Source organism: Chlamydotis macqueenii, chromosome Z (genome assembly GCF_036417535.1).
Source record: "Chlamydotis macqueenii isolate bChlMac1 chromosome Z, bChlMac1.mat, whole genome shotgun sequence".
NCBI classification, from domain to species: Eukaryota; Metazoa; Chordata; class Aves; order Otidiformes; family Otididae; genus Chlamydotis; species Chlamydotis macqueenii.
In genome coordinates, this window is record NC_141593.1 from 14,728,135 (window position 1) to 14,838,757 (window position 110,623).

Genomic DNA, 110,623 nt, shown 5'->3' on the forward strand with positions numbered 1-110,623 from the left:
GCTTAAAATTGTGAGCTACTGTTTTTTTTGTTTTTTTTTTTTTTTGCATTAAATTTAGAGGTAGAGGCTGAGGGAGGAAACCAATTCCACGTGGAGGCAGCAGGACACTCTAAAACAGACACTTTAAAATAGGAAAAGCTCAGTAGAATCTGTGGTAATCATGAGCTGGAAGAAACCTACCAGCAGACTCTTCTTTTATAAATTGTCATTTTTGAAAATGAATATGTTTAAACATAAATACAGAGGAGACATCTATATGGTACCAGGTTCTTGGTTTTTAAAATGAAATTCTGACACTTGACACAAAGATATGCTAAACATAAAAGTAAAAGCCATAGGTATGAGTGCTAAATCGTGGATTGAAAAGTAGGAATGTAAATAATTTAATCAATATTAGACAATAAAACAATACGAACCATGAAATGTTGCATTATTTGTTTCATCCAGTAAATTAGGAACAACTGAGTGACTGGCAATTACAGTGCCGGCTCCCAGTGGTAAGAATCAACCTCGTTTTTAATAAGAGTAATAGTTCTTTACAGTAAAGTTAGTTTGTTTGTTTTTTCTTTAAGATAATAATTGTCTAGCTCTATGCTCAAGGATGCTAAGGACTTCTAATTCTCAGTTATTGCCTTGAGATTAGAGGTGCTCCACACTTCTGAAAAACTTTCTTTTCAAAGCCTTAATTGAAGGGAGGAGTTTTTGCAAGGACATTCCCTAATGCTCTTGGTAATCTTGTAGATCTTAGTTCCAATCAGGCTTTTATATTGAGTCTTCTCCAAATGCAGAATTATTTTGTGGGATTTGTGCTTTTATTTAGTCTCGTTCAAGTTATTCTTGTGTTTCATCATAGCCTTTGAGAAACTGTTGCAAAACAGACATGGATCTCAATTAAAATTTCAAACAATTTGATTACTGTAACTTGCATTCTTTTTTATGATGTTTTGTGTTTTCTGAAAGGCAAGCAATATGTGATGAGGTTCTGCGCAGAGGGAAGAATGTGGCCCAATGTTATTCATGAGAGTAAAAGTTTGCTATCGTATTTGTACCTAGCTTCTGGTAAGAAGCCCGTCTTTTGATAACACGGAGGGGACAGGCCTACTTGCTTAGCTGCATTACTCTAATTTTTTAGGTATTTGTGGATTTAGACACAATGTCTGTATACCTGGAATTAAAGGAATAATCTGGCTGTGTGTCTAACCACAATGAAACTAACTGTTAGGTAATTTAAGGTCCAATGTAAATTGAGCAGTTACGTGGTATTGGTAGCAGGGCTGTGGTTTGGGAAGCACAGTTGGGCTATTTCTTTGTTCTGTTTGATCTCCACTGATCAACAACAGTTCATTAATTTGGTAGAAGAGAAACAATGCTCTGTTATTGTGCTGCCCCATCCAGACTCCTGGTGAGCCTGGGCAGGAGCGTAGTGGGACCATGAGCACCCTCCTCACCCTGAGGGACCGGGTGAACGGCTCTCCTCAAGTAATAACTCCACCGGAGAGCCTTTCCTCTTGCAACTTCCTCTTTCCTAAAATTTCTTTCTGAAGCCCAGATTGCTCCCACCAATGAGTCCCTCATGCCTTCGCACTGCAACAGCTGATACTGGGTGAGGGATGATTGATGGGAGAGTCAGAAGCTCTGGCCCTTGCTATCCTTTTTCTGCCCCAAATGTCTGTATAGACACACAGGCCTCTCCGAACTCTGAATTACCCACACAGCATCGGAGGAGTCCTTCCCTCTAAATACATATATACTGCTGGTCCCCGGAGTGCCCTGTGTTACGCAGGTACTGGTGTGTAGCCTGCAATGGGGTAGCATGTGGGGTAAGTGCTGGAATTTATGCTGAATGGAACTAATCAGCTAAAGCAGTGGGGTCTAGACAGTGAGAAATGGAAAAGTGGGAATGAAAAAAACCACCTGAGGTGTGTCTGGATATAAAATAAAATTGAGCTTAAAACTGAGAGCAAAGTTAGAGATAGACTTTCAGATTCATGGGAGGCCATGAGCTATTTCTGAAAGTAGAACAGGGAAGGGAAAGGGAGTTGATCAGTGTTTTGAGAAATGCTGAGTTATTCAGGCAGTATAAGAAAGGACTGACCAGTTGGGTTGGGTTTTTTTTAAAAAAAAAAAACAATCTTCCTGAGCCAATGCATGTTTCATCTGCAGGCTTCGGATGGCAGTCCTTTGTGAAATGGTCACTAGAGAGGATCACGCAGACTCTGCTTTGTTTTGCCTGCCTGCAATTGAATTTTTTATTACCTAATGGTGCAGAATATGGTAGTCTCACACAAATTCAGTAACTCGTTACTATTTCCAATGAGAAAGCATTTATAATAGATGTTTCATTTGGTTACTTATTTTTAAGGGTTGAAGTATCTCTTCTACAGGGACTATACTGAACACTTTGTTGTTGTTGTTGTTGTGATTTCCAACAACTCTATCCTTAGTGTTTGCTGCAAGCAAATAATTTTAAAAAGAAAGCAACCTGTTTGTGATGAAAACACAAATAATTTGTAGCACATCAAACACCTGGCAGCTCAGGCAGGTGCAGCAGAAGCTGGAGCCCTTTCCGGATTCACCAGCTCCCGCTGCAGCCAGGGCTGGGCTCAGCTGTGTCACTGTCCCCGTGTTCACACCCTCGCCATGGCGGTGCACACACGGTGAGGGGCTTGTGCACCTCCTGGGTACTTTCTGCCTTCTGTCTTCCAGCCCCAGCCTTGGCATCTACACCGGTTCCTGCTGGGGCTTGTCTTTCCCCTTCCTTTAAATGAGGGCTGGCGGCCTTTTGAGGAAATCATTTGGAGGACCTGAAGCTAGGAAGGGGGGGGTGCAGGCAGTAACTCCCAGAGTGGGGGTCTCAAGCGTGGGGAGAGGAGACCCCGGAGGGTGGAAGGGGGCTGCGGGGCCGTGCGGGCCGGCAGCCGCGGCCGGAGCTGTCCAAGGTTCGGCGGCCAAGGCGGCCCCTCAGCCCGGGTTTCCCTCCCTCAGCCGGGGCTTCCAGGCCCTTCGTCTGGGTCGCCGGGAGCCGCGCAGGGTGCCCACCGCCCCACCCGAGGGGCGCAGTGGGGCAGGCAGGCCCGTCGCCGCCGCGGGAAGGGAGGGGAGGGAGGCGGGCAAATGGCGGACCGCCCGGCGGGAGCAAATGGCGAGCGGCGGGCAGGGGCCGCGGCAGTGCTGAGGCCCGCCGTCCGGGGCTGGGCCGCGGGGAGGGGCGGCGAGGCCCTGCGGAGCCGGGGCTGGAGGCGGCGGGAGGGAGCCGGCGCTCAGGTACCCGCTCGTCCGGCGCGGCGGGGGCTGGCAGCGCTCCCCGGGGCGCTCAGCTCGGGTTCCGGTGCCCGCCGGCGCTTTCGGCGGGGCTGCGGGGAGACTCCCGCCGCTGCCAACGAGCCTTCCGCTCGAGCCTCTGCTCGTCCCGCTGGAGGAGTCCTAGCAATTTCAGTAGTACCTCAGGGGGTTCTGGGTTGGGATATTATTCCTTCTACAGCGCAACCTGTGCATATAGCTTTAGAGCGGCTGGCAGGGTTGCTGTCCAACAATTAACAGCGGGTGCCACAATGAATTTGTAATTTCGGGGCTTTCTCCTTTGAGGATGTAAGCTGACAGTGCAGTTGATTCACACCAGATGGACTGGGGACATCGTGGGTGCAAATGCATTGCGGTGTGTTTCGATTGTGCCTCACCACAGCTCAGCTGCACTGAGAAGGTGCTCGTTTATGGGAAAGAGGGGCGCTTCTGCATGTGTGTGTAAAAAATTCTGAGTTTAAATAGTATCACCCTATCAAAAAGGGTCCTAAATTACATCTATAGTATTTTTTCTTTCACTAGGTAACTTATTGTTAAATATTTTCTCAGATCTAAAGCAGTTCCAGGGGCTGAGCAATCCCATGGCTGTCAATGAGCAAATAATTTGGTTTATTTTTCCTGACTACTTAAATATTATCCTCCATCTTACAGTGCCTTGAATTCAATTGATATTGTTTTTTTCTAAATAGTGTCTTATCCCACAAATAGATGCAAGGACCTCGGGATTTTAGTTAGTTCTAGACTGTTGGTCTGTTTGGGAATTAGGAACTAAGAAACCTGAATATGCTAGTTTTACTATTCATACAGCTACTTGTTTGGGAACTTTTGGGAGTATTGTTTTCAAAATTTCAGTTTCTAGGGTATTTTTAAAAAATGTTGTCCATTTGTGGAGTTTTTATCTTTGTCATATGAAAATACTCAAAATGATTTTATAAACTAACACAGGGTGTGCACTATTGCAAATATAAATAATTTATTATAATACATTCTGTTTTGAAGGCAATTAAGTCACAGTGGAAAAGAACTGGTTGCTCATATTGTAGCCACATTACAATAAACCAGTCAATTAGCCTTTTGCTAAAACAGATTTTTCTTTGGGCCCTGTAGGTTGAACTTCATGGGAGGACTTTCTGGACTTCACCACTGGGGAAATGAAATGCTCTTTGGAGTGAGGGTGTTGCAGGTTCCTACTCCACAAGATACAGAGCGCTGCCCCAGGCAGATACAGCATCGTGGCCGCTTGTAGTGCTTCACCTGAGTGAAGCACAAGTGACAGAGATGGTTATAAGATACGTGTTCAAAAGGTGCTCTTTGAGGGGGGATTTGGGGTTTTTGCTCTTATGTTTGGAGGCAAAGTTACACTGGGGTGGGTATTAGCTCCTTACGGCTGGAAACACCACACAACTTTTGCATGGCCAGTCTTGGCCTCTGGTGTTATTCCAGAGTCCTAGAAGTCGACAGTGTTTGCTTCTCTTCCTGATTTTTACCGCGAGGCATGGAATAAACTTTGACCTTTGAAACTCTCAGCTGACACAGAGGAAAACTCCAGCATGGCTCTTCTCTGTGTTTGGAATAAAGTAGTCCTTCATACATAGACAGCTCTCTTTTAGGACACTCGGCAAATATTAATTAGCTTAGCCTCTGACTGTTCCTATAGTGTAGGTAAATGGCTTTTATTTTGTGGGGTTTTTTTTATTTTTCTGTAATTTATTATGGGTACACAGAGTAAACAATTCTGCAAGAAGGCAGTAGTGGAACTGAAAACATTGTTCAGCTTCCTGACTTTCTTTCCTGAAGCATAATATCGAAGACTCTTCTCCCCATAGCAAGGAAAAGAAGTTACTGAGAAAGATAATTCCAAAATACAAATCAGTGTATCTCTTGCTTGAAATATGAGAGGACTCTGCCTAATGTGGGAAGCATAGGATAATAGTAACTTTATTATGTTTATAAAATAAATACATATATGCACACTCAGTACCCTGGAAAACTAATTGGAAAACACTAATATTTTCTAAGAAATTATACATTTCAGATAACATCCCAGGATGTTCTGTTGCTTCCAGCATTCGTTCGTAAGATGAGCCTCTCTTTCCTTCTGGTTGTGAGTTGGTATTTTAAGCTGAAGGGAGAGTTAGAGATTATACCAATCTTTACATCTGCAATGAAATCACTGTAAGTATGTCCGTGCTAGTGATAAATCTTGTTAATGCTGCATGGAGACGGAGCTGCTCAGAAAGGATTAGTGGGATACATTTTCTGCTGGTTGTCATGACAACCATAAATCCATGCAGCTGTACAGTGGTGTGTTAATCTGTGCCGTTTAATCCAGTTTCCAAATTAGATAATCAATACTGAGCTGCTAGATAACAGCTGGTTCAAATGCTCTCCATTCTCATCTCTTAAAATAGCACCTGAGGTCCAGCTGATACACCTCCAGACTTCTAGGAAAGACACAAAGTTAAACCATGCAGCAATTTGTTGCTGTATTAGTGGTATGTGATGTGGCTCAGTGTCCCAGGCCAGATATTTTTCAGGAGTTTGTATTAAGTATTGGTGTCAGTCTAAATTATTATGTTACCTATGTTTCAGAGATTGTATTGAAAATTTAAGGACGCCTTAGTCCCTCATAAAGATAATCTGGTTGTTACACTGTGCCACAATTAATGCAGGTACTGTCATGCCTTTTAAAGCTTTTGTGGCAAATTGAGAAAGTATTTAATTTGGAAGGAAGTTTGAAAATGCAAGTATTGTCTGCAAGATGTCTGGCACTGAACAGTTCAGGAGAATTACTCCTGATTTGAACTGATCCTCAGTTATAGATCCCTCTTTTATTATTTTGCAATTACTATGTTATTACTTCTGTAGTTTGCTGAGATGTGCTCATGAACATCAGCGTTTGTGACAGCTTTCATGAAGTCAAGGTAACCAGGCCCCGTTCATGTGTGCAAGGTGGCCTCTTTAAGACGCTGCGTTTGTGTAAAATGACAGCTCTCTCCTCCACAGCAGGCCAACATATCATGCTGTTTTCTGCCTGGCACAGTTGAAGAATCACAGAAAGTGGCTGTGCTGGCAGTTGTCTTCTCTGCCCTGCTAGGCGACCCTGAACTGAGTTAATTGTGGGACAGCATGAAACTGTGCTAATAGTTACAGAGGAACACAACATTTTCATAACTTCTCATTTTTGCTTTCATTTTTCTACAGGACAGAGTTGTATATATATATATATATTTATTTTTTTTTTTTCTTATTGGTTACAGGTTCCACAGAATCCTCATTTAGAAACTTGGTTTTGCAGAAGTCAAGTTGAAGAGTCTCCATCAGCTCATGCCCAAGTCTGGTGCAATATTCAGAAGGTACAAAAACGACACTGTAGAATTGAGGCTGAGGCTTTGGTTTTAAATAAAGTTCCACTTCTCTGGCCAAGCATGGTGTAACTGCACCAAAGGAGAGCTGACAGCTTACCGGCATCAATAAATGTAACATTTAAAATGAGTAGTCAATGTTTAAATCCCAGTGGCTCATTTTCATTCACATTTAATAGGGAAGTGTTGCTTTTCCAAATGCAGTGAAACACATAAGAGGAGTGGGAATGAACATTAGGAAGCAGTTTAGATGCTTGCTGTGCCAGCCTGGTGATAAACCCTAGAAGTCCTCTTTCTTCGCCCCCTCCGCTGCCTTCCCTGGCTGTCATGCTGCAGTGAGTACTGCTGCCTTAGGAGGCTGCGAGGCTGCATTTATAGCCAGATTAAGTACTTGACTTCAATCTGTAGAGTGCAAAAAACCTTCTGCTACCAGCCATTAGTGTCAGATTTCATCTGTAACTTGGTCTTGCTGCTGATTTTTTGTCCTTACAATTTTGTCCTTAATCATGCCAAAATTGTACATTTTTTTTTTTACAAACTCCCTCATTTTACTCCCAACGCTGCTGCACCATATGGTGGAATCGCCTCTTTGTTTTGCGGCCATGCCCCTGGGCTGGGAGTGGTGCCTGGAATGAGCTGAGGTGAGGGTCGTCTCTGGATGCCCCCTTAGACCCATCACTCCAGTAGGTGCCTGGCTCCATGGGGCCATGGGCCACCGCGTGCAGCAGCCAGGCGTGTGTTTGCTCTCCCAGCAGCAGTATTTAAGTCCAGGATAGGATTTATCTCTATAGTCTCATAATTTTACTATTTTATAAGTAAAAAGAAATAAAGTTATTGCTTCTGTGTCAGTATTTTTTCCTTTTGGATGCTAGAAGGCTGCAAAATGTGACAGCCCAGAGGCCTGAAATTCTAATTACGAGTTTGGTTAATTGTAACGTATTTGTAAAAACCTATTCTTTAGGTACCTAAAGTTACCTAGTCACCCAATCAAAGTGGTGCACAGTACTTATGGGTGATTTGGTTGTTTATATTTTCGAAGTGTTGGTACTCTTTACATACTTGTGTTTGCATACACCTTTATCATCTGTATAACTGGTGTATGATATTTGGAAATATCCTGAGATGTGTGCTGCTGTGAGTGGTTGCCCCTACCCCAGCTTAAGTTGCAGGGGGAAGTGGGAGGTGGGAAGCAATGGGATTGTGCAATGTTTTTTCTTAAATTCTGGTTTTTAGATTTACAATATCTGATGTTTTAAACTCTCTCTAAGAATGGGGTGGAAGGAGAAAACACTTAAACAATTGTTTTAATCATCCTCTACCTGTAGCTGTGGCATGTGAATTTCTAATAGGTTTTACCAGAGAGCACTGGGAGTAAAAGTGAAAATAGTATTTAGAAGATGCTAATGGTCTGTAAGGTATAAATGTTGATCTGCGAACACAATGTCAGTTTCTGTTTCATTGTTTTTTATTTTAGTAGCTTCTCATTGGTGTTACCATCATAAAGACCTTCATTATCAAGACAATAAAATGCAAGACTGTAGATGCTAATAACCTGTGCAGATTGTCTGGATAAAGAGCTAAACCTTCAGCGCAAATGGCATCTGCCATGCCTGCTTCTTGTTTAGACCTCTGCTGTACAACTCTGTCCCCTCTTGAAAAGCACAGCCTTAGGATGAGCCAGGCAGAAAATGTCTTGAGCGTTAGTACTTACTCTCAGCAGTGCACAAGCCTATTTGAGCTACCAAAGAGCACACTGCCGGGGCACGGGGATTTGAGGTTTTCAGCAATGATCAGCCACTCTGAGCATCATACTTTCCACTCTCATGAAGAGCTGCCTGGAAAAGCTGCAAGGCGTTTACCTTGAAAGGCCCCTTGTCCCATAGCCCACAGCTGGTTCACGTGTGGGTGCGTTGCACAGCTGCACCATCACACCAAACACAAACATTGCAGACCTTTGTGGCTGTGTGTGTTGTATCCTGCTGCTTCTATGGAATCAAATTCAGTGTAGGCTTCCTTCATCTGTGCCGCTGCAGTGAGGGGAGAGGGAAGCTGCGCTCTTGTCCTTGAGGACTTGTAATCATATTTGTCACTGGAGCTGTATTTCTGCAGGTGTTATCTAGAGACTGGGGGTGTGCGTGGGGGGGGCTCCCCTAAGGCTGGGGACATTGATGACATCTTGAAAAATGCTCAGATTCTAGCAGAATCTGATTTTTTAAAAACATCAAAGCAAAGCATTTCAGAAGTTGGGCTAATGTAAAGTGTCAGCTCTTCTGCAGCATATCAATGACTGATTTTTATCTTAATTTGAAGTGTAATCAGCTCCAGCTGGTGGAGGAGATTTCTCTTGACAGCAGTTCAGTTGTAATTAACATTGATAACTTCTTGCTAATTAAGGTTTTTTAAAAAGTATTTTATTTCAAAGCCTTCTTACTTAATCTTCCTTGTTTGGTTGGTTGTTTTTTTAATCCTTCACGCTTTTTTCTGTCCCAGATCCCTTTTGGCTGCTTGATGCCACTTGACACAGTTGATACCTTGCTAGGTAGAAAAAAAAAAGATGCAGATTTCCCTTCAGGATCAAAGTGCTGGAGCATCAGTAAGAGCTTGGTTTGGCCTTTTTCCCAGATGCAGATTATATTGCTGCCCTTGGTTGCTGGTGACCCTGGATTTGGGTGACCTCTTGGGGACGTGTTTGGCAGAAAAATTCAATCTTGAAGAGACACCTAGAAACTAGCCTTACACTTCACATGAAAATGTAGTCATCAAGCAAAATATGTTGAATACATATGGGAATATAGATTAGAGTTGCCAAAACTTCTGCACTCAACAGTCAGAACAAACATATTGTGACTGAGGCTTAATTCTTGCTAATCATGACATTACTTCATTTGGATATATTACATAGAGTTATTCCCATTAGCCTGATATCAAGAAACTATTTTTTTACTTTCCTTCACACAAGGGAGTAATAGTCTGGTACATACATTTCATGTATTAATTGCTGTATGGGTCTGCATCACAGTCAGTGAATTGTCCTCCCTTCACCCCTCTAGAAACTCGCTTTAATTTCAAGGCATGCCTGTAGGATAGCTGAGCAGTGACAGCATTCTCCTGCATGGTGAAAGACTGCGTCTGAAACCCTTCTTCAGGGTTTAGGACAGGGATTCAAATACACCACCAAAGTCTGAGTAGGGGCTCCAGTCATGAGGCTACTTCGTGGTAGTCCTTTTGATCTGGGTCCTGTTGGTTTTCTTTGTTTTGTTTAAAAACATGCAATTTTAATCCAGACACAGAATAACTTCAGGTTCTTTAAAGAAACTGAGTTGTCTTTGTCAGCTCCATGTAATTGACATATGAGGCAATACAGGACACTTACAAAAAAAAAGAAACTGTCCTGGGACATGGACTTTTATACTGGTCATAAGGAAAAGGTATCAATGAAACTTAAAAGTAGACCCAACACATCACTACCTCACAGCAAGAATGTAGCTTCCCTAGCAGATGTGTTGTTTTAGAAATTGTTTCCTTCAGAGAAAAGCCTGTCTTGGCAGTTTCCTTGTTTTCTTCTTGGTTATTTTTCCTGTTCAGTCTGATCTGAGAACATGTTAGTAATAAAAGCATTTGCATGGCTGGGGAAGTACATTAAATGATTTTGGACATGCTGTGCTGCGCAGGGCTGCCCACAGTGACAGCAGTATTTAATTGGAAAGTGCTGCAACTGTTGTCCCTACAACACCTGGGAGTGAATGAGAGAAGCTGTTTCCATTGACCTCCACACCACGCTTTTCTCTCTTCAGGCAAGTGAAGAACAAGCACTGACGATCTCTCAGAAGTGAAAAGCCGGTGGTAACAGCGGCAGGTGGTACAGTGGTGGTCAGAGCCAATGCACGAAGAGGAATTCAAGCACCCTCCCAGTTCTCCGGCCATCAGTGGTTTTTCCTTGGATGCTGCACATGTGAGTCTGTGGTGGCTATCCGCCTACGTATGTGTCTGAGTGATAGGTATATTGTAAGATTTAGTTGAGTTTGGGATCAGAAGGACATGAAATGGAAATGTTGAATTCAAGGCTGTAGTACAGGGAAGAAAGCTGAGCAAGAGCCCCTGAGGTCAATCTGACCCTGCTTTGTTTCACTGGTTCCATTGAAGGAGCCTGCATTTCTCTGACATGTGTGTCCATGCAATGAGAACAGCTTTCTTCTGATTTTATGTTACCATTCAGGTCATCTTAGAGACAAGTGTAATTATCTGCAAATCTGAGGAGAAATGCTGAGAAGAGTTTAAAGTCAGGCCTAGTTGTGGAGAATGTGTTCAGTAAATGTGTCTGGGCTTTGAAGTCTTGCAGACTCAGCAACAATCTTCATGCTGTGACTGGCAGTCTGCACAAAATGGTGCTACAGAAGAGCCTGGTTTCTGACTGCTACAGCAGATCAGATGATCAATTCCTTGCTCATATTCGAGTCTTTTTCTACCAGGGACCTGAGCTTCCACTGGTAGATACTGAGATGGCAATTACTTGCAATACAGTTCCACAGAAATTTTCTCTTTCAGAAGTGCCTTGTGAGGGCTCCCTGAATTGGGCAGCTTTAGCACTGGGAGTTCACATTTGGTTTTGGTGTCCGCTGGTCCTCCCAACAGTGAAAACAACATGGTAAGGGGTTTCAGTGCAGTTAACAGGCACTGTCCGCTAAGGTCCCCTGAATTTTAAAGCTGATTTGGACTCTGCTTTGTTTGTATTTCTGTTTTACATCTGCTGCCATAATTTTAATATATGTAAGATATTCTGCTAATAGAGGGACTAACAAATGTGTTTCAGTACAGAAGGGATACGGAGCTGCTCAAAAGATGTCTGTGTTTTATCTGAATCTTGGCATGCAAACACTAGGTCATCTGGTGAAATCAGCTGAGGAAGGATTTTAAAATGTCTCTATTTACATTATTTTTTCTATCTTCCTTGAATTAGTATGTCAGAAATTAGAATTTAAAAATTGATGTTACTCTGGAATAATAATTGAAAGAAAACTTTGTTAGAACTGGAATTTCCATATGAGCTGAAGGAAGATAACTCAGCTTCATTAGGCCATATTAGAAGTCCCAGTAGAAATGTTTTTAATCTGCTTCAGTAGTATTACAGAACTTTTGAAAGAAAGCTCAGAATAGTGTCTTAAACTTAGCGTTGTAATACAAGAAGTTCAGAATTAGCAAGTGTGTTGCCAAGATTCCTTTACATGATGAGAAATTCCGTGTTGGTAATAAAATAGAAAAAGATGAACAGCTTCCATCTTCACCAGAAATGAGACTTCATCATTTGCATCTCAGCCATCAAGCTAGCAGCCTGGTTCCTCCAGCAATCTTTCAACTTCAGTTCCCACAGCTTATGAACCTTCGTGGTCATCTGTGTGTGTGTCTTAGGCATAGACTAACAACTCACTAAATCCATTGACTTAACCTGTTTACTTCTCCAAAATGACCTGTACATATAAACAGCAATTTTGTGCATTTGTTTGTTACAATGGAAAAAAAAATATTAAAAACACCTTAAAGGTATACCAGGAGTATCATTATCAGGGCTAGTAAACGGGGACTGTGACACTGCCTAGGGTGAGCGGTAAGTTAGTCTATGTGCACATCTAATTTTATTTTCAGGAACAAGAAGAAAGCAGAGCATGGAAGGAGAGGTTGCCTTTTTGCTTTGCTTTTGATTTAACAATGCCCACAAATGGTGTATATGTTCGATTCTGTATCATGTCTATGAAAAATTCTGGAGTTCTTATGTGGGGAGTGCAGGGGGTGCAAGATCTATGCTTGATGCTGGCTTTGAGATGGGAGCAAGCTTTCAGAATAACAGTTGTCTGGTTTTTATGTTGAATACTACCATGATCACTGTGGTAAATGGCTAAATCTTTGCCTTTTGAGTGGTTAGTGGTACCCCTAGGTTTAAAAATGAGACACAAAAAGGGATGGAATTCTTTCTTCCACTCAACAGTGATGAGAAACTGTTCATTCATGTCAGCCCTATGATTTAGAGGTTATAAGAATAGTCTCTTTCCAGTTCTGTTGAGCTCTACATGTTGCCACCAGACTAAGCGGAGTGATTAGCTGGGTTTAAGTGCTAATTTTATGAAGAGGATGCAAGAGACAAGCATTTTCGTTCTTTTTCTCTCTCACCTAGTGCTGTGGCACTGAGAAACACTGCCGCCATGGACAGATAGAAGAGTAAATGTTGTTGATGAAGGTTCAGTCAGAGACCAAGCTTTGAGGAGCCAGGAGAATCTATTAATCTTTATGTGAGAGGCTGAAAAGTGCCATCAAAGCAGGCAGTTCTAGCTCAAGGCAGTGTTGGCTCTGTTCATATATGGTACATCATCAGGCAAAATTAAAGACAACGTCGTGTCTACTCTGAGCTGCTTGCTGGAGAATTGCTTCCAATACGCCTCTTTAGGAGTTGATCATGAGTCTGCTTCCTGAGAGGTTTCAGACTCTTAATGGAACGTGGTTTCTAGATTGAGAGTATAGATGGAACAAGGCAAAGGCCCCTCTTAGCTGTAAATATTATTGCAAATACTGCAACTCTTTGCATGTCTTCATTTCCAGACCTGTTTTCTGCTATTGCTCTGTAGTGCTAAAACATAATGTTATTTGTAAGGAGCTGTGAAGAATAAAAGGTTTTGGTCTTGAGTTTACAGTTTTTCACTATGCATTTTTTTAATAATCAGGATGGTGGAAAGGTGCCCTTCTCAAGAAAAGGGTTGCTGACATGCCCTTGAGCTCAGGGCTGATGCATCCATCATGTGGGATGCATCAAGCTGCCGTCCTATCCAGGACCTGACCAAGTCACAAAGTTTGTCCTGAAAGAATGTGACCTTCTGGATTGCCAGCTGCACTTCATTCAGATTTCAGGGCAGCGTTAAGCATTTTTCATCTCATTTCATCTTGCTGGCCTCCTGGTGTTAGCCTGCTCAGTTTGGAAAATCTGAACAGGCTGTTCTTCTGTCCCTCTTGTTCCCATTTTCCTCTGTTCACAACAGCTATCCTAGAAACCTTAGCAGGTCTTATAACTTTTTTATTTTTAAATGTGCACTCATTGAACTGCAGGTGACACTGTGATGTGTGTTGCCTTTATTATTATACAAAAATGCCATTGTGGGTTTAAAGTCAGCTCAGCTTTTTTTTTCTCAATATGTTTTCATGTGAGCATATAATTTAATGTGCATACCACTTAAACAGCAATTTCATGATTAAGTGTCTTGACAAAAACCTCACACAGCAGATTTTCTAGTTTAATTATAATGATAAATAGAAAAAAAAATTCGGTGTGCCCAAGCAATTATCACCATTAAAGTAGTACAGACTCTTATAATATTTTGACTCACTACATATTTGTTCTCTTTTTTCTTTTTTTTTTTTTTGTTTAACAATAATTATAAGCTACATCCACTGATTTTTTTTTTCCTGTTGTTTTTTTTTTCTCACTTTACAAAGTAAAATGAAACTAGAGAGTTTTCTCCTTTTGATTGAGTTCTGGTGCACTCAGGCAGCTGCCTTCTCTTGTGTTCATAGAAGGCTACTAGAAAGGGGTAAAGCATTAAGCAAATCCAGGATAGATTAGTCAGTGAATGAAATGCTAGAAGCATTATATTGTCATCTGTTTAAAAATAGATTGCTATTTCAGAACTTTAGTCTAAAAGGAATAGATTACAAATTCTTCTGCATGTCTCTATTCTCAGTTGGATTTCTGGATTCCGATCTGAAATTCTCCTGCAGATTTTTTCAAGGAGGAAATTGAGGGAAGGTGAGGAACTGGAGAATCTTACCTATAGACTTTTGCATAAACTTGATTTTGGATCATATGATGTGAATGGTGATTCTGAAAGTATAGACGCCATGTAACTGTATGCATCAGAGGGAGCGAATGTTTGCAGGGAAGATTATGGTCTAATGATGTTCTAAAATTGGTTTATGCCCTACTTTTGCATATCTTGTCTTTTTGGTTCATTAGCAAACTTAGGCTTCCTGAAACCATGGCATGTAATTCATATCTGTGTAATACCATAGACTGGGACTTAATTTCCATTTTTGCAAATTTGCCAAAATCTGGTCCCCAAACCTGAACACTGAACATGTTACTTTGTTAAAATGTTAACGAGTATTATCTGTCTTAGCTTTCGAGACATTTCGTGGTCTTCTGTGTGGTAAATTTTACGATCTTTTGTGTGGCAGTTCAAATGCCATATGATACATATTTAGCAGTTCCAAAAATCTTTGCAAAACAATTCCTTTTCCAGTGGCTTTAATTAGAAGAATTAAATGGAAAGAACACTGACTGGTTTCCTAATGCTGCTGGATACTCAGATTTGCACGACTTTTTATAATGGAACGCAGTTTATGTAAGTCTTCAGTTTGACAAAAATAATAATAATCTGTGTTCCAAGACAGATAGTTCTGGAACAGGAGTAAATCTCAATAAGATTAGCCAATGAAATTAGATACTAGACAAACGTATTAATAGTCATTCAAGTCAGGAAAGCTTTTGCTCTTCAGATGTGACATGAAATGCTGGATGGTTTTAGGGATTTGGGATGTAGCAACTTTTTAGCATGACCTGACTTCCAGTGGATCAGCAGCAAGCCGTGTGTTGCTCAGATCTCTGAGGTGTTCCTCTCTGCAGTTTCCCAGCCAGGGAAGTATTGGTCTGTGCCTGCCGTTGAACACTGGCAGCCTTCCCTGCCCTCAAACTCTGACTTTGCTGCTGATCTTTACAGCAGGACAAAGCAGCTGCCTGAATGTGTTGGGGTACAGGCTCCTCGGCACACGCTACTGTATTTGGATATTTGTTTTGCAAGAGTTTAAGACACAAAAAAAAAAAAAAGGCCTATTGTAGTAGGATACACGTCAAAGCATTTAGCTGCAATACTGAAGACAAGGTTGTGAAAGAAGAGTAAAATCTGGAGCTGTGCTCTATCTTATTTGGGTTAATATCCCTCATTTAGGATCCGTCAAGTGCGCCGCCGCAGCTGAAGCTGAGACAACAGCTCAGTTCACTGTAGGCTGTCTTGAGTGTTACTTACTGCCATTATACTGTTTCTCTAGATCCTAGTTTCAAAAGTACCTATCCTATCCTAATTTTGTTTCTGTTCTCACTCCAGGAGAAGGAGATTCTTAAATGGGCAACATTTCTTGGATATGCAGAGATTAGAAACTTATGACCTGTAGGATGTCAAATAAGATCAGATTGCTTCCTGCTAAGCTTCTTGCTGAGTGCTGAAGCCATACTATACATTAAGCAGTTTCCAGGGGCTAGTTGAAGCTTTAGTGATTCTGGCAAGCTTGTGCTTATTCCCCTGCATGGCTCTGTGCCTGCAAAGGTCGGGGTGGATGTATGAGTGGCAAGCCTGGCAGCAAGGCACTGCCCGGTGCAGCAGTTTCTTGGTACGTGGTATCCGAATACAGCTTCAGAGGCAGGAGCCAGTGTGAGGAGCGGCTGGTGAGAGGACCACGTTGGTCTGAGAATGCCGTATGCTCATATATTGCTACAGAAATACAGCTGGGACTGCTTTCCATTTCAGTATTATTTTCTGATGGGTTCTCGAGATTTCCAATCTAATTGTCGGTTAGATAAAAAGTACAATTACATGTCTTTCTATTTAGTTTTTTTTTCTCTATATGTTCTGAATGTTATCAGTACTGCAGTCAGTTTGGGATATTTAAAATTAGCAGGGACAGAGCAGTTGGAATGGCACTTTCAGGAGATAGTATGTCAGCATTTGTACAACCAAGCAGACAGTCTTTATGGCGTTGCTCTGTTTCTCCGTGGCTCCTGCCGCTTTTATGTGGGTATTGTACGTCTACATCTATGCCTTGTTTTAGTCAGGCTCAGTAATGTAATTGCTGTAATGCAGTGGCTTGTTAATGGCGTTTCAGGAGAAATCTTGAGTGTCTCAGACATTACTCTGAAAAACTGGAAATGCCAGGCAGTGTAAAGTACATTTCAAAGTGCAGTGCCAAATACCTCCCTGGAAAAAAATAGCAACTGCTTATCTTCTGCCCAGATGCATTTAAAATTTACCTTATGAATACTTAACCTTTTACTACTTAGTGCTTTTGAGGAGTGCATATACATTGAGGCAATTAAGCTTGATTACTTTATAAGAGGTAACCAGGGTTATTTGTATTTGCTAGGGCCCACCTAATAGGTAGGGGATGGTAAAATGAAGCTGATAGACAATATAAACCAGAACGTTTTCTATTTTCCTTTGTATGGAAACACATTTTAGGTTCCTCTTTCCTGCAAGTAATGGCAGGGTGATTTTATTGCAGGCCATCTGCTTAGCAATGCATATCTACCTAAATATATAGTCATTTAATCAAAATAAGTTAAGAATAATCTCCTCTGTTATTTCAGTGGGACTCAAAGTATTGCCTACTTCTTACTTCTTATACTATAGCTTCCTTTTTCCAGCTGATTTATTTTATTTTCACTGAAAGCCTGTGAGTCAAATTCATTATGATTGAAGTAACTGAATTAAATGTAAATTTTGTCTTGTTGTTTAAAAGGCTAATAAAGACTTTGTTGCATCTCTGTGCCTCAGAATACATGTTTAATGGAAGCTGTTTTACCTTGGAAGAACAATTCCATGGCAAATTGACCGATTTGCATTATACTCCGGGGAAGGAAATAAAAGAGACTGGCCAGGTTAAAGTTTTTGAGAGGGTAAATTTTATTTCAAAATACAGTCAGATTTCAAATTGATCCCTCTCATGTATTTCAAAGACCTGGGAAATCAATGGGTTCTACTAATAATTTTTTTTTTAATCTTTGCTTTTAATGCAAGTTTCTGCGCAATTCAGACTAATTAATTCTCTTTCTCGCTGTTTTTATCATGCAGTGCTGCAAAAGGATGAAAGGGATTTTTTTCTTTTTTTACCCATATTTTAGTTTCTACTTCACAGGTATTAATGTATTACCTTGTGTTATGTTGATTGTTGTGCATTTATTTTCTTTTCAATATACCCCATACAGTCTGCAGACTGCGCATTTGATGTTAGACTCCAGCAGCTGGGATGTACCCAACCTGTGTCGGCGTCAGCTCGTCTGGGACTGGAGGGTTACATCTCAATGCTGAGGGTTCTGCGCAGCCTGTCTTCCTTGATGCTCTTGTCCAACAGCTTATTCCAGCCTGTCAGCAGATAATGCTTGGGGAGGTGGAAAGGTGAGTCTGTGCTGCACCCCGACGCCAGTATCGCACGAACTGCCTGGCAGTAGCCCTGCAGGTCTCCTCTGAGCTGCTGCTGCCGTGCCGATGCCAGTACAGGAATTGCCTAGCAGATGAGTGTGTTTACGCCAGCCCAGCCTGATGGTCCACCTGCTAGGTGACTCTGTGAGCCAGGTTGTGACAGCTTGTAGCACTGCCTGGATACAGCCTATCAGAGGTCTGTTAGGGTGAGATCTTTTAAGGGTGGATCACAGATTAGGGTTTTGGTTTTTTTTTGGGTTTTTATTCTATTTCTTCTCTCTGCTCTTGGTGAGAAGGAAGTTGGACTAAATGAACATGGGAGCTTGCTTGGATCTATATGATCTTCTGCCATGATGATCTGTGCCAAGTGGTGCCCTCCGTGCTCCTGCCTGTCTCTGGTCAGCAGCTCTGGGAGCAGGCTGGTCAGATAAGATCCTTGAGTGAGAGCCCAGGTTCCATCAGGGAAATACCCGTATTTGTCTTTAGGGGTGCGTCTCAGAATGAATGTGCGATCAAGCCCAAAAATGAGGATTTCAGTCTTTCTTAGGAGGCTGAGGTGACCACTTGATCAAGCACCCACCTGTATTCTGCTTCAGTATGCAGGGCTCAGGCTTATTAAACTTCTAAATAAGTTGCAGTCTGCTGTCTTCTCTTAGTTGCAACTGTAGAGTGAGTGAGTTGTAAACTAGAGTTAGTGTGTTCCAGGGTGGGGGCTTTTTTGGTTAGCTCTTTTTTTCCTTTTTACACTAGGATTTCTTATTGTCTTGGTTTGGCATCAGCACGTAGAACAGACCTTTTGTTGTGGTGAAGGAGTCAGTACAACACAATCATTTGTTACCTCCTCCTGCTTCCCCTCTTGGCGCTGTCACCATCAGGTGAGATTTTGCACAGAAGCTGTTAAAGGTATTTGTGTTCTGATCCACTGAGTAACATGCGGCAGGAAAAAGAGTCCATGATCTTTAATATTATTTTTTTGTTAGCCTTGTCTTCCACTTTGTCATCTTGAAGGTAGCGTTGCATCAGTGGTCTGCCTAAGATGTGCACAGAGGACAGCAGAGTGCACTGACTGGACTCTGGTTGATGTGCTGGCACAGCTTCCCACAGGGACTGGCGTCAGCCTGTGTCCGCACGTTGTTGTGTGGCAGCAGTGGGAGGTTCATGGAGGAGGTGAAGGGGACTGCCCTCTGGGTGCCGTGTCAGAGCCAGAATATCTGCTGGGACAGTGTGACCCCTGTGTAGTCACTTACGTGTGGTACCATTGTGCCTTGTCAGAGCCTCAAATATGATAAATGAGGCCATGGAAGGAGTGAGTTCTGTAGCTGACTACAGTGCCTGTTGCAGTTGTTCTTTTGCAATATCGTGGCATATATCTTGTATTAAACAAACAGGCTTTCATCTGACTGAGAAAGAAATAGAGCTTATGCATAGTCTGTGGTACAGGGCCTGTCTCCCATTTCGCTGTGCTGAACAACTCTTATTTCCCTCTGGTACAGCACTCGTGTGGCTGTACTTGCATGGTTACAAAAGTGCGTACAGTGTTGTTTTACACGGCCTTGGCCACGACTGCCGCACGTGGTAATATTCCATGTGCGGAAAGACAGTGTCGTGTGTTAGGCAAGGATATTTATAAGGTTAAGAATGATGTTGATAATGTCTGTTTCTCATAAAACAATAACTGACAAACTGAATGCAATGCTAACAGTAGTAATTCTGGGATGTACTGAAATGGGTGGCACGTGGGCCTGGGCAGAGAAAGCAAGTTGTTTCTGGAGGCTTTTCGTAGTCAATGCACTGTTTGTATTTCCTCCTGCCCGAGTTGGGAACACACAGGTATGTGTTCAGCCTGTAACCATGCCATATTGTTTGTTTTGAATCTTTTTTTTTTTTTTGACAACTCATACAAAGCACTGAGGTGCATATTTTATACAGTCACTCTGTTTTCTGGCATTCACAGAAATAACACTGAGAGTGCTTCTTACTCAAATGAAAAAAAATGTGCTCGGGGCAAACCTTGAACAAACATTGATTTCCTTTGGCCACAACAGCTATGCACTGAACCAATATTACTCAAGCAAAAGTACAAAAGAGAAGCTATTACTTTCCCTGTCAGTGAACATGGTGTGTGGCTGCACAGGAGACCTTTTATGTCGTGTTTGGTCTGTGGTACAGCTCTTGTGGACTGTTCTGCTGGGCTCTCATCTTTTATACAAGATGGGTCTTCTAAACATAGGAATATACTGTGTTGTTGGTATTTTCTTGCAGTAACTGAACTTTCAAAGCTACGGTTAAAAAAAAGTCAATATTTTTCTTATGGATGATTTTTTAAAAATTTCCTGCTACTTTAAATTCAGTTCAGTTCCACAGTTGGCTCACTGTGTGTATAACGTACTAAGCAGGAGACAAGCTGTTCTTCAAGGGAAGTCAGACAAACCAGGCTAATCCCCTGCCCTAGGGAAATACCTTCAAAATCCTGCTCTCAGGCTAGACAGCAGAGGGTCTGAAAAGGGAAATCTAGTGAATGTGTTGCAATATCCAGTGGCATCCTCATAAAACCCCTGTTACTCTGAGGATTTGGGTGGCAGGAGACCACTCAGTGTGACTTCTTTCACTGGAATAGGAGCTGCAGCCGTTTAAGCACACAAAGCTGAATGGTTTTATTTGTCTCTCTGAAAGACAGTCTTAGTAAAAGAGATCAATTTGCGAAGCACAGTTCTTGGAGCCCTGGTCTAGCTGCTTCTGTGTCTCCACATGGTCCATTCAAAGCATCTTAAAACGAAGTCACTTTTGTGTACCTGCCAAGATTTTAGGAACTGAAGTCTGTATATCAAGTGATCTCTTTTTCTTGGTTTGATCCTTTTTCCTTTCAGTCTAAATTTCCTTAGAGCTGAGACACAGAGTTTAAACTGAGCCTGCAGCTAAAGCCTGAGGGTACTTAGGACTTCTTAGAACAGGACCAGAATGTCAGTATCTGGAAATATTTGAAGAACAAGGTTAAACAAGATCATTCACTCTGTCTTGTGTTACTTTTTGTAGTGTTTTTTTCTCTTGCTTATTTATTTTGTTTTTTTTAAAGTGATAATTTGAGCAGATAAATTCTCCTGAGGTTTTTCAGGTCACCAGCCACCCAGACTGGAGGAAAAAAAAAAATTAAATTCTTGTCCTTCATTGTATTTGGATGACTTCTGATTTCCTTGTTTCTCCCTTCTCTCTTAGAATTATTTTCTTTTACAGTCAGTGCCCTTTTGTGTGATATCGATGTGGATTTTACTGGTTTAGATTACAGGAAGGAACTTAGGCCATAAATAGACGGTATGTATTCTGCTAGCACCAGGAATACTAAAATAGCTCGTCTTAAAAGACAGGGGAAGCCTAGCCAGTTGGCCAGGCGCCAGGAGATTGCAGGGTTGACAATTAGTAGGAAGCCTGAAAGGGAGATTAATGCTAGGCTGTGATCTAAAAAAGAGCCCCAGGAGAATTTCGGCAAGGGCAAATCCTGGAATAGCCATGTGCTGATGCCTTAGGGAAATTTTGCCTTTCTCTTTACACCTTTGCCCCCGCAAGGCCCTGGTGTTCCTGTGCAGTGTGTTTGTGTTACTGAACATTCACATAGCCTGTGCTAGCTGCCTTCTCTGCCTTTACCGAAAGTGTTCAGGAGGGGCCTTTGTAGATCTGTTTGAAGGAAGTGTTCTTATGCAGTCAGCCCTTTCTGTGCAGTGAGTTAGCTGCAAAGGCCCTGGTTATTTTAGCAGAAGATGGTCTTTAGCTGAGTGACTTCCAGTGCTGGATAGGCTGGCATTCATAAGACTGGGCTACCCAGAGCATCCTGGTTTGTTTGGAAATATTTTTCCCTGCCATTAGTAGTACTTTTGTGTTTCTCCTTCTGCAAGAGCAGAATTGTCCATCCCTGCCACTCCGGCACGCTCAGGCTATAGCCATAAGCTACAGCTATTCTTTGGTGAGGTGACAAGGATGTCACTGCCCATCCAAAGACGGTTAATTCAATAATAGTTTGTAGCTTGTACCTGGCACCTCTGACATTGCTCACGGAGTTTTCCAGACCTTTCGTATGGACAACCTGAACCGCTGTGGTTTTCCTGAAGATCAAACAGCAGAATAGGAACAGAGTTAGGCCTCTGTAATGTCTGAACGCTGTGTTGGTGTCCAGCAAACAAGTGGCTTCCAAAAAACCTGCTCTGCTAGACTGCCATCCATTGTGAAATGCAGTTGAGTTTAATGTAACAAGTTTCTTGTTACTTAAAATACTCTTTAAATTGTGATGTGAAACAGGTTAAAACAGAAAACAACTGTGGACCAGAACTGGACCAGCCAATCCTGCAAGAGATCAACCTTTCCCCAAATGGAAAAGGAGAATAAGTAGATAACGGAGGGTGGGTTTTGGTTTGCTTGGGGAGGAGGTGTCCTTCCACATAGATTTTTCTTCCTTGGTATCAATAAAATTAGAGGGAATGTTTGGTGCTGAGTGAGGCTGGCTTGATGGGAGAATACAGAAGGTTGTTCAATGGCTACTTAGTCTCTCCCCTACTAACGATTTCAGGATTTGGCCCATAGTTGTTGCACACATACAGTATTTGTCAGGGTTTGACTCTGTTTAGGTCCAGAGAATAACATAAGATTATGTATTATTATTTTACACTTTTTCTGTCAACCATGAAAACTTTTCTTCAAACAGGAGCGAAACAAAAAGAGTAACAAGAGTTCAAAGGCGTCATGGAACAAGTACGTTCTCCCTCTGTTCCAGTTATAAACTGTGTCAGCCATAGGTTTTCAGCACACACAGTAAGAAGCATCCCTGGCTCAGGGAAGTGACAAGGAGAAGTGACGGACCCTTCTGTACCCTGAGGGCGAGGAGAAGCCAGGCTCTCTGCCTCTCCCTGGGCAGAGCTGTCAGCAGTGTGGCCGCAGCACGGAGAGGTGAAGCGACTTAAAAAATCACTTACACACGTCTCAGGGCAAGGAGAAGCTTCCCAGAGGTTGGGTCTGTCACCCCAGTCTCTCCAGTGCTTCTGTGCCTCTCCAGCACACCAGTGCTTCTGTGCCACTCCAATGCCCATTTAATGAAATAGTTGCCAGCTGCCTGGCCTTATGTGGCGCCTTTGCCCTTCTTTGCCCTTATGTGGTGCCTTTGGCCTCTCCTCCTTGTGCTCACTCGAGAGATCGGGGTTTAGAGGGCAGCTCCACCTGGCAGTGTCACGTGCCCTGTTCTAGTGTGGCACCTCAGGTGACTGTCTACCTTCCCTAAGCTCCAGGCACTGAGTTGCTGGTCTAATTCTCTCCCCCTCAGTCCGGTGAATCTGTACACAACAGCGGTGAAGTGTCTCCCACGTTCATCAGTGGGGTGGTGCTGCAGGCTGAGAGCAGGGGAGGTGAGCACTGCCACCGCCTGTGCTGTCTCAGAGCTTTTGTGCCCAGCTGACCACCTTCAGGCGCGCGGCTGCACAATTAGCAGTTGCTGATGAACTCCTGCTTTTCAAGGTTAAAGAAGAAAGGTGAAGAAGAAAAAATAATGGTGTACTGCTTTAAAGGTAAATGATTGCTTGTGTACTTAGAATACGGACTTCTTTGCCTGTGCTGCCAAACAGAGTTAAATTGGTGAAATGGTATGTGGTGTGTTGTCACTTTCTGAAGCGTATGGCTGTTATGTAAAGGCTTTAATGACTTTCTTCATCTGTCTGCTTAGGAACACCATGCGTCTGGCAAAATTTTGAGAAGGCTCAAGGCGTTAAAGAAAGCTCATCTAAATAAAGGAGGGTTAACGTGACATTGCAGTTACTTAATCCTGTATTGTCCTGCCATGTGACTGCAGGGATACTGAGGCGCAGCGTTTCTTCTGCCTGGTGCACAGATTATGCTTTCCCTGTCATCTTCCAGGATCAGTTGCTTTGTTAAACCTGCCATGAGGAGGAAACAGAAGAGCAACAAACTTTTTACAGCAGGGCTGCAAGGCACAGTGACATTTCCAAGGCATAGTGACAAGCTTGCATGCTGAAGAATGAATCAAAGGCATTTCCCTACGTTCAGCTCTTGGACTGGTACCAGTATCAAGGAGAACTACGCTCTTAAGGTCAGCTATTCAAAATGAACTGGGAGTATCTGGATTTATTCAGAGTAGTTAATCAGCTATTTGTTTGGTTATTTATCTAGCAAGTTAGTTTTCAAAGCAGCAAGCTAAAGCCTGAAAATTTGTGTCAAATGTTTGCCATGTGTCAAATGTACTGCATAGAGAGTGAGCAACTCGCCGCTTTTTTGCACAGTTTACAGTTTTAACTGTAAAGCCTCTTTTACCTTGTAGATGAAGATCCTGACATATTAAATCTGTGTGTGAGAGATGGATGTAAACAGCTTCCAGTTTTATCTCTGATTTTGAACAGAACTGCAATATACTGATATGCCAGATTTGTTTTTGAAGTAATTTCCAAACTGACCCTTGGACTTTCAGTAAGCTGCTTTTTAAACTACGTTTGTCACAGTGTCCATTATGTGCAGGATTGCATATTCATACAGAATTATTTCACTTAAACTACTTATTGGGACATCTTGTTAAATGGGGAAGTGACTACCCTATAGACTATGACAACAGGATATGTGAATGGAGGAAGTCTTGGAAAACACCGTTATTCCAGGTGGCATCATGAGGACAGCAGAGAAGATGATGGGCACCCAGAGTGCTATGGAGGAGAAGAAGAGGGCAGGCAGCACAAGCTGACCCCGTTTGAGAAACTAATGCAGGATATGTCCCAGAATGACAAAGTGGTGAAAGAATTAACCCTGGGAAAGAGAATTGGCTTCTATCGAGTCAGAGGAGAAATAGGAAGTGGAAATTTCTCACAAGTGAAGCTTGGAATTCATTCCCTAACCAAAGGTAGGCACTGCTGTGTGGGTCACCTGTGTGCTGAGCACCTTAGTTCTGTATGGATACAAATGGACCTCTTCCGGAAGAAAGATGCTGTCTGAACCTTAAATACACACATAGTTTGTATGTGTCTTTTTTGTTGTTGTTGAGTGAATCTGTAGGCAGTGTCACAGATAAATGCTTAGGCTTGGATTAGGCTTTAAAGAAACCAGAAACGTTTTCTCTGGATGGTAGCTATTGCAAGAAAAGTTCATCTCTGCACTTCATGGAGTTAACACATCTCATCCCATAGCTCCAACATTCCATGCCTTGGAGCATGGTGGTGTGCCAGCCCTCCTACAACTCGTCCTGTTCATCTGCCCTCTCCTCTGCCCCAGCTCATGAACTGCAGGGCAGCCTGGCCAGGCATGCTGCTGCCTGCAGACAGGCTCAGCAGGGCTTCTTTTGTTTCATCACAAGTTTTACTAGTATGGTTGTTATTTGGTCACAGTAATTTTGATGAGAAATTCTATGCCTGCTTCACGGGCTTATTTGCTGGTGGTTCATTACTGTAAAAATCTGGAATGGGGCTGTATGTGTGGGCTGGGCAGGTGCAGAGAAACGAGCTCTGGTACAAACAAATGAGGGTTTCTGTGGAATTATCAATTATTTTTCTTTTTTTTTTAAGTACAGAAAAGCACGGTATATGCTGCTTCTAGGAAGAACTAGAAAGGCTAGGTGACTGCAGCAAACACTTCAGCTATAGGTATAACTGAGAACTTGGTTTCATCTGTCCTGTTTCTTCTTCTGCCTCTGACTCTCTGACAGTAATAGAAACTGTTCATGTTTTCCCTCGGGGGAAAGTTTCCCCTACATCCTTGTACACTGCTATCTTGTTTTTTTCTCATAGTCTTTCCAGTTTGGTTGACTCTCCTTCCCTCCAACATCTTACAGGTGAGAGAACAAGATACGCCCCAAAGCCTTCATGCCGTATTACCTGTTGTTATTTTCTCTGACCACCTCTTTCAGCCCAGACTGCGGAGGGGTGAAAGCTCACATTTACCCCTCGTGTGTAGCAGTTGTTGCACTGGGAATCAAAGTGTCGAACTGATGGTATTTGTTTTTTCCAAACTAAAGCCTGCCTGCATCTAAGCATTGCTTTAACTGGGTGTGGATTCTTTTGGTTTTGCTTGTTTCAGAAAAGCATCTCTGTTCTACTCGGCCCACAGCAAGTTATTTCCTCTTCTGTTCTGTGATTATTTTTTGTCTTCCAGAGAAAACTTGTCTTGTGCTTGCTGTTGGAGGAAATGCTGTTCCTGTAGAGGGAACAGGAGGAATGAAATGAAAGGAAGATATAAATTTCATCCAGATGAACCTTTTACCTATTGAACTTACTTAGTAGGTTGCTTTAGCATTTGAATAGAGCCGATTGAAAAATTTTGAACTTCAGTGAATTTAGTAAGTTTGGACAACATAAATACCAAAACCGTATTTTTTTTTTCCTTGAAAATGTTCTTTTTCACCAGAAAATACTCAAATTCTTTTTCTTTGGTTTGTTAGTAGCTTTTTTGGTAAAATGTTCACTGGGCAAGGAGTTCATTTCTGGATACTAAGTTTGCAACTGTCATGAGGAAGATCCTGATCTTGGGAGGATGAAGGATAAACATCTTCTGACTCAAGGTTGCCTGTGGGCTCATCTGTCCTCATAAAATACAGTATGTGGGTAGGAGAATAGGAACATGCACATGTGTGCACACACATGTACACGTGCATGCATACACACACCCCACGACCACCCACAGAACGGATTCTGTTTTTCCCAGTAGATGCACACCATTGTGTTGGTAATGAAGTGCTGTTCCCGCACAGTGCTAATGAGTACAAGTCTTTTTTTTTTTTTTTTTTTTTGCCAATTATATAAATACAAAAGCTTCATTATTAATGCTATTTGGTTTCCTGTGGTAGGGGGAGGTATATGTGTCAGGGTGCTGTTCAGCTCTTCACCAAATGTCACAGTGTTCAGTTCTAAGCATGGCCTTTCTCCTTACATTAACCCTGTATTTAAAAAGGAAACATTTTTTATTCTTTACTAAGATGAGCTTTCGTAACAATTAGATGTGTGTGCTGTTCTGTAGCCCTTGAGATCTGTTGCAGCAGGATATGTGGAAAGTTTTCTAGAAGGAGAGAGGAAAAAACTTCAGGATCCTACTGAACCTTGTTTCTCTCACAAGGGCTGTCTTGGTCGCTTAGAGGATGCAGGAAAATCTTTGGTGCTATGATGTGTATTGTGTTATTCAGGAGTATTGCCCACTTCATTAACCTGAATTTTGGCAGAGATTTTCTCCAGAGACCCACAGAGTTGCTTGCAAACGACTGTTAAGTTCCTAAGCTCTGTGTAACTTCTATTTTACATATCTTCCAGCTGACAAATGTAGTGTGAGAGCACAGCTGAATAGATGCAATTAGGAGCATCCAAATTTACAGCTAGTAAAAAGCTAGTCTAATGTGAAACATCAGTTGCAAAGGCAGGAAGGCAGGAATGTCAGGCACCTTGTTTGCCTTTTTTAAAAGCAATTTTAACTTGGTTCTGTTTGTATTTTGTTTCCTTTTGTCATCATAGCATACACCATTTCTTCCTGAAATTCTCAACCTCTTCCTAACTTCTCTTACTAACATTTCAGCTAGCTCTTTTCAAACCTCGGCATATGCTACATGCAGTCAATCAAAATCTCTTACTACTCAGTTTTAGTATTTTGGTAAATAAGCTGCCTGCTAAAAATGCCCTTCTGTTCAGCACTGTTGCCATGCAAGGGTGTCGTACTTCAGCCCCGATCGGGACCAGACTAAGCAGTCTCTCTCTCATTCCCCCCACCTTCCGAGAGAACAGGGAGAGAAAATATAAGGAAAAACGGCTCGAGGTTTGAGATAAGGACAGGGAGAAAATCCTTAAAGTTACCGTCACAGGCAAAACAGACTCGACTTGGGGAAAACTATTCATTTATTACTACAAACAGTAGGATAATGAGACAGAGAACAAGATAACCTCCCTCCACCCCTCCCTCTTCCCAAGCTTAACATTATCTCTACTACCTTCCCCTCCTGAGTGGCACAGGGGGGAAGAGGGAATGGGGGTTGTGGTCAGCTCATCATACGTTGTTTCACGCCGCTGCTTCATGGTCGGGGGAAGAACTCCTCGCATTCCTCCCCTGCTCCATCGTGGGGTCCCACCCCTACGCCACAGTCCTTCGTGAAACTGCTCTGGCGTGGGTCATCTCTTCCACGGGGTGCAGTCTCTCCAGAACAGCTGTCCCAGCGGGCCCTCCACGGGCCACAGCTGCCTTCAGGCATCCACCTCCCCCAGTACGGGGTCCTTCACGGGCTCCAAGTGGATCTCTGCTCCTCCGTGGACCTCCATGGGCTGCCGGGGGACAACCTGCTCCACCATGGTTGTCACCACAGGCTGCAGGGGAATCTTGGCCAGGAGCCGCATTACTCCTCCCCCTCCTTCTGAACTGACCTTGGCGTCTGCAGCCGTTCCTCACAACAGGCTGGTAGATGTCTTTCAGGATCTTTTTTTACATCTTATTCACTTCTCATCTCCTTTCCACTTCTTGCAGCTGGACTGGACCGAGTTGGGCCCAGTCGGCTGCCTGGCGAGAGGCCAGAGGGTGAGGCCTACAAGGCCCATGAGGCCTGCGCCTCCCCCTCTGCACCTCTGCCCCCGCTCAGCTTCTTCACATCTTCTCTTCTCCTTTTTTTTTTTTTTTTTCTGTTTTCCCCTTCTTAAATACATTATCGCAGAGGTGTTATCACGGAACATTCTGCTACCAATCGGCTCGGCCTTGGCCAGCAGTGGGTCCGCCCTAGGCCTGGCCGAGTCCACTGAACAAAGGGGAGCGACTTCTAGCAGTTTCCTACAGAAGCCACCACCTTAGGCCCCCCCTCACTAACAAAACCACGACAAAGGGTAATGCAGGATTCGTAAACCAAGCATTTTTTGGAAGCAGAGGGAACAACTTTAAAAAAATGTTATGGGTTTAAATTAGAAGGAGGTAGGTTTAGATTAGATATGAGAAAAAATTTTTTTACAATGAGAGTTGTAGAGCACTGGAACAGGTTGCCCAGAGAGGTGGTGGAGGCCCCATCCCTGGAAACGTTCAAGGCCAGGCTGGATGAGGCTCTGAGCAACCTGATCTAGTCAGGGATGTCCCTGCTCCTTGCAGGGGGGTTGGACTAGATGACCGTTGAAGGTCCCTTCCAACTCTAACTATTCTATGATTCTATGATTCTAAAAAAGAAAAGCAGGGTGTCAGGTTTTTTACACTTTAGGTGGGATGGTTTTCTTTACATATCATGCATATGCAACTGCAATGATGTAGATTTAAAGGAGGTTGGTCCTGATTTATGGTGATGTGTCAGCAGGCTCAGATCTTTCAGTTCTAAACCTTTTTTATTTTTTTTTCCTTTTCAAACTTTGAAGGAAAACTGACCAGGAAGAATAGAAAATTCCAGCAAAAAGAAAGAGAAGGAATTTAACCTAGAAGATATTATTTTTAAGCCTAAGTGCCCCCAACTTTTATAAATCAAGATGTAACAATGCAATTACATCATTAAGAGTGTAAGAATTGTTATCCCTGTAGTAGCTAAGCATTTAGTTGCGCAAATGTTAGCTGCTGTGAGCAGATGCTTCTTCCTCTTGGTTTAGGGGATCAGAATGCTACCAGCATGACAAGGGTTTTAGTCTTTCACCTCTAGGTCAGCAGTCAGAGGTCTGCCAGCATCAGTGTCATGTGCTGTTGCCATTCTGTAGCTGTATTTCCTCCCGATTCACCACGGCACCGTCAGCACCACACAGGGGTAGGTTCCCGCTTTCCTACCAGTCTCACTGGAAAGCATGGAACAGGTCAGAGAGAAGCAGCGTGGGGGAGACTGCCCCGTACTCAGCATGGGCTCTCTCTAAAAACAGGCACATCAAGGGATAATTTGGCCCCTTCCACAAGAATCACATTTGCCTGGAATACCTGTCACACTTCAGTAGGGGGATCAATTTATGCCTTTTTCCCTATATGTTACTAAGAAAGGTAAATGTACCAGACATGGCATTTTCTTGACCTGCACATATATATCTATGCAGAGATGGATATCCTTAACACTTCCTTTAGATGTGTTGAAACACTGAGTCAAACAACTTTGTAATATTAAGTAAAAACATTTTGAATGCTTTTGAATGCTTTGAATGCTTTTGAGTACAAGAACACATGTACAAATCAAATGGCCTTCTCACGCTTCTCTTAAAGCAACAAGTAAACAATACTGACATCTTTTTTTTTTTATTTACTGCCGTGTACTAGAAATCAAGGTGGAGTTGTTGTTTTTTTCTAAAAGATTTGATAAAGGTGATTAATTGTTAAAAAAAAAATCAGTGATTTACAAAGATATTATTGGGAAAAACATTATTCCCAGGAATAAACAGTTGTTTTTATTGCCATGATCCAGTTTAATTTTGCTGTCCTGACAAGGTATACAAAGCCACTGTAAACCTATTTTAAGTAGACTAATCCTTCAAATACCAGCTGTATTCAATAGAGTGAAGACAAAAGCCATAATCTACCAGCTAATTACAGAATCATAAGGGCAGTTATGTTTGACCTGTTCCTACTGCTCTGAGCTAGCCTGGTGATACGCAGCTGCAGATGTGTATCTGTGTTTTGTGGCCCTTGGCTTCACTGTAAATATGCTACAGAAACATGTAGAACTTACCTGCAGTTTTGCATTACCAGGACAGTGTAAGACAGCTAGATTTGCTGTCTTACAGAGTCCCTGCAACTTATTCTACTTCACTGTTTTTTTTTCCCTTTCTCAGAATAAAATCTGTGCACCATGTGGATTCGTGGCCCACTGTGGCATATAGACATAAAAATGTACTTTCTCCTGTATTCTGTACAGAACTACTCATGCATGAACCTGTTGGAAAAACTGGTACAGCTACTCTGAGAAAGACAAACCTCTACAACATTGATTTTGGTAACTGAGAATTTGTGGGGATATGGGATAAGAGATTAGGGAAGAGTTCGGCAAGTCGCACCAACTTAAAAACACCTCTCCATTATAAACTTGCAGGGTTATAGCCAAAGCCCCTAAATTGCCCCAAGTTTGTCTGTCTGCTGTGAAAGAAAGCACCTAAATTTGACACTGCCATTAGTTTGCAAGTACCAGGCTCAGGCCTAGCTCATCTGAAGAGCACTGAGCTAACAACAAACGAGAAAGTGCAGACTTTCTTTACCGGCATCAGACACCGAAAGCAGATGCGTTAACTGTGGCCAGCAGACACATATTAGCCTGACAGCAGTGGAGCACACTAAGACAGCAGATGATTTGGGTATCTCTTGCAGTACTCTGCCAGCCCTCCGCTACCTCAGCAGTGAGCAGGATGCCGTAGACAGAAACGGGCATGGGTGTGTGCGTAAGACTGCAGGGCTTAGCAGGCTTCTGCAGCTCAGCTTATAGTGACCAGAAGTGAAATGTTATTGCTCTTCTATGACCAAGCATTGTTGTAAGCAAATAGCACTACCATTTCTATCTCTTGTATCAACAACATGGAAAAGCATTTGTCTTTTCAGAGAAAGTTGCAATTAAGATTTTGGACAAGACAAAGCTGGACCGGAAGACTCAACGTCTGCTATCTCGTGAGATATCCAGCATGGAAAAACTGCACCACCCAAATATCATCAGACTGTATGAAGTGGTGGAGACACTCTCAAAAATGCACCTGGTGATGGAGTATGCAGGGGGTGGGGAGCTTTTCACTAAAATCAGTACAGAAGGGAAGCTGCTAGAAACGGAGTGTAAAATAATCTTCTCCCAGATTGTGTCTGCTGTGAAGCACATGGTAAGTTGCTCTTCTTCCACAAGCATGTTGCCCCTCACTAGTCTAGCAGAGTTTGTGGATGTATCTTTTGTTTTTTAACTAGCAGATTTACCATTACGGAGATTTCAGGCCCACATTTCTGAAGAGCAAAACAGCTAGAGAAGAGCCGTCTTAAATGTATGTGAGAGCGCTTTCACATCCACCTGTGATGCCTCTCTATTGACGGCTATTGGGAGGAGGCTGAACTGGGAACACCTAGTGGGTGGAAGCATCCATTTAGCAACAGCATTCTCCTGTCTGCTTTATGCTGCTGCAGGCACCAGCTAACAAAGCTTTATTTCTTCCCTCCAGCTATTTCAAAACATAGGATCAATCACTCTTCTGCTTAAAGAAGGGTGTCCCAGAGAAGAGGCTTGTTAGGTGCTGCAAACATCCAGCTTGCTTACTAATGAATGTAGGAGACTGGCACTTAAGCCAGTTAATTCCTGGTCCTCACTTTCTTGCAAATCTGTGAAGTTAACACCCAGCCAGTCACATCCCCTTGCCTAGTCTTCTATATTGCAACTGGATTTAGGATGATGCGATTTGTGTAGAGCCCAAACCATCTTATAAAGGCAAAAAAAAAGGAGCAATTAATGTCTTCAGTACCATTTCCTCTGAACCTTGCATACTAACTACAGCTACTTGAAACAACAGCATAAAAAAACGCCAGTTCAAGTAAAAGTAGTGTTTGTTAAGGTTGGCTCAGGGTGCCCTCCGGTGGCTCCTGTCGTCCTGTCACATAACAGCCTCAGGCGAAGTCAAAAGCAAGGATGTTCCCAGGTCAGACATTTAGAAACTGCATTACAAAAGGCTCGCGACATATATAAACAATGCACATTTTTTTTTTGTACATTTTGACAGAGTGATCCTATGTCCTGTAAGTGATGGATGAGCTTCAGCACCTTTTCCTTAGGGCAGGTACTCAGCAGCTTCTGGAACTTACTTTACATTTCAAGATCACATTTATTTCTTAGCATAAACGCAGACTACCAAACTGGCCAGCCTTTTTAACTTGTACACACAAGACTTCTGCAAAACATTGTACTTTTGCTAAGCCATCAAATCCAGGCCATGTAATGGCTGCCATTCCACACAAGGACTGGAGATCCCTGTCCTGTTATTGATGATAGTTTCAAACTCTTAGAATGCTGAAGGGTTTCTATATTACCTCCAGAGACATGCACCTTGTTACTTCAAAGCGTAGGGCAGAGACTGCTCAAGCACATCCATTCCTCCTAGTTATTTCAAAGATTAAGCTAAACCCTTACCTAATCAAAACAGGTATGTTGACACTAAGCAGAGCAAACTCAGTTTGAGACCTTGGCTACTACTGCCACTTCCAAGGGAAAAAAGTACAAGTTACAGCATATGTATTTATTTTAATTTTCTAAAACTGGAGGACACCACTGAACTTGGTGTTATGCAACAACATGGAACACCACAAGGCACAACCCTGCGGTCCTTTTCTCCTGCCACCACCAGTTCCTTGGAGGACATTCGATCACACAACAGAACTGTAGCAACTTACTTTCTCTGTGATTATGTTCACTTGGTGAACAGAATGCTTTCACGTCCTAAGTCCAGAGGCTTACAATATATACAAAATTGGAATTAGTTAAAAATAAATTATTTTATGTTACTTACTTACTTGTGTTACAGCAATGCATTAATTGCAAAAGCAAGTGTTCTGAACTCTGAATACAGATTTTTGCACATGAAGATAGGTAGTCTGGTACAATTAGCCACGATGCCATCAGAAATCTGCCTCGAGACTGCTATTCTCAAAACCCATCTTCTCCACCTATTCTATTGTTTTTGCATCAGTAGAGAATTAAGTTAAATTTGTTTAAATACTTTTAACAGCTTTTCAGTTTCATTGCGATGCTTATTTCTGACTGTGTCCAAGATGATAACTCCCTTTCTCCTGTGTGGTAACTAATGGCTGGTAACAGCCAGTCACTTGAGAACTTCCCCATGAACAAGCTAATACCACATTTTCATCTTGTTTTACAGCACGAGAACAATATCATTCACCGGGACCTGAAAGCAGAAAATGTCTTTTACACCAGTAACACCTGCGTTAAGGTGGGAGACTTTGGATTCAGCACAGTGAGCAAAAGAGATGAAACTTTAAATACTTTCTGTGGCTCTCCTCCTTATGCTGCTCCCGAACTCTTCCGAGATGAAAACTACGTTGGCATTTATGTAGACATCTGGGCCCTGGGGATCCTGTTATACTTCATGACGACGGGTGTTATGCCATTTCGTGCAGATACAGTGGCCAAACTGAAAAAGTGCATTCTTGAAGGGACATACAGTTTGCCTCCCTGCCTCTCAGAAACTTGCCAGAAACTGATAAAAGGAGTCCTTCAGCCAGTACCAACCGAACGATACTCTGTCAAACTTATTATGAACAGTGAATGGATGCAAGGAATACAGTACCCCAAACCTTTACAGCCGTTCAAACTGGATCCAAAGTATTTATCAGACATCACTACACTCAAAGAGGAAGAACTCGAAGTGAAAAATATTCTGGAAGATCTGGGAATCACAGAAGAGCACATTCAAAATAACCGGGGAAGAGATGCGCGCAGCTCAGTAACAGGCGTCTACAGAATTGTTTTGCACAAAGTACAGAAGAAAAGGGCACTGGAATGTGTTCCTATCATGTCCCATCCAGACCCCAAAGAACAAGACTTGAGGAGAGGAATCAGTTCTTACAGCGGGATGAAGCACACATCCAAGCTGTGTTCTATTTTATAAATTGCACTGCTGGCTTTATACTTGGCACATTTAATAACGGGTTTTATTCACTTTCCGCAAGTTCCAGTGTGACATTTTTTGTAATTTTTGAATAAACCAAAAAAGCCTCATCTCCTTTGCATTTCTCTAGTCACAGTGAAGCGCTCAAAGATAAGAGCTCTCACGCATTTGTCTGTCCCTTGCTCCAGAGACATGGTATAGCCAGCGCAAGAACCCCAGTAAGTGAAGCAGGTCAGGGACCATTAGTGGAGGTGATCTTTTAGTAAAGATCAAGTATTACTGCATTTAACACACTTGGGAGATTCTCAGTACAGGCAGGTAACAGGTAACTTCTTGAAAAGTTATACCTCAGCTTGACACACCTTTAGCACTGCAAACCAGGACAGAGAACTAAATTTAAGCAGAAACCAGACCATAATCTAAACAACTGCAAATTAAAGATGATAAAATATATATCAAAGGTTTGTGGGTTTTTTTTTTCTAATTTTATTTGAAAGAGCAATACTGTGCTGTTGCTGAACACAGTTCATAATTTGTCACAGTTCAGAAAAGCAAGTTACAATATACTGCTTTAACTTGTGGTTGCAATTCCTAGGGGGTGACGGGTCGGGCTACCATCTACTGACCTTCTGACACACCTTCCACTACGTGCACCATTCTGACAGTCTAGAACTGTTTCGACTCTGGTTGCACTCAAATCAAGAAAGATTTAAGCATCCTCCAAAACTCATGTGGTTGTGAATTCTTGCTCTAGCACTAGTATCAGTGAGCTGAATGCAACCAATAACAAAACTCATTTACATATTGAGCATTACAGGCTTGTACCAACTCCTGCCATCAAAGGCTAGCACAAAGCTGATTCTGAGACTGCTGACTACTGCAAGTTAAAAAGTTGAATAGCTTAGTTGTTCCGAGCATCACCAAGATGTAGACACTCTGATTTTCAGCTTTAATTGCTTATTTTGTACTTTAATCTTCAACACCATCAGCTCCAATGCAAATGGTGGAAAGGGGCAGGAGCTGTCCTTCTCTGAACAGGCACAGTAGACATGCCTAAGCTAGAAGGCAGAGCCAGGTGGTGCTTTCAAATTTAAGGGCAGGATGCCTTATCTATTATGGGGACTGATGAGATGATCAGTTGGCTTTAAGAGCAGTAATCAATGAGCAGCAGAATGACTCTGAAGAGCCACCCATGGGAAAGTGGAGGCAGGGAGGCTCGGGTAAGTACAAAGCAAGAACCAGTCCCCCTTCACAGTTTTTCTGAGAGGGATAAAACAATACCATCTTTTGTAAGACAGTCCTAAAGATGAATTATATTTCAAAAGCTGGGACTGAATTCCTCCACTATAAACAGTTTCTGTATGAAAGCATTTAAGTTATCTGGAAACACAGCCCTGAAATAATAGGCTTTCACCAGACTAATGAACCCTTTCTTTCCATTTTTGTAACAGAATTATATTAAGAAGAAAGATCCAGATGGTCCACACGGCTTGTGAACCCGCAACTTTGGGTTTACACAAGGCCAGTTTCCTCTTTCTTTCCTGTTAAAGAAAAAAAAAAAAGCCCCCTGAAAACCCAACAAGTCAGCACTACTCCAACAGGTTTCCAAGTATCTCAAACTTTATTTTAATAAAGGATCAGCCTCACAGACGGTGAGGTCCCTGCGGTTAACTTTGTGCCAGTAGCTCACTCCTTGGCCTGTCCACTGCCAGCAATGGACTTTGTTCCATGGCAATTTGTTTTTCTGGTGCCAAGGTAAGTTTCACAAGGGCAACCTAAACCAAAATACTCACAAGCACTATCGCCATGCATCATTGCTCCATCATCTTCAGCAGAACAAACAGATTAGTATTCATCAATTTATAATAACTATTTTACCAAGGCTTGACTGTACAAATACAGCAAGTTATCAAATCCTAGTGAGTGACAGGTAATACAAACACTTCATTACACACACAAAAAAATTGTAATTTAACAGACAAATACATTTTTGCTACTTTATATTAGATAATGTAGCTTTGTAGAATTAGCAAAGAAATAAATTCAACAAAACTTCATTCTGTACATTAGCTCAATTTAAATATATATTACAAGCTTACAAGGCTCATGTCATAGTTTATTTCCCATCTGGGCTTTACCAGAATGGAATCCCCATTAGTACTGTGTACCTACCACTTGCAAAACGGACAGCTTTTTGCTTGCATTTTGGGAGTTAAAGAAAAAAAAAAAGAAAGAAAGAAAAGACCCCACTCCTACAGTATTACCAATAGGGAGAAGAACATCAAAGCCAAATTCAAAGTTAGAAACAGTCTTTCAGAAATGTATATATTATATAAAGAATAGCAAGAGGCCAGAGCTCCAGAAAAAGTTATCTTCCCACTCTTCCTTTGTTTGCCAATTAAAACAACTCCCAAGTATCTGGAACTTTTATTTGAAAATTCTGCTGCCCCAGATACTTCTACTGAACAATCCCAAAAGGTGACAAATCAATAAATCATTTATTTAGAAGAAAAAATAATTACCACCTCCCTTCTTTTTGCTATTTATTTCCTCCCAGGCTGCTGCCATTTATAATGCCGGTATAGAAGAAGTAATACAGGTGCTAGGAGGAATTACATAGTAACTAACACAGTGGGTCACAGAGTTCCTTGGAAGAAAGCCACCTGTCAGGCTAACCGTTCTTGATACAGTCATTTTGACAGGGGAGACAGATTCTGTTCCAGCAATGAATGTTACTTGGTTCTACACCTTTCCCAATGCAATGGGGCAATGGAAGGAAGGCTGGGAGAAGAAAGCAAAGGTGATAAAGGGAAAGAGAAGAAGTGCAGTATTCAAAAGGTTGACTGCTTACTGTCAAGGCACTGAGAACCCTAACTTTAAAAGCCTGGACTATTTTTCCACACACATCAGTACAAGTAGAAGTTAACAGTGTAGGTTTCAAGTCGTTTTACAAAGAGCAAGCACAAGATTCTTTTTTTTTTTTTCCCTATGTACAAAGACCTTGTAATAGACTACAGTTACTACTCAGCAATTAAAAAAATTCAGACATGTTAAGGAATACACACAGCCCCTGGCATGTCCCTCCATCCCCAGTATATTCATGATTTTAGTGTTCTGAAAATGCTATAAATATCAGCACACCGTGTTATGACAAATCTTTTCAAGGAGCTTAAACAGTTTTTCCATGCTCCAATGATGTCCTGTTGTACACTGAAACTTCAGCACTACTGCAACCTTTTTCCTCTCTCTCACCCTACCCTCACACCTTGTTTCATTCCCCACCTCACAGAGGTATCTTAATGCTCCCCATTGGAAATTGCAACAGTAACGCCTTCAGATTCTGTTGTTGCAGGGATTCTTGGCACTTTCTTAGCAGGGCTTGGGATGTGCTAAGAAGAAGGGGAAAAAAAACCCATTAAATTCAGTTTTCCAGTTCACAGACATTCACACTTCATGGCTAGTCCAACTCTCAAACCAACATTCATGCAACACAGGATGGCTTGGTCTTAAGTCAATCAAATCGGTCATGCTTCATGCAAACTGATTATGTGAGAAGAGCCAGTCTGTTCTTGTTTCATTCTTACGCAGTTTCATTCTTGTTATGATGAAATGTACTTTTTAAAATCCCATGTTAAATTTTCTACTTCTGGCTTGTATGTTACATATGCTAACAAAGTATTTAATATAAGGGACATGCACATGCTAAGACAAACACATAAACCGTTCCACCACTTCTATCAAACTTTTAGAGAGTGCTGTGTGTTCACCTCATGAACAACGCCTGGGTGGACAACTTCAACTCCTGCCTCCAGAGGTCCATCCCCCATAAGTGGGCGCCGCGCATAAGTTCTCCTGTGTTTTTCATCCACACGCACAAGGTACCATGTTCCCTCGAAGAGATCTTCTACCGAACACTGCGGAATATAGTTGGCTGTAAAAAAAAGCCAGGAACACACTGTTAGCTGGTTCCTGATAAGAGCTTTATACAATGCAGGCTTTTGCAGTTTGGACGTAGTAAGACAGAAAAAACAAGTCTGCATTTTCCTTTCAGCCATGCTGGGCCAATCAACATGAAGCATTCAGAAGAAGAGAAGGTTGTAAATTTCCTTCATTCAACATCCTAATCATTTAAAGTCAGATGAAGTAAGTGATAAGCATTTTGCTGTAAGACTAAGAATGTTTATATTTATTAACTCCTTACCCAAATGATGTGTTTCCTGTCTAAGCTTCATGTTTTCAGCAAAGACATCAGGTGCAATACATTTTCTTGAATCAAGTCTTGTTTTGAGATCAGAAAGGCTGGCAGTTATTTTGTCCAGTGCAGAACCTACAATATAAAACCATCATGTAAGGTAGCACCAGTGCTGAGAACTGCATGCTAGCATGTTAACGTTTCAAACCCCTGCAAAATATTTTGCATTACAGAAGCAAAAAACTTTTATTCATTTAATAATATTCCCAATTACTCAATCACAAAATATTAACAGAGTTTGAGGAATATTATTTACTTGCCCAAGAAGACACATAAACATCCCCTGGAGCTGGGACATCTTCAGCTTAGGGTTAGTCTTATCAGGCACTGCTCTGCAGGTTTCTTTATGCTGGCAGGTAGCGTAACAAAGCATTGAGAGATGAGCGGCACAAGGGAGTTAATTAAGGTATCTGCTTTTCACTCACCAGGAGTGGCATCCTGTGTAACTCTGATGGAATACAGCGTAGCAGCAAAACCAGAGCCATATGAGAACACACTGATCCTCTGTCCTGCCAGCTGCTCAGGGGAGTACCTGCAAATCAAGCAACAGTATTTTAGAGTCAGAATTAAGCCAAGGTGCCCATTTTAAACCACTAGAAAGCACAGCTAGCTTAGAAAAAGCAGCCAGCAAGTTGCATTGAGTACAATACACATTTCGCATGCTACGTGTGTAAGTGATGACTTTTAAAAAACACAATTTCAAACACCGCTGCTATGTGATGAGTTCCAAAGCTGCCAAAGCAAAACAGAGAAAAGAAGTGCCCAGAATATGATTATCTAGAAGGCAGACATTTTTCATTCTTAAGTGACCTAAAGCCTAAAATGAACAACCACATCTGTACAGACTAATTTTTTAACTTCAGTCTTTCTGCTTAAAGCAATCTAGTAGAAAAAGGTTTGCTAGATGGTGCTTTTACAAAAGACTTCATGAAACAAAAACCTTTTATGACCTTACATATAAAAAGCTATGACTTTTTTCCAATTTTATGCTTACTGGGCTAGAAGAGAGGCAAGGCAACCATAGACTGAAGGGGTATACATATTTCCATTCTGATTGGATACGAGTAACGAAGCTTTGGTTTTCTGATTGAAGAGCTCTGCACTAGCTTTCATAAAAGCTTTTTCCACATCTCTGTCAAAGTATGTATCTTCAAGTTTTACATCCCTATTAAAAAAAAAAAGTTCAGAGACAGTTATTAAAATAGCAGAAAGTAAAAACACGTCTTAAATGCGTAACAACTTAAGATTGTGTGAGTAAAGAAGACAGCAGCCATTCTCACCTGAAAGCTTCCAGACCACTGAAAACACCGTTTGCTGTTTCTGGGTTCTGGTCACTGAGAAAGTCATTCAGCAAGAGTCTAGCCACGGACTTCTGCACCAGTTTACAGTAGGGAGAATGAAAGATCATGAATCCAAAGTCATTCAAGGTGAAATGTCTGTCTGTTCCCTCTGGAAGTGGCAGAAACGTTGTGTTACAACTTACGTTTAGTACTCACTTCAACTATTAAAATAAAACAGGGAGGTGGCAAGATACTAGTCATTGTAACACATCAGCATACAAGAGACAACTGCAAGACTAACTATTGCTGTCAAGTTCACCTAAAACACTGCTGCCACTTCTATTTAAAAATTACTTTCTCGCTGATCTTTCTTTGCACCAACAAACAATGTTTGCGCTTTTTCTGGAAGAAAAAGCTAAGCTTAGCAGAATCTCTGTATCTCTACCCGGCATTTTGACATAATAAATAATCTACTTCATTTCACTAACTAAACTCCACACCTATGCTTCTTTATATGAGTGAAGCTATTACTAAACATTCGGGGTAAAAAACAGCAGTATCGTCACATAACATTTAAATGTTAACCTCAGTATCTTATAGAGGGGTTTTTAAGCAAGTGTAGCATATGTAACGCCAACAAAAGCCTGTAGAGACTACTCCTTACCTACTGTCAAGTACTTAACCATAGCTGAGCAGAAACAAGACATTTCTTATGGGAGAGAGCAAACACTTCAGCTGCCTCAGAGCACACAAACATGAAGTAAAGGACCCACATATTAGTCTTTAGATTGGATGCTAAAACTTGAAAATAGATTGTCTGTGTCGTTACACATTCCAGCATTTGGCAGATCTTGCAATATCATCAGGCGAGGCTACATACCCTTTTGCCACTGGGCGTGGATTTTGTTGCGATACACAGCATAGCAGCGATCTAATGCACTGAGGTAGCACTGTATAGACAGTTTGCCGTCAACTACAGGATATTCAGAGACCATATCTGGTTTGTAGAAGTCATACGCGTGCTGCATGTGGGTTCCACGCAACCCTGATGGACAGAAATAGACAAAAGGTGAAAATTACTTTATTCAGCTGCTTGGAGTCAACCACTTAACACACGTGGTGAAACAAGCAATATCTGGGCCCATCAAGCAGGTTTTGGTAGCATTTCAGACCCTTTACGGTTACCTTTCAGGTAATGTTTCACACAGTTTTCAATTGCTTGTTATGTACAGTAAGACCAAGCGTGATAAACACAAGTAACAAATTATTTTTGTCATTTTGCCTTGGAAGTAGAGCACTGTCTTATTCAGCTCTAGTCCACTCTTTGTCAATTTTATTGGGGAATTCCCAAGGAAATAAACAGATAAGAGCACCTCACGTTGTTCCTTGCCACCTCCTGTAACAGGACTTGGCCAAATCAGCCCAGAGTAAGAGGAGACAAAGTACAATTTCTGACACTAGCAGGAGTTAATCCAGCCCTCCAGCAGTGCACAAAGACCAGGGGACAGGCTTCAGGACGGATCCAGTTATCGGGCTGAACAGTATTTGTTTTCTCACAGGACTAACCTCTCTCAAAAATTAACGGAGCATTTGGACCAACTAGCATAGCAACAGCACCAGCTCCACCTGTTGGCCTGGCATTTCCAGTGGCATACACAGCTATGTCTCCAGCAACGACAAGTGCATAGCGTCCTGTGAAAAACACACAGAAATAACAATGAGAAATAGGCCAGAAATAAGCACATTTTAATAGCCATCACCAATTTTTAGGCCTTTGCTTATAGAGGAGATGACCCCGAGATTAAGGGGCTCTTCAATCCTGACTTTTCCCCCACATTTCAATTTCCTGACAGCCACCAAAACCTACAGGTAAAGCCCAGTGAATACGAGCCACATTGCTATTTTCTGCCAGAGCACTTAAGAAAAAGACTTCAGAAGATAAAAACAGTTTACCCTTTGGGTTTTATATGGTTAAACATGAACAGTCGTTATAAGGCAGACTACTCAGAATCAGGGGATGATGTAACTTTTCAAGAAAATACCCTGAACTCACCATCCCAAGAGCTGGACTCAATCCAATTAATAGCATTAAACAGAGCAGCAGTGCCTCCGTAGCATGCATTGGTGGTGTCGATTCCTTCTACATCTGTATTGCCAGATTCTTCAAAAAGCTGCATCAGGACAGTCTTTACAGATTTTGATTTATCAATTATCGTCTCCGTTCCAACTTCTAATCTCCCGATACAATCATAGGAAAGGCTGTTCCTCTCCATGAGCTTCTGAACCACAGTCAAGCAGAGGGAATTGATATCCTCCCGGTCAGAGCAGAACCCCATCTTTGACTGGCCTAGCCCAATGGTGTATTTGCCAGCATCCACACCATCATACTTCTCCAGCTCTGTCTGGTCAACATACTGAGAGGGAAAATATATTTCCAGCGCAACAATTCCCACATCTTTGGGCCAGCAGGATTCAGCATTCACTGGAAGAGACCCAGGCATCGTGGTAGATCTTAAAGAAAAAAAAGAAAACCACAAAACACCTGATTTATTCACATCCATTTTAAGAGACCAATTTTCATCTTGAGGAGATTTACAGAAAAAGTGAAATTTCAGGTATTCTACAAGGTCATCTGCAAAAGGTAAACCTCTGCCTCTGGGGAGAATTTGATCTGAGCAGACTGTAAATTAATCACTGGAAATGTTGTAACATTTTATATTAAGAAGTACTTTTAAGTGAAAATAAAAATTTCAGCCCTGGAGATGAACAAATGTAGGTTAAGCCCAAGTTACTTCACTGAAGCAAAACATAGATGTAACAAGTCTTAAGTGTTTGAGAAACAAGTCTTAATGTTCATTATTCTACTTTTGCTTATGCACAAAGTCTCAATTTCACACAACCAAGCTATAAACATTGGATTTATTTTAAATGTTGCTAGTTGAGAACTTAAGTCCAATATTTATCCTCACCAGGAAACCTCTGCCTTAAAACAGGTCAGGACTCTTCAAAATTGTTTTTATTTTTAAACTAAGTGACCTAAGTCCCTCCATTTTGTTTATACTTGCAACAAAGATAGCAGAAATAATTGTGGTATGGGGTTTGGGTTTTTTTTTTTTATTTTTGATTGGGTTTTTTGTTCATTGTTTCAAGCATATTCTGTTTTGGCATTCTGGAACACTGAACTCCTAACGCTGGGCCTGGAGGAACATTTTACAAACTGAGTTGAACACACAGTAGTTCTCCTTCATAGATCAAGTTTTCTTATTGTAACCCCCTAATTTTACTGCCACTACACTCGAGAATATACTATACTCGAGGACAGACTACATCCCATTACTTTAACCCTGTCCCTATTACCCAGACAGGCACTATCTTCCCGTACTTTTGCTTACATCCTGACAGAGCACTTGTCCCTTCATGCCCCGCTGCAAGTACCATCCCACTGACCCTACCCAGCTTCTTCCATAAAACCACAATGAGCTTTATAAAGGCATAAAGACTTTCTCTGTAGGAATGATGACTTTACAGGATGCGTATTAAGACAGATGTTAGGAAAACATTAGAAGTGTTTTCAGTGACAGGTATACAGTCCTATGAAAGACCTCAAGAAGGAGCACATGGCTTGTGATACATTTTGACTGTCTCTAATAAAGCTTAAACAGTACCTAAAATAGAACCATAGAACCATTGAATGATTTGGGTTGGAAGGGACCTTTAAAGGTCATCTAGCCCAACCCCCCTGCAAGAAGCAGAGACATCTCCAACCAGATCAGGTTGCTCAGGGCCCTGTACAACCTGGCCTTGAATGTTTCCAGCGATGGGGCATCCACCACCTCTCTGGGCAACCTGCGGCAGTGTTCCACCACTCTCATTGTAAAAAATTTCTTCCTTATATCAAGTCTGAATCTGCCTCCCTCTGTTTTGAAACCATAACCCCTCACCCTATCACAACAGGCCCTGATACAGAATTTCTCCCCGTCTTTCCTGTAGGCCCTCTTTACTGGAAGGACGCTATGAGGTCTGCCCAGAGCCTCCTCTTCTCCAGGCTGAACAGCCCCAGCTCTCTCAGCCTGTCCTCACAGGAGAGGTGCTCCAGCCCTCTGATCATCTTCCCGGCCTCCTCTGGACTTTCTCCAACTGGTCCCTGAATTAAATAACCTATGTAAATATTTCCCTTGTAGCCTTTATTCACATTAAAGCACGCAAACAGGAGAGACAGGCTGCTCACTGAAGCACCGCAGAACAGCCGCACAGCGCACCGCTCCGATTTTAAGCAACGCAACCCATTTCGCCTTGTTGCTGGCCACCCTGCAGGGCCAACTCCCGTTCACCCCACTCGCGTCCCCTCGCCCACGCCCCGCGGGACCCACCTTCACCCACCCCGCCACCAAGCCCCCTCACCTCAGGCCACCGCCGCCGCTCCGGCCTCGCCTGAGGGCGGCGGGCGCCCTCCCCGCCAACGCCTCAAGGTTACCGGTCACCCGGCCGAGGAGACCGGCGAGCAGCCACCGCCGGAACGGCCTCCAGGGGGTGAGGAGGTGGGGGGGGGGGGAAGGAGAGCGTCACGCCGCGCCCCACCCGCAACGTGGAACCCCACCACCCTCACGCCACAGCAGCCCTGGCCTCCTCCCACTCGCCCCCTCCCCCTTTTTTTTTTTTTACACGTTGCGGAATCCCATGGCCGGCTCCCGGCGCGGAAGACTGCGCATGCGCACTGCGGTATCCGGTGCGGCCCGGCGCGTAGTGCGCAGGCGCGGGGAGCTGGCCACGCCCACGCCTCAGGGGGACGGGGAGGGCGGGGCCCGGCCCTCCCCGCACCCCTGAGCTATAATTTCGAAGCGGTCACAAGGTTGTTGCCTTCACAGCTCTGTTTCTGGCACCAAAACTTCCAAAAAAGGGGGTATTTAGGGCCTTCTGCACTGCCAATGTGTGGGCAGAAAAAAAAAAAAATTGGGAGGGGACACAGCAGGCACAACTGACCCCAGAAATATTCCATACCACAAAGTTGGGGGGAAGAAGGGGGACCCTGCGAATGATGGCGTTGGTCTTCCCAAATAACCATTATGCGCGATGGAGGCCTGCTTTCCCAGACACCTGCCTGCCAATGGGATGCAGCAAACAAACTCCTTCTCTTCCTTCGCTTGCGTGTGTGGCTTTTGCTTTATTTAAATCATTTTTACCTCAACCCATGAGTTTTCTCACTTCTACTCATTCTCTCCCCCATCTCACCAGGCAGGGAGTGAGCGAGCGTCTGTGTAGGGCTGAGCTGCCCACTGGGGTCGAACCACGACAAGTTCTCTCAGCAGAAAACTTTCTGCGGAAGACAACGGAAGGAAGTCCCTCTGAATCGTGTTCTCATGGCTCACCGAATACCAAGCTCGCCTAACGCAGCGGCCTTGAAAAACGTCGCTACGTGAGCTTGTTCTGATCACGGAACAAAATGAGACACATGACATCTTAAGTCAGGCGTTACGGGGGGAAAAAAAAATTGTTTTCTTGACGTAAGACAAACGGCCTTTTGTCCTCCTGGTCAAGCGGCCAACAACATCCCACCACCAAGTTTTTGCTGAAAATGAAAAGCACTCAAAAGTACGATTTCTTTTAAAAGAGCGAGCACCTCAAATGCTGTAATAAACGCAGAGCCTGCTTTATTGTGTGTCCCCTTAACCCCGCGCAGGGAATGAACGAGCAGCGTGAAACAGCCACTGCTTTCTGCTGGCGTTGCCAGAAATGCGTTCTCCCACAACAACCAGTGGCTCTCGCTGCCGTTGTTAGGAGTTTGAGAACATTCTGTCGATAATTTGGCATTACCGTTTCCTGCTGAAGTCTGTAATTCAGACAGGGCAGCTGGCCGGACCTCGGGGAGCAGACCCTGGCCACAAGCAGCATGTTGGGTGCCCCGCTTTGGGTTTCACCCCCGGCTGGGGGACTTGGCTGGCGACGGGCTCTTCCGGAGCCCGACAGCGGTGGTCTGTCAGCTTCAGCTGTGACGTCACTTACACACACCCCTCATCATCCCCGCGGCGCGGACAGCTGGGCCGGTACCGGGCGCATCCGCGGGAGGTCCCCGCCTCCGCCCGCACCGCTGGCAGGGAGCCCCCACGGGACGGGACGGGCAAAACGCGTGACGATGCCACGCCACCGAGGGAGTACCTCGAGTTCGTTCGTACGGACCCACTCGCGGCGCCCCCCCCACCCCCCCCCACCCCGCGCGAGGATGCCCGATACCCTCCCTCCGAGTGCACCCCGACCGGGGCTCTCTCAGCGACACGGGTGGGTGTCGGGATGCTCACGCCCCTGCAAACGCCGTCACGAAACGACGGTTTCCCAGGGGGCAGTACCCGACCCCTCCGCCCTGCGCGGCCGGGAGGCGGCTTGGCCAGGGGGGTCCCCCGCCCGGGTGGGCGCCTCTGTCGCGACACTGAGGGGCTATCGAGGGCCCCCGCCAGGCGGAGCCGCCCACCCGGCCGCGGAGGGGGCTTCCCCCGAGGGGAGGGCAGGAAACAGCGCCCGGGGCCCGGCAGCGGGGATGCCGGCTCTTTCGGGAGCCGCCACGCCCCGCCCCACGCCACGGGCGATGCTGCGGGATGCAGCGGGCAGCGCCTAGTGCGGCGTGCGTGCCCACATCCACGTTTAACAGCCATCCTGATACCCCTTTGTGGTTTGGTTTCTTCTTTTCTCTCTTTTTTCTTTTTTTTTTTTTCTCTCCCTCCCTCTCTTGCCGCACTGCAGGCGCTACTGCAAACCCGCTGGCGTCCACCGGCAGCACCGTTTCCAGATGCGCCGACCCATCCCCCGGCCCCGGGGGCGGCTCCGCGGCCCCACGCGTGTTCCCCGCACGCGGCTCCGCGCCCTCCCGCCGCGGCTGAAGTGAGACAGGGGTCGTCGCCCGGCGCACGCCGCCCAGCCCGCGGGCCTCCGGGGGCCGAGCCGCCCTCACCTGTCGGAGGCGATGGCTCCCGGTGTCGCTCGCCGCTTCGCGTCCTCAGCCACTCGCACGCACGAGAGGGAAAACACCGGGTGCCGGCGTGCGGCGCCTTTAAACAGCCCCGCCGCCCGCGCGCCGGCCCTCGCCTCGAGCGGCAGCTACGCCGGCCAATCACGACTGCTGCCGCCCAGGTCCCGCCCATCGGCCGGCCCGCAGCCGGCGGAGAAGGCGGGGGGAATGGTGTGAGAAAGTGACGCGGCGTGGCCAGAGGGCAGCGCGCCAATGAGGACGCGGCAGAGGCGGCGGGCGCTCAATGGGAGCCGAGCGCAGGGCGGAGGCAGCCAATGGGAGCGCGCTGCTGACCGCGGGTGAGAGTAGGACGGCTGCCGGGCCCCGGCGAGGCGAGCGGGCGGTTGCCTGGCAACGGGAGGGCAGGCCCGCCCGGCCCGGCGACAGCCGCCCGGCGACCCGACCCGGCCCTGGTCTAGGCCCTGGTCCCAGCTCAGGAGGTCCTAGCCCGGGGGTCCCGGCCCAGGGGGTCCCGGCCCGGGGCTCCCGGCCCAGGGGGTCCCGGCCCAGGGCTCCCAGCCCGGAGGGTCCCAGCCCATCTCCCCTTGCCCCTCAGGCCCCCCCGCTGTCCTTCCCCTCGGGGCGCCAGGCCGAGGCCCTGCCGGCGATACTGCCTCACGGAGGATGTGACATCCCGTCCTACCTGCCCCTCACAGTCCCTTCCCGGCTTGTTAAGCCCGTAGTGCACCGAGCCCTATCTGATGGCACTATGATCACTTGGCAGGTTGGCAGTTGGCTCATGTACAGTTTCCCTGTGCAGCCTGTGGGCCCAGTCGTGATTTACGTCCATTGCTGCACAGGGGAGTGAGCATCCCCTGTTGCAGACAGGAAACTGCTCGATAAAAATGACGCACAGCTTTTAAATCCTGGATAATTTAGTTGTGAAACATCGCTCAAGTCAAAGAAATACACTCCCTTAGCAGCCGATGTCAGGTTCTGTGACATCCGTTTGCTACGGCGAGCAGAAGACAACACACAGTATCAGGATGCTAAACCCGTGTGATTGCCACCATCTTAGGGGCATGTGGAAATAATGCAAAAGAAAGAGGAAGAACTGTTGTTGAAAGTCTTAACACCTATTGTGTTTGTTCAATCTGTTTTGAAGTTGTAACTGTTCTATCACCATGTAAAATCACAGATTTGTGGTACAACTTTTCATAGTGCAAGGATTGAGAAACAGTAGTGAGAAATTGAGTTTTGTTTATGTGTGTTACCCTGCAGTCTTCTGATAAGCTTATGCCAGGCTGTGTACAAGCCAGTTCCATTTGTAACTCTGAAAAAACAAGTTGACAAAATGCAAACTCAGTAGGCGATGGCATAGTTACATCATGTAGACATGCTGTTATCTTCTGTGCCTACAGACCAAACAGATTTCTTCCTAGAAAAGTTGAACTGGGCATCTAAAACTTCAATTCCTCCTTCTTTTCCCTTCCTACCACAAAGAAGAAAAAAAAAATCAAAAGGAAAACCAGAATGCTGTCCTTGTTCTAGACTTAAAAAATAGTTCCTAACACCAGCCTCTCCTTACATGCTTGTGGCAAAACGTTTCCTGCCGTCAGGGTGCCTGGACTGTTCTGGCTTTAGAGAAGAGCAGATGCTCAGGAGATGAAACAGTCCATCTCGCTGAATTTGCGGGAGCTCACGTCAGGACAGCGAGTGCACCCCCAGACCTTGCAGCCCCTTCCCCACTTCCTGGGGGCTTAGCTGCCTGCGTGTCTTCCCAGCTTTACCTCTGACCTGCTCATCACTACAGACTTCTCTGGAAAACTGGGCTCTTGGCTGACTCCTCTTGCCGTCACTGGCCCCGCTCTGCTTTTTTGTTTGGGCACTGTGAGAGCGTGCCCTTGTTATGGAGGTCACTGCCCTTGTTGTCACGTTCAGCAGCTGGCTCACCCGGCCTTGCAGAGCACCCTGCCCTTGCTGCTTCCTGACAGCTTAAATCTGCTCATATTTGCTTTCAGAATGGTAGAGGCAGAATTGCTTTTTGCAGTTGTTTAGGGTGTTTAGGGTGTGTAGTCAACAATAAACACAGATGTAAATAGCCATCTTTATTACAGCACACAGATCTGATAAAAGAAAAGGTGCCAAAACAACTGAGATTAGCTTGGGAAGATGGCCCGTATTACTGCTTTCTTTCCCATGGTCCATGGTACAAGATGATGAATGATGTCTTTGACATTAATTTTCTGTGTTATAGAAGATAGTATGACATGTCTGAAATCATTGTTGTTAATTTTAAATTATGTATTTAGAAAAAAAAAAAAAAACAACAAAAAAACCCCGAACAAACAAACCACCAAATTAACCACCTGCAGCCCGTAAAATTACAACCATATTCTATTGTGCCAGTACTGAAGCACATTTGAAAATTACACCCTGCAAATGAGGAAGGAAAGCTAAAAGGTAAAATATGACAGACAGTTGCTAGAATTTTCAGAATTTTAAAACTAAGGTTAAGGACACAATGCAGTCCCAGTTTTTTAATAATTGTCTGAAGTTAAATTCAGAGACAGACATCTAATCTATGCTGCTAAAAGCAACGTATTTGTCTCCTCGGCAGGTTTCTGGATCCAGACTCTAATTTAAATTTACATCAAGTCCAGACATCCTCCTATTGCAGACTAGTTTGATGACTAATTTTTTATAGCCTAAGATATACTACTTTTTCTTATTAATCAGTACAATTCATTCTATAATTGCTGTCAATAGCATTATTCTTTTTATTCAGCTTTATGAGGCTCCTTTCTGCTTCTCCTGTCACTGAGTGTATCGCAAGGGAATAGTCACCAAAAAATTATGAATATTTATTCACGGTAAAGGATCTGCCTATACTGCTTTGGTAATAGACTACAATTGCTTTATATGAATCTCTCAGAAAGATTGCAGTAATAACATTAAAATTGTTGATGAGTCTTGTTCCAAAGCTCTTAGGTAATTAATTACAGTCCTCTAACCAATTTATGCTGCAGGTATTTGATTGCCACTATTTCTGGCCCAGCTTGTGAGAATGCAGGTCATTTTCCTTTGGTGGCTCTAGAGCTTAACCAATCTGTCCAGTGGGATTTTCTGTTGAGAATATTCCATAGTTTGGACTAATGTACCAAAATGAATGCTGCACCTTGGTAACATTAGAACCGGAAACCTGAGAAAGAAGAGGCCCAATTAATAAAGATGGTATTACCAAAGAAACTCAGCATAACTCAGAATAACCTTGGAGCAGGAACCTGCTCAGATGCTGTTAGCGGGAGGACAAACACATTCCTCCATTAAAATCCAGTCTGTTTTGATAAAAGATAAGTTTGAATTTGAGTGTCTCTCACCATTTGTCAGCTGTGTAAAAGTGGATGAGATCTCCTAATCCCATACTGTTTTGAAAGAAAACTGTTTGCTATCTGATCATTTACCTTTACTTCTGCTTTTAACCCGGTGTATCAAATCTAGGGCTCTGGTTTTGTCTCAACAGAGCCAATGGGTTCTTTGCTTCTGTTTAGTAATTCTTAAACATTCCTATCTGTGACTTTTTTTTCCTAAGGCCTCCTAGAGAGATAGACTCTGTCATATTAGGTTAAGTTCATAACTCTTAAAATAAATGAAATAGCCAGATGATTAAAGCTGTTTCTTAAAACCATTTAAGAGCGAATTTATTGGAATGTTCAAGAATACTACCTACAGGCCTGATTTGGATTTAATTCAATGGGAGCTACACTTCTAAGTCACTAAAACACTCACTGGGGTTTTCAGATGCAGCCAACTACATCTCTAGGTACCTAAACCCATTTAAAAGAGATCCTTAGCCAACTTTTTCAGGGAAAACAAAGCCATGTGCCATAATAATCTCTTGCACAAGACACGATGTTGAGAAGACTTTACTGAAAAAAAAGAAGTATTGATTCTGTTGTGTTGCCAAGTACAACATAGCGAAGGTCAAAAATAATGCTCAGGTACAGAGTGTGAGGTCACCCAAGCGAAGGTTTGGAAACTGGAAGCTTTTTCTTTTACGTATTTGTGGGCCAGGGTTCAGGGACAAACGAAACTGTACCAGACAGTAGATCTTCAAGTGCTGTTTGGATACTTCATATACCAGTATCAGGGAAGAAAGTTTTTTAGCTTCAATGACCAGTAGAAGTTATTTCTCATTCAATTCCTAAAAGAATGCACAGGAACCCAAACTTGAAACACAGTTGGCTGCTGGAAGAGGACTTCTGTCATCTCATAATGTCTCAGTTTGGTCTACTGAATCTAGGAAAACCTGACATGAGATAACACACATGCTCTGAAGAACTGGGTGATGTAAACAAAACTACCAAAGCCTGTCTTTTAAAGCAGGTCCAGTAAATGCAAACATTTCAGTACTATCTGAGTTGCAGATCTGGCTGGGTCTAAAAATGTTTGTGACATTGTGAAAATTCCAGTTATTAAAAGCTCTGAAAATGCATTTAGATCACACTTTGCTGCTTTTATACAGTATGCCTAAGAGAAGGAATTGCAGCACTGTTGCAATTTCAAACACGACACAGCAATTGTTGAACAAATAAGAATCTAATATTTGGAGGCTGGGAAGGTCAGTGGTGCAAGAAGAGGTGACTCCTAGGAAGCAGACACTGCTGTCCAAACCGGAGGTAGAAGCGCAGCCATGCTGCCTTCTAACAAACGTCAGAGCAAGCCAGGAATGCATGGAGCTTCCCAGCAGCCCGATGCTAAACCAACAGGGACCTCCCTTCCCTTCCTTCCCTTCCCAGGCAGAACACCCAGGAGTTCCCGCTTCTGATGGCAGTGCTGCTGTGGTCTCATCCAGAACCTCAGCTTCACTTTTTCTTATCCATACTGTGAGCTTGACTTTGCTCCCTTCTTTCTTCAGTCTCCCAACTCCCTAGCTTGCCTTTACGAAGTGGCAATATTTAGTGATTCTGGAAGTGAAACAGTCAGATGGTTCACAGGGGCCTCAGGCATGCCTGGGTCAGCCTGCAAAGTTACTTGCATCCTCTAATCCTGTGAAATGCTGAATATCTCCAGTATTCCAGGCATGGAAATTAAGGTACACTCCGTACTTTACTCAGTAGTTTGGGTACAGTCTATACACTCAAAAGGCCAGTGCTTCCATTGATGGAAAAGCTACGAGGAGCTGAAATGCCATGATAAACCAATCTAGAAATCTAGGACTCAAGAAAGAAGCATGAAGATAAAATCTGGAATCCGGAGCAGAACACAGGGAAGAAAATAAACAGAGCTGGCAGAGACAGTAAGATACTGATACCATCATGTGGTATATTCCAGCAATTTAGTGTTCCTGGTGCTCTGCTGACCTGGGCCCGGGATGACTGGATTCTGTCTGACACGCATTCGCTGTAGCCGTGTGCTGTCCAGGCAGTGCAGCATCAGAGTGCAAGTGAAAAGGGGGAAAACGTGTGCCATCTCAGATAGCACCAGCCAGGCTCGCACCCTCTGCCTCCCCAGCATGCCAAACGTGGCGTTCCGGAGGAAGAGCCTCTGTGTGTGCCCAGAGTCAGAGAGAGCAACTCCGGCTTCGGATTGGGACAGGAGGGTCCCTCTGTTGTCACTTCAGCAGGCAGAGGATGGAGCGACGCCAACGTGCGTCATGTACACAGCACTCCCTAGAAACCGGAGGGAGAGTTAGACCAGCTGCCTCGTCCCTGTTAGGAGGCTGTTGGCTCATCAGAGATGGTAACGATGTTTCTTGTTTTCTCGTATTTGTTTTGGAAGGAGTCGGTTTCTTTCATCAGGTGTGCCTCTGTGGGAGTATGCTAGCTGTTCTCCAGTGACCTTGCCACAGATGTTAATCGTTATTTTATCCAGGGAACCTATCAGCAGCTGCTTCATGTCATCTGCCAGGCTTTCTCCCATATTTGCAGTACATTGTTAGACATAACAGTTCCAAAACAAATACAAGAGTCAACCCTGAGGAGCTGATTTGAGTCGAATGCAGTGAATGAAAACAGACAGCAATTAGTAGGGGAGGATGAGGAAGAACAGAATAATGCTGCTACATTAAGTATTTCTGGCTAACTAGGTAAATATTTTAAGTATCCATTCTGTGAAACTTACTCCTATTAAGACCTCTCTTTCCCCACCATTTGCTGCTTTCTACATATGCATCTCTGAGGAAGAGTGCCTTTGACTAAGACGGCTTTGTGGAAATAGTAAATTAGTTCGAAGTTTCAAAGGAAGGAGGGAGTGAAGGAGCGGGCAGTGCCATGCAGTGGGAGGGAGGGTATGGAGTGGGCTGCCAGACGGGCATCATCGTTAGTCTTCAGAGAGAGGCCTTGATGGAGACGTGCGGTCCTCAGGGCCAATTATAAGAAATTCAGCAAAGAGGATAGGAAGGACCCAGCTGAAGAATTTGAATAGGGAATTGAATGAACAAAAGCAATAGAGATTATCTTTATTGCTAGCCTTGGCTGCCACGCTTTGAGCCCGAAGAACAGGCTCAGTTATTGTCACTGACGTGTTATTTCATGATAATAACAGCTGGGAGCAGAGATGGTTTGGAATAGGTAAAAGATACATGGGTTTGGCCAGCTTAAACTGAGCTAGTATCTGGAAGGGTATCTATAAAATTATGTAAGAAAGAGAAAAAAAAAAGAAGATTAATGACTGGAAAAATAGAAACAAAACGGGCAACAGCACAAAGATTATTGCAGACAAGGAAGAACAAGGACCAAGAGGGGGATTGGGAAAATGGAGCAAGGAGAAAGAACTGCATACTGGCATATAAAACAGGAATCACAGGGAAGGTTGCCATGAAAGCAGAGTGGGAGAGAGGAGCATTTACGTCTACCAATAGATCTAGGAGGTACAGTGGGCACTTGCTACAAGATATTGTCAGGAACATCTTGTCGTTTGGCGGGTAATCTGACCAGCATCGTTCTGTGTACAGGTGATGTTTTCTGCCACTGCTTTCTCTAGCACATAGATACTTGAAAAGTCATTTTAATGCTACAATCATCCATCATTGATGAAGTCTGGCATCTTTGTTTGCAGTGCCGTATGCCAGAGGTATCTTCATCATGGGGATTGCTTCAAAATCACCATGTTACTGTTTCTTTTCTTTCTTTTTATTATTTTTGGTTCTTCTCTGCTTTCTATCATGAGCTTTTTTTCTGGGAATCTTGTGCTTATTCTTCTTCATCCATTTTTTAACTTTTTTAATCCGTGGGCTGACACAGAACTTTCTGCCTCCTATGTAGAGACTGCCAAAGCAAAAAATTGGTTGTCAGTTTTGAAGAAAAAATGTAAATCCCCCAACTCTTTAAAATGATCATACTTATCACTCATCTAAGAAGACCACAAAGTTCGATTTGGTTAATGTTAAATTCTGGTTTATACTATATCTATTCACTTTTGTCTAGCTTCAAATACCTAAAAGTTAGGATCTAAGGTTTACGTGATTACACCTGTCTTCCAAAATCTGAAAAAAAGCTTTACCACTTCAGTTGGTCTGAAAAGAACCATGGTGCAAACCAGTACATTTCTATGGCCAATAAATTATTATTATTATTATTATTATTATTATTATTATTATTATTATTATTATTATTATTGTCATGATCATCATGCAAATGTCTAGAAATAAAAAATGTCCAGGATTTCTTTGAAATTTATCAATTTAACCCAAACAGGTTGATATTGTAACAGACAAAAAAAAATAGAAATAGCTTATGTACAAAAGTAAAACTGATTTAATGAGTTTAGGGAAGATTTGTAGAAGATCAATAGTTGGAAAAAAACAGAAACATCTTAAGGTGCACAAGTCATTCTTCAGTTCCAAAAATAAAGCAAGTGTCAAGTTAGTGCAGGCTGAATAATGACCAGTATTATTACTGAAAAGGAAATGAAGTCTTAGCAATCAGAAGTTTAATCAGCACAAGGAAGGACAGTTCTTAAGTCACACACAATCTTGGTTTTCATTGAATTTGTGTTAGCATTCTAAGATTCTACTTGTTTAAGTGGTGCCTAATAGGTTTTAACTCAGCAGTGCCCCCTTTCACAGTGAAGGACCCAAAATATCTCTTACATTACAGCTTCTAGGTGACACAGGCCATCTGCTTTCTGGGTTTCAAACCTCTCCACTCTTTGGAGAATTCCTTTGGGAATTTCATCTGAAATTTTCGTGCAACAGTTAAAGGCCCCAGGAAACAAAGCTAAAAAGAGAAATAACAATATTAGAAACAACATAGATATCAAGAGGACGTGTCATAGCTTGACTTCATAGAACCAGAGAATGGTTGAGGTTGGAAGGGACCTTTGGAGGTCAGCTAGTCCAGTCCACCTGCTCAAGCAGGGCCACCTGGAGCTCCTTGCCCAGAACCATATCCAGCCACCTTTTGAATATCTCCAGGGACAGAGACAGAACAACATATCGGGGCAATCTGCTCCTGTATTTGACCAACCTCACAGCAAAAAAAAAAGTTTTCCTGTGTTCAGATTGAATTTCATGTGTTTTAATTTGTGCCCATTGCCTCTTGTCCTGTCAGTGGGCACTGCTGCAAAGAGCATGGCTCCCTCTTCTTCTTTCATTCCCATCAAGTATGGGAAAGATGGCTACAACACCTTGATGAGAACCCTTTTGAGCCTTCTCTTCTCCAGGCTGAACAGTCCCAGCTCTCTCAGTCTTCCCTCATATGCAAGGTGCTCCAGTCCCGTCATCATCTTTTGTGGCCCTTTGCTGGACTCTCTCCAGTATGTCCATGTCTCTTGCACTGGGGAGCCCAAAACTAGACCCAGCACTTCAGATATGGCCTCATGAGTGCTGAGTAGAGGGAAAGTACCACCTCCCTTGATCTTAAGACCCACTGCTCCTGACCCCTGGTAATATGATTAGCATAACTAAGGCCATTTTAAGAGGCAAGCAGCCATGCTGTGTGACTGAGTCACATATTTGTTCCTTTCCCTCGTTATCAGGCCCTAAAGGTCCTCTGAACCAAGTGGATGAACCAAGCAAATGTCTTCTTCCCTCCCCTACCAGCCCCTAGCACTGCTGCCTAGCATTATTCCTCCTCAGATGCAGGACTTTGCATTTTCCCTTGTTGAATTTCATGAGATTCCTCTCCACCCATTTCTACAGACTGTTAAGGTCTGTCTGTAAGGCAGCAAAACCATGTGGTGCATCAGCCACTGCTCCCAGTTTTTTTTTAATCTGCAGACTTCCTGAAGACACATTCTGTCTCATCATCCACGTCATTAATGAAGATGTTGAACAGTATTGGTCCCCATGGTGACCCGTGGGGTACGCCACTGGTGACTGGACCTGGTCATTCAGCCAGTTTTCAGTCCATATCACTATTCATTCACCTCACCTGTACTTTGTAGCCTGTCTATGATAATGTTACAGGAGACAGCATCAAAGATTTTACTGAAGTTGTGGTAAACATCTGCTGCTCTCCTCTTGACCACCAAGCTAGTTGTCCCATTGTAGAAGGCTATCAGGTTTGTCAAGCATGATTTCCTCTTCATAAATCCATGCTGCCTACCCCTGATCACCGACTTGTCCTACAGATCTTTGGAAATGCTTTCCAGGAGGATTTTGTCCACCACCTTCCTAGGAATTGAGGTGAGGTTGATCAGCCTATAGTTCCCTGGATCTTCCTTCTTGCCCTTCTTGAAGATAGGAGTCATATTTGCTCTCTTCCAGTCTTCAGAAACCTCTCCTAGTTGCCACGACTGTTGAAAGATAATTGACAGTGGCCCCACAATGACATCAGCCAGCCTCCTCAGCACTGGTGGGTGGTGCATCCCATCTGTCCCTGTGGCCTTGTGTAGCTCCATTTTTTTCAAGTGCTCCCTAATGTGGTCGTCCGTCACTGACACTGGTCCTCCTTGCTCCAGACTTGCCCTCTCGTCTCAGGGACCTAGGATTCTTGAAGGCCAGTTTGAATGGTAAAGAGTGCAGCAAAGAAGGCATTGAGTACCTCAGCCTTATCTGTGTCATTTGTTACCAGTTGCTCTGCCCCATTCAGCAGTGGGTTCACATATTGCCTCCTTTTTCTTTTCCTATTTATGTGGAATCCTTTCTTGTTGCACATCATATCCCTTGCCAGATTCAACTCCAGCTCAGCCTTGGCTTTCATAACGCTATTCCTGCATGATCAGACAGCAACTCTATACTCCACCTGGATCACCTGCCCCTGCTTCCACCCCTTCGTTCCACACTGTTTTTATGTTTGAGTTCAGTTAGGAGCTCTGTGCTCATCCATGCAGGTCTCCTGCCACTTTACTTGGTTTTCTCTTTGTTGGGACAGACTTTTCTAGAGCTTGGAGGAGGTGACCCTTGAATATCAGCCAGCTCTCCTCGACCCCTCTTTTTTTCAGGGTCAAATTCCATGGGATTCTTCTAAGCAGGTCTCTGAAGAGGTTGTAAAACAGCTCTCCTGAAATCCTGGGCTGTGATCTTGCTTTTTGCCCTGCCCCCTTCTCCTAGGATCCGGAACTCCACCGTCTTATGGACCCTGCAGCCAATGCTGCCTCTGACTTTCATGTCCCTGACCAGTTCTTCCTTGTTTGCAAGTATCTGGTCCAGCTGAGTGCTTTTCCTTGATGGTTCCTTGATTACTTGTGCCAGAAGATGTCATCCATGCACTTAAGAAATCTTCTAGCTTGCTTTAGCACTGCTGTATTGTCCTTCCAGCAGACATCAGGGCGGTTAAAGTCCCCCATGAAAACCAGGGCCTGTCAATGTGAAGTTCTTTCCAGCTGTTTGAAGAACAGCTACTTTTTCCTGGTCAGGAAGTCTATATCAGACAGTCACTACAATGTCTCCCATGTTGGTCTGCCCGCTAATCCTGACCCGTAAGCTCTCAGTTGGCTCATCTTCCATCCCCAGGCAGAGCTCCATGTATTCCTGCCACTCTCTTGCATAAAGGGCAACTCCCTCTCCTTGTCTTCCAGCCTGTTCTTCCTAAAAGCCCGTGTCTCTCCACTGCAGCACACCGGTCACGTGAGCCATCCCATCATGTCTCCATGATCCCAGTGAGGTCCTAGCCCTGCACCTGCAGACACCTGCTGTTTGCTGCACGCATTGGTGGAAGGGCACTTCAGAGAGGTCAAGGGTTAGTTACCTTCACAGCTTATGGGATGAGATACCATTCTCTCAGCTTCTCCCACAAGACAGATGGGTTGTTTTGTTGTTTAAAGAACAATTTTCTCCACCTCTCCTTGTGCACACATACGTAAATGCTTGTTACAGTAAAATAAAAATTGTAAAAAATATTTAACTGCCTTATTTGTGGAAGAAGATCACCAACACTAATAACACAGGAAGTGTCAGGAGTATAATTTAAAAGCTCTGCCTTGTGAGGTTGAGTCAGGCCCATTATCTTCTGTCTTTGAAATTATTAATGCTGTTGCTGGGTTTTGTGCTTTCTTTTGCCCCAAGGGCCCCCATGGGTGAACGTGTCTTCTCTAGAGAATGATCTCCTGCAGAATGTTTCCTACTTCCTAATACCATCTTGAAAATAAAAAGTCACTGAACCTTAAAATGCAGATCAAGAGTAAAGATTTTTTAATGACAAATGCTAACATTTTGGTGTTTGATTTTCTTCTACTCTAGCACAGAAATAGATCTTCAAGAAGGGGTTCCCTCCATTAGCTCAAAGACAAGCAAGGCTATGTGGCTGAGGGATTTATCTAGGATGAGAGGCTCTCAGGATTAAACCCATGCTTCAAAGTAAGCACAGTGAAGACTACGTCCCAGTCCATGAACTAATCTGGGAGAAGTGGGGAGAGAGTCTTCTTCCTCTTTGTTTTGATTGAATGTTTTTTTTCCTAGCCTGTAAATCATGCTATTCCATAGGTAATCATTTATCCTTGGAGCACAAGAGTCATAGAGCAAGAGAAAAAAAAAGAAGCATGAGAATCAATTTCAGTTCCTGTAAGCAGGAGATGAGAACTCTGTTTAAAAACTTTCCTGTAAGAAGGAAAGATTGTGTGCTCTGTTCCTCACAAGGGTGCTCGCCGAGTGCTGGAATAACAGAAGATGCCAGCAAAGCTGCAGCAGTGAGCTCGAGCAGCTGGCGATGTAGCAGGCATCGCAGAAGACCTGTCACACTATTTGCTGCAGCTCGCAGGGGGCTTTCATACTGGTGGGGCTGACGACAGAGCCCTGGGGTTCCACCATCAGAAAGGAGGGTGAAAGAAAGCAGCTGTCCCAGCAGGTGCCTCCTCAGCAACCCAGAGAGGTGGACTATAAATAATCATATGGTGCAGAAGGACTAATTGTGTTGAGTGTTACCTGTATTATTTCCCTGTTGTCCTTTGCTTTTCTCTCTTCAACAGCATACTGCTTGTGAAAACAATTAATTGGCGTTTACAAATAGGAATTCAGCTCATTGAGCACTACTAAGTTTATTTTCTTCTGAAGGCTCAACACGGTGTTGGTGACTCTGAAGTATGGATTTTTGTTGTTGCCAGCCAGCTCCTGGCAGGATTTTGCAGGATAAAAACTCAGGGAAGGGTAATTATACCTTGAACTCCATCTGAGGTGGCTGGCTGTGCTTTTTGGAGAAGGCCAGTCCTTTGCTTCTTTGGGGTCTAGTAAACTAAAATACTTGGCAAGGCCAGCACTGCCAGCCTCCCATGGAATGGCTGGATATTACAGCAGCTGTCTGCTGCCAAAGTCTTCCTCACCAGGTTTCTCCGGTGCCTGACTACCATCTCTTGCCCTCATCCCACTTCTCCGACTCAGAAACATCACTTGCTTTGATGGTTAGATCTGAACCATCTGTATTGCACTTCATAGTGCAACACAGTGCACTGTACAGCACTGTGTTAGTCATTTGTACACATCATAACTGACAATTAAGAAAAGAATATTTATTTGTTTTTATAGATTTACAAAGAATAATATACACAAACTCAGATAAGCAATATTCTTGATGCATCCAGGTGGGCTTACGACTATCTCAACTGACAACTCGTGGCAGACTGTCCTTTTCAAGGAACTTAGCCGACAGGAATTGCATCTTATAGAAACTTGTTTATAACTGCATCTTTGGATACTACTTATATAACGACAGTAGCAGTTTTAGAGTGAATTCAGTTACCTGATGCTCAATCAATCTTTGAATTGGAGCATTAAGCCACTCGCATCCGTTTCACACAGCTGTACAAAAAGCTATGCCTCTCAACATGAGAACGTGCAACAGACTGCATGTGAAACTGGTGAAAACACAAAGAAAAAACAGATTGAAATTGTCTATAAAAGGTGAATGAGAGGATGCTTATGTTTTTGCTAAAGAGGCAAAAGCATTTCTTATGAAGACCGAGAGGCTGCTAGTAACTTTTAATTGGAGGTGTGCCTGGGGAAGCTGTCTTGCTTTGGCAGGTCTGTATGGGTGTTTGCCTTGAGGAATTCTGATCTGTATTGGTTTTCTGATGAAAAAGAAGCTGTCACTTTAAATTTTTTTTTTCGTGTTCTGCGTGTGGAAGTACAGCTACCATATGGAAAACAAAAATTAATTATGTTTGAATCACGCTGAATACATGGCATCAGGGTCTTCCTGTCAGACACCATTGAAGTGTCACCAGCAACCTTATGTTGACAGAGGCATGTGTGATAACTGGTACCTTTTCACTGGGGAGTCAGTTTTAAAAGTTATTTCTTTTTGTTTTCCTCTGAGTGTGAAGAACGGTCAGGGCAGTGAGCCAAGAAACTGCTGTATTTCGTCAGAGCCCCAGGAGAGGGGATGCTGCTCTCTGAGCCACCCTGCAGCTCCATTTCCCAGTCCGTTGTTACCATAGCTGCGCTCTGATCCCACAAGTGGGAAGGAATTAGGAAGTAATAAGCAAAGCTGATGATTTCAGCCCAACCCAAAACCACAATTTTTCCGAGATTTCAACAATTAGATCAGGCCTATTAGCAGTCATTGGTCTAAGCAGTGGTTAAGAGGAAAGAACTGTGGTTTTCCACAAAGATGTTGGCATGGCTTTTTGTGCACCATTTATCAGTCAAAGAGATTTTTTTCAGTGCTGCCCATTTCATTTGTCGATATGTCTCAATGGCACAATTAGAAATCCAGAGCTGCTTACCCAAAAATTATTTAGACCTGTTATCTGACACTGAGCCTCTTGAACCGGAAAGCTAAAGGAGCCACTGAAAGGACCAACCAGCTTAGTGGTAGATCTTGAGAAGGGTCCACTCAGAGATTGCTCTGTTGGTATTTCGGCAGGTGGTATTATCTGTTTTGTTACTTCTTTCCTGGGAACTCTCACCAGGGAAAGACCTATTGCTTCTTAAAGCTTCTGTTTCATGTTTTTGAGTGGCATGTAAATACTTCAGTCTTGCAGAAAAGTCCACTGTACCAAGTTAAGCACCCTTACAGAGGGCAAGCAAGATATTAACTGGAAAAATACCTTCCCTCACTCCACTGTCTCTCTAAAGGATCCCTAAAAAGGACCTCTTTTTAGGATGCATGTGACTTGTGGAATACAATGGTACTGTACTTTTCATTATACTGGATTTATTTAACATGCTATGCATAGCTTTAGCATTTTCAAAAGTGGAGTGAAAAGAAAGCTTTGCCTTTCTAGCACATTTGAATAAAACCCACTTGATTCTTTTCTTAAAAAAAAAACAGTGAAACAACATCCCTGAAATACTGAATTATTTTAAAACAGTGCTTGCAGTTCAAGGAATGTAGCACAATAATGGAATTTCAACTTCCTACAGTGGTTTGTTTCCTTGGAAGTCTGTCAAATCTTGGTGGCAGAGTAGTGAGTCACATTCTTAGGGCTGAAAAGATCAAAAGCAGTTGGCAATTAGAGATTCTGGAGATTACTGTTTTCACCTGCATTCAGCTAGACCTGTTAGAAGCTCTTTAAGTAAAATCTTGCTTCTAAATGGAAAAGAGTCTGTGAGACTCAGTGAGTTTGAATTGATAGGATTGCCGTGGAGTGCTAGAGAGTGAAGCACAGCAAAACCAATGGCTCTGATGGAACAAGACCTCCATGAGTACTGTTCATTATATCTGTCTTTACATGTCTGTTAGCAGTGTCAAGTCTCTTTGACTGACAAAAGTTTCTTTTTCCGTTTCCTATCTGTGACCTGGCCAAACTCAGTCCATAGAAACTTTTCTCATCCTTCCTGCTTTGTTTTTTTCATCATAATTCTCAAACTTGAGACATGTTAAGCAGCAGAGGAAGGCCATGTCGCCTAGGGTTCAGCCGAATAATATTATAAGCAATTATTGCTGCTTGCTCAGTTCCCAGGGCAATAAAAACTTGGCGACACACACACAGTTAAATATTTCCCTCCTTCTTCACTTTTGAACTAGTATTCTTAGATTTACGTACCCATGTAGGGATACCGTAAATCCTGATGGAGAACCCTCCTATGGCATACAGTGGCAACAGACAGTGGCTGTTCTGCTGCTCTGTGGCTGCAGTTTTTAGGCAGCTAGGACTGAGGTAGGACAGACCACTGTCAAGGAGAAACGCAGCAGTCATTGCTTCAGCCAGGCTCTTCTGTAGAAAATATAACATGGCAGGGCAGGTCTTTGCCTCATGAAGCAGGGCCAGATGGAGAAAAAAGAGAAGATGAAGCTGCATGGAAATAAAGGGTGAGTGATGGAGCCATTGTGTTCCCCACCCCGTGCTTGCTCTTGCTCTTGGTTTCATTTTGGCCTTGTTGGACTAAACACGATAGGAAAAGCTGGGCTCTATGTGAGAACAGTGGGAAAGGCATTTTTGATCTCTGTCTCCATTACTCTCTGTTCCAGACCCAACCCAGTTGCTTTAGGCAGGCCCTGCGCAGCTCTTCTCCTGACAGGTTTCACTCCAGCAGTCTGTCTTTTGGGCTTTGGTGGTCCCTCCTGGATCCTGCTGGTGGCACGGAGGAGCCTGATGGTGCTGCTGGCAAAGTGCCCCACTGACCTTCCTGAACTGGACGTGACCCATGGACTGCTGAGTGAAAGGCCATGCTGGAGACTTTCTTCTGTGTAACCAAAAAAACGGAAAGGTAGTTCTTGCACTTATTACGGGAGCCCAGGAAAGATGCATAAAGCCATTAAGCAGCACAGGTTCCCCCAGCATACTGTGTGGTCTGAGGGACAGCTTCCTTTGCATAGTAAGATCCAAAAACCTGAAGCACTTTCTGTATCCACACTGAAATGTGAGACCTGCTGCTAATGCTCCTCAAGTTCACCGTGAACTGATGCAGCTCTGCACCGATTGCACAACTTTGGCACACCTGGGGCTATTGGCAGCAGCCATTAGCGTTTCCTAATGGAATGCTTTTGTGGTTTCAAAGCAGGCTTTGTACATCTGGGGAAAAAAAACCCTTTGCATTGATTGATCAGATTAATATCTTGCTTAGTCAGAACATGATAGATACGGAAATGTTCTGGTGTCAATACAGCCATTTCCGTAGTTAAGTTTCAGCTCTTAATCCAGTGGTGTTTACTTATGCGGGCAGAATCCAGGTCCTGTCCTTGGAAGGAAAATTACTATCACATCACCTGCACTTTATAGTAACTATTGTGAGGCAGCTCATTTAGTACTCATCTGCTCATGAAGCTGCCAGGAAAATGTTCCTCTCATCTAAAACAAACTCGAGGCTAATTTAAGAGTTCCTTATCTCAAAGCAGGTCTTTTCAGCTTAACCTAAAGCAAGTCAATAACTATTTCGTAATGCAGAAGGCTCTGATCCTGGTTGGCAGGTGAGCAAAGCAGGATGCTAGAATCCTTGGCAAATGTAGCATAGCTGTACTCTTTAAAAACAAGGAGGTTCCTTAATAGCTGGAGGTGAGAAGGTAACTCAAATGCTGAGAAATACTCTCATGCATCCTACTGTTTTGACTGCATGGTAACACATACAGTTAAAGCATAATTCTGAGAAAGAGATAAAGAAAAGATAGAAGGGATTCTATGCTGTACCTCCTGAAGTTATGGAAATAACTTTAAATAAGGTATAAATAATAATATATACATATAAAAATCATACTATATAGTTTTGTGGCCAAAAATGGATACAAATGAAGTTACACAGTGATGCTTTTCCTGTTCTGCTCTGAGAACTGCTGTTAATATGGACATTGTCAAGGCTGGAAGGCTGACTGGAGGTCATATCTCAAATAGGTCATGATTTTCAAATGGTTCTCTGTCCATCAAATCGCTATCAGTTTGCAAGCTGTCTGTCCCCATACAACATTCTTGGTGCTCTGGACTACAGGGCATCAAGGAAACGCAGGCTGAAAATTGTCAAAACAACGTGTAATATTAATGTGGTCAAACACACACCAGTACCCAATACCTTATCAGATGGTGAAATTTCTGCTATTCTTAGCAAAACCAAACCACATAATCTCTTGTACATTAAGATACAAAAAGAAACTGTCATGTGAACATATATCTGTTTTTTGGTTTTTTTTTTTTTTCTGTAAAGCCATGCAATTTGATAAGAGGGAACCCACACTGCACAGATCACCCTCACTCTAACCAGACCAGGATTGCTGGAATAACTTGACTAGGATAATTCCAGCTAACTCCTTCGGAAAGACCCGGATGGTCTTATTTAGTTGTTATTCCTACCCTGTAGCATTCAAGTCTTGTTTTGGATGCTTTTACTGTATAGGAATTAGCAAATTTCTCTCTTCATATCTTCAAGATGAAATAGATGTATGAGCTTCTCAAAGAGAACTTCTGTCTTCTCAATCTGAAATTCAAACCAACCACCTTTGAAATAAGTTCTCTTGTCCAACCTGCTGCGTACTCTGTCACGCAGTGCTGCCCACCTCACTGCAGGTGTGACAGCATCTGGCACCCTGGCACTGAGATGGGATGATGGAAGTCTACCAAGGTTTTTTTAAAGTAAAGTTGGAAAACCTCCTTTTGAATCCTATTACAGGGGGAAAAAAACCAAAGTCTCCATCACAGTCTACAAAGTAATCTTGAACTCATTTTCTGGCACTGCCTGGCAGGGCCGCATTCCTGCCTGCAGCTGGGTGTAATGTTGGCCACCAGATGGCTTAACCGGCCTCTGCCAACAGCTGCCAATTCACATCCACAAGCAAAGGAAACTTCCGCAAATTTGCATGTACCAGCCCAAATCTTACTTGTGTACCTGTACTGTGACCCTGAAACACATGGATGCGTTATGACCAGCCTAAGAAGCCTAATCCTCATTAGGGTTATCCCTAAATCTAGTTCAGATCAGGGTAGGGTGTGCCTGTACCCAGAGAGTCACATTCAGCTCTGCTCGTTTTTATTGTGGGTTCTGGCGTTTAAATATTGCTGCTAAGTGCAGAGCATGTTTGCATGAGGAAAGTTAGGTGGTAAAGATATTTTCCCTGTGCCAGATGGTTCAGTATAAAAGACTGCACTCTAAGAGAATCTTTACTTTGACCTGTGCATATACCTGCCAGTCCTATTGTGCAAGACCTTGCTGACTGGCCAGATCATAAATCTAATAGAAGAGCGCATGCAGAGCCTTCCCGTGCCAGCAGGTGCAGTGGCCATTTTAACAGGATAAAATTTTAAGGCAGATTTTGTCCAAGCGTTGCCTAAGTCCTCAAGGAACTCCACAGTTCCTACTCCTACTGAAGCCCATGGAGCTTGAGACAGGAACATCTCTAAGGCTGAAGTGCTCCAGAAAATGTGAGTTACCTTCTCCATGAACACAGCTTATTTTACAGTAGAAAATTACAAAGAAAAACTAAGAATTCAAGCACTGGCTAATCTGGTTTGAAATTTTTTACATGTTGATGAAAATGCAAGAAGACAAAAGCGTTTTTAGATCTCCCGAATCTTTGAGACATGCTGCACTGAACACAGAGCAAAGCTGCATGCAAAACTGCTTTTCTGCTGAGAGGAATCAATTATGTGAAGTTTGTTATTAAAAGGTTTTTTTATATCTTTGCCATCCATTTAACTTTAAAGGAAAAAGACCAAGTGATTTTCTAAACATATTCCCTCTCGAGAAGCTTAGAAAGGAGGAAATTGCAGCTGAACTAGAGAGATACCTTTAAACAAATAGTGACATTTTGTTAGGTGTTCCCTCAGGAAATCACTGCTTTAAAGGTCTTAAACCTTCAGCAGTTAAAATCTCTCAGCTATGATGTTCTTGATAATGTTTGCTATGACAAATAACCCGCTCAGCTTTTCCTTGCTTAAGCCATTTTACAGAATCATAAAGTGCCCACACCTGTGTGAAAACTTCAAGGAAATGCTCAGGTGAAGCCCTGACTCCACTGAAACAAATGCCAATTGTTCTGTGCAGTTTAAGACAGCCAGGTTTCACTTTTAAAATCTTCCCAGACTACAGCACAGACCTTTAAGCTATCATCTCTGGTCCCAAACAGAGCAGCAAGGGCTCGAGCAGACACAATTCCAGGTAGACGCACTTCAGGTCTTTTTTCTTTTACTTTTAGGAGATTAAAGTATGGAAGTAGATAAAGTACAATTTTACTTACTCTCAGACGTCTGACTAACCGTGACTGCTAGAATAGCCAGAACAGTGACCAAGTGCACATCCATTCCTCCGAGGAGCCGTGGGAGCACAGCCAGGAGCGGGCGGTGAGCTGCAGGAACTAACACCTGACCCTACCTCCTGGCTGCTGGGGATGACCGTGACTCAAAGCCCCACCCTGAGCAGCAGCTCGACGTCGGCTCCGTCCTGTGTGGAACCATGGACTTCAGCAGGATGCCTCTTCTACCTGGAGAGATGTGGTGAAGTGTTTTGCCAGATGGGAAAATAGGTTATTGTTCACTTAGGACCCCAAGATCGTACTGCCGGATCCTCCCAGCCCTCTGGTGAGGCTCTTCAACAACACTGGTGAGGCTCTTCAACAACAGAAGTGCCAAGGGTAGAAAATATTTGCAGGATTAAGGCAGAAGGAAAAAAAATCCACTGCTATTAGGTATCATCTGTGTGAAAGCTAAACATGCAATGTCATGGGCCAAACCTGCTGTAGTACAAACAGGCACCACCTCAAGAAGACCCTAGCCTTGCACTACCTTTGCGTTTGACCTATGTGTTTTCAGCCCGTAAAGACCCTGAGCAAGGGCCATGTTATTTAGCACACCTTACTCCCCTACTCCCTTTTTGCCCACTGGTAATGCAGCAGCCGTGTTTTTTATGAAAGAGGCTCTGCAATGTTTTTGGTGAAAGACAGCTGGAGAGAAACTGCAGCTGGTGTATCTCCCTCAATTTTTTTCCTGATTCTTGCTTTCGCAGCCCATTTTAATAATTTCCTATGATATCAGAGGAACACTCAATCTGAACAAACATATGGCTTTCAGTGGGGAAAAAAACCCAAAAGATGTGTCTTTGGAGGCTGATAATTTCTGTAACATTTCTGTGAATGGCATCAGAAAAGTCATCCCTAAGGCATCAGAAAAGGACATCCCTAAACTGTTAGACCAAGCTTACCTTTGCTCTGTCTCATTACAGTCATTCGTACCATTTCTAAATTTCCAGAACACAAGATAGAAGAAATTGCCAACCTCAGGGACTTTAGCCTACACTTACACTATCCCAACACCAGTGTTGCAATTCACTCTAATAATAAATTAATATACTGCAATCAAACTTTCTGGCTATCACAGTTTTACTTCACAGCTCTTGGTTTCTGCTTGACCCTGTTATCTACCAGGATAAGAGAATGGGGCAACTACAGAGTACTAGACTCTTGACTGGAAGTCTCCTGTTAGGAGAAAGAGTAGTAGATAATGATGTGTGCCGTTTAACGTGTGATTTCAGGGAAGTCATTTGTGTTGAAGGCAACAAGCTGATTCATTGTCACCATTTAACTGCAGTGAAAAAATCTGTGTTATAAATGCTAAACCACCATGGCCAAAGCTAAGACAGCTCACAACACCTTCATTAACATGAACTTAGATAAGGACAAGACTATTCGCAGCATTCACGGCCTTCAAAGTAGCACAATGAGGAACAAGCTAGATTAAAAGAAATACAGTGAGACAGGTGTTACTGGACTAACATGTCAAAGAAATGGCTTCAGTCAGTATTAATGTGATTTTGTGTTCCAGTGTCTGCTTGGCACTGCAAAGTGGAGTGCTTAGTGTCCGTGTGGATAAATAACTAGTTTGTTCTGACAGATGCTTCGCATGGGATCACCAGATGGCCTGATACCAAGTGTCTCACCTCAGCAGGAAGATGGGGTATGGGGAGCTGTAGCAGTGATGGGGATGGGAGGAGGAAACAAAGCACTCTGTGTTTTTTAGGACTGGTTCCTGCAGTGACAAGTCCAAAGTGTTCCCAGGTGTTCCTCGGACACACACATGCTGTGTTCTCAAAAATGCAGAGTAAATATGGATATCTGCAGGTATTAATTTCTCTGCTGCTGACAATAAACTACGTCTTGCTGAATAAAACTTACTTCTCCAGTCACATTAGTCAGTTTGAGCTCAAGCTTTACATCTTATGTTCCCTCAGAGTTCACAGTGTCATTTATAGGTCCAAAATAAAGTAAGTGCTTATTTACTTCAGTAGGAAAGCACAGCAAGGAAACTATGATTATGTCAGACCCGGAAGACACTTTCCACTTTATATGGGTTATATAATTTGTCAACAATTTAGAATGCTAAACCTATTAGAACATGACAAAATGTAAACTGGAAAAACAATTCTGTTTTATGACACTGAGAAATTAAAAATAAAAATAAAGCCAGGGAACAATAGCAAATACTGTGCTATGGCTCCACAGAAATGTGCAGGCTGCCATCCAGCTGATGAAGGAAGAACCAGTTAGCCAGAAATTCTTTTCCAAGAATTGCACTGACATAACTGACATTGGCATTAGTTACAAGTACAGCTAAAGGAAAGTGAAGAGTTTTATTGACATATTGGCTTGGATTGCATTCAAAGCTCAACGGAAAGTGCAAACCTGCAGGCAGAAAGTGTTGCAAGTGAGAAGGCAGTCGTTCTTCTATCCTGAGAAACAGAGCAAATCCTTGTTTTAATCCTTTTTGAACTTCTACCTTGTATTTATGAATGTAGGACTGCTGCAAAGGCTAAAACTGACAACTCTTTTAATCTGAGCCTTTAAGTTTCAAGCAGAGATTAATGATTGTAACTTCTTGTATGGTAATATGAATTGTAGTAGAATGCCTTCAGTTATATATACCTTTCTCCAGTTACTCAAGCAGAGGTAGGAGTAAGCTGCTCTTCTTTAACCCGCTTCTTGCCCTCAGACACTCCTCTGTTGCAACAAGAGTGCTGATTACTGAACAGGACTAAAACCACCGACTCAGTTTGTTAAAGCAGGATTATTACTATTAAAACAACTTTAGATGATTGCTGTCTCCAGCAAGACTTAATTTGATGAAGGCTTCTGACATACTGATAGATGCAATAGGTTTATCTCTTACTTGAGTACTTCCTCTATAAATTACAGTAAGAATCAACTCACAATAATAATTCCTTTTTCCTTAGACTGGCTTAAATCATGAATGGACAGAGGACACAATTTACAATTTTACTTTGGACTTCCTAGAAATGTCTCCAATTGTTTGTGTGGGTATCAAAATCCCAAACTGTGACCTCTTCACATGTCCCCTATTCTAAACTGCATCAGCTGGCCCTGTGCCTACCATAAACCCCCAGACTATAAAATTCTCTGCATAACTCTCATTCAGCCTTCTGCATACCAGAAATTTATCTGTGGCTAGTTTCCTTTTGGGGGAGAGGGGAGGGAGGAGAAGGGAGAGTCCGGAATTAAAATTCGAGCTGTGAACATTGAAAATGGTTAATGGGCTTGCTAAGAAGCAAGCCAGCCAGACTTAGCCCTCTGCCTGAGAGGGAGGACATGGATACACCAACTTCTCAGGAATGCTCCTGTGACCTGTAGCTAGGGCGTCAGGGGTGTATATTTTGTATATTTTACATTCAGCACTACATCTTGTTGATACATGAAACACAGAAGAAACTTGAGGAGGGACTGGAGCACCCACTTCCTTCCCATCAGGTGAAGGTCCCCACAAACAGATAACGCTGTCACGCTCCTGCCGTGCTCAGCCTCCTCAGGGCTCTTGCACTCTCTGCTGCACCGAGTTGCAGCCCTTGCAGGTGGAGCTGAAAGGCTTGTCCCAGCCTGTGCTGCTGCCTGGCACTCAGGGCATGGACCTCCTATTCCCTGACCATTAAATTGTGATAGAATAGGATGGAAGTTGAGTTCTTTGGAAGGATGCAGGTTTTAGCCCTGAAGAAGAGGTGTTGGGCTTTACACACCAAGAAGACAAAGGTGCCAGCTCTGGCTGCAGTGCCAAAATTGCAGAGAAATACCTAGTATTTTCTATGGGCCATTTCAATAAAATTTTCATTACAGGAATTTTGAATTCCATCTGAAGCAGCTGACTCCACAGACACAAACATACATACTACCAGGCATTTTACCTGAGGGTGCCTTTACTGGATTTTAGCTCTTACTGTGGTAGCAGCTATCATCAGCAACGGAAACAGCGCAGAGAAAGCCCTTGGCACCTGTACACAGCAAAAGGGATCGTTTCTCACAGGGCAGCAGTTTGGAGGCCAAACCACAGGAGGAGGAGAGGATGCTGCAGCACAAGTGCTAACAGAGATGAGAAGCTGACTGGCATTCAAAAGACAAGTGAAAATCTCTCTGAAGTGAGAACTAAGAGGAAAATTTAGGCTGATAAAGTTCTGTGACTCTGTTCCTCTGAATGCAAGAAACAGGGACTGCAGGGATGAAAATGCTGCAGCCTAGAGAATGAGACAGACACCCAGAAATCCATTACTGGAGAAGCAAGGAATACCATTTGATAGAAAGCTGTGTTAGCATCGTGTTGTGGATGTTGAACCGTTCTGGGAGGTGATCCCTGAGCAGAGCCCCAGGATTCACCTCAAGAACTTTCTTCAGGACTGCCAAGGAGTACATAATTGCTGGTGAACTGGAAAGCTTGGCCTCCAATGGCATATTTGAGGTAGCCAAATTATAACCCTTTCCATATCTCCAATATGACGTTTAAAAGTTGAGACACTATTATGTGGCTTTAGAAAAAGGACCAAATTAATTGAGGAGGTGAGCAAAAGTAGAAATTGAAGACCCTTCCCTTTTCAGTCTCTATTTTTAAAAAGTCAATCATAATAGAGGAGGACAACAAGACGTGTGCTCAAAGGATCTGCAGGTGCTGAAGAGAAACAATGGCAGATGGTTTCCATGGTTGGCAGGCTCAGGAGAAAAACTGACACTGAGACACACAAGCAGGAAATAAGTACATTGGGATTTGTGTTTCTTAATAGAACAAAGATCAGTAGTTCTGCATGCTTCCTTTTTGAATGAGGAAATCAGTCTGTTATTTTGATTCCAAAAGGCAAAAAGCAAATGGAGGATGGACAGAAGGTCTACTCACAAATATTATCATCAGTGAAACCTCATGCCCTACAGAGGCAATATCTGACCACAGATCAGTGGTCTGGTTTAGCGTGATGCTTTGTTTCTAATTTGCTTCTCCTGAGTCCTAAAAAGCTTGGAGCTGGCTTTCAGGACACATGTATTCTAAGCATCTATTCTCATCTCACTGTCTTTTAAAAACCAATATTGGATGGATAGGGAGATCCAAAAAAAGTAACAAATGTTCAATGGAAACTCACTAAGTTTTCAAAAAAAAGGTTGGTGCCCTTTTCTACCAACATAAAAAAACACACAAATGTTCTGGTCTTACACTTTGGCTGCAAACATGTTTATGGTCACAAGAGACTTAACGCAGGGACAAGCGCAAACACAACCGCTGCACGAGGTTATGCTAACACAAGGCTGTGTGGAGTACATGCGGCACATTGCATCAAAGCATGAGGCACGAGGATCAACAGCCTTGCACCAGTTTTACAGGGAACAAACGTGATTCTCCCACTTTCATGACCCAAATGCATTGACTGTTAGAGTGGCTTGTGAAGTCATTATTAACCGTGAACTATGATCTCTTGCAGCCCTTGTTTATACCAGGAAATTAAATCTCTTATATCTCATCATGCCTACGTTACATTTTCATTACTTAGCTCCTGAGATTTTGTTACAAGTTGACATGATCTCACATCTGCCAGATAACAGGCAGTCCCCTCACAGCTCTGAGGCTGTGATGTACACTTTAGCCTCACATAGTATACTCAGTTGTCCATTCAGAGAATTGAATTCACTCCTTATGCCCAACATAGGTGTGGAAGCTGGGGAAGAGGAAAAAGAGCTTCAAGACTTCCTTTATACCTCTCATAGCCTGGGCTAAGAAATGAGAGGGTGGCTGTAATGAAGGATCTTTCCTTTCTGAATGGGCCCCCTCGCCCACTGACTGCAAGAGTGGTGTGTTTTCACCTCAGGTACTTGCATAAATTTCCTCTCAATGCCCATCGTGTTTCAGGAGCTGCCAGGTAGCTTCGCAGAAGTGGGGAAACTCACAGTGTGAGGAGCGTTCATCCAAATCAGCTTCTTCTTACTACCTTTTTCCCAGAATGGGACAAAAGAATTTACAGTATACAACTCTGTCATGTGTTATGATGAAACACGGTAGGCAGGACTGCAGCTGGGTTAATTTTTACTGCCTCATTTGTAGAAAATCCGATATGCCCTGCTTTTGAAAAAGGCCAAACTTGACCAACAATGGGAGACATACACAGTGAATTTCTGAACAGTAAAATGATGCATACCTTGGATATAGATCCTTCACACCCTCCTCCATTATGTCACTGTCTGTGGAAAATCTGCTTAACAATTTTTTAAAAAAGAATTAAAAAAGAATAAAGTGTGTGGGGCTATTCTTGCCAGCTCTCTTTATGGAATATCAGATGCCTGAGTTTCAAAAGTCCAAGGGGTATGGGAAATGCCAACATTTTGAAAAAGGAAGTACTAATTTGCATTTATTAGTTCTAACTGTTATAGTCTGCTACTTGAAACTAAACAAGATCAGAATAACTTCCTCTATTTTCATATTTTTATAGTTAAACGTTATCTGCATGATATAAACCAGATTATTATATTGTAAGACTACTTGGGCAGGGACTGTCTTACTGTTACACAACAGCTAACATAAGGAGTGACTGAAACCTTCCTGCACTACCCAGAACAAATAAATTATTAATAAGAATGTTTTTAATAATATGCCTGCTTCTGGAGCTCTCACTCACTAACGCTAGGAAGGGCTCTGGTTGCTGGAATTGGTCTGCTCTTTTGAATCCCACTTAAAGTAATGTGATCACCAAATATTCCTCATTTGCCATAAAGGTTACACTATGAAACCTGCGCAGTGAACCAAGCTCATCTCTCAGCTAACAGAGAGGGGCTGCACAGATCTAACAGGGTAAAATTTGATCCAGGAAAACACACAGGAACAGATTTGCACTCAAATCTCTTTTAGGTTATGTTAACCCCTTGAAGTTGGGCAAGTATTTCCTTTTGTTTCGTCTTACCTACATTCAGGTACCACTGACTGCATGTTGCCAGTCAAAGATGGGCCACTCTGCCTTGTCCACTCCCTCAGGGATCCAGTCTTTGGGTTGCAATAGAAAGCAAACAGGAATAAGAGACAAATCTTTACAGTACGTGCTGACTGTCCTTCCCAGCTGGGGTTCTGTGCCCTCCAGAGGACATTATGCACACTCTCTTTCACTGTTTTGTTTGGTTTGTTTTTTTTTTTTTTTTTTCCCAAATTTCCCAATGGTTTCCAGTCCATCAAACACTTGGATGGAAGAAGAGTCCTGCACATTCATATTTATTGCCTAACTTGGGGCAGGGAGGTGATTTACTCTGGCAAGTGAATCTGGTATCATAGTTCCTCATCGCTATTCCAAAGCCTATGTCCTAGCATTGGGAAGTTGTTAGCAATAACCTGCTCTGTTTTTGTAGTTTTAAAACCCAAAGTATTTAATTAGTTTAGGTCAGCCAGCAGGAGGTGACTGATATATATCATTTAACCATGAAACTCTGAGCTAGCAGAGTTTGAAATGAGCTCCTCTCTAGAGCAGCCTTTTTCCTGAAAAATGGCATTTCATCCCAGCATTCCCCAGTCAGCTCTACTTCTTCAGCTTTGAGGAATTTATTTTTTAACACACTTAACTGTCCCAGCTTCCCCACTTGTCAGAAAATTGAACAGAAAACCAGGTGTCAGTTAAGAAGCTTTACTTTGATAGCATAATAGCAAATACATTTTGTAAAAGGAGTATGACAGGAGAGGATTTTCAAACGTCATCTTCAACACAAAATATTTTGCTGCATTTTCTTTTTCCAAGTCTGGATGTAGTACAAACTTGGAAAATGTTAGTAGAAGCTGTTTTCTTTGCACAGAGAAAATCAATGTTTGTTACCTCTGCAGATGTAATTATGTCAGTGTGCCAAGTCAGCTGGAATCTCAACTGAAAACCAAAGTTTTAACCTCCATCAATAAAGTAACTCCTGCCAGGAAAACTGGAGTGATATCCTGGCATAAGCGAATATCACCAGCAGAAGTGAAATAACCTGTTCTCTACCTTCAATCAATGGTACTCCTTTTGAGAGATGTTTCCCCCACCGGATGGTATTGCATGCCATCAACAACTCAGGAACAGAACATTTTGCTACAATCATGCAACTCAGCTTCACCTGTGCACTTGAAACCTTTCCTCTTTCATGTAAGCTCAGAGTGCGTGTACACTATGTGGCAATGCGAACAAACTCACCAAAAGACCAGTCCTTCTGCAAGCTGGGGAGGTAGAATAACTGGATGAAGAAAAAAGCTAGGGCAAAGCAACTCCATCTTCAAAGCCTTGTTTTTCAATAGCCTGTTCTATGGTATCAGTTACTTTTCTTCCAGAGGAGATGCATCTACAGCCTGTTGCGTAAGCAGTGGGGACAGATTCTGATGAAATGCTCAGTGTATGCCTTGTCCAAATAATTTTCTGTCTTTTATTGAATATCTTTCGTGACCATGATACGTGAATGTTTGTAAACATGTGCCAAAGGCAAAAAAAGTTGTGCCCAACATTTCCAAGCCTTTGTATCTGTTCACTATAAAGAGGAAAAATGCTCACACTCTCAATGACTAAGACACTGCCTTCTTTGCACAGCTAATCCAGGCCACAGAGAACCACAGAAATGGGCCAACATTCATCCCTTTGAAATAGACAGCAAGAACATACTTTCTTGTAAATCATGCCACAGCCAAACCGGTTTTCTTATCTGAAACAACTTTTCAAGAAATTTGATCATTCAACAAGACTTGCACTGGCCGAAATTCATTGGGAAACAACTCTTTGACACTGGGGATTTTCTTTTTAAGAGAAGCAGGTTTTAACACCCATGGGACCTGCTGAACCATGGAGCCCCATACACCACGTACTGAAGACTTGGTTTTCCTTAACGAACACTGCACTGCTCCTTCTTTGCACTGAGCGTGCAGGTGGCCACAGCAAGTACAACCCACGTCTCCCTGGTAGTGCTGGAGAGTAATATCAGAGGTTTCTAACTGCAATAAACATTTATAGTCACAATAAGAGGTGATCAATTTTTACATATTGCCACTAAGAGACTGACAGTACCTAGTACCAGCTCCACTGTAGGATACCCCAGTAGAGCCTCTCCTAAGTCAGCTTTCAAGGAGAAGCAATCTTTTAAAAAACTTGATGTTCCTAGTCCCAAATCCCTGTCCACCGGAGCTGTGACAAATTATTTTTTTTCAAAGAAATGCAAACTGAAGCAAAGACTTTGCACTGAAAATTCCAGCCACAATAAATATCTTCACTGCAATTGTTAAATCTTCTAAGAGAAATTCCTGGCTTTGGATAGATTTTGATTTTGAGAAAGAAAACAGTCTAATTTTACAATAAATGTTCTGCATTTTGAAACTTACAATTCATTTAAAAAAGCTGATCATCCCTCTACTGAAATATCTCAGAAGTGATGTTAAGCGCCTCATGAGAACTGCATTGAGTTGTTTCACTTTTTCAAGTTTTGCTACATGTCAAAGAATCTCCTGGATAAAGTACTCCTTGAAGAGACAGTTTCCTTCTCCAGCAACAGGAAGTAACAGTAAATGATAGGAATACAAGCCCAATCTACAATCCCAATTTTAGTCAGCTACCATCTGCTTAGTACAATCTGTGGTGACTAGAATGCAGTTCAGTACAGCAGAAGTAAACATATTTTTTTTGGGGGAAGAGACAAATCATGTTTTAAGCACCACTGAACAGACCAACCAGCTACACGCTGACGTCCACCACCTAGTCTGCTAAACCCAGCTGAGGTATCAGGGTCAGGTACATCGAAGCAGAAGCACACTTTTCATCCAACCTGAAGCTAGTCAGGCACCAGGAGAGTGTATGAAACGCTACTGCTGTCTCTGCAGCTATGTAAAATGACTAGAAATATGAGCATGTTAAGTTGTTTTTACTTTGGGGATAAATTTATAAATAAATAATGTCCATACATTTTTACGGTATGAAGTTTTGAGTGTATTTGTTTTGCTTATTTATGTTTGATGTACAAGGCATACGTAACATTTCACCCAAAAGATGCCGGCAAATCACTCAAACTTTCACGTTAACAAAACATGTCTAGAATGGAAGATCTATCTCTCTAGGGAGTAATGAAACAAAAATTACTTGTGCTAAAAGGTTTTGCTAGCTGGAATATTCTGTATCAAAACTCCCCAAGCCCCAACCATGCGTCCACAGGAAGACTGAGTGCCTGTATCTATGCATTATATATGGTTAAATGAACAAAAGACATAGATGATTTTGTTGAAAATATATTGATAAAGCCTTATTACTTGAATCTTACAATATCCACTTGGCCCAGAAACACTTCATATTTTTATACTAGTCAACACAAAACGTGCTTCTAAATTGTTGGCAGTACTATATAAAAAGAAGTTGGTTTTGTTTGACTATTAGCAATTTAAATTAAAATGTGAAAGTGAAACTAGCTGCATTATAAACTTGTAAATTCCTTATACCATCATTATGTCTTCTATCTTTGGTTTAATTTTTTTTACTATAGTTCCTGTACCAGAACTCACTTTGGCTTCATCTGTAAAAATTATTGCGAAGGAGTGGACAGCAGATGAAGGAAACTACCCCCCAGCAGTCCAGGAACCCTCACTTCAATGTTGCACAATTTTTAAGGGGAAAAATTACTACGATCAAAGCAAGATTGAGTTCCCTTGGTAGCGTAAGGATTGCTCCAGGGACATCAGTAACATACCTTGGACAAAGGCATTGTTTCTGTGGTGGATATGGCAACAGCATACAGTCTGACTTGCTCGATTATTCCTGCAACAGTTTCAATATACACATCCATTTTCACACAGATTGTTCACACATATTTACTAATATAAATGTTTTCGATTTGTTTTGATTAAACAAATCTGGTTTTACAAATTGCCTAGTAATCTACTTAACTTCTAGTTAATCTCCTTAATTTCCATCAAAAGGAATACAGTATCATTTATTTTCTAGTTTTCAGTATTCTGAAGATTTCCTTAACACTGCATTAAAATGTTTTTGCTAAGTACTGGCTTACCTGGGTTTGCTAGTCATTGAGACAAACACTCCTCCTTATCCCAGGAAAACTCAACACAAAATTAGGTTAAGCAAATAGAAAATGATTAAATGAACATAGAAGGAAAGATCAGTGTGTGATAGATATATATAAATGCAAATACTATTTAACAGTGGGATTACATTATAAGTAACAAAGAACAGTTTTACAATACAGCATTGGAATTTATAATTCAATGTAGAGGATGTAAAATTTTGGGAATTTTAAGAAACAACTGAAGGTATCAATTTCTTATTTTGAAGAAAGGGTCACTCCTGTTTTTCTGTAATGCATGGAAAAGGGTCCTTTAACCTGACAGCTCTTGCTTTATTTCAACGCAAGGTCTGCCCGTAGCAGGGAAACAAAACCTAGCTTGTGGACTCAAAATCACCAGCTGATCAGAGCTCATGCTGTGTAACACTTAAAATGTGTAAAATGACAAAATTTCTTCTGCTCTGAATAAATTTGCATACTTGACAGAATTTAGCTTGGCTCAGTTACCTAAACGGAAATGTACTCTTCTGATGCATTTCATCATTTAACTTCATAATGACAGCAGCTGACGGAATAAAAATACATGTGTTCAAAATTAACTAATTAACTAAAATAACTTCAAAATTAACCTTTCCTTTAGATTGGATTTTAACCTCTCCCTCTCTCTCTTTCTAGAATTTTATTTCCATTCGCACAGGAAATGTTCTTCTGATAATAACCTAATACCAATGGCCTGGCTGTCAAAATTATTTCAGTTTAATTCCACTCACCAGCACTTTCCTTGGAGCATAGCATCAATTATTAATAATTCACTTATCAATAACCAATTAAAGGCACATGATAGAACATACTTCACTGTAGAAAAAAGTGGTACCAGTAGTCATGTGAAAATACAGATACATTTTAAGCTAGAACATAAACTGAAGGAAATGTGTTCACTATTTCTGTTAAGTCTGCTAGGGAATTAGGAGACATTTCATCTTTCTTCTAAAGAACTGGGGAGAAGAAACATTCTCAACATTTTTCTAACTTGGCAATTACCTACTTTTTACGACGGCAATGAATTAAAGCAGGAAAAAAAAAGCGGCACAATTCTAACAGAAAAGCCAGTCAGAAGAATCCCACGCTTTCTTCAACTCTGTAAGTACAACTTGAAAATACATGGAAAAAGTTTAGATGAACATAATAAATGAACCACTGAAATAACTAAGATGTTACTGATATGTACCATACATTGTGCATGAAATTATTAGGTTGAACTTGTTAACAATTTTTTTTTTGTGTAATTCACATGCTTTTTGTACTTCGCATTTACTCTTTATTGCAACGCATGCAGTAAAGCACAAATTCATTACGTTTTTAGTATTTTGGTTTATTTTTGCCATGGTTTCACTACACGTGGCAGGTAACAATGCATAGTTGGAAGTATCAATTAATTTTAAACATACATGTAATACTGGTAAGGAATTGTTAGGCAATTCATTTGTAATAGGCAGGTGTACCTCCTAGGTGACTTGGGCTGAAACAAATATTTAACTTCTCCTCTGTTCTCTAATCTGGCTATCTACAAATTACAGCATTACATGCAATGTGTCAGTTTACCTGGAAAAGTTGTCAATGGCCTGAGCTAAAGTTGCCTAAATGTCAGGCTGAGGCATGAGACTGCCATGTCTGTCTGGAGGGAGAGAGAAAGAAGTCGTGTGTCACAAATGCTTGCTACTTCCCTTTACACATTTCTAAGTGGTGTTCACCTATTGCTGTGGAAGAACTGGTATAAGAACACGACCAGAAAAATAATATTTTGATATATTGCTGAAAATTATGATAAAAATCCCCACAAAAGTCTCTGGAAATACAGAGAATGAAAATATGTTTTTTTTAAACTACTGAAGATGTACACATTAACTGATCCTTAAACACAGATAGAACAATACAGTACCAATCTTAAGGACTTTTGGTGGACATATAGTTACCAAAAATGCTACAGGTACAATCTAAAAATGAGAAAGCGTACTTCTCCACTTTGTTCCTATATACATTTCCCTTTGCAACAAATCTGGATAAAGCACAAAATCATACGAACATTATACAATGCAACAAGAATACAGAAAATTTTCTACATCAATTTAAGTGTTCACTTCTTGCACAAAATATACTTATTATTGGCACTTCATAGGCTGTAATTTAAAACAGTTTAGAAGTAAACGAACGAGCAATGCTCCTCCTCCACTAAACCATCATGCCTTTGGATGAAAGACTTTTCCCAATCTGAGGGCTCTGAAGCAAGACATTTTTTGTGTTGTTTCTGGGAAACTTTTACAAACTATAAAAGACAGAAATCCACAGTATGAGGATAATCCTTTAAGGAATGTTCTGCTTTTCCAATCTTCTTTCCAAGAAAAAAACCTTTTATTCATTTTATAATAAAGGCTAAACAGGCCCACTGTACTGTCAGACAAGTTTCCATAAGCATACATTTCTAACATGCAGAACAAACAGGGCAGATGCTATTATTTTTGTGGGAAGGCACATTTTCAAAGAGTGAAACACTTTCCATAATTAGCTTAGCATGCTGCAGAGAACCTTTAGTACTCTGCAGCCACAGAAGGTCTCCAGTACCCATGAAGCCAGCTATTTCAGTTAGTAATTTCTGTGTTTCTTTTGTACTTCATACTAACATACATTTACTAACACAAAGGTAGTATGAAAACATCTCCTGATCTTTGCACCCTTTGATGACTTACGTTCAGCACATGCTACCCTATATACACTCTTCCATAAAAACAATCCCTTTTGACAGCTATTCATCACAAACTGCAATAATTAAGTCCCCATCTCCTTAACAGGCAATGGAGTTCAATGAATAAAAAAATTAACAAAACAATTACTAATAGACATCCCTGAACTTGTACACTGTAAACCAGGCAAGAGCTTTTTTTCACTTTGGGACTTTTTCTGAGAAATTTCTGTAAATGAAAACTGTTACTTTGGGACTTTTTTTGAGAAATTTCTGTAAATGAAAACTGTTACTTTGAATAGTCCACAGTGCAAATTACTATATTATGAACCTGCAATATAATAACATTTTTCCTTAAGGAATTAGTTTATGAGGAAACTTCTATTTCCATATAATAAATAATAACAGATTTTATTTTACAATAATACAGATGACATTGTAGTTAATGGAAAATGCTGCTTACGAGTACAGTAGTAAGGTCTTCAAGCAAACTCACATTTTGAGTAATTTTGATTTTCTTATACCTTCCTGAACCTTCCCTAAAGCTTATGTTTTACTATAATAAATAAGTTTGCCTTTACATAATCCTTGAATAATTACTAAAATTCCTTGGTTGCAAATTAAATAATATTCATAATTAGTATATTTTAAAAATTAAACAATTTGGCCAACACACATAATGCTGTAACCAAACTGTCTTCTACTTTCTTACCACAAATAATAGCTAGTAATTATCTGCAAATTGAGTTCCAAGCAACTACAGAGGAACACAATTTAGCAGAAACACTATATGATAGCAGTGTTCAAACAGGTGCAGATATACAGTTGCACATTGTGAAATACAAACAGCATTTATTTTAAAACCATTGAATACAAGAGTCCAACAGGAAAACAAATAAATAAATTCAGAAGGGTAACTGATGTTTTTTAGAAGTGCCGTACATTACCAAATTCTCACTAATACTTTTAAAGTGCTACACAAATGCTATCTAGATGAAATGTGTTATCTAAAGGCAGAATACATATCCAAAGTGAACGGTGACCAGAAGAATGGCACCATGACAGTAAAATGTAATGTAACTACTACAAAGACTAAGTATGTCATAAATCAGCTAGCTGTGCATGAACTATAATGGAAGACCATATATTTTACATGGGGAATGTATAAATATAAAATTATTACCATTCATTAAATAAGTTTCTGTAAACACAAGGAATGGACACAGGAGCTGTAACTGGCTCCACTGGTTTGAAACGCCTAACTTGGAAGTCGTAGGAAATGAAGGAAACCAGTTCAGTGATAAACAGACAGCTGATTTCATGTGTTAATACAAACAGCCTTTAAGAGTCATCATTCTTACACATCAATGTGGATTCCATGTTTTATAGACATTAATTCTCTAGTGCCTGTTAAATACATAACAAATGAACATAGATGAGGTAAAGATGCTGTAATTGCCACATACAGCCAATATGGCAAAGGAGGAGTTTTTCCAAACGGGCAGATCCAGAGGCCATGACGAATCCCGTCACGGACGTGATGAGAAGTCCAGGATATGAACAACATCCAGGGAAGAAAGCACCATGAATCTTTAAGCCTGAAAAGGTGCATAATAAACTTTAATGTCAGAGCCACAACAGGAATCACAGTAGAACAATGAAGAAGTGGTCTCTGTGGAAGAGTCAGAGCAGCCTGCAGAAAAGAAAAATATAATTGGCAATGACTACAATCATGATAAGAAAAGAAATGTTTCATGGTTGTTTACAGGTATATTATCAAGTGACTAAGTGGAACTGCAAAGAAAAACATACTGTTCCTTTCCACTGCAGTTGATCAGAATCAACAATAGGACTATTTAGCAGTATGAGAGCTGTGCGCTGCCCTCTCTATTGTATGATATGAATCATGCATCCTGCGAAGCGTTACTGATGGCAAAACAGGGAGGGAGAGCGATGAGGTATGCTGTTTGTCATATAGTCATTTGTTATACAGGAACTTGTATAGTCTGCTGCACTGATTATAAGTATTTAATGCTAAGATAATTAAAAGGAAAACAACCATACAATACACTTGAAATATTTAATATGCTTAACTTGAAATATTTCATATGCTTTAATGGTATTTATTTTCAAAAATACATCCTGTATTACACCACATTTAGCACCCGTGAAGTTGTTTTGAAAAGTACCTAAAACAGAACAGTAACTTCCAATGCAACAAAAATATGATCTAAGTTACATTGTATTTTGATTGCCTCGACACAGTATTCTTTATGGACAGGTAAAAGACAAGTTTAGAAGACAACATCTGAATCATTTGTGACTGGGGTTTTTACATCAACAACTTGTTTAATGTTAACTCACTTGAAAGCTCGATATTTGGTTTTAATTAAGGTGACTGTCTAGCTAGGGTGATTAAATTTAGCCGCTTTAAAAAGTGATAGTTATCAATTTAATATACATACTTAAGAAAATATTTTTTTACTAGCAACAGCTAGAACTATCTCCACAAATTCAAAGACAGTAAAAGATTAAATAATAGTCTTTTGGATTTCTAAGCAACAAATAAGTAGATTCTTGTTTCTGTAAGCACAGGAGAAATGACAGCACATTACTAAAAGATCTGTGCAGGTGCTGATGTAATATTAATTGGCCCAATTCAGATACTGGTGAACATTTTGAAAGACTGTAACAGGCACCAGAGTACGTCTCATGGATAATTTAGACAATTGTTTGGAATCCTGTCTTCTGTGTAAAGGAATTTTGATGTAGCCTTAGCCAAGATATGGAAACTTATGGACAACCTTGGAATACAATGGCCTGTGCTTTAAACCAAAGCCAGTGTTAAAAAGGCTGCAGAAAGCTTTGCTGTATTAGCTTCCCACCACATGCTTGTCCGTGACACTCTTGATCATGTGACGGGACTAAAAAGCTCACAAACCACCTCAACAACTTTTAACTGTAATGGTATGGACCCAACTCCTTAAACTTGGTGCAAGAGGTGTATTTTCTACAACTTAATTTCTGTTTCATACAAGCAGATTGTACATGGATTAAAGTACAAAAATCTTGTGATGGTGAAATAAATGGTTTATCATCTAGCCTACAAAGATAGTCAGATTTTTGTTACTGTCAGCAAGAGCCTAAAAAGTCCACACTAGCCTAGTTTTGAAAAACCACTCTGCATGGTGATACATTTTGGCAGATATCCTATTGACTGGTCACTATTTCTGCACTTCAAAAATATCAGTGGCAAAATCTAAATAAGTCTTTTTCCTCTGCCCTGTGGAGGTTAGGTGCCAACAGCAACAGTGAGTAGGGAGAATGTGAATGTTAATTGCAATTTATCAGTATTAGTGCCAATCTTTATCCACTTTTGGGGAGCTGACACTTAAATCTTTTCCATGCAGAATTTTAAATTGAAGGGTTGTTCATATAGCAAACTTGAGCACTCAGTTTTAGCAAGAGAAAACCTTATTTTGCAACTGCAGTACAGTCATCAGGCCTCTGAAATGCTGTTACCCAAGCTCTGAGAGAAGAGCAGTCTGTTTTCTCTTCTACATTCTGTAACTAGAGGAACATTTACATCCTTGAGTTGCCAAGCCCAAGAGAGAGACACGTAGTTCTATTTGGTAATACAAGCTGTTACGCTCTTTCTCCTAACAGGCAAATTAATTTGCCTTTTGAAATCACCAGATCATTAAAAAAAAAACAAAAACAAAACAAACCAAGAATGCAAGCCTTTTCTCCCTTAAACCTCCTGGAAAAAGATAATTGTGGTTTGGGCAGATTTAGGGATATGTCTACCATGAGAGAGATCAGGCTGCAGGTACAAACAGAATATATTCACAACACAAATTACCTTTCCATTTGCCTGCACGTTCAGTCATGGAGTTCCTGCTCCTCCAGTCCCTCTCACACACTACAATGAGCAGCTGGAGACAGGAGATAACAATTGCATGCTGGAGAACCCAAACAAACTCTTTGCTTTAATGCTCAAAGTGACACCATGGAATTTATGTAATGGCCTGGGCTCCCTCACTCATATTACGTGACGTTTCACAAGCTTTAAGTCCTTAATTTTGAGGCTGATCTACAAATTCAATGTCAAATTAATTGTGTGTGTGCAAAGTTTATTCTCCATTTCCAGAAACGCTCCTGTGTAGCCCAGGTTGGTCAGCAGCAGCACATTAACCAGCTGCGTTATGTATGTTTGCCAGTACAACCTTGTTTACTACTGACTGCATTCTCTACACTTTCAGAAGCTAGTGACTCTTAAGAAGCAAGCTAGCAATTTCTGCACCACGAGCGCTTGGACTACAGTCCTGGGGGACACCGTGAGCAGTTTATCATGCTGTTCTTGTTTACCAGCAATGCTGAGTATGATGGCAGGCTGCAGTAACTTTCACCTTTAGAGCTAGTCAATGAGACAGAGTCTTCAAACACTGCTTCTCAGATCCTTCTCCACTTGTGTGCATACAATACACAGTAAAAATTACACAGAACACTAAGAACTACAAATTCTAAGTAGCGAAGTCTTTGTAGACTTCATACTTGTTGCAAAAATAACGTGGGCAAAAGGGCAGATCACATGCTACTTGGTAGACCAGTATTTATCACAGTAAACATATAAATATCACAGGTGACTATTTATTCTGAATACTCCAGAAAAATAACTGACACTGTGAAAAAACAGCCCAAGAGCCAAATAATCCAAGCAGCGAGCTGTGTCAGCAGGAACAGGAGTAGAGGACTGGTGTAGTGTGAAGGCAGCAACTGTAGGTAGAAGGCAATACTGCCATGAGCTGCATAGAAGAGTTACTTCAAAAAAGGAACCCGTCATCAGATTTAAGAGCGATGATAGAGAGCTTTATAGATAATTGTGTAAAGTAATGTGAAAAATACTATTGTTACAAATTAGTAATAGTGGTGTGGTTAGTTAATTAGATTTCTTAATTTATTAGTTACTTAGTAATATGTTGCATAAGCAGTAAACATTGTAGTCTCTTAAATCTGTTACTCTCAATTCTGCAATCCAAAGAGGAAGAGTGGGACTGGAACTAACAAATCCATAGTAAAAACGTATCCCACGAAGCAATAAATCACGTAGGCAACAGCATGAAATTACCACATGAAAAAGCTGAGGAAAGAAAAATCACTTATTAAAAACGGGTTTAGCTAGCCAGGCAACAACACAGCAGAAAAGTTTATGGGGATTACATTATACCACAAACTAAAAAGACTCTGATGGCTTTGCAAGAAGATACAAAACCTCTAACAGATTTTTTTTTTCTTTTAAAAAACACAGAACTGTTGTATGCATGTGGCATGAAAGGGAATTAATCTATGCTATTTGGCTCAAATGAAGTCTCACCTAAAATAGTATACAAAGTTTGGGACAGGACCCTTTAAAGATAATTTAGGCAAAAGGCAATCCAGAGGAGACAAGAACAATAGTAAGAGGTTTAGAAAGCATAAATCTAAACCCTTCAGATTTTTTAAAAAATTATTTAGTCAAGAAGAGACTTTTTGTAAAGCATAATGGTTTTGCAAGTTGTAAGAGCAATGCTGTTACTGCTGTAAGGGTCAAGAGACCTACACAGGATATAGTTTACAGGTAAGTATCCTTTAGTAGCCCAGTTAACGTACGGAAATGTGGTGTGTTTGTAGATAAATGACTATGAAAAAGCCTTCGGGCATCTTGCCTGCTCCTTATGTCAACTAAGTAAGTTTGGCTATTCTCACACCTACAACATCTTGTATTTCTGATTCAAAAAACATTTCTGGGGAGACACAGCAATCAGCTGTCTTTTGCAGAGAGGCCTTAATAAGAAAACAAGATCTGTCAACAACAATATTTTAGGCTGTGTATCAGAAAAACAGCTGCTAGCTGCTTAGGAAATGAAACAACACAAGAACAAACTAAGTCATGAAACTGCAATAATTTACTCTGTTTGTGTAGCCTATCCCTAGGATCCTGAACATTCTCCATCATGGAAAGTGTAAACATATTTACATATTTAACTTTCCCTCACTGAAGGCAGTAAAGAAACAGGTCACCTCCCAAGTCTATGGTACAATGCAATACTCACCTTTCTAAAACAGACATTGGTGAAGAGTGTCATCTAGTGGTCATAATTAGGAAAAAATACAGCTAACAATCTCAAATGCAAGAAAAACTAGCAATAAAATTTTAGCTATATTTTCTAATAACTAGCCATTCATAATTTGCATTTACTGACTTTAAATTGAGAACATATACACAAGAATAATTATAGATTTAAATGCTATACCAAAGTGTTAATATTATAGGACCCATTCATCAACCAAACTAACTTTCCTTTGCTTTATATAGTTTTATAATTTTACAGCAATTCCATACGCAAAAAGTACAGAAAAGGGGAGAACTAGGGACTGCCTATGGAGGAACAATGCCAAGCCCCAGTACATGCTGGAGGCTGACTGGCTGGAAAGCAGTTTTGATGAAATTCAACTTGTTGGATAACAAGTTGAACATTAGCCAGCAATGTGACCTTGTGGCAAAGGCAGCCAGCAGTATTCTGGGCTGCACCAGGAGTGTTGCCAGCAGGTCGAAAGAGGTGATCCTTCCTTCTCCTCAGCACTGGCAAGGATCACCTCTGGGGTGCTGAGTTGAGTTCTGGGCTCCCCACTACAAGAGAGAAATGGAGCTACTGGAGATTGAGACCACTCAGATCATGAAGGGACTGGAGCATCTTGCATACAAAGAAAGGATGGGAGCTGGGACAGTGCAGCCTGGCGAACAGAAGGCTCTGGGAAGATGTCATCAAGGTGTACCAATATCTAAGAAAGAACAGAGCCAGGCTGTTTCCAGTGGTGCCCACTGACAGAGTAAGAGGCAACGGGCACAGACTGAAACAGAGGAGGTTCCTCCTGAACATAAGGAAACATGTTTTCACTGTGAAGGTGACTGCACATGGGAACAGGTTGCCCAGGGAGGTTGTGGAGTCTACATGCATAGAGATATTCAAAAGCTGTCTGGTCACGGTCCTGAGCAACCAGCTCCAGGTGAGCCTGCTTCAGCACGGGGGTTTGACAAGATAACCTCCAGAAGACCCTTTCAACTACAAGCACTTTGTGATTCTGTGATCACAAATATTACCTTTTTTTTTTTTTAATTGCTAAACCGTTTTGCATTGTTCTTCTTCAATTAAAGGATTATGAATAACAGTAATTTCCCCTTCACCTCCTTCTTTCCTCTGCTTCCTAGGAGATATTGCCTCTGTCATTCACATGAAAAGCATAACACTATTATGAGCAAACTGGACGAGAAGAAAGAAGATGAGACAGTCAGATGACTAAGTTATGCTCCGGTTTAATGGATGAAGGTTGGTATCTCCCCCTTCTCTTTTGCAGATCCATTTGTAGGTGGATGTGTACATTTCTGGGGAGGGCAGAGGAAGTAGCATGCATGTATATGTATGCCAGCAACACCAGCATAATCAAATTTTGAGGACAGAGCAGAGCAAATTCCTGATAACAAGCAGAGTGGCAGGGCTGTAGCAACGGCGACCAGGAGCCAGCTGGGGGTGAGGAGTGTCTGCCTGCAGTATAAGAACTGGAGGGCAGCGTGAAGACTGTGGCCAGGGCTGACACAGCTGGAGCTTATAGAAGGTGCAAATGTTTTGGAGACTATACAGAAGAGACTGTTGTGGTCAGCAAAAGCTGGGTATATATGTTTGGAGCAGGCAAGAAGACAGAGATATATGTATGTGTGTGAACGGGGAAGCAGGAATAGGCCACATCTAAACCACTGGAGAACCACTGAAAAAGAATGCCATAATCTAGTAATACTAATCCGATTGAGAAACTCTGTCCTAACAAGCAGTTCTGCAAATGGGTTATGATCATATATATTCCTTAACACGAGCCAATTCACCTTTTTACTTTTATTAACAAGTTTGAGCTAGCTTTTTTTTTTTTTTTTTTTTTTTTTTAACAACAAACTGTATTAAAGGGGAAACTCAGATTGCCTTTTTAAAAGTGACAGCTCATATAAAGCTTGTTTGTGGGAGAAATATTTAGGGCTGGCCAAAACCAAACATACTACTCATTAGGACTGAACGAAATCGAACACCAGCTGGATTATCTACTTTCCAGATACTTCTACCTCTTATTGTAAACAGAAATTGAATAATCCACTTTATACACAAAGCCCATGTTGCAGCACTTAACTGTTTAACTTGGATAACAAAGCAACTATGGGATACACATAGGATATCATGTACAATGGCTTTCAGAACCCTTTTTTTCAGAGCATTGTAAGCAGTAGACCTTAACAGGACATCTAAAATATATTTAGAGCTTTTATAATGGTAACAACTGCAGGCAAATCTATCTATTAAAATACATCTAATTAAAGTATGATTGGAACTTTTTTTTGTTTAGGATATGGTAGAAGAACAATAGCGGAAACAGTGATGAAGAAAACAGACAATCACTGATCTACTGACTTACCTTTAATGACAGGGAGCCAGCAAGAAAGAAGTGGTCCACGTCAATGACAGAAGCGAGGAAGCCAGCCAGGGAAACCTCAGTGAAGTCACTTTTCTTCCTGAGTCCAATCACTATTGCCCAGGACCACATGCCTAGTATACCATGCACTGCATTATCACAGAAGGCTCGGAGCCAGTCATTTTGATGAATGAAGGAAAACTGCAGAAGTCTGTCTGCTACAAAGCAGAATATTCCCAAACCTAGACTAGAAATAACTGAAGCTGTGCTGAAAGTCTGGAGAAGAGCATGGGCCTTTTCAGTCTCAGATGCCATGGCAAAAACCATGTCACAGCACACAAAATATCATCAGGATACACACTGTGCATTGTCCTTTGTATCGTCAGTTGTTCTGTAAATGTCACAGAACAAAAAGAAAATTACTAAAGAAAAGAAATCCCTTAGCACAAAGCATTTGTTAACACAGCTACAAGCGAGCATAAAAAACCCAGATTCAATGTTTGCACCTAATATTCCCAGGGAATTTTTAATTCCCAGTTACTTTGTTGACTTGAACACTATAGCTCTGAATTAAAACATTTGCCCTGTTTTAATTAGAGCAAGCACCTTTGTAACCTGGAAAGCTCTAACTTCACTTTCTGAAATCTTAAATTTTACAAAATAGCTTGAAATGTCTATGATACGATACTGAATATATTTCAAGATCCCTCCAGGTCTTAAATATGTGATAGTCATCAAATCAAGTCCTTTACACTGTAACAACAAAACCCATTCAATTTGGAGGATTCCTAGGGCAGATGCTTAAAAATCCCAAATCTCGCTATGGAACAACCTTTGAAAATAACTTTCTAATCTAGAACCCAAAACACTATTTTCATTTACATACTTCGTAAACATACGTATTACCACCCTGGTACCTCTCTCTGAGCAACTCCTTGTTTAGTTTGGGGAATGGCATAGAATAAGCATTAAGAAAACCAGAACCACTAAAATATCTTTACTGTTTATCATAAACAACCATTCAGGCAAGCAGAATTAACCAAAACTAACTCCTTACAGAGGAAAACTACATATGCTTTTCCTCAGTATGTGCTCCAGCAGCAAACTCTACAGTTACTTTTAGGAGTTGTCTATCGTCTGCCATGTTACCTTCACAACAGCTCTTTTGCAGAAAAAACAGCCCCCGAAAATTAACTAATCCCAGTCACTTTACTTTTCAAAAGTTGACCATTGTAATTTGGAAAAAAAAAAAAAAAAAAAAAAAAGGCACTGTTATCAACATTAATGATCCCCTTAAAGTCCTTAAAAACGTTCTGTAATTGTTATGAAACCCTCTTGTTCAAGGTGATTCTTTGGAATAATTATTGTCCTTAAATAGCTGCTTAACACCAGAAAATAAATTCCAAAAATAATTCCAGATCTTAAAGACATCCCCATCCCACTCCCAAGAAGCAATTACAGGACACCCGGACTATAAAGACAGAGTATTCATTTCTGTGGTAACATTACATTAGATTTATAGTACAAATCACACACAGATTTCAATTAGATATTAGGAAGAAATTTTTATACAATGAGGGTGGTGGAACACTGGCACAGGTTGCCCAGAGAGGTGGTGGATGCCCCATCGCTGGAAACATTCAAGGCCAGGTTGGACAGGGCTCTGAGCAACCTGATCTGGTTGGAGATGTCCCTGCTCCTTGCAGGGGGGTTGGACTAGATGGCCTTTAAAGGTCCCTTCCAAAACTAACCATTCTATGATTTTATTAAAAAGTACACTTTCAAAATAAAAATTCTTATATAAATGATGTGTTCCCTAGCTTCATTACATTAAATGCACTGAAAAGCAGTCTTTGAAGGACGGTATCAGTTCTAACTGTCATGCTCTTCTTGTCTTTTTGGGGAGCCATTCAGAGAGACCACAGTTTCAAATCCTACATCCCATCTAAAAATGGATTCCTCCCCAGAGGTTGCTATTTCTGTGCGATACATTAAATCCTGATAATCCTTCTTCATACAGTTCTAGCAGGTATTTTTTAATTCTAAATGGGCTCCTTTTAAATTAGACTTCTTTTAAAAAGAAATACTTCTAACAATGTTGACACATAATAGTTTATGTTTTTAAACATATTATTGATAAGCCCCAGAAAATGTAAAATGTTTCTTACAGATTCTTACATTCTTACAGTTTCTTACATGCCTTTTTACTGTAGAATTATCTGCAAGACACGACTACCAGCACTGATCTTTAGAGAAAAAAAAAGCCTGCTGAATCATTTACTTGGAAAACGTTAAAAAAGAGAAGAAAGTATGAATAATACATGGTCTTTGCACACAGATGAAAAAAAGTGGGTCAAGTTTAGAGTCTGTTAACCATGACTGTGCCTCTTCTGAATGAATACATAGAGGCTAAATATTTCCTAAAACACTGGAACTGCCATTTTCTGGTGAGTGACTTTACAATATACAGTACATTTCTGAATAAATTCCATTTCAAGGAATAAATGGCGATTTCCTCACAAATGTTTCTTCTACATAACCATCATGGCAGATCAGGTTTTATTTAAAATTACCATAAAATCTGCATAAGAATCCAATCTGTGAAGAGCAGATTTAGCAACATACCTTTAAAAAGCACACCAGTATTCAGAACCAAACCTACCCTAGGACTAGAAGAACGTATTTTTTTCCATTGCAGTTGCCTTATTCCCGTAGCAAACGTGGTCACGCCTTAGTGTTGAGCCTCTGTGCCTTCTGAATCCAGTCTGCCCAGTGCAAGGCAAGAAAGACCGAACACCATTTGTTCCATCCTAAATAAATCAAACCAGGCAGCAGTAAGCACTGATATGACACAAAGCTCTTCAAACTCTACAAAACAGACGAAAACTGAGCAATAGTAAAATTACAGAAAGAAGCAACATTTTTTTAATGAATTCCTGAACAAACATCACTGAGCTAAACACAACTTCAGCTCGGGCTTAGAAGCTCTGTTAAAGAAAGCAGGAAAAAAGACCATAAAACAAGAGAAGAACACAAATAAAGATGGAACAAGATAATAATTACAAGCTAATAAAAACTGTCGTGGTTTTGTTAGTGAGGGGGGGGCTAAGGTGGTAGCTTCTGTAGGAAACTGCTAGAACTCGCTCCCCTTTGTTCAGGGGACTTGGCCAGGCCTAGGGCGGACCCACTGCTGGCCAAGGCCGAGCCGATTGGTAGCAGAATGACCCGTGATAACGCCTCTGCGATAACAGAAGGGGAAAACAGGAAAAAAAAAGGAAAGGAGAGAAGATGTGAAGAAGCTGAGCGGGGGCAGAGGCGCAGAGGGGGAGGCGCAGGCCTCATGGGCCTTGCAGGCCTCACCCTCTGGCCTCTCGCCAGGCAGCCGACTGGGCCCAACTCGGTCCAGTCCAGCTGCAAGAAGTGGAAAGGAGATGAGAAGTGAATAAGATGTAAAAAAAGATCCTGAAAGACATCTACCAGCCTGTTGTGAGGAACGGCTGCAGACGCCAAGGTCAGTTCAGAAGGAGGGGGAGGAGTAATGCGGCTCCTGGCCAAGATTCCCCTGCAGCCTGTGGTGACGACCATGGTGGAGCAGGTTGTCCCCCTGCAGCCCATGGAGGTCCACGGAGGAGCAGAGATCCACTTGTAGCCCGTGAAGGACCCCGTACCGGGGGAGGTGGATGCCTGAAGGCAGCTGTGGCCCGTGGAGGGCCCGCTGGGACAGCTGTTCTGAAGGGACTAAACTCCGTGGAAGAGATGACCCACGCCGGAGCAGTTCCACAAAGGACTGTGGCCCGTGGGAGGGACCCCACGATGGAGCAGGGGAGGAATGCGAGGAGTTCTTCCCCCGACCATGAAGCAGCGGCGTAAAATAACGCATGATGAACTGACCGCAACCCCCATTCCCTCTTCCCCCCTGTGCCACTCAGGAGGGGAAGGTACTAGAGATAATGTTAAGCTTGGGAAGAGGGAGGGGTGGGGGAGGTTATCTTGTTCTCTGTCTCATTATCCTACTGTTTGTAGTAATAAATGAATAGTTTTCCCCAAGTCGAGTCTGTTTTGCCTGTGACGGTAACTTTAAGGATTTCTCCCTGTCCTTATCTCAAACCTCGAGCCGTTTTTCCTTATATTTTCTCTCCCTGTTCTCTCGGAAGGTGGGGGGAGTGAGAGAGAGAGACTGCGTAGTCTGGTCCTGATCAGGGCTGAACTACGACAAAACCCAATGCCACCAAATCAGAAAAGGGCACTTCCAGCCTTCTAAGTAATTTGATTTCAAAATATAGAGATCTATCTTAGTAAATTCTTCCTTGTAACTGTGTACCTGAAGGACTCCCACCTAGTAAAACACATACGAGTCACATTCAAGGATCTCTTTTTAATTTCATTCCATCAATTGGTGACCTTGAAATAGATAAGCAGAGACCTATAAATTCAAATAGAAACAGAGGTCTGTGCCAGATCTGCAATGGCTTACGCTGCTTTGCTGTATTATTAACATGTGCATAAAGTACACCAAAAAAAAAAAAAAAGGGAAGAAAAAACTATAAGTTTAGGTATTACCCTGATTACCGACAACAGTATTCAGATCATAAACACCTAATCCAATTTAAGATCAAAATACACTCAGTACGTGTAATTACAGAGAGGGACAAAGGAAAGCCAGGCATGCGGCAGAGATGCAAAATTACTGAGATTAGCAAGAATTTCTATGCCCTGAGGAAAGGGTACGCTTTGTCTCAACACCCAGCACCGAAGCCCCTCATCGGCCATTAAAAAATAAAAACTTACTGTCATTACCACAAAAACGGAGCCAAGAGTGTCAGGGAGCCTTACACACGATATGCGCGGCTTTAAGTAAAACACCGCATTACCGTTTCTTACGTTAAGACCTAGGGGTAACGTATGTTAATAAAACAGGAATTTGACGCTGGCTCCGGTCAGAACCTCCCCCCGCCACTCCCCCACCCCCCGCTTTAGCTCCCTCTCAGTAAAACCCACCGCATTGTAAAACTCCCCGGGGACCCCCCCAAAACCCCAACCCCGCGGCAGGCAGCCTGCAGCCATGAGGAGAAGCCCACGCTTAACCGGCCCGGGCGGCGGCGGGCGGTTTCCCGCCTCCGCCGCTGCCTGTGCCCAGCCCGCCCCACCGCCCATCCGCGCCCACCTGAAGCGTTACCACCGCCATCCGGCCCCCTTTCGCCCCCTGAAGCGAAACGGCTCGACCCGCCCCCAGCCCGGTCGGTGCGGGGTTAGGAAGCATGCGTGGCCGCGGAGCAGGCTGGGAGCGGAGGGCGGCCCGCTTCCGCCCCCGGGTGAGGGGATCGGGGCGTTGGTTCTGAGGGGGAAATATTTTTTTTCTAGGAAGATTTAAAACAGCGTTTGGGTGTTCTCAACGTGTTTAAATAAAGCGTTGGAAGAGAAACTAACGGTAGAAAGCTCGTATTTTGCCAGTAAACAGTGCCCCACCGAGTGACAGACCACACACTGGAAAGGGCTGAAGATGCTTTAAATATTTATTTATTTACCACAAACCAGTAGAGTAAAAAGCGTTTGGGAAACTTTTCATTCAATATTGGACTACTTGGTGTAAGCTTCTGAATAAAAGCCCATTTTTACAGTTAAAACTGCTCATCCCCACCCTAGTCGCTTGAGCAGCTAAGCTGCTTGCACAATCCTCTATAAAATTAAACGACTCAAACAGACATTCACACCTTTAAAAGCAGCTGTGTCAGGGCAGCCCCGATGTGTTTATACTGTGCTCTATTATTTCACCTCTTCCTTTTGCCAAGCCACAATACACAACCTGTGGCACTCCAGTGACAACTGGTAAGTTTCTGGTCTGAGAAGGCATTCCACCACTCCTCCGTGCAGCTCAAGGCCTCCTCAGACACAGCTGGGACAGCTCCCATGAAGATAAGGAGCACAGGTCTGAGGCTTCACTTCCCAGAAGCTGCAAGCAGAGATTCAATATCCTGAATTACTTTAGACGTCTTTTCCAGAGCCTCCAAGACGCACTCTTCACTGATTTCTGCTGACTTGCTCCCATTTTCTGTTCTTCTGACAGTAACACCAGACTGATTGGTTTTTGCAGATTTCCTTTCTGGAACATTACTATTATCCAATAAAACTGGTGTTATTTTGTTAAGAAAAAATATCAAACCCTTCCTCCTAATGAGAATAATACCTCTCCATATTTGTAATCATCATTCTGCATTGCAAGTCTCAAGTTTTATAGCATGCTAATTACATAAAGCTAAAATATAAAAGAATATATTAAAATGTCTAGAACAGTTACAGAAAATGTCTTTAACTAAGAGTTCAACTTATCCAAAAGTTAGTTTAAAAAGGAAACTATCTAATGTCACACTGCACAGTTTGACAGCATGCACTTGCCATACCGGTAAAACAGAACACTGGCTTAAAGACAATGATGCAGTGGCTTTAAGCACGTGCGGCGCAGCATGCTTTTTTGGGCTGGCTGAACACAGTGGAACAATACTGAGGTCGCTGGTGAACAGAAAGGTATTGAACTGCAACAACAAGCCCAAAGGCAACTGCATCATCTTTCTTTCAAGAGCAGATCAGCAGATGAGTGTCAGCAAAACTAATACATTACTCATTAAACGGCTTCCTTTTTCTGCTTTTTCGTTTTGTACTCTGCCACTGGTTTTGTTTCTGGTGCTGTGATGCAGAAGTTGAACACGATAAATGATAAAACAAATATTACAAACAAGAAAACAAAACATTGCTTTGAAAAGGCGATTTTAAGAAGTGGGTAAGACAGTAAAAGAAGGTGAGAACAGGATAGAGAGCCTTTGATACAGATTTGAATATGCAGATGAACAACACAATATAAAAGTGAAAAACCTTTACACCTTTCGAAAGGATACAGTTAAATCTCTGTATTTTTTTGAGCTCAGCATCAGCAGACCTGTCCAAGAAAATAAACATTATTAAACTATTTAGTATCACAAAACGTTCTCAAATGTATTTTCTACTTCAGATGTTAACTTTTAATAGTTTCCAGCAATACTGAAAATTAGATGAGCAAAATCCAAGTGAAAAATGCTTTACTTTTGTCTTTCATACCACTAGTCAATAGCTGCCATTTGTCAATCATTTGTGTTTCCAAAAATCAGTGCTCTGCTCTAAGAATAGTCTCTTTGCTGTATGTATGTACAAATATAGATATAATTTTCATTTCATCAGCTACTGAATCTACTAGAATTTGAATAACAAGTGCAAGTGTAATTGATTGCCGTTAATATATTTTTTAATACCCGAATATGTTTATGTATGATATCAGTAGACCTTTGGTCAGTGGCATATATTAAAAAGGACAAATACATTAGCGAGAGATGCAGGTGTCATTTAGCCGTTCAAAGTAGCATTTTGAAATGCTTGGTGTGCTGTTAAAAGATGCCTTTCTTAGTCCAGTTTCTCTTTTTCACCTTGCAAGATGCTATGTCTGAAATATTAATCCTCCTTTGGCAAAGTCACCATAATTCTGATTTTTTAAGTAAGGCAGGCAGAAGCGTAATGAAACAAACTTCACCTAGAATTCAACTGACCTAGCATTTTAAACACTGAAAGAAAAACATGAAACCACACAAAATAAATGGACTTACAATTTTAATTTTTGACCCTTAGGAAATGCCGTCTATAAAATTCACAGTTCATACTCTTTTAAAGTTTTATTTTCAACATTATTTGTAGTCAATTATTTAGGATAAAGATGAATACCAATTTTCTTCAGAGTGTGCAGTATATTCAGGAATCTCCTTCCTTTCATTCAAACTTCTGCACCATTCTATTGCTGTTCTGATGTACCTATGTTAACATGAAATTCACAAAAAAGTGGTTACTTGTATGAGAAATACACTCTATTAATTCCAGCAAAAACCTGAAAGCATTAAGTAATACACCCGAATCTGTAAGAAAAAGCCATGATTCAAAATCTAGCTTTTTCTCTAGGTTTCCCTGTCGTTTTCTTGATTCCCACTTTTTGTCTAAAGTCTCCTTCATATTTAAATCTATGCTGTTACAGAAAATTATAACAAAGCTGTATGATTTGTAATGAATAGTGTACAAATGTTAATTTTTGTGAGTGTGTATCTGCTTGCTAAAATGCAGCACAGTAAGCTTCTGATGATTCCCATAATGAGGCTGTAATTCGAGCAAGCAGATTAGAGAAAGCAATCTCCACGCAGAGGTCAATATCTGCAATAAAGCAAAAATTGGATAAAGTGCTATCCAGCTCTATGTACCAGCTCTATATATGACAAAGATTTTTTTTTCCTTATCCACTGATGTAAATGCAAAGTTGCAGCTCTAGTTATTTTTTAAAAAAATGTATTACTGCAACAATTATAATGGAATGACAGTGGTCCTGAGTCATATAGGTCTTGAATTATTGCCAGACATAAGATGGAGCTTTTATCATTACATGTGTGGTTCGGCCCCCCAGTATATTTTCAGTAAATACCATTTTTTCATATAAAAGGATTTGTACAGAATTCTGTTATAGTTAGCTTGAAATTGTTTAACTTACTTATACTTTTCACAGATTCCAGGATGACTTATTTGTATTAGCTGCTGCACCCCATCAGGAGTAGTTAACTTACACCACCCTACGTCTTCATTTACCTTAGAAGAGGGAAAAAAAAAGTATTAATTTTCTGCTGCAGTCTGAAGAGAAAGAGGCAAGTCTAATATGCCAATTTAATAATTAAATATCTGTGAACATTCCACTTTAAACACTTAAAAGTTTGTGTTTTGCTAAGGACAGAATTTGGTATAGTCTGCTATGACAAATGCAGGGGTGGGGAGAACACCTGGCATGGCCCCGACACTTGTTTTGTGCTATCTGAGAATAAATTATTTCCTAAAGTGTGTAGAAATGTTTCCAAACCTGTAGAATTTTCAGTTCTTTCTCCTTTTATCATGAGCGAGTACATAGATTTGAGCTAGCTTACATCAGGAAGTTATAATGTATCTTCTAATATACTATCATATTTACATTGTCTATAACAGAGATATCCTCAGACACTTCAACACCTTTTTTGTGTCTTGTCACCTTAGGATAAGAAGCAAAGACACAGAAGCCAAAAGTCTCAGCAGTCAACTTTGAATCCCATACTCAATTTTCTCCATAGTGCCGTTTTGCAAAATCAACATAATATTTTTACTTCTGTATTAAGTAGATTTAAAAATGTACATGGAATCACATATGCACAAGGTTACTTTTCTGACTAGTTTTTCGCTATCCATTTGCTGTATTATAGATAATTTGAAATAAAAAACAAATACTCCCTTTGATCAACATGAGTGACTTCTTAAAATGATAAAGTTTAATTTGCCTCTTTAGGCATTGGTTATGCACCAAAATATTTTTCCTCCTTTTTTTTTCTGGTTAAAATACCGGCAATACGTTAATGGTGGCACTTGCAGATAGTTCCTGTTTTCATTTAGACTACTATGCAAACTCAAGAATAAGCCACAGCAGCAAACTGCTGTGAGTTGGTACTCTATGGGCACCGAAACTTTTGTTTCATTTCCTCATTAGTTTCCTAATAACACTTTTTCATGAAGAGTTTTAAGAGTGGACATTCCTCTAACTCATGAATTACCTGGATCTTACTACAGGAAGAGCTGAAATCCCAGACCATATTCAAGGTCACCCCATCCCAAAAAGCAGCATGGACTTTATGATCTGAGTACACAATGAGTCTTCCTGTGCTGGGAATAACCTTTTCATACAGCAAAACTGGCAACATTTCTCGTCCATCAGTCTCAGGTACCTCGAACCAAACAAATACATTAAAAACTTGAGGAAGGGTTACTTACATCATTACAGCTGTATTTATCTCCCCCGGATTTTCAATTCACTTGTTCTTTCAGATCACAACCAGGTCTCTTTATCACGCAACTGCTTTCTGCTTCACAAATATACCTTAACACTGCATGCTTTTGGTTCCTAAAGATACACCTTCTGATCTTTGAGGATACACTCACCATTCTTCTGTCTAGATTAGGTCCTATTCCCTGTAGCCTTACAACAGTGAAAGATTTATAAGTCTTTAGCTACATACCATTTTCCAGCAGCAGAGATAATAGTTATGAGTTAACGATAGTTTAGTCTTGTAGCAGTACTGAAGTATTCTGAGGAGAAAAAACCCAAAGTATTAGGCATTTCATACCTACTATGTGTTCTAAACAGTTGCAGCCTTTGTTATGTAAGTTTATAGACGTCTTCAGTGATAATATAAATTCCTTTAATTTTTACACTTAACATCATAATAAGTATTATGTCTAATTTTAACTTCTGTCCTTTCAAAGTCAGATGAATTAATGTAACAAAGATAAAGTAAAGTAAAGTTACTTGGTTGCCTGTGTAATAATGGAGGATATAGAGTATGAATTTCCTGGTACATCAGGAGGTAAGCTGTTTACCGAATACATCTTTTCTTCTCTCTGCAGTAAAGAGCAGAAAAGGGAGATGAGTTAGTTACAGATACTGCAGCACGAAGACATTATCAAGACCTCACAAGATACAAAATTTCTCACTTCCCAGAAAGCAACTATGATCACATTTCAACTTGTCCCAGAACACAGATAAATATCTCCTTGAAAAGTAAAAAATTGCAGTTGCATCCTTTAAGCCTACTTCTGTGGGAAGAAACATTCACAGTTTCCATGCACTCAGTAACGACCAAGAAGTTCTCTTATCAGACAGCAGACTGTAGTTCATTACTGAGTAACTACGTCTGACTACAAGTTAAAGGCTAGGTTCAAAGATGTACAAAGCTGACCCTTTATTGTGCTAAAAATATAAAGCACTGCATAAGCAGCTGAGAAGATTTTTACTCTGGGGAAATGTAACAGCAGATAAAACACAGAGAGGCAAAACCATTTCTGCAGCACTGAACAGCTGGTCTGTGGCAAAGCAGAAGAGAACCTGTCTCCATAAACTAAAAAAGACAACACTTCCAAGTGCATGAAGATTAAACTCTAATCAATATACCAGTTTAAAGACCATACTTCTCTTCTAACTAAGTAAAAAATGGTTATTGTAGACTCTCACTGCAGTACACACTTGAGCTTGTGAAGTAAATGTTACAATGAATAAGATTTTTCTTGTTGTGCCTATGATTTAAAAAAATACATTTTGAAACAGAAAGAATAATCTCATTTTTGTAGGATTGATTTCTTCATTCAGTAATTACAGTAGTTACCAATGCAGGAACTTCACTACAGACTGTATAGCCAAATGTCTTAAAACTAAGAAAACTGCTAACTTGAAGCAATTTGGAAGATATTATAAAAGTTTTATACCTTTTTTGTTCCTTTTTGGATTGCATAATGTACGAAATAGTTTCCCAAAAATGCTCCCTCTGACTTGAAAAATGAGTCATCACCAGGATAAACTTCTGTGATGTTTACCCTACCATGGATGAATCTAAGAGAAATAACAAGATTTTAACAAGTATTTAAAATGCTGTGTCACTAGACAAGCAAAACAGATTAGTATACTTGAAGAAAGCACTAAACAGAAATGCATTTTCAACACAGCTCTCACAGGAAAAACCTTCTACTGTTTCACAAACAGCAGAGCATACCAATTAATTCTTTTAACACAGAAGATTAGCATTACCAGGCTCTTTGTTTGTATGTGTGCATGGGGCGTGGGAGTTAAACAAACTAAGGAAAGCTTTTTTTGTGTTGTACTAAACATCTCACAAGAGCTGCTCGTTCCACCGACCACAACATACAGTGATTCTAAAGAGAAAAATCCAGTTTTCTTAGTGGACCAGCCCTGCCTAGTCTACACAGGCAACTGTCAGACTGAACAATTCCTGAACAACCTGGAGATCTTAATTTCCACTGCAGGTGTGTGGTTTTTACTAAGATCAATGGTCTTTTACTTAAGAACATATGGTTCCTTGGAGTCTAAAATCCATTTAATGGCCCAGTTCTGCAACTCTGTGGTGAGATGCCTGGACTTTGGTACTGGGATTTGTAAGACTACATATGGCTACTCACCATGCATCCAAAGAAATGAGGTATAGTACTGAAAAGCTGCTAAACATTTTGCTCAGATGAGATGAAAATTTAGGAATTGCACTGAGAAAAATGAGGAACACTGGGCAGAAAAATTAAAGCTTTAAATATTGATTATGCTTTTATTAAAGACTTTTAGATGCTGATAGCAAATGTGGCATTTTCAAAGTCTGTGTAACAGATGTGAAAGGGCAATTTAAAAAAGATGCTTTTTTGCTTTTTTTTTTTAACCATATGGACAAGGTAATTTGCCAGGAAAATCCACAGTTTAGGTGCCTGCAGCATGTGAATTATGAAGGTCTCCAAGAGAAACATTTCTAAAGTGTGAAATCTTCAGCATCAAAAGAAGCAATGTAATTTGCAAAGAAACCAAGCACCATAATTGTGAGTGAAGGCTGTGGGAGCTCCAGCTGTTTCAGACAAAATTGTTTAGTTCAGATGTACTCACTTTCAGATCTGGAAATACATTGTACTAGAAAATTTGGAGTCCAATGAACAAATAGCAGAAGTGAACAGACATGATTGTACACGATAATTGTGTACAATATCTCAAAGGCTGAGAAAGGGAAAAAATAAGACATTTCATAATTTCATCATAAAGCTTAATTCCCATACAAATGAAGCCTTCCAAAGATGAAATGCATGGTCTCCTACATACCTATAAAAGACACCCTGGCACCATACAATCTGAATTAGCTGAGGGCGTGAGTACTTTTCAGTGTCTTGATTCTTAAAGAAGTCACAGAAAGCCCACCTGTATAAAATATAATAAAAGCTTCAGTAAGTCCGAAGGTTGTGGGGTTTTTTTTTGGTGTGTGTTGGTAATCATTTCTGTACCAAAACCAGATGCATGCACACCTATTCAAAGGAAAAGAGGTCACATATTTTCAGAGTCCTCCGATTCCTTAGTTATCCACATTAGTTACCAAATTAGTCTTCTCAAACCTGCAAAGATTTTTAAAATTATTTTTAGTGGTGCTGAGAGAGAAAGTATGCCATCGGACCACCTCAGAAGTACTATCTTCTCAAAAGTGAAAACAACCCAAACTAATCCCAAACCTGTGTTATTTTTTCGGTATTCTCTTTTTCCTTTACATATTTACAAATCATACCAGAAAATAAGTTTTTTTTCTCTGGACTAATTGCTATATATTCATTACAGCAGGATATACAATGTTAGTTTCACAAATCTTGTATAAGTTCCTAAAAAAAAAAGAATACAACAGTATTTTTTTATTTTTTATAGCTACAATTCAGTAATTTTGCTAGAGGTTGATGTTCCAAATTGCAGAATTGTAAAACATGTTAACAACTACAAAGTAAACAGCTTCACTTACTTGTGTAAATGTGGGGCTCTGCAGCTGAGTGGCAAAGCTGTAGGTAAACGAGAAACTGTTTCATGTGTTTCAGGGTCTATTAAAACATCAGCTTCTATAGATACATGGTTGTTTTCCTCACATGTCTTCATTACATTCTTAACAGTATGTAAGTTATAGCACCTTAGTGCCAGCGACAAAGGGTATTTCCATTCTTCTGGGTAGGAGGAAACAGACCAACGCTGCGTAACCCATGTATATTCAGAAGAACAATTTGTGTAGAACAAAGGGACTCCACCTCTGTCTTTCTGGCCCTTTGGTTTGGTTGGTTCTCTGTATGTAACTTCAGCACAACCATGTTCATTCTTCTTATTCTCTGTTCTCATTTGTTTAAACGACATTTTTGGCACAGAATTTTCACTTGATTTTCCATACTGATCTCCATTTTGATACTTGCTGTTCTTCTGAGAGGAGTGTGAGGATGCTGCGGATGATTGGCTGACTTTGCATAAGAATTCCACTGTAAATTCTTGCTGCAATTCTGACAGGTAAAGGTGAGCATAACCATCTACTGATGAGATCTTTACGCTGCCATTGTCTATACATCTTGTCGGATCAGCCGTAGCAGGGTCAGGCCATCTAACTTCTAAGATATCACTGAAAATAATCTAATACAAGAATAAGGATTGAAATGTGTGGCAAGATAAAAATAACCGGCTTCCTAGAAATTACAATAGAGGATTTACATTTAAATTAATTCAGTCCTTCTGCAAGGTAATGTATGGCAAGAAACTTTATTCTGTATTTATTTGCATACATAAACTCAAGATGAAGCAAAGTATCTAACCTTCGTATCTGCTTCCTCCTATTCGAACAGAGTTCTGTCTAGCAATAATGTTTTAATTTAATACAGATTCATAAACTAGTAAGGTACATGGCCAACTGACCAGGCACAACTGCCCACAGACAGCAGAAATTTCTGTTTACAACTGTTTCTTAAGAAACACTGAAGAGAAAGCGTAAATTATCTGGATCATATCAGTTATCAGTAGACTTCACGGAAAGCCCACATTAAAATTGTATACATTAAACCCTCATGTGCTCTGGAATCTTCTCTTTATTTATAAAATTATAATAAGCCTGTAAAATGGCATGTAACATGCATTTATGTGTTTTAACAGAATGGAAATTTATTGAACGTGTTTTGAAGTCAGGTGCGTAATCTTAATCCTGCAGCAATGCAGATTAAGTTACACAGCTATTACTAGGATGTGGATAAAACATATTTCTGAAGAAGAATTTAAAATATAATAAAGATTTCAGACTTTTACAAACATTTGGAAAATCTCAGAAGAATAGCCTCGTCTTACTGCCATGATATTCAAATACAGATTACTGCAAAATTAGTATTTTTGTTCAAAACAGAAAATATTTTCCACAGCATACACCCTTGTGCTATCCCTTTTACAAAAATGAAGCACATGATTCTCAACAAATTACTCTAAACAAGCACTGATTCTATCTCAAACCTCAGATTAAAACTTTGCCCAAACAGAAGATACAGCTACAGTATAGAAAATGCACTAATCACCTTCCGAAACTAGAAACATTCTGGCAAAGTAGAGAACGCCTTTCTAGCCATCTGCAGCAATTCTGCCCTAAAATTAGGTATTTTCCTTTGTCTTGTTCTTACACCTGATCATCAGAGGGAAAATATCCTTAGACTGCTTACAACTGAAGACTCCCAGTAAAGCACTGGATCTCAAATAAACACAGAAATGCAAACTCTCTCAAATAGGCTGTGAAAAAGACTTAGCAAATGTATTTACACTCCTCATCATTTACCTCAATTTAATCAGCTTTGCCTCATTTGACTGATCTTTATTCAGGTATGTTTCAGCCCCAATCACACTTTGGCCTAGCACTGGAAAAGCCTGGAGTCCCATAAAAATGCAATGTTGCAGCACTAAGGTACTAGTAAGGTGGGAAAGTCTGCTTTGGTATTTGGGGCATTAAAGATTAATATTTACCATAAAGTATTGCAAAAGAACTCTAAAAATTAAAAATAAAGTGATGAGCCAGTAAGTCTGCAGATAAAAATACAGCGGATATAAATGGGGAAACGCAGCCCTAACTTTACATACAAAAGGATGGGCTCTGAGCTGACCACCACCACACAGGAACAAAATCTTGGCGCTATGATTGACAGTTGCATGAAAACACATGCTATATTCAGCAGCAGTTTAAGCACTGTATCAAATGTTTGACAAGTCTAAGAAAGGAACAAGAACAAAGAGAAGATATAAGCATGCCATTGAATATATTTATGGTTAACCTGCATTTTGAACACTATTTGGAGTTCTGAACAGGCCACACCACTGACAAGATGCCCCTCGTCAAGCTGCCCAGAGACCTGGATGGTTAGCGTGGCCAAAGCAGAGCCTACGCAAACTGTACTACCAGGTTGTTTTGAATTCTAGTACTAGGTTGTTTTGATTTAAAGTGTAAGCAAAGTAATACAGTATAACTGTAGAAGCGGTTTTGTACCCGGCGGCCCAGCAGAAGTATTACTGTCGTAGTTCAACCCTGGTCGGGACCAGACTACACAGTCTCTCTCTCACTCCCCCCACCCTCCAAGAGAACAGGGAGAGAAAATATAAGGAAAAACGGCTCGAGGCTTGAGATAAGGACAGGGAGAAATCCTTAAAGTTACCGTCACGGGCAAAACAGACTCGACTTGGGGAAAACTATTCATTTATTTCTAAAACTAGCAGGAGAATGAGGCAGGGAACAAGATAACCTCCCTCCACCCTTCCCTCTTCCCAAGCTTAACATTATCTCTACTACCTTCCCCACCGCAAGCGGCACACGGGGGGAAAAGAGAATGGGGGTTGCAATCAGTTCATCATACGTTGTTTTACGCCGCTGCTTCATGGTCGGGGGAAGAACTCCTCGCATTCCTCCCCTGCTCCATCGTGGGGTCCCTACCACGGGCCACAGTCCTTCGTGGAACTGCTCTGGCGTGGGTCATCTCTTCCACGGGTGCAGTCCCTCTAGAACAGCTGTCCCAGTGGGCCCTCCACGGGCCACAGCTGCCTTCAGGCATCCACCTCCCCCGGTACGGGGTCCTTCACGGGCTCCAAGTGGATCTCTGCTCCTCCGTGGACCTCCATGGGCTGCAGGGGGACAACCTGCTCCACCATGGTCGTCACCACAGGCTGCAGGGGAATCTTGGCCAGGAGCTGCATTACTCCTCCCCCTCCTTCTTCACTGACCTTGGCGTCTGCAGCCGTTCCTCACAACAGGCTGGTAGATGTCTCTCAGGATCTTTTTTTACATCTTATTCACTTCTCATCTCCTTTCCACTTCTTGCAGCTGGGCTGGACCGAGTTGGGCCCAGTCAGCTGCCTGGCGAGAGGCCAGAAGGTGAGGCCTGCAAGGCCCATGAGGCCTGCGCCTCGCCCTCTGCGCCTCTGCCCCCGCTCAGCTTCTTCACATCTTCTCTTCTCCTTTTTTTTTTTTTTCTGTTTTCCCCTTCTTAAATACGTTATCGCAGAGGCGTTATCACAGGACATTCTGCTACCAATCGACTCGGCCTTGGCCAGCAGCATGTCCGCCCTAGGCCTGGCCGAGTCCACTGAACAAAGGGGAGCGACTTCTAGCAGTTTCCTACAGAAGCTACCACCTTAGGCCCCCCCTCACTAACAAAACCACGACATCACTGCTAGTAACAGGCCACGGTCCTTAGGCTAACTGTGTCATATGCTAACTGTGCAAGGTCCCAGGCTGGCCCACGAGTCTCGTTACCGATTTGTTATGAGAACTGCTGAGTGAACCAGACTTTGACAGCTGTTATCTCATTACCACGGACCGCTGAAGTGTGGGAAATAGCAAAGGCCTTAAAAATATGGGAACTGGTTGAAAATAGAGGCCACAGAACAATAAACTGATAGTAAATTACTGAAGAGTTACAATCTGAAGAGCTACAAAGGCTGTTTTTGATTGAAGAAAGCAGCAGCTGATAAACCATGGTGGGCGTGAGCAGGGAAAAAAAGGGAAAAACAAAAGCACCAAGCGACAGGATAGGGCACTTGCTGTGGCCTGGGAAAGTTATTCCTCAACATCCTGAAGCAGGTAGTCACAGTGGACACTCTAATTTAGAAACTGTCTAGAAACCCATCCATCTTTCAGAAGATCCTGGCCTTGCGAAGGGTGGATGGTTACCCACGAGGGCTAAGACAGAGCATCAGCTCTGCACTGCTGCAATATTCACTGCACAGTACAACTGTTGAGGACTGTTAAGTATGTAGTGATACCAATTGGTATTTTTTTTTAGCAACTAGATATTAGTATGACCTCGTGGGAGGTGTCCCTCCCTAGGGCAGGGAGTTGGACTAGATGACCTTTAAAGGTCCCTTTCAACCCAAACCTTTATATGATTCTGTAAGTTGGTTACTAATGAAGTGAAACTTTAGTTTAAAACTAAAAGTTTTAATACTTAAAATTTGCCTAATTTGTCAGTCATCTTAAGATTCCCACCACTGCACACACAGTCAGATGTGGGAACACCAGAGGAATGCTGATGAGGGGTAAAGTTTCTAGAAACAGTAAACGAGGTCTCTGGATGGGCATTCAGCCTGACCTGGAGCAGCCATTCCCACAGTCTGACGCTGCCCCAGTCCTCTGGCAGGCCCCTGGAACAGACTCGCACAGGTACTTCAATGAGGAAACAACGGGATTCTGAACCTGACAGCCTCTTGGAAAACACTGCCCTATTTCACCGAGTCTTCCTTGGAAGGTTTCAAGCGCAGAAAAGTGGCGATACATACAAAACAGCTCATTCTATCATATGCACAAAATCCTTGGTTTTAGTCTTAGTTAAGACTAAACAAACTCTTGTTCAGCTGCATAAGATACGCATAGAGGACTAAGTACCAGTTAAAGCTGTAATTTAAAATGGCAGTATTCTCATCAGCTTGACAAATGCATTAGCCAAATGTACTCTGTAGACCCTCAAGCCCTGCATGCCCAGCAGGTGGAGGGAGGTGATTCTGCCCCTCTGCTCCACTCTGGTGAGACCCCACCTGGAGTACTGTGTCCAGCTCTGGAGCCCCCAACATAAGAAGGACATGGACCTGTTGAAGAGGGTCCAGAAGAGGGCCACAAAAATGATCAGAGGGCCGGAGCACCTCTCCTGTGAGGACAGGCTGAGAGAGTTGGGGCTGTTCAGCCTGGAAAAGAGGAGGCTCCGGGGAGACCTTACAGTGGTCTTCCAGTACCTAAACAGGGCCTACAGGAAAGACGGAGAGAAACTCTTCAGCAGGGCCTGTTGTGATAGGATGAGGGGTAATGGTTTCAAAATAGAGGGAGGCAGATTCAGATTAGTCATTAGGAAAAAAATTTTCTACACTGAGGGTGGTAGAACACTGTCCTAGGTTGCCCAGAGAGGTGGTGGACTCCCCATCCCTGGAAACATTCACGGCCAGATTGGATGAGGCCCTGAGCAACCTGATCTGGTTGAAGGTGTCCCTCTCCTTGCAAGGGGGCTGGACTAGATGACCTTTGAAGGTCCCTTCCAACCCAAACGATTCTATGATTGTACGATTCTATGTAAAGTTACCTGAGTCCACCGTGTCAGACTACTAGGGAAGTTTATTTTACAGAAGTGTTACATGTGTAACTCTGACCTTTTTTCTTTCTGGAGGTATAAGATGTGAAGGTAAGTACGGGCGAGAAGAAAACTGGTTCCGGAAATCTAGAGCTCGTAGAAGTTGTTTCTATTGAAGTGTGAAGAAAAACACAACAAAAAAACACAACTCTGTTATATCATGAGTTTTTCTCTGCAGTGATGGAATTTTAAGCAGATTTCACCCTCGTCTTTTCTGGACCAGAGGCTAAGTAACCCCCTCCACCTTACACTGAGGCAGAGTTTTGTCCTTCCCGTGGAGCAGAGGGAGCCGGCTCCCGGCCAACGGCCCCTTCCTGTGCTGCCGGCCGGGAATTCGGCGGCGAGCGCCGCTGGTTCCCTCCCGAGGGGCAGCCCAGGTCCCCCCGACCCCGCAAGCGACACCAGGCGCGCCCTCCCTTCCCGAAAGAGCCCGAGCCCGCCTGCCCGCCCCTACCCTGTAGGCGCTGACGGCGAAGGCGACCCGCTGGCGGGTGGTCTCCGCCGGCTGCAGCGGGTGGGCAGCGGCGGGCAGCGCCGCTTCGTGCAGGTACTCGCAGCCGCAAGGAGACAGCAGCAAGCGGGACCCCGCCGCGTAGTGCACCTCCACCGAGTCGTCCCCGTACAGCACCATCAGGGCTTCCGCCTCCATCTCCCCGGATGGCCTGGGCAGGACAGGGGGCAACCGACACCAGCCTCCGGCCCTCGGCCCCTGCCGCCTCCGCAAGGCGGGAAGCCCGCGCCCGGGCGGGGCGGGGCGGGGCGGCCTCCAGCGCGGCCTCCTCCTTCCCAGCCGCCTGTGCGCTTGTTCGTTCAGTTTTGCTCTGCTGGAAACGGGGCTGTATTGTTTTGCTGCTCCGGAAATGAAAATTATCAGTGCAAAGGCCGAGGCGATAAAAGAAAACCTGTTTACCTGTAACTGTGCCTCGTGAAGATACACCTCATTGAGCAGGCGCCTGGACAGGGAGCAGGGCTGGTTGGAGAGCAGCAGCCATGCGAGAGCACCACCGTCCCTTCCCTCCCCACGCCACCACCTCTGCGACCCGGGGGATGGAACCGAGAAGGTGGATTGCCAATCTACAGCACATCCCAAAGACAGATAACTGATAAATAATTCTCTTGTCATTGCTGCTTTACATGCACGCATTCACAGAGCTTTCCATTCTCTACAGCTACTTTCTCAGCAAACTAGAGAACATATGGACATCCAGTCAAGGGGCTTCAGATGCAGCCATGCATCAAAGTAAAGCTTTGCTGCTAAACTACAACACTGGTTCTATTTGCAATACCCTTTTTAATGAAGATTGTTCTGCATAGTACTTGCTTGAAGCAAGCTACAAAGTATAGAGATTTGCATTACAAATTCTTTATTACTTTTCATTATTTATGGACAATGCATTGTGTTTTAGTGGCAACTTCACTGCTAAGGTCAGAACCCTCAGCCTAGGAACTGTAGAAGTAGGTCACGTAGACTGAAGTAGAGGTGGCAAATCAGCAATTCAGAAGAGTACAAACAGCACAGTACCTTCCCTGACTTTTGGCCAGAATGCCATTTTTTGTTCCTCTATCAGCTGCTAGGATCTACAGACATACACTGGACGATCAGAACTGTAGTTTGGTCAGAGGGAAGTTGCAAACTTGAGCTATCACCAATGGGATGAGTTCTGTGCAGTAGGAAGGAAAGGCAGAACATAGTAAGGAAGTACTGTCCCACAGAGAAAGAAAAATAACTATTAAAACCCAGACTGAGTATCACTAATATTCAGTGTCATAACAGATTATTCTATTTAAAATAAAATCTCAGCTGTGGATAATTTGTGATACATGACACAGCTGAGCAAGTTTTGCTTCTTTCAGTAGTGCTACAATTACACTTAAAACCAACATTAAAAAACCCAGTGATCATCTGTTTTCCTAAAAACAAACAAACAAACAAAAAGTAGGTCAGTAGCAAGAAGCTCTTAGCAGATTTGAAAGGAAACTACTGATAAACAGTTGACTTAATTTCTGAATATGTAACTCATTCAAAAGCAAAGCCTGTGCAAAGCAGAACCTCTTGCAGCCCAGTTTGAAATTACTTTATGCAGTGATTTTCAAATACTAAACATTTTTGTTAAATCACAACTGATTTATCAGCAGTAGCAAATATTTTGCATACTTTTTCTAACGTGTGAAGCTTGGTCATGTGCTTGAATGCGAAGTACATTTCTTTTTAGAATCAGTGCTAAACAAGTTTGCTTTCCATGCTTCTGTGCCTTCACTGTCTTACTATGATGCGACAAAGAAATCATTTTATAAAGGGTTTTTTATCTGCAAGCTATTGTTCAGAAACTTGCAGATGAGACACACTTTTAGACAGTGCACCTGAAAGTTGTAAATGCTAAAATTCAGGTGAGAATCTGTAAATGTCTCAAGACTTATCTCTACCATACACAGAACTATCACAGTTATAAGTGGGCAGACAAGCAGCAAACAACTATTATGACAGTGATGAAACCTGATGCTTTCTTTTGCTCTCTCACATCTCATTCCACCATCACCATTTCTATTAGACTCCTGTGAGATTTAAGACAAGTAGGAAAGATCATTAAGTATTTAAGGCAAAGACTATTCTGTCTTCCTTACTCAGCAGGGCAGAGTTAAAACTGGTTTTTCCTTACTGCAGTACAGGCTTAAAGCTCTGACAAAGTTTCATATGTACAGAGACCACAAACTTCACGACTTGAACTACCGTTAGTAATTTTTCAGTATTTCTGGTGGAGGACAAAGCTTATTGTGCCAACCTTGATCTCAGCTACTTCACGGTTCCTTGTTCGGAACATTTTTGTAGAGGATGACTTCTCATATTTCTTTTCTACATCTAAGACATACTGTCACCAGAAGCTGACAGTATACATGTGGAGTCTGACAGATGCTTCACAGAAA

The 110,623-nt window shown here is 42.0% G+C and overlaps 6 protein-coding genes and 1 long non-coding RNA gene across 11 annotated transcripts in view; 3 read left to right on the forward strand and 4 right to left on the reverse strand.

Moving 5' to 3' along the window:
* The window catches only part of ZBTB35 (zinc finger and BTB domain containing 35), a 20,977-nt gene extending 20,056 nt beyond the window's left edge, over positions 1–921 (forward strand). For both annotated transcript variants that reach the window (XM_086771144.1, XM_086771143.1), the window contains exon 7: positions 1–921. This exon is cut by the window's left edge and continues 1,296 nt beyond it. The gene's annotated coding sequence lies outside the window, so the exon portion shown is untranslated.
* A 2,230-nt stretch (positions 922–3,151) lies between these two features.
* Positions 3,152–6,795, forward strand: LOC147596273 (uncharacterized). Its single transcript, XR_015261427.1, has 3 exons — positions 3,152–3,264; positions 4,408–4,604; positions 6,561–6,795. It is a non-coding gene; the product is annotated as an uncharacterized LOC147596273 (long non-coding RNA).
* Positions 6,796–10,470: 3,675 nt separating this feature from the next.
* NIM1K (NIM1 serine/threonine protein kinase) lies at positions 10,471–34,526 on the forward strand. The gene is given in 6 exon segments (XM_086770289.1): positions 10,471–10,617; positions 23,592–23,918; positions 23,920–23,975; positions 24,535–24,773; positions 31,364–31,632; positions 33,667–34,526. Coding segments are annotated over 5 exon segments (1,329 nt in total). The 5' UTR covers positions 10,471–10,617; positions 23,592–23,903; the 3' UTR covers positions 34,417–34,526.
* Positions 34,527–36,018: 1,492 nt separating this feature from the next.
* HMGCS1 (3-hydroxy-3-methylglutaryl-CoA synthase 1) lies at positions 36,019–47,015 on the reverse strand. 2 transcript variants are annotated; one of them, XM_086770286.1, is made up of 10 exons: positions 46,889–47,015; positions 42,002–42,459; positions 41,515–41,640; positions 40,829–40,993; positions 39,949–40,117; positions 39,663–39,833; positions 39,094–39,200; positions 38,618–38,743; positions 38,184–38,347; positions 36,019–37,805 (listed from the first exon to the last, which is right to left on the reverse strand). In XM_086770286.1, exons 2-10 carry the CDS (start codon positions 42,447–42,449, stop codon positions 37,713–37,715), a joined length of 1,569 nt encoding a protein of 522 aa, XP_086626412.1. In that variant the 5' UTR covers positions 42,450–42,459; positions 46,889–47,015; the 3' UTR covers positions 36,019–37,712. The 2 variants fall into 2 exon arrangements, with proteins under 2 accessions (XP_086626412.1, XP_086626414.1); XM_086770288.1 differs by lacking the exon at positions 46,889–47,015 and adding an exon at positions 44,350–44,492.
* A 6,981-nt stretch (positions 47,016–53,996) lies between these two features.
* Positions 53,997–66,427, reverse strand: CCL28 (C-C motif chemokine ligand 28). The gene is made up of 3 exons (XM_086770560.1): positions 66,364–66,427; positions 54,978–55,104; positions 53,997–54,153 (listed from the first exon to the last, which is right to left on the reverse strand). Exons 1-3 carry the CDS (start codon positions 66,425–66,427, stop codon positions 53,997–53,999), a joined length of 348 nt encoding a protein of 115 aa, XP_086626686.1.
* Positions 66,428–81,134: 14,707 nt separating this feature from the next.
* Positions 81,135–93,905, reverse strand: TMEM267 (transmembrane protein 267). 3 transcript variants are annotated; one of them, XM_086771252.1, is made up of 5 exons: positions 93,822–93,840; positions 93,446–93,546; positions 91,320–91,467; positions 88,661–89,048; positions 81,135–81,857 (listed from the first exon to the last, which is right to left on the reverse strand). In XM_086771252.1, the coding sequence occupies exons 4-5, from the start codon at positions 88,982–88,984 to the stop codon at positions 81,522–81,524; spliced, it is 660 nt and encodes a 219-aa protein (XP_086627378.1). In that variant the 5' UTR covers positions 88,985–89,048; positions 91,320–91,467; positions 93,446–93,546; positions 93,822–93,840; the 3' UTR covers positions 81,135–81,521. The 3 variants fall into 3 exon arrangements, with proteins under 3 accessions (XP_086627378.1, XP_086627377.1, XP_010119801.1); XM_086771251.1 differs by lacking the exon at positions 93,446–93,546 and having other exon boundaries at positions 93,822–93,905; XM_010121499.2 differs by lacking the exons at positions 93,446–93,546; positions 93,822–93,840 and having other exon boundaries at positions 91,320–91,672.
* A 251-nt stretch (positions 93,906–94,156) lies between these two features.
* CZH5orf34 (chromosome Z C5orf34 homolog) lies at positions 94,157–108,392 on the reverse strand. Its single transcript, XM_086771226.1, has 12 exons — positions 108,156–108,392; positions 107,721–107,810; positions 102,055–102,701; positions 101,376–101,471; positions 99,992–100,115; positions 99,039–99,130; positions 98,749–98,818; positions 98,287–98,457; positions 97,209–97,303; positions 96,401–96,487; positions 95,548–95,588; positions 94,157–94,784 (listed from the first exon to the last, which is right to left on the reverse strand). The coding sequence occupies exons 1-12, from the start codon at positions 108,348–108,350 to the stop codon at positions 94,594–94,596; spliced, it is 1,899 nt and encodes a 632-aa protein (XP_086627352.1). The 5' UTR covers positions 108,351–108,392; the 3' UTR covers positions 94,157–94,593.
* Between the last annotated feature and the right edge of the window lie 2,231 nt (positions 108,393–110,623).

What these genes read in the sequence shown, in the direction of transcription:
- HMGCS1 (XM_086770286.1), bottom strand. Translation starts at nt 42,449, where the DNA reads ATGCCTGGGTCTCTTCCAGTGAATGCTGAATCCTGCTGGCCCAAAGAT. An exon ending in TACACAGGATGCCACTCCTG is followed by an intron (nt 38,744 to 39,093) that starts GTGAGTGAAAAG and finishes TTTATATTGTAG; the next exon opens with GTTCTGCACTGGACAAAATA. An exon ending in ACCCAGGCGTTGTTCATGAG is followed by an intron (nt 37,806 to 38,183) that starts GTGAACACACAG and finishes CCTTCTTCTTAG; the next exon opens with CACATCCCAAGCCCTGCTAA.
- CCL28 (XM_086770560.1), bottom strand. Translation starts at nt 66,427, where the DNA reads ATGGATGTGCACTTGGTCACTGTTCTGGCTATTCTAGCAGTCACGGTT. An exon ending in GGTTAGTCAGACGTCTGAGA is followed by an intron (nt 55,105 to 66,363) that starts GTAAGTAAAATT and finishes TTCTCTTTTTAG; the next exon opens with CTTTGTTTCCTGGGGCCTTT. An exon ending in TGTCACCTAGAAGCTGTAAT is followed by an intron (nt 54,154 to 54,977) that starts GTAAGAGATATT and finishes TTGCTTTGGCAG; the next exon opens with TCTCTACATAGGAGGCAGAA.
- TMEM267 (XM_086771251.1), bottom strand. Translation starts at nt 88,984, where the DNA reads ATGGTTTTTGCCATGGCATCTGAGACTGAAAAGGCCCATGCTCTTCTC. An exon ending in CTGGCTCCCTGTCATTAAAG is followed by an intron (nt 81,858 to 88,660) that starts GTAAGTCAGTAG and finishes TCTTTTCTGCAG; the next exon opens with GCTGCTCTGACTCTTCCACA.
- CZH5orf34 (XM_086771226.1), bottom strand. Translation starts at nt 108,350, where the DNA reads ATGGAGGCGGAAGCCCTGATGGTGCTGTACGGGGACGACTCGGTGGAG. An exon ending in TACCTCCAGAAAGAAAAAAG is followed by an intron (nt 102,702 to 107,720) that starts GTCAGAGTTACA and finishes TTCTTGTATTAG; the next exon opens with ATTATTTTCAGTGATATCTT. An exon ending in ATTATTACACAGGCAACCAA is followed by an intron (nt 98,819 to 99,038) that starts GTAACTTTACTT and finishes TTTTCTCCTCAG; the next exon opens with AATACTTCAGTACTGCTACA.